Here is a 144,179-nt window from a genome sequence, read left to right on the forward strand (position 1 = left end):
AAAAAAACAGAGAAAGACAACGTCGTAACGAACTCGCATCGCACGCCGAGAAACAGAGTGGTGGAGCAGTGGGCGAGCGGGCGCGGGAAAGAATTATATAAAAAAAAAACGATAACCGGCGCGCGCGCCGTCGCGGAGTTTTCGTCGTCGGCTCGACGCGTGTCCGACGATCGACGACGACGACACCGCTGCTGCCGTCGCCCACATCGTCACCGTCACCGCCACTCGACGTCAACAGCAGCACCGGCCGCCGTCGCAGCAGTTCGATCGTCACGTGGTAGCGTGGTACACACCCTCCACCCGAGGCCGCCGGTCATCTGCTGGTAAACACTAAACAAACGGGCACACCGCCGCCGCCGCCTTCCCCCGCGCCCAAGCACACGCACACTATCACGCCAGCGCGCGCGCGCGCACAGACACACGCAACACGGAGACACGCACACACACATACACGCATACGTTCGTTCGCACTCGTACTTTGGTTTTTCGTCGTTCGCATCGCTGTCCGTCATCGCCGCCGTTTCGGGGGAAAAAAAAATAACAGCAGCAGCAACTTACTCTCGCCGTATCATTCTCTCTCACTCCCTCTTCCTCATCTACCGCCGTCTTCCACTCGCTCACCGTTTATCTTCCGACGTCCGTCCATCATTCTGTCTCCGTCTGTCGCGGTCGGAACGTCTGTACACGGCTGTCGACTGTGCGTGTGCGCGTAACGCGTCTTCGATTCCGCCGCGCCGAGTACGTCTCGTGCACGCACACCGGTGCAGGTTATTCGCCTACACTCGCCTGGACCTGACGACCACAAACCGTCGCAGCATCGATACGAATCACCGCCGCCACCGTACCGCGATATCATCGTCGTCGCGTGTGTTATCGTCTATATCGATCTTCACGATATTGCCGCCGCCCGCCGAAGTGTAATAAACACACGCGTGCCCGCCCGCTGTCCGTTCATCCGTCGCATCAGCATCAGTAGACACGGTGCTACGTGTGCACCATGTCCGACACGGATTGGACGCTGCACGCGCTCAAGTCAATGCCCGGTAGCCCGACCAACGTGCAATGGGCCCCGGACCAGGACGTGACAGGAGTCATCGCCAAACTCGAGGGCCGCGAGCTCGAGTACCTAATCAGACAGAAGCGCATCGTCATAGGCCGGAATAGTTCCAAGGGCCAAGTGGACGTCAACATGGGCCACTCGAGCTTCATATCGCGGCGTCACTTGGACGTGCTGTACGAACACCCAAACTTCTATCTGACGTGCCACGGCAAGAACGGCGTGTTCGTGGACGGCGTGTTCCAGCGGAAGGGCGCCCCGGCGCTACAGCTGCCCAGGAGGTACGGTACCCGAACGGCGGCCTGCAAAGGTCGTCGTCCACTGTTCTGTACGTCAAACGAGCCCCGACCTGTGAAATCGTCGCTGTGATACCGTCCCGTCATTTGCTTTTTTATTCGACAAATTTTCGGTCAAAAAAAAAAATTCGCACGCGGCGCCGCCCCTCCCCCCTTTCCCCCTTCGTTCGGTTCGGTCTGACCCGGCGGCCGCTGTGTTTACACACAACGTTTTGTTTCCCAAACGATATGATAAACGAATAGGGAGACACGACGTTGTTACGAGCGATCGATGATAACGTGTTTTTGTTGTTTGGTTATAAATGGCTACGCGCAAGTGTGTGCGTGTGTAACGGGTTTTCAAGGTCTCCCTGTTGCCAAAGTTCAAAATTTTCGATTATAGCTCACACACACACACACGCACCACCCATGCGACGCGTACAAAGATAATTTCCCTTATCTTCTTCATCCAGATTTGATGGATCTACACTACTAGTCAATGTTGGGCTTACAAAACTTAGTTACGGTCTGTGCCTAACGGCTGCCTCGACTGTCTTCGTATATTACAAACCTTTCTGATTTCTAATGACCTTCTCTACCGACTACTGCCCAAATACATTTTCACAGATTCCTGTGACCCCTATTTTCAGCTTATGGTTTCTTAAAAAACATTTTCTAAAAAATTAATTCCTTTGAATATATGACCGAATATTACTCTATTAATGTTGCGTTTGCAATTCATTAGAAATTTGAAATACCTATTTTTCAGATTTCATTTCATATTAAACTAGGTACATTTTTGAGTTAATTGATTTTCTATCTTTAAATATTTTGCTTAAAATACAATCATTGATAGGTATTCATATAAAAACTTATTGCACAAGTTCTACAATGTAGTTGGAATTTATTCAATAAATAAATACATTTTCCATGTGATTATCAGACTTCTGACATTAAAATCCAAATAAAATGATACTGATTGGACCAAATTCGCCATTGTTTGAGATCCCAATATCTAAGTTTAGTGTTGGTTACCTACAATTTCCTGGTAGATACTTATTTTATATAATTGTAAAAATACAATTCACACAGTAGTTTATTTATTTATTGTTAATAGTTTACTTTTAAATTGTATCTAGATAGGTACCTGCTTTGACTTTAAAATATAGTTCATTAAAACTAATTAAGTTTTATTTTAATATTATATTAGAATCTTTTTATGTAATTAATTTCAATCTGGATGTTTTTAATAATCAAGAAATATTTGCTAAAATATTTGAACTTAAGTAGATACTTAAATATTTTAATTTAAAAAAAATTAGAATTGTAAATTTTTTTTACATTATAAAGTCAAATATGTTTTTAAACTATCCGCTTTTGCAGTACGAATTATTCATTAATGTAAAATACAATTAGTTTCAAACCAAAGATTATTAATTAGGTACTAAAGCATACATTTTACAAGGAAATTGCTGGAAGAATATAATTGTTAGGTATTTATCATTAATGGTATTCTATGCTTTCAAGTAATGTCATAATATCATTCCAACTCATAGATTTTTAATATATTTGCAATATTAGTTTGAATATTAAACAGCAATATCTTATTTTGAATTCAAAACTTAAGTTAAATTTTAAATATTTACTCTTATTGGTTTTCTGTGTTACAATATTTTGTTTTGAAATAAGCTATTATCTATCAAAAATATATAATTATTGTTTGATGTGTGTTATAGGTAAAAATAGTTGCTAATATTTTCTTATAATTACAATTTGCAAAAAACAAACTTAACACATTGACTACCATGCAGCCGCCGGCTGCCTCAAGAATATTTATCATCGGAATGCCAAAGACATTTTTCAGGGTTATTATAAATTTGTATTTGTATATATATATACTATTTAATTTGAAAAAAAATTAAAAATACAAAAAAAAAATGTTAAAATTATGTTTATTACATCAAAAAAATTTGCAATTATTCCCACTACGCCACAGCATATTTTCAAGATCATTATTATAGCGCCATGGAAAAGTTAATAATACAAATCCAAATTAATTTACGGCAGCCTGCGGCCGTATAGCCTCTTATGAATGATATGGTGCGGCAGCTGGCGGTCTAAAAATTATCAATACCTATTATTATATGGACGCCGGCATCCACATGGCAGTTAACGTGTTAATCAATTAAAATTACTTAAGATACCTACCCATATTTTGTCTTTTAATGTTTTACTTATAATAGCTATATATTTTTTTTTAGAATATGTAACTAGGTATTTGTAAGAAATAATTGAGAAAATAATGTATTGTTTATTTTGTTTTCTGCAGGTGTTTAATGCGATTTCCTAGCACAACAATTCGGCTAGTGTTTTATTCTTTGATAGATGAAATGGCACCACCCCCTGTACTACAACAGAATACATTTATTCAAACTCAAATTAGACCAATTGCAACACCTTCAAGAAGTTATGCAAGTCCATTGAGTATAAATATTCCTCCTCAAGTCATCAAACAAGAACCTTCATCTTATTTATCAAAGGAAAATAGATTTATGAGCCCTTTCCCATCTCCTACTGGCACTTTAAGGTTAGCATAAATTAAATTAAAATATTTTTTTTCTTATAAATACATAATCTAATTACTAATTAATAAAAAAGTATATTAAGTGTAGAAACCCATCTTTTATTTAATATATAATATAAATGTGTTCCGAAAACTTTGTTATTTAAGATAACATTTTACCAATTTTTATAGAATTTAAAACAAAACAATAACTTAGCTATTTATTTTCAAACTATTTTGTTGTTTGTTACAAGTCTTTTTTTAAAAAAAGCTAATATTTTAATACAAATAAAAAGATATGTTAATATGTACATAATTAATTTTAAATGATGAAATGCGAAATTAAACTATAGTCTTTATTATTAAGAGTATTTATCAGCGTCAGTATGGGCTTATTACCATGCATAACAGTAACAGTCGGCCACTGGTTTGAGAATTGTACGACTGAACCTGACAAATATCTGCCGCCCCTGAGAAGCACACTTAACATAAATTGATTATAGTCCCATTTATTTAATGAATTTTATTTGTTTAGTGCTGCTAATTCATGTCCAACTAGTCCTAGAGGAGGACACAATCGACATACACTTGGACCAGATTTGCAAATGGCAGCATATGCAGCTGCAGTAGCTCATCCTGGTCAAATAGGTGTAATTTCTACTCCTACATCATCTGCTATTTATGTAGAAGAAAAGTAAGATTTCTGTGTTAATTTTTCATTAATATATTCAAGTTTATAACTATGTAAATTGTTTGTTTAGTAAACACATAAATAATATGTCTAGTCAGAATAGCCGAGACGAAGAAACTAGCCCATTAGATGCAACTGTTTTTGATGTTAGCATTGGTAGCGAACCATATGTTGGTGATTTTTATAGAAATGGTACATCAACATCCACGGGACAAAATTACAGTCCTCCTGAAACTGTGATCCAGGATAGATCAACACCTGTTAATAACAACAATGGCAATTCTAATGCAAAATCTAAAGATGAATCCAAGCCACCTTATTCATATGCTCAACTCATTGTACAAGCTGTTGCTTCAGCTTCTGATCGTCAGCTTACTTTAAGTGGAATTTATTCCTATATTACCAAAAATTACCCATATTATCGATTCGTAGATAAAGGCTGGCAAAACTCTATAAGACATAACTTGTCTTTGAATCGTTATTTTATAAAGGTGAATTTAATTATTTTACTATAAGTTAAAGAATATGTATAATTGGATCAAAACCTAAATTGTGAATCCTTAAAATTCTTTTAAAAATTCATATTTTATTATCAGCCTCTTATAAATTGTTATGCGAGTCTTATTAGTTATTATCAACTAAATTTAAAAAAAAATATTTTCAAATTTTAAGAAATAAATACATGATGTGATTATTGTTTTATAAATTTACTTCCAATAACTAAGGAAAATATTTTTATCAATTCAAGTTTCAGTTTTCAATTTAAAAAAAAAAAAAATATATTTATCTTGAGTAGAGATGTTACGAACCATAATATTGAAGGTCGAACCGAACTTTTCTTTAAATTAACGAACTCGAACAGATCCAAACCTACACACTTTTAATCAAACCCGAACCGAACATTAAAAGTTAAATTGGATATTATTTTATTTAATATTTAATATTTATTTATTTATCATTTAGCCACCATACCTCAGAATTTTACAACTATTTACTTAAATACTTTAATAGTTAATAATTATTATGCATGAGATTTTTAATTTTTAATTATTAATATGATGATAACTGATAAGAATAAGAAAAAGCGAAAAACATCTATATTTAAAACAAGCAAACATTAAATATTAATTTATTAATTATTTAATAATATTTTATAATTTTAGCCGTTACTCCATCGACTTTTATTTTTATTTCTCTGGTTCGATTATCGAACAGAACTATTAGATATTTGGTTCGGTTCGATTATTTGAAATTTCCAGTTCAGTTTTCAAACAGTTCGTAACATCTCTAATCTTGAGTTTTTACAAAACTCAAATTTTCAACTAAGGTCGAATAATAAAAAAAACATACTTTATCCAATTTTTACAAAGATTATAAATAAAAAACTATTTAGATTTTTAAGTACTTTACTAAAATTAATTTGTTATTAAGGTTCCTCGTTCACAAGAAGAACCTGGAAAAGGAGCTTTTTGGAGAATTGATCCTTCATCTGAACAAAAATTAATTGAGCAAGCTTTTCGTCGTAGACGTATAAGAGGAGTGCCTAGTTTTAGGCTCCATAATTCGTTTGGAATGTCCTCAAGGTATCTTCTTTAAATATTGTTAAATATATTTAATGTCTAATGTTTATTAAAAACTTGCACATTTGAGTTGTATTGTTGCCTAATTTTATTTTATTTTAGAAGTGCTCCTCCATCACCAAGTCACATAACTGGCGGTGAATTATCAATTGCAGATTCATTATCTAGAGAAACTTCACCATCACCTCCAGTTTCTTCTTCAGACCAACAACAAGATGAAGTTTGTTTGGCAAATTCTATCTCAAACCAAATTAAATCACCAAATAAAATTTCTCATACTAATGGTGTTGGTGTGCTTCACTATGTCTCATCAACAGGTAATAATTGTTATATAATTAAAAATGACTTTCATAGTACTAAAATGTATTTAAATATGGAAATATGGTATACAGGTGTAACAGGAAGGCCTGACCAAAAAAATTATACTAAATTAAACATATAACAAAAATTGTTAATATTGTATGATAATAAGTAAATAATTTAAGAAATATACCCATGTCAGCAAATTCCCAAAAATCATATTTTTAAAAAAGTTATTACGTTCCAAATAATTTAACCAAAAAATTTTAAATTTTATAAAAATTCTAAAAAATAAACTACATACTTAGAAAAATCTTTTTACCATCAAAATTGTTCTTATAATCAGATTGACAAATAGGCTATTTTAAATTTATCTAAACATTTTTTTATTTTCAGAACTTAAATAAAACATAAAAAATTATTATACATGTAGTGCTAAGGTCACTCCATGAAACAAAATAAAAAAATAATTACTTGAACAAAAGTTATTCCATAAGTAAATTATATCTGTTACTCCTCGTATAATACATCATATTATATTCTATAGTCATATAATACTTTAGTTGGGTAAGGGGTCATGTGTTCGAATGCTGTATGTTCGAACGTTAAGTGTATGAAAAATTGTCTGTTCGAAAGATTATATGTTCGAAAAGTCGTATGTTCGAAATTATCGATAAATGAAACACGAATTTTACCAAAATATTTATAATTCGTTAATTCGATTTTCAGCGTAAAAAATCTTGTGAATTTTGAGCACATTTTTTAATTTTATTTTTTAGAATTTTGCAATGATGTTTAACAGTATCTGGTGCGTGAGAATGATCATTATTAATAAAACAATTGTCTTGTTTATGTTCACCGTGCTCAAATATTGTCCGAAATGTTGCTCCACATCGTTTTGTACATTTCCAATAATATATATTATTTTGATCACGTATTCGCAGTCTTTTTTTATCAAACATGTATTCATAATTATTTACAAGTAACATTTCCTTGTCATGTATACTTTTAAATGTCTGTATACTAGCCATTTAAAAAAAAAAAATCACTTACACAAATTGTATAAAATATTATTTAAAAACAACGTTCAAACGAAATTGTGTTCGATACTTTTGTAATGATGTATAAAACTGTACTGTGATAGATGACAGAAAAAAGAACGTTTAATAATATCTATAATGCTTTCCCCACGTAAAATCAATAAAGATAAGATTGTGTGAAATCCAATATAATGAAAACGCGATATTATAGTGTTATTTTTGTTTAATTTTATTTATCGACAATTTCGCACATACTATCTTTCGAACATATAATCTTTCGAACAGATAATCTTTCGTACAGACAATCTTTCGTACACTAAACGTTCGAACATTTGGCATTCGAACACATGACACGCTACCCTTTAGTTGGGAGAATGAAAAGCGGCGAATACTCCAGCTGGTGAATTTTTATTATGGGTTCATAAAATAATGAACAAAAAGTAGAGAAAAAAAATTGTTGCCATCATATTTACCAGCAGCCACTTTTCATTCTCCCGACTATTGCTAATTAACATTTGTTAAATCTTTCTTTGGTTTTTTTTTATAGTTAAGATAAATATCAGAGATTTTTTAATATCATTCCATTTGGGATGTAAAGAATCTAAATTCAAAATTGTACTTTGTATATTATTAGGGTTTTCCTAATAAAGCATATGATTTATGCACCTTCCAGCTTAGTGGAATCTTTATAACATCTATAAAATAAAAAAATTATCTATTTAATATCAATATTGTATGCTTTCAGTGTAACATAGTTTACACTTCTTGTAGCCTATGACAATGTTTAACTGTATGGACTAATTTTGATTTTTGTATCAAAGAACTGATAAGGAAGTTATAATTTCATAAATTAAGTAAAATTAATTATACCTAAAAATAAATATTTTTGTTTTATGCATAATCAGCCTTTTTTTGAAAACAAATTGACAAAAACCTTCATTTGAATTTAACACTTAAAAGTATTCATTTAATTTTGATAACAATTAATAAAACTATATTTTAATTTTTTTTAGCTAACAATGAAGCTTTAGAAATGCAAAGTCCTCAGCAATTGACTTTCTTAAAGTCACGACTAGTCTTGCCGGTGACAACCTATAGTAAATCTACAACTAGACATATTACAATAGTTAACAATGGACTTCCAACATCTCAGTCAGGTAATAATAATTATAATTTATTAAAAATATAAACACAATATCATTATTCAATACTTACTGGCAAAAAGACACTCTTAATTTCAGATTTTAAGAAGATCTTAATACAATATTTGATTTCTCTCTCAAGCCCATGTGAAATATACACAAATTCCATTTTTTAGTAATCTTTGTTACTGATAGATAATCATTACAAAAATTATAAATAATAATATTTCCAATGGCCTGACATATAACTTAGTTTATTTACTGTAACAAAACAGTTAATATATATTTAAATTTACAATAAAAAAACAATGTTTTTCTAAGGTAAAATAAAAAGCTGGTACATTGTATTAAAAATATTATCGCTAAGTTTTGGTAGGGTGAATGCAAAAATGATGTTATCATGATCGGTGTATAAATTTATTGATACTAATACTATTTTTATTTTGAAAGTAATTGTTGCGAGGGATATTTCAATATAGTCCACAGCATTGTACTAATATTTTCAGGCTGTTATCACATAATATATTTCTTTTCCCAAAAGAATGTCACATTGTTAGAAAGCGACGTCTTTTAATCTTTTTTTTTCTGATAACATTGGTTTTAAATTTGTGAACAGGTAAACCTCTCTATAGTGGACCCTCTATTAAACGGAATCCTCCTTATAACGGAAAATATCAACAATCCCAGTGCAAATAATATAAGTAATTTCTTCTTCTCTATGACGGAAAACTCTGTTTAACGGAAAAATGTTTGGTCCCATGCGATTACATCATAGAGAGGTTTTACTGTAACTATACAAGCTAAACATAACTTATATGATGCATACATAAATATTCAATTGCTTTCATCATATCTGGGACTTGCCTTGTTCTTATCAACCATAGGTTAACCGCGTTAATGATAATATATTGGGGGCAAGAGTTAAATTGTAATATGGGGTATTTCAATGTTTTTATCGAGTGTTCTGAATTCAATAACAATAATTATAATGTTGCTTTGGTTATTAAGTTGTAAATGGTTAAATTTTGTTTTATAAAGAAATAAAAAAATTATTACTAAATAATTAAAATGGTAACTGTTCATCAATTATTCGAGTTGTACTCTGACTTTCAAAGCGAGTTTAGAAATTACTAAACAACATTTTTTATTACTTTTATATGAGCCATTGTTACACATTAAAAATATCTCGTGGAAAACATCCGATGAAAATGGAATATACTCCAAATGGTTTAAAATATTATTTTCTTAAGTTAATCTGCATTCATGGTGGTAGTTTCAATAAAAGTAAAAAATGTGAATATGTAATTGTTACTATAAAATATAAATAATATTATTGTCAATCTGGTCGTTTGCCTACTATCAGTCCAACCATGATTCATCTCCTGCTATAATCCTGACCATAGTAGGATGTATATCTGCAGTTTAAAATGATTTTTGCATCAAACTTTATAATTTTTATAACCGGTGATTTGAGATTTAATTTAAAAATCAAAAATTTTAAATGAAAGCATTTTATCTTCTTGCGCATGGTTCTGTAAATGAAAAGAAATATTGCGCCGATATCTTCTTAACTTACATCAAATAAATTTTTTAACATTAAACTAATATTCTTTGGAATTAGTAATTAATTATTTGATAACACAATTTTTTTTACAGGAAGCACAACTAAAACCAACTTAAATTTTATTGCCTTTCCTCCGCCAATCAAGGAGTCTTTGTTGCCACAAGCTCCTGTTATTGTGCAAGCTTTAGATCAGACATTTGATGCGTAAGTAACCATAGTCTTAATTAATAAATTGATTGAATTAAACTATTTTCCTTGTCATTGTTTCTGATTCTAGTTCTAAACTGAATCATGCATTAAATATTGATAAAGCAGCTAACCATCATAAACAAGTAGAAAATAATGAACTACATGAGGATATATCTCAAAATAACCCTACTCAAGGCATAGAAATAGAATCTGGAGAATTTGGAGTTCAAGATATTCATGAAGAAATTATTGACGACACTCAAAAGACAACAGGAGAAAATATAGAACAGGTTAGTAGTCTATATTTCATTAAGGCACCCAAATCCTTAGTGCTCTAGGTAGTACCTTGGTTTAACCCTCTTGGTAAACTTTTAAATGCCCCTCCACACGTATCTAACCATACTATCCATTCAGATCTAAAAATTCCACTTGTTCAAAATGAGGCTAAATCCTATTACTATCGATTCCATCTATGTTTACCATCTCATCCCAATCCGCTTGCAAAAATCTTTCTACTCCAACAATTCCAGGTAACCTTCATGGAAGACTAAAACGTAAATGGTGTCGTGATTTACCAATTTAAATTTAAAAAATTAAAAAATTAAATTTCATTTAAAAATAAAAAAAATTAATAGGTATGCTATATAAATGAATAAAATTGCATTATTCGAACTATCAAAAAGTTTTTAAATATTACTTAACTATTTATAACCAGAGAGCAATTTTTTTAAGTGAGCTAAATATTTTGTATAACAATGTAATTAAACATTTTTCAAACTAAAAGTTTTGGCCCAACATTTTTGTTGTTTTATTTTCTGACTTATGAGACTTTTACTTAATTATAATTAATATTAAGTGATCGTTTACATTTTAGGTGTAATAAGTCCTAAGTCTAATTTTGAATTTATTATTAACAAAATGCATTCTATATCATATGTCCTTATCGTATATCTAATAAATTTCTTATCTGTTTTTTTATTTTGTCGCCAATCAACACAATTTATATGATTACAAAAATTATCTTATTATGATAGTCATTCTTATAATTAGGTATCAACTCTAGAACTTACTATAGTGCTCTGTGCTATTAATAATCACTTATCAATTGATCTATTTTTGTCATATTTATTGTATATTTTATAATATTAGCAATTAAGATCACATTAATTGTCGAGCTATTAGTTTTATACTAAGAGATAATTAAAAAAAAAAAAAAGGTTACATTACCGCACATATTTATATGATTTTACTTCTGTAAAATTCTTTCACTGATTATAGTGTTGACCATGTTCTGTTTCCTAGTAAATATCTAATTAGCTTTACAATATTGTTATTTTTTGGTCCTAAGAGGAAATTAAATTAGACTATAAGGTTAGGATTAGAGTGCATCCTTAAATATTATCATCAATCATTTCTCCCTACATTTGCATTTGCTTACCTTTCCCAACATACTAAATTGTGTGAAGTTCTCTGGTCGCCGTAGTCCATAAATGGTTTTTTACATCTTTCATAAGTCAAATTGTATCATAATTAGTTCCCTTAATGTAGGGAATTTCTTCAAAGCCTTTTTAATTTTTTAGTTGCATTTTAAATACTCTTTTCCTTTCCTTTTTTACTGTATTCCTCATTAGTATTATATTTGTTATATTATATGCTTATTACCATACACCTCTTTAATTCATTGTATTCTACATTTTGTTTGTTTAGTCATCTAAGAACTTCAAATCTGAAGAATCTTCTGAAAATGGAAATCAACAAGTTGTTGGTGAAGAAATTGAAGAGGAAGAAGAGGTAGTTGAAGATAACAATTTTGAAGAACCCAAAGAACCGGATACTAATTATTCTGACAATTTTCAAGAACCACAACCTAAGCGTGCCAAATTAAATTATTATCAACAAGAAATAAATGGCGTCCCTTAAAAGTAAATTATATATTATTAAAAGTTTAAACATGTTATTGTTATATTTAAATAAGTCTTATCTTAAGACATTTTTTTCTGTACATAAATTATGTATAAATATTAAGTGGGCTACAAAATTATTGTTATTGTAATACATTGTTCTCTTTAATTAATTATGAATTATCTAACTTAAATCAAACTAGATATTTTTTTCTGTCAAAATATTTAGTTATTTTATAAATTAAGTAATATATTTTTATTTTTTGCTTGTGCAGAATTGTAGGCAGTTTATTATTATGTTATAAGATACCATACTACATTAATAACAAAGTGTAATTGTAAGAATATTGTATTTTTGCTAAACATTTTTTTATGACTGTACTAGCTATTATAATAATTATTATTAATAGACAATTTATCATTGCAATTATAAAAAAATCCAAGTAAACAAGGTAGCCCTAAATTTGACTTTATGACCGTCATTATTATTTTATCCTATGTCTCATTATGTTCCTTGTACATAACCGTAATAACATATCTATTGTAAAAAATAATTTAATTCCAATTAATCGACAATTCATTTTTGGTTGATAGAGAATCTATTTCGTTTAAAAGTGCAATTACATTTAATCTTTCTATATATTTTTTTTGTTATTATTTTTTGTTGATTATAAATGTTATCAAATTAAAATAAATTGCCATAATTTTTATCTGTATGTGGACAAAAGCTTTTTTTCGGGTTTTTAATTGTTTGAGAATTTTGATGTTATAAAGTTAAAATAAATATGTGATTGGACATTTTATATTATACAAAAAATATAATATAATTATTTTTATAAATTAAGTTTTTGTCTACTTAATAAAAAGTGTTACCATTTGTGTTTAGAAAGATTTAGTTTACATTGGTATTAAAATTATATAAAATAAAATTTAAATTGTAATCAATTTGTTGGTTTTAAACAAACAAAATTATCATGTTGGATTTTTAAACATCTTGTACATTTTTCTTGTTTATTTATACATTATAAATATTTCAAAAGTATTTTTCAATTGGCGAATAATTATTTTTTCATTAAATTCTTGACTAAAAAATATTAAAAATATTCACAAATGCAAATGTTTGTTTATAAATATTGTATTGTTGTCTTGAGTGTCATTATTCAATGGATATGCATGGGACCCAGCTCTACCATGTTTATGTGTTCCCTGTCTCTAGTTGTATCAACCTAAGCAGATCCGACCAGCACAAATTTTTTTTTTTAAAGATTGTAATAAACGTGATGTTGTTAGTAGTATTTATATATTATATCATATAATAGATTCAAATTGTATTAAGGAATTAAAATAGTCAACGCAATACTTTTTTAGCACACTTGTAAGTGTAATATAAGATTACTATTTACTTATTTTGTTGAGAAATTAAATTTATAAATTATTTTATTTGAGTGTTTTTAATGAAAAAAAAAAATAGATATTTTTCCCTTCATTTGTCAAAGTACGAGTTACATATTTCAAGTATCCTAATCGTGACCCCATTGATGTGCATTATGCCATTGCGTATAGAGTCAGTGCACGGAGTTTTGTCGTGACGTATAATGATAATAATATGTTATCATCACGGTTTAAGATATATAATAATATATATATATCTTAAACCGGGGTTATCATCGTCTCATCTCTCATCGTATTACGCACGAAATGCGCGTATGAGAAAATAACAAAACATAAAACTGGAAATCGATTCATTGTAAAAAACCGGAACAAAACATTGTTGATTATGATGGCATGGTACTTAAATACAGTAGTGACGGTACCAACTACCAGCTGCTGCAGCTGGTGTGTAATGTGTATATTGTGTGATGGTCGGAACTCGGAAGCTCTGTTTCGCGCGCCTTTCCGACCAGTATCCGGACGACGTCGTACTATAGCAATAACGGTAAATGCAGTATGACCAACAGCACGAACGTCTGTTCGCCCGTAGCTGATAAGGGGCCTCCCGAGGATGCAAAAACACTGATCGGCGTGACCCGACGTTCAACAAGTACAATAAAACGAGGTTGCCCAGCCAAGGTCGAGAACCGGTCGCCCCTGTCAGCATACGGCGGCCGCAACACGGTATTACCGCGCCACCGCTCAGAGCCGGAGAATTGACGGTCGGACCTTGTGGCGGCACTGTTGCCTCGGTGAAAACGACCATTCGCAATGGCGTGTACGTGGACGACGAAAGGTATTCCGTAGTTTTTAACTGGCGGCCCGTGTTCACGTCGTTTACCAGACTACAATCGAGTAGCGCGCGCGCGCGTTATGTAGTGTTAGTGTTTTTATTATTTTCATTACTATTATTTTTTTTTTCAATCACAATATAAACAAAATACGTATATTTATGTATTTCATATTTTATCCATTATAGTTTTTAACTTTTGCCCCGCGTAACGAATGACGTAAACCAATACCGAATAATATATTACTATTACTATTATTATTATTATTAACGCCGTATATAACTGAACATAACAATACATAACACAGAAAAACGAGCTACTGCTGTTGTCGCTAACGCCATCGCCGCCGCCGCTGGAAAAGCTGCCTACCCCGTGACGTCTGGTCGCTGCGGGAAAGACGTCGAATCGGAGCCACCGAAAGCTGACGTCTGAGCGTCGTTGTCGTCGCGTGTGAGTATCATCCGTGTGAGCCGCCGCCGCCGCGTCGTCCCCGCTCACGTACAGCACAGGGCCTTCTCTCCAAAATGGCTCTGCCCCTACCTTTACGTAGTGGTGGCCCGCACATGTATGTGTGGACGGCGGTGCGTGTGCGTGTGTGTACGCGTTTTCATCCCGACTTGGGTCAACGGTGGTGTGCCGTGCCGTCGCCCGCCCGCCCGCCCATCCGCCCTCCAAGCGCACTGCTCGAGGTGTCCCTCTCCTAGGAGCATTTTTATCATTTTTTTTCCCGTCATCGTCGTCGTCGTGTTTTGTTCACATAATCGGCGTCGAACGCGCCGTCGCGTTCTTTTCCCGCGAGATAACGGTACGCACCACGCTCGCCGACGGTTTCGTGCCGTCGTCGATTTTTATCGTTTTCGGGTAACAGCCGAAATCGTTCGATCGTTTTTTTTCCACCCCGAACGGGGGATGCGAAACGATCGCGGCGTGTGGGCCGTTCGCGATCCAGAGGACACGCGCGCCTTACGCGATCGCCGCACGTTATTAAAATATATATAACGACGACGTCGACGAGAGGACTGCGGCGCGCGCGTCTCGAGAAAGTACCGGCGGCCGATTTTCATAAAAATATTTCCGTTCCGATATATAAGTAGGTCTTGCGGCGGTATATTACAGTCACATCCTGGTTCTTTAGAATAATACAATTTTTTTTCTTTCCATTCCGTTCCTCCGCTCATTATATACGCGATTGGATAGTAGTAGAAAGTGAAAGCGTGTACGTACAGTTTGTGCGACCGTCTATACTATTATAATAATAATATATATTTTATTATTATATATTGCTGGCAAGCGAGTGTGTGTGAGTGTGTGGAGTGTATGTTTGTTTGCCTTGCTTGTAAGAATTGTGCGTCGTTCGTGCTCTGTTTGTGTCTGCGTGTTATTTACTTTTGTCAAACGCATTCCGACGCGTGTGCGTTTTTGCGGGAATCGACGAATTCGAGAAAAATCTGCGGGACGAATGAGTAGAATTTTTACGACGCCGCCGTCGGACGCTCTTTCGCTGTGACGCGCCTCGCGTCGACGGATTTTGGATTTGTTTCGTCTGTACTGTTCTCGACGTCGCGTACGAAACGTTCAATCATTGGTGTAATGAATATAACGTCATTGTCCAGTGTAAAACGATAAGGTACACTTTACAGTCATCGATCAGAGATTTCTTCGTGTTTCGTTAAACGGTGGGCATCACTTTATCTGACGACCGCGCCACTTCCGCCGTTAAAATATTTCTACTTCTCATTCCGAAAATTTTCATTTTTTTTTCTCGCCGTGTGTAATGCCCTAATAATAATAGGTATGATGTTTTGCGTTTAGGCACGTCATATTTTGTCCGTTATCTCTACCCGCCCGATAACTCGGTAGCTTTTATCTCTTATTTGAATTGGGTTTTTTTTTTATAATTAATCATCGAGTCTATTAGTGTTTTTTTTTCTTCACAAATTAATTATGTAACCAAACCTACGGTAGCAACGACGACGACACAATCGCATTTGTTTTTTTTCCGTATTTTTTTTTTTTTGCCCAATACTCACGTATAAAGTGACATTACACAATAACAATATCAATAACACATTATAAAAAAATATCTTTGTTTTACATTTCTAGCTTATGCATACTTTTGCAGTGCTTCTTGCATATTTTTTTTATCATCATTATTATTATTTATTTATGACACCAATCTATTGTTGTTTCTTTTTTTTTATACATATTCATTTTACCAACACAAGCATTTTAATGTTATCCATAATTTTATGAAAAAATAATTTTAAAAGGAAATTCATTTTCTTTTAAACATTAAATAATAATACACCATAATTGATAAATTTTGTAATAACTTAGGTAGGTATACTTAAAATTACTTTAGGGGTAACCTTAAATGTAGTTAATAATACAAACATCATTGCTCTTTAGACTTTTAATTAATATCAATAATACAAAAGCTGTTTAAAATTTTTATTGATTATATATTATATACCTTCTTAAATATGGTTCCTACTATTTTAATGGTAATTATATTTTTTTTAGGTTGAATATTAATGACTTATATCTTATCTTATTACCATGGTCTGTTAAAATACTGATTTGTCTCCAAGATGATGAAAACATCATAAAAATAGTCTTTATAGAATTTATAGGTACTCTAATGATATGTGATACCACTGATTTATCATTGAAAATATATTTATATATTAATATATTTATCATTAAAAGTACTAGAGATAGAGTATTGAAAGAAAGTATCGATACTTTTACTTGGTTCTAGTGTCTAGTATCGAAACAAATGTATCAATATGAGTAAAAAAATGTATGATATAACAATGTAATGTATAAATAAATTATTGTTGTCATTTATCAGTCAACAATTAAAAAATATTAAAATAATACCTATCAGTTAATAATAATCTAATCTACTATACACTATACTAAACTAATCTACCAAGTTACTATTCACTTAATATTAAACATTTATAGTTTTTTACATAATATACATTAAATTGCAGCAGAAAACCGTAGATAAAATTATGATAAAGTTAGTAAAAATGATAATTTAGGTTTACATCAGCAGTAGATTATTTATATTGACAGAGTATAGGTGGTGAAGCGTTTATTTTAAAATATAAAAAATGGTGTTTAAATATGGTGACTTCTAGTATAGTACTATATAGTATAGTTAAGTAAGGCAGTAGGTGTGTGTGTGTGTGTGTGTGTGACAAATTGTAATTTAAAATTTAAAAAAGTGATTCGATACTAGTCATTTTTCATTGATATAGATAAAACTTGTATTAGTAATATCACAATGTCCCTAATAACTACTATCAATTAGATGAACCAATCCTCAAAAAAAAATCAATATTTGTCTGCTTACAGTTATTTTCTCAGATCTTCATTACTGGTTGAGCTTTTCAGCCGTTAGTTTTGATATTATCTCAGGCCCCACATAGGCTTTTATTAGTATTCAAGTTATTTATGATTATTTAAAATGTACAGTTTTAAAAATCTATAAAATGTCATGAACTTAAAAATTATAATGTAAATAAAAACCTCTTTAGATAATAATTTTACCTTTAAATTTTATAATAAGTCGTTTCACTCAAATATCAAAACATTCAAAACTGTTCGAAATTATTAGCACGCTATTGTAACTGGTGAACTAAAATTTGGTATGTTCATGTTGTATGTATGTAAGTCGATCACAATACTTATTATCCATCTAAACTCAATATACCTACCTAGCAATGTTTAATAAAGTTTTTAGTGACTTATGTTCTTAAAACAAATTAGTAATTTAGATATATGAAGATATTTAAATTGTATGAAAGATTTACCTTTATCTATAATGCCCATAATTTTAATAAATACATTTGAAATGTGTATATTAATAATAATAATAATAAACAAAAGCAATTAATATCATATTAGAATTCTCATAAGCAATTTATGAATACTTTTACAATTAATCTGTTTTAAATAGTTTCTGTCCTATTATCAAGTGTACTATTGGTTCTTTTAATTATAAAGAAACAACATTTCTATGTTATTAAATAGATTTTATAGGTACCTATTAATAGATGAATAATAAATTTCTTAGGAAATCATTGAACAAAGTATATTAAATAGAATTTGAAGCAAAATGATTTTCTTAAGTTTTCTAAATTGTTCATTACGTTATAATGATTTAACAGACCTTAAAATTTCTAATTTAGGTTTCTAAATGTCTCCCATATGTAAGTATCTAGTGAATAAAATCATTATGGTTTATAAATTACTAATATTTATAGCCGTTTATAGCCTAATTAAGTTTAACAAATATAATATGTTAGGTATGTATGTTTTATATATTTACATAACATCTATATGAATACCTAAATTTATCTTTTAAAATAAATTCTATAACCTAATTGTACCAAATACATTGTATAATGTCATATAATAACTAATTAAAAAACATTTATTTAAAAATAGGTAGCCATTTTATTTTATTTTATGAAGTATTTTATAATTTGAAGTAAAGGACTATTTCTTTTGGATATATCAAAGAATTTAATAATAATATTTTAATATTCAAAAACATTAGGTGTAACAGATTTTTTCTTAATATGCATGATGACAACAAGTAACATGAATTTGATTGTTTTAAACAGTACATATTATGTGTACTTTGGTATTTTTATTTGTTAAAAATCTGTCTTATACGTGTTACTACAAAACTATTTTGTTGAATTTGTGTTGTCGAATTGTTGAATTTAAAGTTTAGGAAAAATTGATTTATAATAGCGTTAGTTAGTACTTCTACCAAAATTCTTTTGTTCATCATAGATAATTTATGTTAATTGGAAGTATAATTTTTTCAAAAAAAAAAAAAAATAATTAATTAAAAACATCAGAGTTCTAAACCAACTGTTCCATAGGCTAATGGCCTTTGTTGTCGAAGCCTCAACCCCCCAATAAATTTTTTTTTTCAACATTTGAATTCTTGATATGGTTTAGATTTTTCAACTTTTTAATAATGATATTAATAAAGAAAATATGCACTTATCTTCAAATTAGTTTTATCATAAATCTTATTTATTTTCATTACAATACCATTTGTTTAAATGTTTATTTATCTTACATTTATTAATAGTTACATTTTTTATTTTAGATTGAAGTATGAATACTGGAAGTTATCCTACATTTGTGACCGCTGCGCCGGCAACTTCATTTAACACCTGTTCGAGTGCAAATATGACTCAAGTGAATACAGGAAACAAATATACAAATGTTCAACAACAAACTGATACATCTAACTCTAATACAGTAGTTAATACTTCTAATACTAGTGGACAAGTTGTTGCACTGTTAAACAGTGATGAAGCAGGTGTGACTTACTTAAGACCACTAGATTCAAACGGTTTTGCAGTAAATCTAGCTGGAGTTGGATCATCTAACCAACAAGGACAAGTATGTTATTTTATTTTATATTTTTTCTTAATTAATTCATAGTATTTTACTTTGTCTTTAGATATTTACTATTCCTATAACTGTTCCTGGTTCTAAGCCTGGAGAACAAAGCCAAACTATACAAATTCAAGTAGTTGGGCAAGGTGGTATATCAGGTGATAAACTCTTGCCTGTTTTTGGACCAGTATTACAACTAGCGTATAACCAACAACAAGACAATGGAACCATTCAACTTCAAGTTAGTTATCATAAATAATAATGTGAAAATAAAATCATAATTTTTTTCCCATAAATATTTTAGTTGTTAAAAACCTAAATGTTTGATGATGGATTCACAGATGGTATTTTTCATCTATTTATGCAAATCTTTTTTTTACTTTAACAAATTCATAAAATTTAGTTATTTTACATCACAAATTTTTATTAGAATTGGTCATAGCTTGAAAACCAATAATTTACATTTGAATTCAAAGCATCACTCATCTTTAATTTTAGCAATTTTAAATGTTTTGTTTATATTTTTGTATTGAATTAGTTACAGCAAGAAGGTGATGTTTCAAATGACCAAATACATAACAACAACAATGATTCAATGCAATCGTCAGATTTATTGCAAGATGTCCAAGAGGATCAAGTAATTACTTACAATTCATAAATCCATTTACTGCTATGAATAATATACTAATATATATATATTCCTTTACAAATAAATTAACTGTTTTGCTTACTCCCTAAAAATCTCCAGTATTTATTAGAAGATTTCCAGTAGCATAAAATCTTAGTGTTAAAAGCAGTTTATCTATGGATGTCACAGCATAATTTCTGAAGTTATTTCAACATTTACAAATTACAGAATAAAAGTCTGTATACCAACTATAAATATTACCCATATCATTGATTATAAAATATATTGCTGTTACTCATATTATTTGGTACCTAATTATTAGTCAAATAAAAGTTTTATTCCGTAGAAAAAGTTCCAAATAACAATAACTTATTTATGATTTATTCCTTAAATAAGACTTATTCTGACATTGAAATATTTAAGAATAACATATTTTTACTATCCAGAAAATAACTTTGGTTATTCGACCAATAAATTAGATTAGAAAACCGGGCATATGTATAATTAATAATTATAATATATTCAACGAATAATAAAAATAATTTAATGTTTTTCATAACAATTTTCAAATTCTTCTATATTTTTAAGTAAATATAAACAAAATATTTGTAGTTTTTTAGAGGGTATTAATCCGGACCCTAGTTATCTGTAATAGTAGTTTATAAGTAGTAAATAGTTATTAATTATATGTATTAATATGATATATATTTTTTAATATATTAGGATATGATACAAGATGTTAAACCAGTAATTATCGAACAAAGTGGCACAGATAGTAATGGCTTACCATTTCCATTGGCAGTAGTGGTGAATCAAGACATGGTTGTGCGGCGTAATCAGCAAGACAACAAAGTAATTGGCGATCAAAAAGATAATCAGGCGGACAAACGATTAAGAATTCAAAATGAACAAGATTCATGTAAATGATAATAATATCCAAGTATAATTTTTTCAATTAAAAATTAACAATTAAATTTATTTTCAGCAAATCAATATGTTATGGCTTACTCATCTAATTCAAATAATTCTGTTTCATTGGCTGATTTTATATCTTTGAATCATGATAATATACCTCTTGGACATTTTTTAAAATTTTCACCTGATAATAATAAAAGAGAAAATATGGAATCATCTGGTAACCAAGATGATGGCACTAATGAAATGGTAGTTTACGAAGATACCAATAGTGGGGTATTTATGAATTTAATTAATTATTACATTTTTTGGTGTTCAAAATTGATACATAGATCAGAGATTTTCATACTTTTCATTGTATAACACATTTTGAAAAAGGTTTAAATTTTGATGACACATAACCATAGATAATAAAATAATGGATGGGCCAATCCTATATTAACAACATTGGGGTTTGCGGGCCGGAATGTGGATGAGAGACAGATTGCTTTTTATATAGTGCTCTTACTTTAGTAAGGGGTATTATCATTTATTTTATAGCAATTTTGATATTTTTATACTGATAACACCCCTTGTAACCTCATTGTTCAATACACTTAGTCTCAAATCATTGTAGTGAATGTCACAGGACATTTATAATCATCTTACCATCATAGCAATGGTCAATGATAAATCTTTAGATCATATACTATAGATGAAGATACAGCATATTTTTTTGATGCCAATATTAGTGACGAGTCTCTGAATTAGGTGTTTGATATGCGCATGTGCGATTTCATCACCTAATTATCCATAAACCGTACTTAAGGTTGTAATATAATAGTATAACATGTGGATAAATAAGCGACAAATTGCATTGCTCATGTGCATATCAAACCCCTAATTCGGTAACTCATCATTGATATTGGCATAAATTTTTGTGTTGGTATAATGCGCTGTGACTCCATTCATAATATATGATCTAAAGATAAAACTAAATTTAAATATTACTGTGCATTGTAGTTAGTTACATGGCAATTAATGTATCATATGTATTTGAATTTATACATGTATTATATCTTTTCTCTTTTATTTATAAATGTTTAAAAACTTAATGTGTCTCACTTAAAACAAATCATAGGGAACTTTTAGACAATTGTCGATTCGACAGTCCTTCATTAATGTTTACAATTTTGTGAAAATCTCTATTACTTAGTAATTTTTTTTAATTATTTTACTAAAATTCATGTCCAAAGCATAGTTTTATCTATATATAGTAATCTAATTCTAGATAATATCTTTTGATTTTTAGGAAAAGGGTAAAAGAAAAAAAAAATACAAAAAGAAACCACCAGCTGCTCGAAAACCAAGACCGGGTCAAATACATATTGCAACTGCTTTAGATGGTACCCTTCTGTTTTGTTGTCCAGAATGTAGCATGGCGTACCCCGATAAAGAAATGCTTGAACAACATTTAGTTGCCCATAAAATAGAAAGAAGATTTATATGTGACTTGTGTGGTGCTGGACTTAAACGAAAAGAACATCTTGAGCGACATAAGTTAGGTCATAATCCAGAACGTCCATTTGTTTGTAATGTTTGTTGTAAAGGTAAATCTTTGTTTTTACAATCTGTCATTCTTAAATAAATACACATTTATAATTTACCATATTAAATATTAAAATTTCTTCTAATTTAGGTTTTAAAAGAAAAGAACATTTAAATTTACATGCTGTGATCCACTCAGGCGTAAAGACTGAAGTATGTCAGGATTGTGGTAAAGGTTTCTACCGGAGAGATCACTTAAGAAAACATACTCAAAGCCACATTACTAAACGTTTAAAAGAAGAACATGCAGCTCTTCAACAAATGGCAGAACAAGTAACAGTGTCAGATCGCCAAAAAATGTCCGTCCCGGAACTTATCCAAAATCAAAGCCATTCAGGACCAATCATTAACTTGGCCCACCAAGAAATGATAATTGATGCTGTTGCTAGCGGAAGAAACGAAAGCCCTTCCCCTCCAAGTGATCATCAAATTGTCATCACTAAAGGAAACCAAAAACTTACTGAACAGGAGTTGATTATACTACAGCAGCAGCAAATTCAGCAACAGCAGCAGCAGATTCAACAGCAGCAACAACAACAACAGCAGCAGCAGCAACAACAACAACAACAACAGCAGCAACCAAATAGTCCAAATATAGCCCAACAAGAGATGATCATTGAGGCTGTAGGACAACAACATCAAAGTCCATCTCCACCACATGTGGAACACCATCAAGTAGTAATTACTAAACTAGAACCAATAGATGATTCTAGAGGTGAAAATGAAAGTATTGTTTTGACTCAGTCTGATGCTAGAGAAGCACTTGGCCTACTTCACCATCAATCTCAATGACCTAAACTTTCAATTGCCAAAGTGACTATTAAACAGAAGCCACCATAATAATGCAAGTATACTATTGGTAATCTATACTAATTGTTTCCTAAAAGTCGTTCGATCTAAATCAATATTAACATAATATATAATACTATTTTTAAACTACCAAAAAATAACTTCCATTTTTTTTAAAACTATTATATAGAAACAGACGTGCTCAATATTGTAGATAATAAAATTTACGTGGATGACATTATTTTTCATGAATAGCAAATAATTTTGTGAGGTTAGATATTATTAATACAAACATAATATGTTACGAATATATTATATTTATATTCTAACTTTGGAAAATAGATGTCATTAACCTAGCCTATTATTTGTTATATATTGAAGCATAAATATTCAAGATACTCAATTATATTATTTTAATATAACTATCATCATAAACATAAATCATAATATTATAATTGAGTAGTAATATATTTTGGTTAAATGGAGGATTGTGAGGAGAAAAGACTCATCATTATAGCTGATTTCAAGTAAATAGGATAAAACTAAAAGAAACCAATCTCTTGCTCATCCTTCTTTGTGTGTTGATGATGTTCCACCCCGTTGTAAGAATTTAAACATAAAATATATATTAATTAACTGCAATACTAAAAGCAGGATAATAGACATATTTTTTATTTTTTTAAATTTTAAAATATTAAGATAGTTAAAAATTATTATATAAAAGTTGTATAGTCTATTTTATTTTTAACAAAATTGTATATTTCTAAAATTCATTATTGTTGATGAATATATTGTGTAAACGTGTTATTTTTATTTTTTACTAAACATTTTATTGTTTGTTATATTATTATTAAAATATTTTTGTTTTTAAAGTATAATAATAATATATTTTAGTTAATTAACAAAAATTTTGAATAAACATGTAGCAAGATCTACATTTAAATTAAATTATTTATAAAAATTATGCAATTTTTTTTTTAATTTATTGGACAGTTGATGTGTACATTTCCTATTAATGCTTGATAGTTTCATTTTTTTTTTCATGTTTTATTTTATTATGACTTTTTTAACCACATTATTTAATAGAAACCCCATACATTATCAATATAATTAGTTTTGTATTTAATAATTAATTTAAAATGTATATCTTACTATAACTGACCAAAGTTTGGTTTATCACATATATTTTATTACCAAATATAATTAAAAGTTAAGTATATAATTTTTAATGAATTGTAAATTAACGCTTTTAAAAACATTTAATACATTATCTTTTTTTTAAGTAAGCACTGTGATACAAAAAAAACTTAATTTAATTTATGTCTATGGCTTTTCTGTAATGTCTTTAAGACATCAGATATTAATTATGTGATAAGTTGTAGTTTCCATGCATACATTTAATATATATAATGTATGGATGTAACTCATGCATATTTATAAACAATGTACACTATGATTTTAGAAATTTAGCAATAATAATTTGATTCAAGGGTAAAATAATAGCATGTTAGTTTATTTATGTTCATAATAAGTTAAGTAATTTTAATTTGATATAAGAAATCCGTTATTTTGTATTAAGATTATTTTTTGTTTTTGTTATTTTGTCAATTAAAACGTCTAAACCAAAAAAAAAAAAAAAAACAATGTAATTCACATGCTATATAACATGTTTAATGTTCTATAATTTTAAATATGAACTATATATGTGATAAGTTACAGTGTAAATAGAGGTGCATATCATCATCTAGATCTTAAAGTGTTAAAACAAAAATGACAATATTTTTTTTACTTGATATGAATTTTTATACAGCTATTTTTGTTAGCAATATGAATGAAGATAAATTCACATATTTTTTAGTTAAAGTTTCAGAAAAATTGAATGTTATTAACTAATAATAATTACTATCACTTTTATATTATTTATGTTAACATTTATACTTATGTGTAAGGAATGTTTTGTATTGTATAAACATAATACATTAATTTTGTTGGTTGTATGGGCTAGGTTAATTCATATTTATTTAATTCAGTTTACATTATAATTTGTCTTAATACTTTTGGTTAAACGGTTTTAAATAATACATGCATTTATTATCAATGATTAACAACATATTTTTCTTTGTTTTAGTTTCACTTATAAAAATAAATGCATGTGATATGTGTATTTATTGATGGTTTATTTGAAGCAACATGTTTTTTATATTCATACCAAATTTGTTTTCGAAAATATCTATGGTTTTCTATTATTATTATTTATTACCTTATAAATGGTAGTGATTTTATATTTATGTCCATCTAGTTCTAGGTATGATGCTTAAAAGTTAAAAGAGATATCATTTTAAAGCTATTTTGTTAGTGTATCTTAATTTCTTTTTTTTTTATCAAATCTTCATAATAAATCCAACCTAATATTTATCTTTCATACAATTTCTATTTCAACCATTAACAGCATTATACATATTTATGAAATTCTCACCTGTAGCTTACTTTTCTAAATTGTCCACAATGTCTTAAACACTTTATTTTAAATTTGTATGTCTAGTAATGAGAGAAAAAATTACTAATATTAAAAAAGTTTTTAACATTGAAGTTATGTTCTGGTTCATCATCTGCTAGTAAGCAATAAGCATAACTACGCAAGACAGTTGCAAATAACCTGTATGATTTCTAAAGAAGTCATACAATGTGAACTTTTAGTAATTTAGTACTAGTGGATTTCTGTTGCGAGCTGACCGGTTATAAACGTAATACATTGATAACTATAAACCATCATGGATAATACGAGAATTCTTATATTATCTGAAGCGATAACTAACACTTACAGGACTTTGACGTTCGAACCGAAACGTAGGAGGTTTGTGTACTGTGTCTGTGTATGACTTTGAAAAAGGTGTCAACAGGTGTCACACCTGGTTGTTTTCCCATGGGTGTTAGATGCATCTAACAATCCAGACACCAGACACTTGTTGATTTACGAGCATTCAGAGCAGAGCGATCATGATGTATTCGTGAAAACCAAAAAAATTTATTTGTTTATTTATTAAGAGATCTTGTTAGTGGTTTTTTTGCCGAAGAAATGACGGACACCTGCTATGACGCTGTAGACCTTTTGCAAGTTACATTGACGAAATCGAAATTTCAATCGAGAATATTGGTCTTAAGTTTCAGAAATTTTGACACAATTCAAAAATATTCGTGGAGATTTGTATACGTACAAGTAGTTAAGTTGTTATACTTAATTACATGCTATGAAATTTTCAAAATATATATTTTAAGTTATTTACCTAACAGGCACGGATTGAGCCAGCGGGACGCCTGGAGTTTTCCCGGTGCGCCGGGCTACTAGGTCGTACTTTTTTTTTTAGAATAACAGATTTTAATAATTATAATTATAATTTTAAACCATGTGTAGCTAGCATGGACTTATAGTAATTTAGGATTGACATACAAATATCTTTTAACACTGCCATCGACTCAGGTACATATTATATATTTTGCAAAATTATTTAAATACAATATAAATATTGATTCATACCATTTGCGTTTTGCGTAGGTAGCATGTGAGCGAACATTTTCGACATTAAAATTTATTAAAAACAGATTAAGGAGCAAACTATCAGAATCCAAACTAGAGGCATTTATGTCGGAAAATAAGTACCTACTTTATAATATAGACACAGATGACACAATCAATAAAGTAGCTATAGTATACCTCTAAAACATTAACTAAAGGATTAATGCATTAATTGGTTACAAATATATTTGTGTAACCAAATTTGAGTATATTTTTTTTCATAAAGTGCCGGCTTAGGTATACAGGTTTCCCGGGCCGAAGTTTTATCCCAATCCGTTCCTGGTACCTATTAAAAGCTAATGCCAATTTTTGCCGCATAACTAAATTAAAGATAATTCCAATTAGCAATACATATAAGGGGCTGGTCACATAAATATTTTGTAAATCCGTTATTTAAGTAATTGAGTGTCCATACTTAATAGCAGTGGCGTCCACAGAGGGGGGGCTAACGGGCTGAAGCCCCCCCCCCCATTACCCTCATAAGTATTACTTAAAATGTATCAAACTTCAACTGTCGTCAGCTATAGTAAGCAAGACGAAAATTAATAAACGTCTTACCAGAATAAATTCATTTTAAAAAAAACATTGATTTGCATACCAATTTTCCTAAAAAAATTAGTAATTTTTTGGTAAAAGTGTGAACTACTTGTATGAATGACCTGTATTGAATTTTCAAGCCTTAGCTATACAAATTTAATATTTTATAAATTTTAATCTACAATTAATTAATTTTTCTGGTTTTGTCAAAAATTGAACTATAAATAATGCTTATAAAAACTAATCGTGCCTATATGTGTTGTTAATATTTTTAGATAACTAGGTATAATATTACCTTGTATTACATTTTAAAGCTTTTTGACCGAACGAATAATTCTTTATTGACATTTTTAGAAAAAAAAAACCAAGGTTACTAAACAATTTTTCGTTTATTTTTGGTTTCCCGATTGTTTTAAAAAAATACTAAGAATTTTCAATTTTGACCTCTCAAATTTCAAACTAAATCCAATTTGCTTCCAAAAATAGGGGTATCGAGGTTTATGATTAGAGCATTGAAGTTGTACAAACATTTTCAAATACCTCACCTAAACGTCTACAATTATTAGAATAGGGGTGGAGTGGCAGAGCGGACTAAGGCGTCGGTTGCGACGCACGCAGTCGCCGGTTCGAATCTCGGTCACGGGCGGCATCGCTCTTTGGGCATTTCGCGATGTCTGGAGAGAGAGGCTGCCGGCCCCCAACCGGGCATGGCAGAAACCCACGGGTGCCCATTCAAAATTCTGCCAAAAATCCACGAGTTAAAACCTTACAGTATCTTCCCCTACAGTTCCCCAGGCTAATGACCTCAGTTGTCGAAGTAGTAATTAATTTTCAAGCCCCCCTTCCTCCATTGAAAAATCCTGCGTACACCACTGCTTAATAGGCACTCATTACTACATATAACGTATATCATCTATAAATCGAGTGGGAGGAAAGGGGATATAGTCCTTAAATATATTATACTATAAGGTACTTAAAGTAGCGTATAGTATTTATATCTTTATAAAACTGTTTTGTGCTTTATAGTTAAACTTGATCATGGTAGTTACGCAGTAATTTAAGCTGACGAATCATTGAATTCAAATTTAACACATCCATTAATCATTATTCAACTATAATGTACATTTGACCACAAGTCCACAACTGTACGTACAGTTATGTCTTATGTGGTTACATAGGTACTTGCTTGGTTACTTGCTTTTTATCACTCATTTTACTCGTGTTAATTTATTTTCTATGCATTTGCCTGTGTTTGACCACTGAATAACCATCCATTAACGATATTTTAATAGTTACCTAACATATTTATTTATTGGGTATAAAAATCGAATTCGACTACACAGTGCCCGGTTTCCATTAAAAGTTTTATACTTCTCAATGCAATTAATTTGCTTCTTAAAAGCATTTGCTATTTGGACTTTGGGTACTTTCAACAAAATGTTATAGCCGGAGCCTATATGATTGATACAGATGCTGCGTGTGGGCTACGTTTTGCTGTATGGGGGCTAGTGGGGCTACGTTATGTGAAAAGTGAAAACAGTACGGCACTACACGGCCTGAAGGCCTCCATGTGTGGTGATGCATAACATAAAAAAAGAATTGATTCAGCGACAAAGGATTGTTAAATTTTATTATTTGCGCCAGGATGGTAAAATGTCTATGAAATATAATATTGTATATTGTGTATATACAATATACCTATATGCATTATTAACCAACAATTTCTATATACCTACATCATAATACTTTCAAAATATTTTGGATAGTTTTGAGCTATTTATAAACGTAAGAAAATTTGATTTTTATGAGCTTTTTTAAATTATTGTTGATAAACATTTTTTCACCCGGTCAATAAAACTTGAAAATTTAATCCCAAGTTCCTCATAATTTGTTTGTGGGGATTAAAAAAAAGTTTGGCGTAAATTGATTACTATCTGAAGTTTGATTTTGACAAAATAAGAAAATTTGCAAATTTTTTTGATCCGGAAAATTTATGTCTCAGAATGAAAGTTCAATACAATATTCCTCATAACTTTTCCTACCTTAAAAGCTTTAAAAAAATACTAATTTTACCGAAAGTTCAATAATATTTTTTATGAATGTTTGTAGTTTTTAGTTTAAATTATTTCGACGTATGGACATTCAGCCGTAAATTAACAAGATATATTTTTATTTTCTTGTAATTTAAAAACGAATAACCGTAAACATTTGAAATTTTCATCAAAATAAATGTTTTTATCAATGGTTTTTTTTTTGCAATAATTATACCTATACAAAAATAATTTTTTATTAATATTATTATCATTTATTTTCAGAAATTATTCAGTTTTTATATATATTATATAATTCTCAAGCTCAACCGAATATAATTAATATAAGTGATAACTATAATAGTGTTAACGCTCATTGATTTAATACCTATAGCCACAAAAAAAAACACGACAATTCACGTTTTCAAATAAATACGATACTTGTATTATTTTTTTAAATTTTATGTATGAATAAAATTAATAAATACATATATTAATATTATTATTATAGGTGCCTACCTACTCGTTGCCCATCGGAGTATAAAAGGTGATATTATTAATTTAGATATTTATTTCAATTATTTTAAAATATATTATAGAACTATTCAGATACTTCAGGCATATAGGTACAATTATTATTAATATTAACATCACAACTCTCGTGATATTTTGTTAAAATTTAATTTATTTAAATTACCTATTTAAAATCACTAGTAACGACATCGAATTTTTTTCTCTCTCTGACCCTCACACAACATGCCAAAATTTATAATTACAATAATAATTATAATCATAATTTCAAAAATTAAAGTGAAATTACTGAAATTACATACTATAACATTTGATATGTGCGCATGGATCTAAAAGAGAAAAAATGCTGTAAAATCCTCATAAGGCGCCAATAACAAATTTCTAACCATATTATTTGTTATTTGCCTTAAAAATCTTTTATCAACTCATTCCCATTCATTTCATTTTCGATTTCTAGAGATTCATTGGACGGAAAGTCAGCTTTTTTGAAACAGTTTATGATTGTCGATGAAGACATTTCCTACACGAATAATGACAATAATATCCACCTTTTGTTTTAAATTTAAAGCTTTACGCGGTTCGGGAAGTGGCATTGCTAAGAAAAACATAATCCACTCTGACTGCAAACTGAATAAAAACGTTAGATACTAATGGACTATGGTTATCATTTATACGCATTGCAAAATTTATAACTGGATTTATTTATGTTAAATTGTATTAACTTTGTATTTAAACTTTATAAATTCAATAATTACCTAATCGATCATAATCTGGGGTTTCACTGAATTGTTTAATTGCGTTGTTTATGGATGCTGTTTCGTAGTATTTTTGTCCGTTATGAAATCGCCGGGGTAAATATTAGTGACCGTGTCCGTGATAAAAAGAGTCCGTTATAGACAGGTTGAAATACATTAGAATGCCTATCTTTTTGCTTGGACCTGGTCATTTTGTCGGTAAAGAGAGGTGTCCGTTAAGTCATGTTTCACCGTATTTAATTTTAAAACCCGTCTAGAATTATAATATTTATAATAAAATATTAATGATTTTGGAGCTTTCATTTATTTATTTTTTGTTTTCATGGGAAGCAAATAAAGTATTATTTTAGAAAGCAGTAATTAACAAAAATAAACGAAATATAGCATTGATGATTTTGGACGCCATTGACTGATAGTCATTTGTGATATATATTATTATTAGACCAATCCACGTATCGAATAAACTATTAGACATTTTCAATCAATTGCAGTTTGATAATATAACCAGTGGCGTAATTTGGCCATGTTTGTGGGGGGGATAAAATATTTTAACATTTCACCTATACGGCTATACCCCCCCTCCCATCAAAAAAAATAAAAAGTATTTATTATAAGCACCTTTCAGAATTCAGAGTAATATATTTATGTACACATGAGACATGGAATAAATTCCGATTAAGTGTACAAATCGATAAGTTATTTTTAGTTCAATAGGACTACGGAAAAATATTAGGATAGGATAAGATAGGACAGATATGACAATAGTCTTTCGATCGTCGTCGATCCACGATAAAATAATACTTTACTGCTCGGTGGTTTATTTTTGTACCACTGCACAATGCATAAACAAACTCAAAATTTACACAAAACAAATTCATATTGCAATAGTGATACTTATAAACTTGCGTGGCTGTATTTAAAACGAACAAGGTACGAAGTATTTATGTACAACTAGCATAAAGGATTTGTTTTTTTTGTATTATTTCTATAAAGTATAAAATATAGGCTATTTATAATAATATTAATTCGCCGAGGTATTTGATTTCTCAATATATACATTTATATAAAAAAAAAATAATAATATCATTAGATAATGAAGTACATAGGTATGTAGTTAATCAATCTTAAAAAAAAGGTCATGGGGGGGATACGACACCCAAATCCCCCCTGTAATTACGCTACTGAATATAACTAATGGCATTGGGAACTATAAAGAGGAATACCAGAAGTGTACAAAAAAAAACTTGAATCACGTTCAATAACGTAATTGGAAATCAAACACAACCGCCTATCATCAACTATATTCAATAGTTCATCATCTAGTGCTGACCAATCTGCGACTTTCCTTGCTACAAAACAAACGGATAATTAATATTTAATAATAAATAATAATAAAAACCATAAAGTAATATGATATGTGAATAAAATCTATCATATGTTATATAGTGGTCTACTTAGCCCCATGATTTAAATACTATCTTAAATCGTGCTTGGCCCGACTATTCGACAATTAAAAGTATGCATTATAATAATTACCTTATTTTTGATCGTGAAATAGCTAGACTAATCAGACTATCTGAAGGGCTGTATGTAAATACCAAACAACTCCATATTTTAAGAACAATATCCTGTGTCTAAAATAATAATTATTTTTTAACTTAATCAAATCTCAAATAATTTAAAAATAATAATTATTTTTATTCTGAATATTTTTTTCAAACGGAGTTTTCCGATTTTTTGCAAATAGCTCTTCAGTTTGTTTACTTGTCCAGTAATATAATAGCTATTTGACGATTAAAAGTATGCATTTTTTAATAATTAATGGTGCAATAATAATTGTTTTCAGAAATATGGAACATTTAGTTTATACTTAGTTCATTTATGGATAAAGGAATTTGAAAGGAGAGAGTTCATTTCTTTTTTAAATAAGACAATTGTTATGAAGGCGGTTTATCAAGATACACGCACTAGCTTAAATACCTACAATTTTATTACATTTAAGATATATTATAATATATATTTGTAAAATGATGACAAAAAAATCGATTATAGCAAAAATAAAATATGTACCTAGTTAATTAATTTTCTATATTCATCATGATATAAAAGGGGGATAGAGCTTCTAATCACATAATAACTTCTGATTGTTTTGAATTTTAACAGATTTGAAAGTGAGGTGAGGAAATAATTAAGAACACCTATATCCTACATATTTTGTGATTATTACATTTTCCATTAAAGGCTAATATTATCTTCTAGTAGGGTAATATAATTTTTGAGTAGGAACATACATAATACTATTGCAGATTAACAAAAACATTGGAGCTAAAATTATAAAAATAACTTTATGACATGGGTACTAGGTACACACTACCACGATATTATGGTTCATAGTTCATTGTGTATTGTTACATTAATAATAATAATATTGTTATAGAAATATTTTTTTTTATCGTAAATTAAACTTAAAATTTATATGTTTATGATATTGTCTATTAATTTATTTGAGAATTCATATTTATAATTACTCTGACATCCATTTCTCTAATAATAATTTTCATTTAAAACTTTTTTTCAATCGATTTTTTTGGCCATATTTTAGAGTGTTAAGGTATTTTTTTATCATTTTATGAAATTACATTTTCAGGGCCTTTCTTAAGAAATGCATCCTGAGCCCTTTAGTGCCAGGCCTACACTGAGTATGTGTTTAAATATACTATACGAAAGTATTTCTGTGTTTATTAGCTATATACAATAATATTAAAGCCAGTAGGGCGTGAACTTTTTTTAAAAAATGTAAATGAGGATCTGAAAAAAATTTGGTTGTACATTTTTGATTGAATATTTATTCTTTATAATTAGGTAGTGTCAAAATCTCAAAATAATAAAAACTTTGATATTAGATTTTGTATGTACCACCGAAATACGCCACTACCAATAGTACATGGACGAGGCTAAGCTTTTTTCCCGACTCATGGAAAATAGCAATTAGTATCACAATTCACAAACCTGGAAAACCAAAGAGTTCACCCAAAAGTTACAGACCAATAAGTCTACTTCCAACCCTATCAAAACTCTTAGAAAGAGTTTTGTTACACAGAATTAAACCACATCTAAAAATTATTCCACCACACCAATTTGGATTCTAACCGTTTCACTCAACAACCCACCAACTACGAAGGATCTCTGAAATCATTGTAAATGGTTACGAAAATGAAAAAATTACCACGGCAGCCTTCCTAGACATCGCAAGCATTCGATAAGGTCTGACACACTGGACTTATCACAAAAATAAAAACCCTTAACCTACCAATATATACTCTCATCATTTATAACAAATCGTTACTTCTATGTCAGAATAGGAACGGACTTATCACAAATACAAAGAATAAAGGCGGGTGTGCCACAAGGTTCAGTGCTTGGACCTACGTTATTTAACATATACTGCTACGATACACCAACGCCACAACAATGTCAACTAACAATGTTCACAGATGACACAACAATAATAACACAAAACCAAGCCTTAGAATCTTCAATAAGTGACTTACAAAACTTCCTAGACGAATTATCTTAATGGTTCTCAAAATGGAAACTAACACTAAACCCATCTAAAAGTGAAGCAAAAATATTTACCCTAAAAGGCTAAAAAAATACATGAACCGGACCTTAATACAAATTTACAACCAGGAAATCCAAAGGAGCAACAAAGATGACTCAGTGAAATATCTGGGACTATACACTTGGATGAAAAATTTAGCTGGAAAATACATATAAACCAAGGGTACACTAGGCTGAGAATATTGTACCCCCTACTAAACCACTACAGCTCAACTATATAGATGAAATGCTCTCTACTCCTATACACAGCAATAATAAGACCATACTTATAACCTACTCGTGTTCGGTATGGACATCAGCTTCACAAACAAAAATAAAAAAACTTCAAACTCTCCAAAATAAATTTTTAAGAATAGCCCTAAAGGCCCTACGGTTTATGACTTATGAGGAACAAACAACTCCACAATTATACGGGCCTACTACCATACCTTTCTGCATGGACAACGTAACAATTTAAAAATGTTCACGAAAAACTTCACAAAGCTAACGGAGCACTCCACTATAAAATTGGCAGAAGATTCGCGTCAACCTAAGATTAAAACCACGGCTACCACAGGATATACCTAATTGAACCCAAAGAAGACACCTCAGATTCAGACATGGATCTAGACATATAATTTAACCAAAAATTAGGAAAAACTTGTAAAAACTACTAAAAACTTATAAATACAATGTAAACAAATAATCGGAATTGTAAATTATGACATTGTAAAAACACTTGGTGTATTGACTATTGACACAATTAATAATAATAAAAAAAAAAAAAATCATGGATGAGCAATTGGACGGGTACATTTAAAGGTGGGTTATCCTGCAGTTCTACACATTGGCGCCACTACTGCAGGGACGAGTTCACGAGCATCCGTCGTTGATCGTTTGTGAGACGTAGACTTGTTCAACGCGTAATTCGTGCGGACAAGCAGTAGGACAGGACAGGACAGGTATGTAGTACCTAAAGTTGTAGTAGTAGTTGATAACGGGGTCCGGAAGGGTAGTTTGAAAGGGCGCCAAAACATTGCTCATGGAAAGGCGTACGTACCTGTTTTTCTTTTCGTTTGTCTAATACTTTATTGATTATACGAAATCAACGCAGCCATCTTGTATCGCGGTTTTTAATTTCCTGTGAGCTGTGACAATCACAACGGTGGTCTCGGTTTCTCGGACGTGAATCGTCCCGTCCACGAAAGAGCGGAGTTTGAGGATTAACGGGTATTTCGCATACCATATTTACAAGGAACCAGCGTGACAGCAGACAGACAGACTATGACTTCCACGTTTCGTTCGAGTGATATTCTCCAGCAGATGGACTTCGCCATGATCGGCACCCACTTCGCTTCCGGCCCGCTGCAAATCGACCAGGATTTCGCGGGTATCAGCGGCGTACACTTCAACGGCAGTGGGTCGCAACAGTACGGCAACGATGGTGAGGTGACGCTACAGCCCAACGGCATGCCACCGTCGTGGCAGAGCATCGCTGCGCCCGGATCGACCGTGGCCGATTATCTGTCTCATTTGCCGGCCACGCTCACTCTGCACCACTTCCTCAAGTACTCGGGAGAGGCCGTCTGCAAGGACTCGCGTGACGAGGCGAAACCCCCGAAGAAGAGGAAAAAACAAGGCAGACAAGTGAGCGCCGCGGCAGCCTCTGCAGCCAGTGACCGCTGTCCGCCTACGACGACCACGACCACGATATCGTCGTCGTCTCAGGTCAAGCCAAAGCCGGGTCAGATACGGATTACGAGCTGTGCGGATGGAACCACAATGTTCGGATGTCCAGAGTGCCGGGCCGAGTACTTGGACAAGCATCTGCTGGAGGAACACCTGGGCACACATGCAACGGAACGGCGGTTCGTGTGCGATATCTGCGGTGCAGGGTTGAAGCGAAAGGACCACCTGACGAGACACAGACAGAGCCACAGTTCAGAAAGGCCGTATGCCTGTACGGTGTGTGGCAAAGCGTTCAAGCGTAAGGAGCAACTAACCTTGCACAAGGTGGTGCACACAGGTGAGAAGAGGCATGCTTGTATAGAGTGTGGCCGTGCGTTTTACAGGAAAGATCACTTGAGAAAGCACGCTAGGAGTCATGCGGCTAGAAGGGATAAAAGTGGTGGACAGACGTGTTAGACGAATAAATGACGAAAATGAAAACGATTTAACCACAAAAAGATTTGCCAATTTGTTTATTAATTTTCATCCGTGTACATATTACAATACAATATTATGTATATTATATTCAACTCTTGCAAATACTGTCGCTTATAAACTAATATTAAAGTACTATACGTGAGTGCATTATATAATGTCATTGACATTATAATATTAAATATACCATTACCAAATTATTATTATGAATTTGTAAATATTATGCATCATGTTGTTAGTCATTATCAATGTTTTCCTTATTATTAAACATCTGTATTATAAAAACAATGAAACTATTTTCATTAGCTGTAATTATATTTCACCAGATAATATAATGTAGAAATAATGAATTAATCATAAATGTAAAATTATATTGTATAATATATTATCATTATTTGAACACACTTTTAATATTTAAACTATGTTGAAAGATAAAATGATATTTGAATGTACAGTATTTTATCCATATTTATCTTTGGATGTACAAGTTCAAATATATATATATACATAAATATAAACGTGTTTATTAAACATTCACTTTTTTTTTCCACCCCAACCCCACAGACCTTTCACAAAACCAGAAATTCCTTCTTTATTAGCTGGGTCAGAAACTGGTTGTTGTTTCTTGAACGCTGGGAGATTAACAAAGTTCAATGCCACATCAAAGAACAATGGCTTGCACGGTATTTCTTCCATTTCAGGTGGTACTTTGATGACATTTGGATCTTTACCTAATACACTAGAATCTTCATAGTATTCATCCAAACGTTTTGTTAAAGGCATCTAAAGGAGGTAAAATTTAAAATAAAATTGATGTTGAATAATAAACACTTATACTAAAATACTACCTTTTGCAGTTTAGCATTTTTCAAACTATCCAATTCTTCCTCATTATCTTGTTCGAGCACACTTTGAGCATGAGCACAGTATTTAGAAGACTCTATGGTATTCACCAAGTTACTCAATCGCGTCTTCAAATCATCATCAACTTGATTGATAGCAGAAGAAATGTGAAGTAATGCTCTTTCATACATGGCCATTGTATCCCTCCAACGATGCAGAGTACTTAAACTCTGACCAATATAATAACATCTATAAAAGAAACACCATCATTTAGAATAAGATTAGAAAGAATGTATAGAAAGGTACTGTGATGAAAGATTTTATAAATACCTAAATGCTTTGTAAGCTTTAGCTTTAATGATTAATTTTTCTTGAAAATCTGAGTCATCTTCTAAACCAGGCAATTGTTGTTCTTCCAAAATATTTTGTATCAAAATCTCATATAATCTTGTAACGTCTTGAAGTTTCTTACTTCCCTATATTACAGTAATAATTATTAATAAATAACAAAAAGCATATAATCCAAAAGAATACACATATATTATAGTAGGTATCAATAAAAATTATTTTAAAACACCAAATTTAACTTACAATAGTTCCTTGTTTTCCATCATTTTCTAATGCACTTTCAATTAGCAACAAATTACGTTGAATTGATCTTTCCAAACGAATGAATGACAAATAAGTATGAAGATACTGTAATGACGATGCCGAAGAAGTGGAAGAACCATCCATTTTCTGGAATTAAAATGTATATTAATCAATTCAAATCCAAAAATACAAATGTAAAGTAATATTAAATAACCGACCTGTTCAGTTTTAATATCATCTCTTATTGCTAGCATAGCATCTTTACAGTCCATCAAATGTTGTTCCAATGAATCACTCTTTTCAGCTAATGTAGTGCATTTGTCCAACAAACTATTAAAATCACGGTTGGCTAATAAGAATGTCCTTACACGAGAATTCTTTACAGGCACTGTACGATTCCTCCAAGTAACTTCACTTAATGAGTCTCTTGTTTGCGCCATCAAAGTCTATATAAATATATAACATAAATGTATAGTTATGATATCCTCTATTATACTAATATTAAGTAACTAACATCCAATGTCACTAATAAATCTCCTTGTGCTTGATTACGCAAGTGTAATAGTTGATTAACATCTGTCTCATTTCCAATGTTATAAGCACAGAAACGTAAGCTTGGTTCTAACTCTTCATAACGATTTCTATATAAAATAGCATCTTCTTCGTTTAATGCAGATGCTAATTTTTCATAAATCATTCTGAAAAAAAAAATTGAAAGTGAGGTATATAAAAATGATTAGTTAAAAGGTTTTAAAATTTCACATACAGTTATTGGATTTATAACTGAAATTACATGATGTCTAAATAACATGAAAATATCAATGATTTATAAAAAGTGATATTTTAGCTTACTGAGCCTTTTTTAAGTTTTCTATAGCTGGTTTCCATTCTTGTAATTCAAATTGCAACATTCCTTCACACCAAGCTACATAAGCTTGAGTTTCTAGTTGAGTACGAGCATCAAATTTTTCAGACTAAAATATTTTTATTTTTATTTAAAACAAATCAGTTAGGAATAAAATATGAGGTGTGGTAAGTAAACAACGAGAATTTTTAATTTAAAAACATTTTTTAATACACTAAGTTCTGTTACAACGAACTCCAAGGGACCGATTTTTTTTCTCATTATAACAAAATTTTGAAAATTTAATAAAAAGAAATTTAAAAACATTATGTGATTTAAATACAAATTGTAAGTAAATATGTAATAAAAAAATAATTTAAATGTAAATAATTTGGGGAAAAAATAAATAACTTTATTATAAATAATTGACAGTTTTAACAAATGTAATACGGTCACACATAATGACAATTTAATGGCTTGATAATTTCGTAAAACCGTATGCTTGTTATCTTCAGATTAAATTAAGAAGGGAAATACATATATTTTAAACTGCACAAATAGTTTGTTGTATCAGGATTATTAAAAATCAATCATTTCGTTATATTGAGATTAGTTTAACATTGTTTTAATAGCTTTTTGGCAGGGGACTTCTATGACTTTCTTTGTAACAGGATTTTTCGTTTTATTGGTATTTGTTGTAACGGGAACTTACTGTATTTTTACAATGATTACCCGTGCCTACACAGTAAACTCCTGCTAGTCTAACACACTTGGCCCAACGTTCTAACCATTTCTGGAAACATCTCTAGAAGTCTTTTCAGAAGTTAAACTCTTTAACACCGATGTTACAGCAAGTTAAATGTTTTCCCGATCCTCATAGTGAGGTTCATTCATTAGTTCCTTCAATTTTTGAAATAGCCAGAAGTCCAGTGGAATCAGATAGGGCTAAACGGTTGATGGTGGAGGGTTATTATGTTCTTATTGGTCAAAAACTATTTAACTTTTATTGATGTGTTAGTAGGTGCATTGTCGTGGTGAAGGATCCAATCATTTTTAGCTAATTCCAGGCTTATATGATACATTATATGGCACAATCGCTTAAGAACTTCAATGTAATATACTGAAGTCATCGTTCGACCCTTAGGAAGAAATTTTCGGTGCACAATACCCCTAATATCGAAGAAACAGAAGAGCATTGTCTTAATTTGGTTTTGAGACATCCGGTCTTTCGTGGCACATTCCTCTCCTCTTTAACCCATTGTTTACTCTGTCGACGAGTCTCGGTGTCATATTGATATACCCAGCTTTCATCTGCCATGATAATTGAATTCATCCGGTCATGCCCTTCACTCTGAATTCGTTGCAAAAAGTCCTCACAACTCAAATTTTTGTACGTCATGACACTACACTACTAACTTTTAAAAACCGCCGAGCACAAAATCTAACACAGATCACTATCAAACTTGGCAGACTTTTGAACTTAGTCAACAAATTTTTAAGATGTCAGAGTAACCACTTAGAAACTAGAAACAAATTCTCGTTATTTAATTGCCACATCTCGTATATAACAAACATGTAAGTTTAAATATCTAAAACTATTTTAGTAATTTACTATTTGAAATACTTTTAATACAAATACATATAATAACTTTACCTATATATTACAATTTTCCAATAAATTTTATATTTTTTGAATGTCTAGTTTGTATTATTTTAGATGATGATCAACTAATTGGTTAAAATAAATTCGGTAATGTACTAATGTACTATTAATGTTAATAGCTTTTTTATTTTTATTAATATTTTATTAATTTTGTTTGGCCATACTTTATTGGATTAAAATATTGAATCACGATAATCACGATGTTTTTAGTGGCTAGGAGTGTTAATATAAATCTATGGTATAGATAATATTTATAATTTTATAAAAAAATATTTTTTTAATAAATATAGAATTATAGGAACATTTTAACTCTTTCCGGCACAAGAATTTCAATAAAATAAATACCATACCTGCACACAAATTGAAATTTTCAAAAATAACTTTTATTAATAAAATTAACATTTTTTACACTTTAAAATGTTAAAAAAAAACACAATTTTTTTTTGTAACTTTTTGTTCACTTGCTGTATTAGGTGGGATGACATATGTCCCGCTGTGAATGAAAGGTTATACACCTAAAATAATAAATACTTTTACATTTTTTTCTTACATAATATATAACAGTTGATAATTAATTAATTAATATCTAATAAATTTTAATCATTAAATCATACTTTTTAAATATTGTGAAATTCGGCAAAACAGTTTCTGGTCTTCCCTAAGCATAGAGGAACTTCACAAATTGAACATATCCAGTCGGTTCTTACTTCTTTTTGTTTTGAACTGCAATTGTTGCACCTTCTCCTCGTCGATCTTTGTGGTTGATGAGCTGACTGTTCTAAGCGGACTTCTTTGGGTACTGATGGACTTCCTTTTTTTTAAATGTTTAGGTGTGACTGGTGAATCTGATAAGCTACGACGTTTTTCAACTAAAGTTTTAGCAACCAGATCTCTTGATACGTGACGACGAAATTCTTTCATACTCATATTTTCGTTAGTTATATTTATATCATTGTACAGAATCCGAGCATTAACAACTGTAGCATCAAAAAAAAAGAAAAAATACGGTGCCACCATTTTTGGCTTTTCCTATCAATTTGATAGGTTTTTTTATTTTGGTCAAATTTATCAACACAATTCATGTTAGAATTATAATCTTGTAATACAATTGGGCACGGAACCATAGAGACAGTTCCATCTTTTGCCTTACGTTTTACTTGAGTTACAATTTTAGGGTCATGGAAATTTGACAATAAATTTACAATTCTTTTATCTTTCCACTTTATAATTGATACATTATTTTGATCACTTATTGCCCAATCATAATCGCCAATTTTTAATTTTGAATCCGGTTTCATTTTTGGTAAATATTTTCGTGACGAATTTATAGTTCCACATGCATAGATTCCTTTTGTTTTTAAATAATTTAATAAAGGGACACTTGTAAAATAATTATCCATGTATAAATAATGGTTTTTATTTTGTATCGGTAGAGACAAATTTTTTACAACACTACCTCCGAGATCTTTTTGAACAACGTCACCAACTTTTCCTATATATAAATCAAAATTCCATAGGTATCCTTTCTGATCCACTAAAGACCAAACTTTATAGCCCCGTTTTATAGGTTTTTTGGGCATGTACTGTTTTATAGTAGATCTCCCTTTAAATTTTATCATTGATTCATCAACTGTGACAATACGGTGTGGATTGTAATATGTTTGGAAATTTCGTTTGATTTTTGTTAAAAAAGGTCTGACTTTATAAAGTTTATCATATCCCGGTTCACCTCGTTTTGGCATCATCACATTATTATTTATGTGTAGTGTCGAAAGTAACCATCCGAAGCGATTAACTGTCATCAAACTACTGATATACGAGTCATGGAGATCTGGTTGCGATGACCAATAATCCCTATAGCTGGGCATACGTTTTATACCCATCAACAAATTTATACCAAAAAAAGTCTTTAGCTCTTGAATATTAGTCTGAGTATGAGGTTTTCCAGTTTTCTGACTTCTTTGGAACGAATATAAGTTTGTTTGTTCAACTATCATGTTCATTATTTCGTCAGAAAATAAATAATTAAAAATTGAAAAAGGTGTATGACATCGAAATCTATCAACAGAATCACTGGGCCCTTCTAAGCTTTCAAAATTTGACAATGGAGGCCATATTGTAGTCGTATTTTTTGACCAATTTGGGGGCACAAATTCAAATTCTACTGTTTCAGTTATAATTTCATCCATAACTGGAGTGATGTTTTTTGAATTATTTTTTTCGGTAGTTGTTGGTGGATCGAAAAGGGCACGAGAAATTGTTTTTTTATTTTTATTGTTTTTAGTTACAGTACTTTTTTTAGCAAAATTAATTACTAGTATATTTGAGTTTAATTTTGATGTGCTACGAGTTTTTTTAGGACTAGGTAAAGTTAAAAGATTGCCATCATTTAAACATAATATTTCTACAAACTCATTACCTTCTTCATTTTCGTCAGATGAACTACTTTCGACGACTTCAATGGCTTTTTGCTGAGGTGGTAAATAATCTTGGTCATCAAAATCGTCTATATCAGTGAGACTGTTGTCATCAGAAGGTATATCTTCAAAAAGATAGTCCACAATATTACTTTCATTCAGATTAGAACTCATTATAATTCAATAAAGTATTCGAAATATAAAAAAAATAAAAACGACCCAACCGGCACCACGGGTTAAAATTTAAACCGCTACAATTATTGATATATCATGAAAACTAATAATATTATAATCATTATTATTACATACACGAAGAAAATACAATTTTATTTATGAAATGAAACAAGTCCGGAGTAATTCGACCTTCGGAATCGACTGATATGTACAATTGAATATTATATTCAGAAAAACGAACTGTTGACAAAATCGGAATTCCATTATCGTGTAAAATTAGCTGAAAAACCTATAAATATGTCTTGTATTATTTTTAAATTAGTTTAATATTAGTAACCATGTGTATATTAATAGTACACGGAAAATAATATCCATTTATAGTATTAGAATAAAATACGTTTAGAGGTGGGTTATTTTTTGTACCGCCGTGCTGGATCGGTCGACATTTTGGTGGGATAAACGTTATCCCACCGTGCCGGAAAGAGTTAAAATGTAAACTTGTTAGGTACATTTCTGAATGGAGAAATTAATGCATGTTTTATAGTAGAAAAAAATGCTTAAGAGGACGCTACACCTGCGTGTGTTGTCTATGTATTATATACTATCTACATACTATTGTAATTATTATAATATGATTAAAAGATTACAATAAAAGTAAAATTTTTGGCAAAAATTAAATCAATCAAACCTAAAAGCGTCCTTTAAAATATTAAAATTAATTATAACTCTTATATATATATATATATATATACATTTTCCATACATATTCTTTATAATATTAGTCAGTTAATTTTAAGTCAAAATAAAGAATAACCTCAAAAACACCTGATTCAAATATGGTTTCAAAAATAAATACTGAACTAAAACTAGTTTAACTGTGTACAGCATTACTAGAGTTCAATATTTTAAATGTGCATTAGATTATACCCTAGCTCACAGGTGCCCAAACTTTTTATAATATGACCCATTTTGGGAAATTTTTTACAAAATCTAAAAATTTAATGTTATCAGAATAAACTATCACAATGTATATTTGAACATAATATACAATAATTTTACCTCACAAAGCTTTTGAAGTTGTATCGCATAACTAGTAGCTTTTCTTAATCTAGACACCAAATGAAATTTTTTTCTTGGTTCTGTATTAGCTTCAACTCTTAATTGCATTGCATAACTCCATGCTCTTTCAGCTAACATCAATGGTATGTATACAGCTCTAAATTATACACAAGGTAATTATAAAGTTATTGACTATTTTTATAGATATGAATTTTATACCTTTCATCTGTCAGATTGGATTCGGTAACATTTTTCTTACGAAAATGTCTTCGATCTCCCTGTTGTAAATGCATTACTTTTCGTAAACGTCTAATACGCCGGGTGCAATAACCTCTACAAATTAAAAATGAATAATTGAGTATTTTTTTAAATGCTAAAAAGATATTATTGTTTAACATTTTTAACATCTACCTATATCTTTGATAATCATTGTGTCTTAAGCCATGCTGCTGTTGGGCTTCCTTAATAATCTTTAATACTGTTAGGATATTATTAAGGAATATTTTAATTAAATATAAGTATTGAGTTTTTTTTTAAATTTCATTAAACTTAATATTAACTCAATTTGTTCAATGTATTATAATAGATGGATAACTGCTGTTAGCCGTTAGGTATATAATACAACCAAATAAAAACGTATCTTACACACAATTCTAGTTGTATAACCAAATTAGTTTTTAGCCATACATAGGTCATATTATTATAAGTTATACAATTTAATCAATAGCACATGATGAGGTACAGTGGAAGCAACAGTGGATCTGAATGTTTTCAAAAAAACAAAAATAAAAGTATTTATAAATACAAATCAAGTATAAAAATCGCTTTATCATATTATATTACAAATAGTTCGTAGATTAATTAGTATGACATTTTGCATAAAATCCTTTTCACAAGTTATTATTATTGACCATTGCCATACACAAGGCGTAAAGATAAACTGTTATAATATAGAAAGGATACTTTCAACTGAAAATATGGGAATTTTCTTTTCTTCATTTTCCGGTGCATTCTCTTTGTTGTTCTCGTTGGTGACAATTTGGTTAGACATTGTGCCTGACATTACTGTCTACTTGTTCCGGAAAAAAAAAATTATAATGAACTTGTAATAACAGTTATTATTATTATCATTTATTTATTTGGTTTTAAAATGTAAAAATAAGTTAAAATCGATATGAATTTCAAAGATTACAAACTTCAAACTTACTCGTCTTAGTGTCTTACACAACAATTATAATATACGACACACGTTCACAACTTTCGAATAATATCAATATGTTACATAAACGTGTAATCAAAAATAAATTGAAGATCGAGTTAAGTGATTACCAATTGCAAAACTAGATACAAAATATTTCGTAACGTGACAAATTATTAGTAGTGTAGTCGTGTAGGTACGTGTTAAGAAAATAAGAAAACGTTGTTGGACACGCCATAATACCATACAACTATTACTACTGGTCACTGGACGACGTGCAATCTGTTCCATCTTCCATATGGTTCATTATCAGACTTATTATCGGACAACCGGGCACCAATCATGAATCACACTGGCCATGCAGACATGGTTTTCGTCGTGAAACGCAACTAAGAAACGTTTTGTTTGTTTCACCACGGTCTTGGGTTATCTCATTATTATCGGTAATATTTGATATTACGCCTATCACTGAAATTTTAAATAATTTTTTCGACTTTGAATGAAAAAAGTAAAAAATAAAAATGTACATTTGTACTTTGTAGACATAATTATTAATTGATATTGAGTTCAATTAAAATCCAAAAAATGGAATAAAAATTGTTCGTGAATATTTACTGCTTATCAGAGGTATTATTTATTACGTTTCATAATTAATTTTAAGTTAAAATATGATTGCAGATGCTGAGAAGTACATACTGTGTAATGTGTATAATGTCCTCTACACTTTTTTAGGTCTGAGCAGTTTCAAATATGTTCTTGACTAGATGGCAAAAGAGATTATTCTTAAAAAAGTTGAATCGTTGGTCGATTAGCCTCAGCAGTTGTGATTGTATCCGTTCTCATTCTACTATAAATCATGAGTCTGTTCTTCCGACCCAAGCACAAGTTGTGATATGTGGTACAGGGGTTGTGGCCAATTCTCTGGCCTATCATTTAGTGGAAAATGGTTGGTCAGATATTGTACTCATTGACCAGGGAAAGTATGTATTTTTATTGAGCGCCAAATTAAATATTTTGTAAACCAATGTTTACTTAGGCCATGTGGAGGGACATCACATTTTGGTTCTGGAACTTTGGGCTTATTCAAACCGATTGCTGAACGCAATATAATTATGTACAGTATTAAGTTATACAGGCAGTTAGAAGCTAAGGGGTATGATATTGGTATGTTTTTGTCAAATAAAAGTGTTGCCTGTTTTTCTTATAATATTGAAATTTAATTTGCATTCAGGTTTAAAACAATGTGGTAGTTTAAATTTAGCACAAACTAAAGACAGAATGATAGCACTAAAAAGGAGGATTGCATATAGTTCGCCTACTGGATTGCACTGCGAGGTATAATATAAGTTTTAGTTTTATTTTTTAAAATACCGCCTCTTATACCCAAAAATTTATAATTTTAATAGATGCTGGGAAAAAATGAACTGAAAAGATTACATCCATTTTTAAATACTGATGATTTAGAAGGTGGAGTATGGGTCCCTGAAGATGGAGTGGCAGACCCTCAAGCTATATGCAAATCATTAGCTAAATTAGCTTCTGAAGGTGGGGCTCATTATGTTACTAACTGTCATATTCAGAAAGTTGTAACTGAAGAAGATCGAATTAAGGGTGTTGATACTAGTCGAGGGTTTATCTATTGTGAATATTTTGTGAACTGTGCTGGAATGGTAAGATTACTTTTTTAATTTTATGTTTTGCAATATCTAAGGTTAATGATAAATTATTTATTTTAGTGGGCAAGAGAAGTAGGAAATTTATGTTCTCCTAAGGTTAGAGTGCCTGTATACCCAGCTGAACACTTTTACGTTACAACTAGTCCGTTGCCTGGAATAGGTGTCGATTTACCATGTATTAGAGATTTTGATTCTCATATTTATGCCAGAGAATATAATTCTGGATTCCTAGTTGGCGGATTTGAAAAAACTGCTAAGCCTGCTTTTCTTAATATGAAGTTAATACCACCTGATTGGAAAAAAGATATGCCTTTAGATTGGAACCATTTTAGTAAGTTGACTATAAAATGGAGAATGTAACATAATTTAAATTAAATTTGTTTTAGTGCCATATTGGGAAAAAGCAATATCTCGAATTCCAATTCTTAAAGATGCTGTTTATCCAACGTTGGCAAACTCTCCAGATACATTTACACCAAATGGAAAATGGATTTTGGGAGAAACACCAGAAGTAAATTATTTTATAATGTTTAATTAAATTCTTTATAAATTGTGAGTAAGAACAAAATATTGATGAGTAACAAAACAAATAACTCTATGCTATATGATTCAAACATACTATTATTTTATGACAAATAGTAATAATTATATTTTTTATTTGTGTAAATTATTATGTACCTATTACATAAACTGTAAAATACAATTACCAAAAATATAATGTAACTATAAGATTCAAAAACACAGTTTATAAATTGTTTTTTAAATAAAAATATTTTTATGAAAGAGCCATGAATTTAACAATATTGCTTATAAATAAACAGAAGTTTTTTTTTTGTTTTTGGCCGCCAAAGACATTCACTTATATAAGAATTAAAGAATCTAAAATTGACTGATTGGTTCTTGAATGTCTTTTATTTTGTTCTTTAGCCGATAGTGTAATAATAGAATTGGTATTACCTCGCCGCTGCTGGCCGTTTGAGTACAATAACCGAAAAGTACCCTATTTTAATTAATATTAATTATTAATGAATATATTAATTTACAAATGGAGGAGGAAATTATCCAAATACATTTTTTTCAAGTTCAACTGTACATATTATGTAATAATAATAACATAATATTCTATTATAATATGAAAAATGTAGTCTTAAAATTTGCAAAAATATGCCAAGTAATAAAAATTAAATATTTCGAATATTGAACCAAACTTTTACATATTAATTAGGTGTCAAATTGTATGTCCATTGTGTATATAAACTACTATGAATATTTGTTCTATATTAAGGACTTATGATTAAAATATTAATTTTTATTTGGTATTTAAGTGACTTAACAATTGTTTTTAGATTGACAACTATTTTGTAGCTGTTGGAATGAATGGCAATCCATTACAAGGAGCTGGGGGTATAGGAAAAGCTATGGCTGAATGGATCATAGAAGGAAAACCAACACAAGAACACTTAGCTTTTGATGTACAGCGGTTTTTAGACCTCCATAATAATAGAATGTACTTGCAAGAACGTACAAAGGAAGTAGTTGGCAGGTATTATTTTTAAATGGGTAATTTTATATTATTAATAACTCTAATAATGCTTTTAAAATATATAAAAAATAAATCTATTGCACACTCTTAGATTTTCTGAATATTTAAAAATGGGTTTCTTAAATTTTTAAGAAGTCTAAATGTTTTGCTATAATTAACCTTATAAGTTATAACTTTACACAACTATTGAAATTTTTGAAGTGAATAATAATGATAAATTTATTGTATTTGTAACTAAAAATTATTAAATTTTCATCTGTTTGTTTAATTAAATGTAATGATTTAAAAGTTTTCCTTATATCTTGTTTGTAAATTTATTGTTCAAGACATTATTCAATACCATATCCTCATCAAAATGAATATAAGAATGCTAGAAAGTTACGGTGTTCACCATTATTCAGCGTTTTGGAAAAAAGAGGAGCAGTTTTTGGTACTCGAATGGGATATGAACGACCATTGTACTTTGACACAACATACAATGGTATATAAAACTATATTTAAATAGGAAAAAATTTTCATTACTTGAAAGATTAAACAAAACTGTATTTATGTAAAATATAAATATAATAAAACATTTTAACAGGAAAAGGATCTCCTCCAGAAATGCCACCAGGTACATTTTATAAACCAAAATTCTTTGACTTTATGTTGGAAGAATATCATGCTTGCAGAGAAACCGTTGGAATTATAGATATGTCTTCATTTTCTAAAATGAAAATTCAGGTATTTTATATTTGACATCAATTTTTAAAATTTTTTTCCATGTAAACATTACTTATTGAATTAGTTCTTAGATCAAACAGTATTATATAATGTAATAATTATTTTTATATATATACATTAAGGGAAAACAAGATATGAATGATGATGCCGAGGTAAACATACCATATTTAATATGTATGTACTTAAAAATAGTTTTTACTCAAGTCTAATGTGTCTTCTTTTAATGCATAATTTCTAGTCTCAATGTAATGGAGTTGTTGATTGGTTACAATCTTTGTGTACAAATGATGTAAATATTCCTGTTGGCGGTATTGTCCACACCGGAATGTTGAATGAAAGAGGTGGTTACGAAAACGATTGTTTATTAGTGCGTGAACGGGAAAATTGGTGAGAAATGAAAATAATTGATTAAGAACCTTACTAAGTTTTTGAGGAAATATTTAACTATTTAAACTCATATTTTAACTGAAGATTTATTTATTTGTTTAACTATTTACTTGTAGTTATTTAATGGTATCACCAACAAGCCAACAAACCAGAGTTTTAGATTGGCTTAAAGACCATTTACCTAAAGATGAATCAATTCAGCTAGCAGACATAACTTCGATGTATACTGTTGTTAACATAATTGGTCCTAAAGCAGGCGCTTTGATATCCGAACTGTCACAAACTGATGTTGACATTAATGTACAACCTTTCACCTATAAGGCAAGTTAACAGTTATGTAAAATAAAATAAAGTTACGGTTAGTAATTCATTTGTTGTAATTTAATTTTTAGACTGTAAACATTGGTTACGCTTCTGATGTTATGATGATGGCTTTTACACATACTGGTGAACCTGGATTTTGTCTGTATATACCATCTGAATATGCCCTGCATGTGTATGATCGTTTAATTACTGTTGGATTCGACTATGGAATTAGGGATGTTGGCAGTTTAACACAACGATTCATGAGGATTGAGAAATTTATACCGTTTTGGGCGGAAGATTTAACTCGTGACACTACACCATTTGAAGCAGGATGCAATCATGTTGTAAAACTTGATGTATGTGATCATATAATATGTTTTAAATCATCACCCAAATCTCTATAAGGTCATTTTTAATTATATTGTCTTTTTCTTTAAACAGAAAGAATATTTTATTGGAAAATTTGCACTACAACGTCAAAAAGATCAAGGAATTACCAAAAAACTAGTTATGTTTATCTTAGATGACTTAGATCCTGATAAGGATATATGGTCCTGGGGATTGGAACCTATTTACAGAAATGGTAAATTTGTTGGAACTGTAACATCAGCTGGGTGAGTGTAGCTAAGACAAATAATATTATTAATCAAAAATATCATTTTTATTTTAAATTTCACCTATATATTATTAAAAGGTTACCATCGTACTTCATAACTAAGAGGATATAATAACCGCAAGAATTGTATTTGTCTTACAAGCAAATAACAAGAATTTCTATGCTTATCAGTTACGTTTAGAATTAAGAGTTAATTGACCTATTATCAAATTTAAAGCTAAGATAAATCTAAACTCAGACTTTTTATTGAAAAGCTAGCAATGAGTATCTAAAAATATCTAAAAATTGTCAATTATTTGTACATCTTAGAATATTCATTACTCAAATTAAATTATGATAAAAGGTCTATGAGATTGTCTAGATAATAATCTTACCTTAAAAATTTAATGGAAATCAGTTAACTCCAAATTTTAAACTAATGTAGTGAATAGTGATCTGCTGAGCATAACATTTTACATGTTAACATGTTATACACTAATGAAATGTGACAACACATGTTGGTATCATGTCCTCTTAACAAATAAGGAATTTTAATATTACATTCAACTACCTCTAAGGTTATGCATATATTTACTTTATTTCAGATATGGTTTCACGATGGAAAAATTAGTATGTTTGGCATACATTCGACAGCCTTTTACAGATAATCGTAATAGAAATCACATGGTTATCACAAATGATTATATATTGTCTCCAACAGCAAAATATGAAATTGATATAGCTGGAACTAGGTTTCCAGTTACTCCAAAAATACATACCCCATGTATAAATATAAATATGAAGAAAGTTTCAGATGATTCGCAATATGTACCAAAAGTGATTTCTCAAATACCAAGGAACTAAAATTATTTTTTTTATAAACATTTTAGATTTTAGGCTTAATGATGTAAATTAAAAAATAATTACTGCATAAAATAAAAATATTAAAAACCTCATATTTTAGGTATTGTATTGAAATAATAAAATTAAAATATCATGTTGAACATTTTTATTGAGTTATAATTATAAAAGTCAAACAAAATACACCACCACTAATCACTTCTTCTTCTTTCCTTTACCCTTCTTATCTACGGCTTTTTTTGCCGCATCTGGATTTTCTGCAGCTTCTTTGGCTTTCTTGGCTTTGATACCAATCAATTTGGCTTCAAGTCTTGCCTGAAATTATATAACATTAAATTAGAAACATTTTCAATACTCTGAATCACAATTTAAAAGATATATTTATGTAGATATATCTTTAATGTTTTAAATTATGTAAAATAAATCAATGTTAAAAGAGACGTGGAAAACATTGAACTAGAGATACCACGGAGAGTAGTGGCAGAAAATAGAGATAGATGGAGAGAAATTTGTTTAGCGGTATGGTCTCAATGACCGAAAACCAAAAAAAAAAAAAAAATAAAAATAGATCAATGTAATAGATTCAATTTAAACATTTTGAATGTTACCCAGGACATTAACAAATAAAACCAATAATTAATTGTATAGCAATAATCTAAATTGTTGATATAGAATTTCTATATAGTTTTCCGGGAATTCGTTAGTTATGTATCTGTTTAAATATCAAATACATTGTTTTGTTATTTATAAGAATAATTAGAAGTTTTTCAAGTTAAGATAATTATATTTTGTTTTTAGAAAAGTAAGTACCTCCTACTCTTTTGGTTAGTTGATTATTGAAATTTATATTTTGGAATTTAAACATGATCACAGTTCATCTTCATAAAGGGGAAAATTAAAATAATTAGTATTCAGTATTTACTATTAATAGCTTATTTAGTTCATACCTAATATGAATAATAAAAAAACAACACACAAACAGTTCTAGAAAACTTGTAAGTTGCCTCTTTAAATTTTAGTAACCAATATAAAGGTAATTGATGTTTACCGTTCAACAAAAAAGTAACAAACTTAAAAAAATTAATGATTAACTCAATGAAAATACAACATCCCAAAGTAAGTTAATACTTCATATAAATTTAAAAAAAAAAAAAAAAAAACAAGAATTATAAAAGTGGTCCGTAAAATTATCAATCCAAATTATAACAATTTATGTCTATAAGATAGTCTTAAAGCACTTAAAAAATAAGTGATGAGTAATGACTAACCTATATGTAATTTAAATTTAAAACAAATTATTACAATTTAATTTTGTACAACTTGACTCAAGAACCACTCATGTGAGAAACCAAAATGGTTGAGAGTAGCTCCATTAAGGATTGTACATTTGATATTTTACTCAATTGATATAATGAATGTCAGTTTGCTCTTATTTACATTTTTGTAAGGTACAAAAATTTATTTTAGAAGAAACAAAATAATTGATAATTTTGCACACCTATGACTCGCACGTTTATATAGAAGCAAAATGTGGATTTTAAAAATGTGCGTAAATAATTGAGTTAAATAATATTATTTTTCTTACCTGGCAAATAGCATTGAAAGCATTGAATTTCTTCTCATCTTCAGTGATAGCTCGTGCTTCAGGTTCTTTGCTAACAGACTGTTGGATGGGTAATACGACTCCCTTAAATTGGGTAGCTGTCTTGCATTCTTCTTCCTGTACAATAACGACAAACATCAGTAATAACCCAATGTTAAAAATAAACAAAATGATTTAAATATACGCACAGTAGCTTCACCCTTCTTAATCTTGTTGGTCTTGCTCTTGAGTGGGAACAAAATCAATTTGGAACGGTACTCCTTCAAACGTTCAATGTTTACTTGCAACGATTCTACACTCTTGTTCCGGCGCCTAGGGTCTACAGCAATGCCAATGGTACGGGCATAGTGTTTATTTAAACCAGCACCCTAATAAATTGTCAGGACAAATGAGTTGATATACATAATTTAATACTATCAAATAAAATTACCTTCAGCTCTTGCAGAGTAAAACCACGTCCGGCACGGACTTTAGTGTGGTATCGCAAAGTTGGGCAATGCACAACCGGTCGCAAAGGCCCCGCAGATGGTTTAGGTGCCAACTGTTTGGCCTTCTTGATTCGGTTCTGGTGACGCCTGTATTTGCGAGCTGGTTGATTGAACCAGGTCTTAATGTAGCGTTGCCAATCTTTGTGAAAATGCCCATTTGGGATCATATTATTTCCACTCGGAGCCATTTTGATGACTTTTGTAGTTAACTACCTGTATCCTAAACAAATACAAAAAACCATTCATTCAAAATACAATTGCGGATCGCAACTAAAGGTACCCCCAGGGCAAGGTAGGGTGATAAAAAAAATAAAAATAAATAAGCAACTATGAGGGAGTCTAATATTTGTACGACGTGTTTAATTGAATACGTACAAGAAATATTGAGAAAGATCGATGAAATAATTTCTAGGATTCAAATGGATAAAATAAAATAATATGGCATGTACTCACCGAAACGAAGGGAATATATACGGTCCACAGGGAATGAACGAATAGAAAAGGAACGTTGTTTGTTTGGTAGTCGTAGTTGATAGGAGTTATCGGGTATTGGCTAACCTAAAAATGACGAGCTATGATCGTTTTATGTTGTTGGCACTGGTTTTCGTTATTTGCCGGCAAACGACATTTTTACACCGCTCTTGTGGTACCGTTGATAATTGGCCGCTCAGGAGGAAGTTAAAATCTGTTTTTTGTACAACAATATAAATAGCTTCTACCTATAACGTTTACGCGAACTTAATTGCCGAGAACCAATACTGAAGTTTCGTCCGACGAAGGCAGTTGAGTTGACGTACAAATTGAATTACTCGTTCAGACCAATATTTATAAGACACTATTATAGTAAGTACACACATGTTTGTTAATTTTAATTTGACCATTATATTACAATGTAAATGCCTTGGTAGGTTTACTATATAATTAAAATAAATTTTATCGGTTAAATTTTTTGTCGATTTATAACATACAAGTTGTAAACATTTAAATGTATATTAATTTATGCAATGTAATTTATTTATTCGTTTAGTGATTTAAGTAAAAATATTAATTCAAACAAATTTAAATCAAAGAATTTATTGCGGTAAAGAGTGAAATTATACATTTTCTTTGATTTTTAATTTACTATTGGCCAACTATCGTTCTTTTTTTATTTGCTATTACAGTTCAACAATTAAATAAAATATACACATGGGCATATAATATTATATAATGACTTATAAATAGCCTACTATCGTTTTATAATTTTAATAATTATTTTTAAAAACATAAGTATATAGGAACTATATGCCTAGCAGGTAAAAAATATGTAATGTTTTCAGTTTTGGTATTCATTTTTAAAACTGTGCCTATATAAATTTATCTATTTCAAAAATTAAATATTGAATTTTAATTGTATTTTTCAAATTTTTTTTTCCTAATCTCTTAGTATAATTTTGATTTATACCGTTTAGAATCTTTGTTCAACTGGAAGTGTTGATTGTACTTATTGTTCATTTATTTATCCCGAGAAATTTTAAAATTAAGATTAGATCAATAAATTTAAAAAAATGATATTCCAGTAATTTATACTTATATACAATACGTGTTACATAATTACATGTTATGAATTGTCATCGGTTCATCTTAGACCGGAACAAGATACATTGAATTTCCATTCCCAGATAATAAACTCTAAAATCTATATTATAGCAGGCTATTGTAAACTACAGTGAGGTATGTATAGGAGGGGTGGCCTGGTGGGCTGCAGCTACTCCCGAAATTACAGTCTTAACTGTTAAATATATAGTAGCCTCTAGATGCTAGATCATTATTGTTAATTTCTATATATTATATAGATTAAATAGATTCTAGATCCTAGATTAAAATTTAAAATATAAATGTTGTCAATAGGAACTTGGAAAATATCAAAATCTACATAATGAACACGAAAATTTCTTTTCCACCCATTGAATTTTGAAAATGTTAATAAACATATTATATAGGTACTGCTTATGAAATGTGCATACTACCTATACATAAAAATATATAATTCTTATTAGGTATTAAATATACGAAGACGTTACGCTCACGTGTAACACAAGTCATAACAAAAGTTGAACTTAACAGTTTTAATTTTGTGTGGTAGCCGTAACCTTTTAGAATGTAGTAGATTGGCCTCGAACTAAAACTAAGTTATTGTTATTAAACGTAAAGATAAGTAAGAATATTATTTGTGTTTTCGCGTAAGGTTGTACTATATTTTATTTTTTTAGTTATACTATACTATACTATACTTTACTTATATGAGTAAAAAAATATAAAAATTTAAAAATTCTTATAACTCACCTAAAAATTAAACCATCATAAAAAATGATTGTGTAAACCATAGATAGTGTTCTTATCATTAAGCTTGATAATAGGTCAATTCATTCAATTATTGAAGGTTACTACACAAAATTAAAATTGCCGAACCCAAATTTGCTATTTTGTATAATGATTAATGAGGCGTTTTTTTTTTGTTGCCCCTTGGTGTCAAATTCTTAAATATGGCCCTGGCTGAACCTACGTTTGAAAGAAGTAGACAATTTTATAAAATTAAGTTGCTATGTTGGTGTCCTCTTAACATGGCATAACAATATTGCATATCGCATTTATTGTCTCACTAACACAGTAACACATAATATATCAAAATATACGTTCAGTCGATTAAATTTTTTATTGTTAACTAAATATTAGAGTATTTACTCTATATTATATATTATAACATATTATAAAATTACCCATTTACCCATTATGTGCTTACCCATATTATCAAATGGAAAGAATATTGTCATTGTTTTCTTATTGCTTATTCCGATATTTTAAATGAGTTATGTTCGTATGTGTATTTTTAAATATTAATATTTTAGAAACTTTAATATCGAATCTAACGACACAAAATTAGAACTAAATAATGCAGTTTTAAAAAATAGTATACTTAATTAATGATGGTTGATATTTTTATGAATTTCTATGCGTTGGCAATATGGATGCGTCCTATTCGTACTTTTATTAGTACCTACTTTTTAGTTATTACAGCTTACAAGTATAAATTCGTATATTTGAAGTTCAGAACAAGATTTCCAATGAAATCTCCGTTTAGTTTATATTAACAATGTATAACATGTTTCCATATTACAATCGTATATAATATACTTTAGCTTATAATTTATAATTGATCAGTATATTAATTATCATACTTCTATAAACGCCCTAAAATATGACTTCATAGATTTATACCTATTTTAAGCTCTATAGATAATAATATGTAATTTTAATCGAAGGTTTTCTTCTTTAGAATTAAGATTTTAACAATTTATAAAATCTATAACACAATTTATTATCTATAATATATTTCTATAACGCCGGTAGTAAGTAGGTAGGTACTATTTTTATTTTGTTTCAATGAAATAATCTATAAAGGTAATATTATATTAGAAAAAAACATCTAGTTAAAAAAGGTAATAAATAATTTATTAAAATAATTTCGTTAAGTTTATGAAATACATAATAATAAATAAATGTTTTCAAGTTACTAACTGATTTCGAAAAAAATTCTATTTTATAAATCTAGATAAAAATAAATTCAACTTGAATAGCTCATTTAGGTTTTTCGTGTCTATATATTCTCTTATATTAAAATTGTGTACATCGTTAAAACCAATAATTTAGGTGTACCTATTACGTTATACTATGTTTTATTTTTTTGGATAAGCAGTACCTATACTTTGAAATACTAATACAATTTATAAATATAATCAGATGAACTGTGAACAGTAGATACCTATTAGTATACTAAGTAGTTAGTATATTAGTGGGTATATTACCAAAAGATTTACGTGGACTATGAACTTAAATAATAATAATTTCAGTATTCACAAATAGAAATTATCATTAAAAATAAAAAGTAAGCATATCATTAATACACATAACAATACCATTAAAATTCTCTTGTTTACAAATTATAATATAAAGTAATGGTATAATCTTTCACTCAAGAATAAAATAAATAGAGTATAAACGACGTCTATAGTAAATTTATAATTTAGTCATAAAGGACAATAATTTCAACCTACCTATATACTTTAAAGCTGTAGTATTTGTTTCAAAAATTAAAAACGTATTATTGTAATTATTTAATATTTAGTTATATATTATACTCTCCGCTAGATCTTTTTTTTAAATATAAAAATGTATTATTTCATTACAAGGTTACCAATAAGTTTTAACTTATTAATAATATTTTATTCAGGTGTTACATATGTAGGCTTACTTACACGGTTATACACGTAACATGTACATCGAATATCGAGCTTATCCCCTATTCGGGTTTAGGTGTATTTACAACTTTTATGGGGATGTGATTATGATTCATGTGACCTTAGATTTATTTAAGAGCAAGATATGGATAAAAAATATATTTATTTTATATTTTAAAATTAGCTCAGGTTAAAGTTTAATAATGTATTTACTGTTTTTAGTATGTTTAAATATTATTATTCATTATGCCATAGAAAAAGATATTCGCATTACACACCTTAGGTATCTTAATTTTTTTGAAAACCTTTTTAGGCCAATAAGAACCATTCAGGCTAGTTGACAATACTTAAGAAACTAAATCTATAGTCTATACACAGAACATTTGGCTCTATATAAAAAATAAAAAAAAGGGGTAAATCGCTACATTGTGTTGAACCAACGTCCAATATTATTATAACACTATTATTTTAATTATTATAGAACTTTTCAATTATATAAAATAACTCGGAAGCTTTACAAAAACACTATTTCATTAGTAACGTTTTTATTTGGCGTGATAATTGTATGGCTATTTGAACGATGTGTGCTTTGGTTTGATCTATTTGTTAATTTTTGAAATTTTAGACTTTTTCGTTTTATATTAATAAATAGTTTGTTTCTCAATCAAAAAGATTGAAAATTGAATAAATGGTTCCTTTTAAGTTTTCCTTTCAGTTAATTAAAAAATGTCAAAAATACATCGGGACAATTAGGCATTTGATGGTTAAATTTTAGCAAAATTGAATATTTGAATTAAGTTATTTTTTGGTAATAAAAAAAATAAAATAAATGTTTTTCGTAACATTTTGAAATATTTTAATGTAACTTACATTATTATTTTCTATAATTTAATACATAAGGAATTTTTTTAAATATATGACTAATTTTAAGTCTTTTATTTATCACGAAACTTTTCTCACAAATCTATGTTTTGTCGGTTTTGACTTTTATAAGTTAGATGGTATGTTTTTGGCACTAATTGTTGGTTAAGCCTATGCCAAATTAAGAAAATAATAATCATTACTAATAAAAATTAAATTATAAGATAAGTTAAATATCCTTTGAAATAGGTAGGTTCTGATCTATCGCTAGAGCCGGTACACGAAATATCCAATGACGACTTCTTTATTTTTTTCACTAAGGAATAATGTTTTTTTTTTTTAAGAGATGTAACAACATGATATATGCTTAATTAATATTCATATTAACATGATAATCTATTTACTTATCTATTAATAACTGTCAAAAATAATATTATAAACATTTAAAAAATAATTTGCAGTACAATGACGATTGAAAACAAATTGCTTAATTTGTGCATTGACGAGAGTCCACCAAGGAATGAACCATTAGTAGCCAAGTATATGAGGTAATTAATTTTTTTTTTAAATTTATTCGGTTTGAGTACCTATGTAATTTTAATAATTAATTTTTATAGGAGTTTTGCTTTTCCTGTACTATCGAAACTATCCCCATTTAACATATCCAAAACAGGTAGCTACTTATCAGCAAATAAGAATGTTATTTTACAAAAATATGGAGCAGTAAGTACTTAATTAAAAAATAATAATAATTGAATAGATATTATTTATAATTATAATTATATGAAGAAAAGTAATTAAAAATGTAACTGCAGTAGTTTTCACTTTATGTGCATGAATATTAATTCATATTGATATTTTATTTATTTACTTATTTTATTTCAAACACATTATACAATTTTTTATGGAGTTATAAGTACCTTTACAGTATACATAATTTAATTAGGTATATAATTGACGAATATATATATATATATATATTTTAAATATTATTCTCAAGAATTAAAATACCAAGTGTACACTGTATAGTATACAGATACATAGTTAATGTATTATGTACATTTAAGATAACATAGTGGTTTTAAATCGTGATTCTATTATAATTGTATTAATACTATATTTATGTTAAAATAACTTTAATAATGAATAACATGACATGTGATTATTATAAAACATGATTGACCACGTGATTTTAAATCGCGCTTTATAGAGTTTAAAGTGATATACATTTAAAGTATAACGTGATAAGTATAATGAAAATAAACATAATTATTATAAATATTTATAACTATATATATTAGTAAAAACATTTTAAACCTTGACCTGAATAGTAAATTATTGTTGTGATATAAAAAAAAATTAATTATTTAATATGACATACCCTCTATCAAACAGCTATAGGTATATAGAAGTTCTGCAGCAGGATGATAATTTATATTTTTTTTAATTATTTAAAAAAAATATTGATTGAAATAGTTATTGGGACGAAAATATTTTATTCTATATTAAAACAAACTTATTCCAGTTCACAAAACTAATTTGGAAAAAAGGCTTATGTTAGGTTTGAAAATTGTACACGTGGCATTTGATAAAAAGCACGTGTAATAGGTTTATGTATTATTAGTCAAAAAAAATATTGCTTATCTACATAAAAGTAAATATGTGCATGTTCTGTGTACATATTCGGCTACTGACTATTATGTACCTATATCATTTTTTCATACTTATACCACTTGTACAATAACATTTTTAAAACAGAATATTTTATTGTCCCAGCAGTCCACATTGAAATATCAATATGGGTGAGTAGGTACTTCTTTCAAGTTCAAATTACTATCGCCGTAAAGCATTAGTTTAAATTAAGTCAATTCTGTTAAGACAGAATTAGTATATTGTGTATTTTATGAGTAGATATATTTTTTATTTTTAACTCATGTATGAATATTATGAATGGCTACTAATACAACTTCTTTTTAAGCACCTACTTATTTTCTTTAACAATAATCGTGATCATCATACTTAAAAAATAAAACACAAGTATATACAAATTTAAAATAATTGTTATCCTTGAACAATAAGAATCACTACTAATTTTTTTTGTTCATTAAATCTAACTTATACTTTAGAATTTGTTTTTGTGATAAATTATAATCCGTATGTTGATGTAAATATATGTATTGTAGTGTTTTACTTTTGATTATATAGGTGCATTTCAAGATAAATTAAATTATAAATAGTCATAATAATATAATAATATATTTTATTTTATTTGGTCTTATAGTGTAAATTGGTATTATGCTTCAGGTTTTTTTTGTTTAGTGTTCATTAAGACACATTCAGTGCAGTGAACATTGTTACTTTGTGCAGTGCAAAAACAATTTCAAAAAGATATTTATTCCATATTAAAAAACATTAATTGCGTTAACCTTGAATAAAAACAAAATTATTTTTAGATACATTTTGAAAATGAATTATTGCGTTTTAGTTTTATCTAGCTCGCTGATCGATTATCTGGGTTGTGGACACTATTGTTATGAAAAATCGAAATATCATAACAACATGCTTTTCAAAATGTTTTTAATTGTTGATTAAAGTTTATATTCTTTTAAGTTTACTTCAATACTCTATGATTTACGGTAAATTGTTCATCCTTTATAGAAGTTTCTATTTTGGTAATTTCTTAATATTATATAATATATTGTAAAAACAATGATAACAGATAATTAGTTACTACATCTATCTTTCATTCTTTCACTTTTTAAGTTATTTCTTATTTGGTATATCAAAGGTAGAGTCCGGATTTATGTGTTTTTACATATCGTCACTGATTATATGTAGTCTTATGAAATAAATAAATGTACCTATATAATGTAGTAGATAGTAAATATTAATATAGCCGACACAATCCTACGCGGATAATAGTCCGTAAGTTTGGTCTGCGTAGACAAATAATTCCTTACTAGAATCCAAAAGTGGGAATAAGTTTGTGCAGTCAGAAAAAATCATTAAAAAACCCTATGACATGCTTAGTATATAACATGTAATTTTAGGAAGCTGAAAATGATATTGCATCAGTTTTGGAAAAATTGGATTCATTGATAGCAGATATTTTAAGTAATTCGCCATTTAGAGAATTGAATTCTGATAACATAGATGTTAAAATTTGGAATAAAGTTCTCGATGACTTTACGGATCAAGATGGAAATCGGCCAACTTGGGTGTTTACAAACTGGTTGTATTGTGAATGTTATATACATCGTCGTATATTTGAAGCGTTTGAAACTAGGTTAGTATTCGTCCTATTAGTAGTTTCATTCAATTCTTGTAGATATGTTTTCACTAAAATTATATTTTTACGTAATCATGAACTTATTTTATATATTTTAGTACATTCTTAAAAAACTATGATCCATTTTATGAACAAAAAATGAAGGCTTTATCGCATTGTGAAGAAGCTATGGATATTTTAGGAAAATTTCTAATCAAATATTTCAATAAAAATGATGTTCAGTTGAAAAATCTTCGTGAAGACTTGCCGAAAATCATCAAGTGTGCCTTGTGGGGAAATCGTTGTGATCTTTCACAAACTGGTGGTGATGCTATTGCACAAAATGAGAGCCCGTTAGATTTAGTTGAATCATTACAACCTCTTATGCTTGCTGACGAATCATCTAAAATAGTTGATTTTTTATTTACTTCACTCAACAATTCCAATGACAATAAAATTTTAGGTACATAATTTTATCATATTTTTATAAACTAACGGTTTGTATTAATACGATTCCTATAGATTTTTACGTAAATATATATCATCAAAATATGTTCCGCTTAAACGTATATTTTACGTGTGTGTTGACCAAATATTTTACTTGTTTTATGCAAATGATTTTCAGATATTATATTGGACAATGCAGGCTATGAACTTTTCACGGACTTATGTTTAGCTGATTATTTGATGACATATAAATTCGTAAACACTGTACGGTTCCATGGAAAAGCTATACCATGGTTTGTGTCTGATGTAACTAGTAAGGATTTCATTGCTACCATATATTTTGTAGCTAATACTTCCAGAAGTGAAACATTAAAGGAATTAGGCAAGCGATGGGAAGGCTATTTTAAATCTGGTATGTAAATATAATATAAAATAAATTTAATTATATAATATTAAATTAAATTCCATATTAAAACTATATAATATTTCGATAATTTCAAATAATAAAATCAAAAAATGACCAATTTTTAGTTAAAGAGATTAACACGTTAAGAATTTATTAAAAAATAAAAGTAGAATAACAAATATGCTGTTTTTATATTTCTATAGGTACCTTTAAATGCAGATTACATACTTTTAATTATTAAAATATAAAAATAAATTTTTATGATATGAAAACTAGGAATTTTTCTGATTTGAATATAGTGTAATGAACTATGGCTATTTAAATGTATAATATATTAAATTATAAAATATTAATGTATTAGTAATTTAATAAATTCATAATGGTAAAAAAATGTCTATGTTATTATACTTACAGGTCAATGGATATTTGAAAGTGAACAATTTTGGACATTGCCATTCAATTTTGATCAAATGAAATCATTAGATAATGAATTATATTCCAAACTTTCGAAGTCATTTTTAATCATATCCAAAGGAGATCTAAACTACAGGAAACTAGTCGGAGATATATATTGGGAGCCTACAGTACTTTTTACTCAAGCAGTGGGTAGTTTTAAGCCTTCAAAATTGCTAGCATTAAGAACCTTGAAATCGGATATCACTTGTGGCTTAGCAGAAGGTTTAGCAGAACGTATATCGAAAAATGATCCAGACTGGTTAAAAATTGGAAAATATGCTGTTATTCATGTAGATGGTCTTTAAAATGTAGTATTATATATATCGTAATTAGGAAACATATATTTTAAATTTAGATATATTACAAAATTATTGTTATAAACTATCAAGAATTAAAACATGTAATCAAAAAATATTTAATACTAATTGTTTTACTGATTACATATTGTTTGTTGAATTACACATACATACATATATACATTTATATTAGTTAGCTTAAGTTATTATTAGCTTATATAACAACTAATTAAATGCTAAATCATATTTATATCGATTATAGATAAGTAGGTAAATATAAATCGCAACTATTATTGATATTCTTCTATGTCTTAAATATATATTTCCAATTAAAGATGTACTATTTTACTCGTATCTATGTTTTAAAATGTATTAAATGTAGTCAATTTAAAAATTGTTTTTAATTTCATATTTATTTAATATTACAATTACATATGTTAGGTACATATAAAAATCTTAATTATTTAAAAAAATCATATGTCCAAGAATGAAACACGTAAACAATGATATTTAATAATGATATGTAAAATGTATGATCAGAGGTTATAAAATATATTCTTTTGTACCTAGTTGTATATAACAATTTGAAAACCCCATATAACTAATTATTATGGTTTACAACTTAGTCAGCTTGGATGTGCCAAAATAAAACCATCTCTAAGTATAGTTCGGTTGTGTATAGTGGCCTGGTGGATTTACACGCACCGTCGCCCGTTCGAATCCCGGTCATGGGCGGCATCGCTTTCCGGGCAGTTCATGCTTTCTAGGGAGAGAGGCCGCTGCCCCTCATCCGGGCATGTCAGAAACCTACGGGTGCCCAATTCCAAATTCTGCCAAAAACCACACACATGGACCAACAAACCTACCCAACCCAAAAACCTACAATACCCTTCCTACGCACAATGGTTATGTTTCCGCGGGTTAATTAATAATAATAAAAATAATAATAAAAAAAAGTATAGTTCGCCGATTTAGTTGTTATAATAATGATCAATATAATCAGGGTTTTGGAATAAACAGGATATAAAGATATTATTTTGGTTAAAAGGTTGAAAATTCTTTAGGTAATTCAAGGTTCTTTATAAGTTGTTCTTAAAGCAATTTCAAATTATCAAAAATACATACTATGCATACAATTTTTTGGCATTTGAATATCTAATTTTGATAAAATTGGTTATTTTAAATGGAAAATAAAGATATTTTTAAATACTATCTAAGTGCATAATGAACTTTTCAGAATATTTTGACTAATTTTAAGTTATTAATATTATATACCCATTCACGAGGTTCGACTTCAATTTTTTGTTTATTCGAACAATAAACACAACCATTACTACCTACTCATTGTGATGAGGTAATTTCGTACTTGATTTTGGTTATTGATAATGTTATTAAGTTCTAAGTAAACACAACGAATACCACGAATATAAAACAGCTTGTGTATTTCATTTCATCGGATACAATTTTAAAATTTTGGTCAGAATATGAGTTTTTCGTATTCGTCATGTTAAAGTTTAACATATTATTTAATTTGTTAATTGAGGAAAAAGTTAAAAACTAAATAATACACATATTATTATCAAATTATTCTGCAGTCCGAGTAAATGTTATCTATATGGCTTGACAACTAGCTAAAAGCTGATCAAGAAACCTTTAAACATAAATAATTATTATTAATCACTTTACTGTCAGATAAATATAGGCATGCATATATACTTGGATTTATTATAAAAAACTGATTGTGGTTAGGTTACTTATATCTATATTCCGCACACGAGGAATTTATGAAAAGTAGTTAACGAGACATGATATTAATATATATCTGAATAAAGAAATGCTGTGATTTGCTAATAGATCGTAGTATGTAGTCAGTGGAAAAGATTAACAAATTCTATGATGACCATAGAAATAATTTATGTCTACAGCGATTTTTAGGAAAAGTGACCCTCGACAGTGGCGTGTCTGGTGGACGTTTTGTTGCAGGGGCTCTAAAAATGATAGCGTTAGTTCACATGTTGCAGTTTTGTAGAACTACCAACTTTATACTTAAAAAATGTTAAGAACCATCATCGTATTTCAGAAATAGCGTACCAGCTACGCCACTGAAAACGACTGTACCTAAATACAAAAAATTCCTTGAATAAAATGTTCAAGAAAATATTATATCCATGCATGAAAATAGATTTTGTAGAACATAAAACTATTGATTTAAATTTTTTTTTAATAAAACTTAAATAAAAGCTAATTTTAATGAGCTTTCAAAATACCCATCTAACTACTTAACAATTAGTTTACTAAATTGTTGTCCATTTATTTTACCTTTTTTTTTTCATTGAACATTTTTGTTTTTGGTCACTTGGATATATTTCCTGTGATCAGTTTTCACTGTTTTCAGTTTTCATCTATGGACATTAATATCTTAACTCTTTACTTCATACTCATAAGAATGAGTGGTATAGTAGTGATCATCCGACTATAATTCAAAATGCTATGATATGAAAACTCTTTGATTATTAATTATTTTAAGAATTCCTAACATTGATGTGATTCTGATTAAAACAATTTCAAAAACTTACTTCTGTATCCCTAAGTTTAAATGATTTATGTCAAGAAAACTTTAAATAATAATAATAATAACTATTTTAGTTATATTATCATATTATATTTAATAGTGTTAATACCATGATTTAATCTTAATACTATAATATTTGCATGTAATTATGAATTCAATAAATTATTGGCTATCTATTCGTTTAATTTTAATTCATTTTTTAATAAGTATATGAACTATGAAAGTAATTATTGATTATTAATCATTGCGATTAGTACCTATATGATATTATAAATATAAAGCATAAAACATTGCGTTGTTGCTATCTATGACCTTTGTTTTTTTTTGTTTTTCTTTAAAAAAATACAACATTTATAACTTTGTAAATATTTTAAAAATATTATCATATAGCTATGGATAAATTAAACATTAATTGAGCTAATGTGATATCATAATATGCAGTTCAGGTTTAATGATACACTCATAACATGTGTAGGCGCAAAGATATGTGGACATTGGACATTTTATACAGGTGCAAAGTGCATAAGAGTGATTTTTATATATACAGTTAGTGTTGGATTTATGAGTCAATTAAAAGTATTTTGTTTTCAAATGTATGTCATCATTTTAATTCATTTAGAATTAACTTATCATATTAAATTCATTATAGAGCTATTTTTGTTAATGTTGTGTAGTATGGTGCACATAACACATATAATTTCATAGTTAAATTTTTAAGATAGGTACCAGGTTCCTACTAAGGAAAAATGTGAATTACCTGATTATCAAGTGATATTATTTTTTTTAAGTATGTAAGTGTATTGAATTTTAATATTTAAAATTAATATTTTCATTTTTTTATTTTTATACTATCCTAAAAAATGCAATAAACCGTATTTAATTTCAATAAAATGCGTTAGTTTAGAATCAAAATATTGATCAAATAATAATTACCGTTCTGAATTAAATACTTATGCTTTATCTCATAAACTAATAGGTATATAGGTACGTAATATGTATTTCAAGAGTTTAATTATTTTTTTCTATTATGTTGGCCTCACAAATTGTGAGTCACAATTATTAATATTGGCTCATCTAACTAACAATATATTGTGATTCGTGTTTATTATGGAACATAAGTAGTTGTTGTAATATTTTAGATTTCTGATGTTTGGGTTAGTATATTTAATATTATTTATAATATATCAAGACAAATAAATGCGAAAATCGTTCGAAACACAAATGTTCTAAAACTTTTATTGGGCGTCAGTAAGACAAAACACCGCAATTAAAATAGGTGGAATACGACCCATGTACCCATCGTTATTGATATATATTACCTGTATAATATACACGTTTGCTATTATAAATAATGATTACATTTATGTTATCACTAATGTATAATAATATAATTAATATTTTATCGACAATGGTGTCCATAATATTACATTAGATAATCCTTGGTTTATCTAAATTTCTTCGCGAACCATCTAGAACAATCTAAGGGAACTCCTACACATAATTATGATTTATACCTACATGGTATTATTATATTATTTATACAGAGTGAATAGAATACATTATGTATATACGTTACCGAAAAAAACGTAAATTAAGGAATTAATGTTAATGACTAGTTAATAACGATATTTCCGATCAAATTTGAAATTAGACAGTACACGATATTTACTAGGAAATAACATTAATGTCCATTGTTTTTTAGTAATGGTGCTTACAGAATAATATTTTCTAGGCAATTTTCAGACATAATTCATAGAAATGTTAAATCAGCTATTTGTTTATTGAATTAGAAATGGCCTTGCGATGTAAAATCGATTTATTGATTAATGTAGGTATATAATCAGTAATTATAATAATGTATTTTTCGTCTTTAATAAGTTTATGGTCCTACATTAGGTACCTATTAAGTAAAAGATGTATATCGAATACCTATATAACTGTTGTCTATATTGTTAGTATACAATATAAATCACGATAACTTGTTTGTTATGAATGTTATGATAATTAATTAAATAATAATATTTGTATTTACTTACGCCTATTAGCAAATTGCATAACATGTATCTAGTACTTACTAACTTCGAAATGCACAGCACATCAAATTGTGAAAACAAATTATTTAATTTATGTGCCTGACTAATATTATCTATAATTTATTTAATATTACATTTCTGGACCAATTTAAATATTTCGCTGTACTCAACATATTGTTATCAACATTGACTATCAATATTAGACATTAAGGTGATCTCCTAGTCATATCAGTAAATGTGTTAGCAAAATATTAGATTTTTACAACATTGACTATGCTATCAGTTAATACCTATGTATTGATGATATCATCTACTTATGTTAGGAGTTCATGACAAGGCTGGATTGGACAAATTCGTGGAGTCAAAACAAAATATATACAAGGGATGATTTCCCATGCAACATCACCCCTCCCACCACCATTTATCCTTTAATCGTGAATTTATTCAAATTCTGGTTTTTTAAATTTTTATGATACATTCAAGATAATATTTTCAAATTCTTAATTTTTTTTGTAGATACTAATTTTAAGGGGTGTCCTACTATGGCCATACAAACTTCAATTTTTTCAAATGAGATAAGACTATTTTTTTCTGTAAATTATTCAGTGAATAATTTTACTGAACATTTTGATCTACTTAATTAAAAATTCAAATGATAAGTTAATCAGTTATTAAAATATTTCTGCTACGATTAATAGTCCTTAAAAATTGTTTTACAAAAGTATAAAGAAGCTATAATATTGGATCTAGTATTTACTATACTTGGATTATTTTTACAAAATAAAAATGTTAATAATAAATATTTATCGCAAAAAAATTTCAAAACACCATACATCTCATATCTTCTAAAGAAAAATTTTGAAGAAAAATAGTAGTTCTAGTCATCCTGTATATTTAATTTTTTTGTAAGTATCTAAGTAATTTATGTAGGTAAGCATATATATTTTAAACGTAATATTGGCCGGTAATGCAATATAACATTGCTCAATATTAATTAATCACCACAAAATCATAGTCCTGCGTTACAGTGTTGATAATATTTACGGAATATAACGATATTTTTCTTCCAAAATCAAAATGTGAGTACATTGTATGAAAAAAATCCATGGAAGTTACATTGCAGTAGGGTAGCCGAGGATGAATGTTTATTGAATGCTCATTAATTTGTTCAATGCTTTGTTTTATTTCCAATGTCTTATTTGCTATAGTAGTATAATACTATAACGTGTAAGCAAAAATAGTACAGCCATCTGGGTGGTTCCACTTTCCTCCAAAAACGAGATACCGTTTTTCTCCACTGTCCATTTTCCTCCACATTATTTTCAACTAAAATTATGACTATTTTCCTCCTGCAATGTTTTAGCCAGAGTTGTAGTACTAAGTTCCGTATTATAAATATAGATTAAGACTAGTATTACAGTTTGCGCTTATTGGTTGATGATTAGTGATTAGTGATTACATTCTGATATCGACTATCTATATCAGCTATTGAAAAATGCTAGTCCAAGTAATTACAAAAAGTAAAATCTGCTTTAGGCGTCGGTTGCGACGCGCATCATGGCCGATCGAATTCCGGTCATGGGTGGCATCGCTTTTTGGGCAGTTCATGCAGTCTGGAGAGAGAGATCACTCGGACATGGCAGAATCTTACGGGTGCCCAATATAAAATTCTGCCACATACGTGTACCAACAAACTTGCCAAACCCAAAAACCCAAAAACCTACAGTACCCTCCCAACATCCAATGGCTTATGGTGCCGTGGGATGATTAATAATAAAAAATAAAAAAAATAATCATTCATATTATATATAATTTTTCTTTTATTTAAACAAGTCATTTGTTGCTGAATTGTTCTATAATTATAAAAAAGTATAATATTATAATTTATTTATTTATCATTTTTTTTTTTTTTTTGTTGCTATGTACCTATATATTGTATAAATTATTTATACTGACTATTTTATTATTTTATTTATTATTTATTGGAAGAAAATAGTCAAGAATTATTTTTATTTTTTTAGAGGAAAATGAACAGCGGAGGAAAACGGCATCTCGTTTTTGGAGGAAAATGGCTAAGGCTAGAATCTAGATTCACATAATAATGATAGCTGACAGGCCAATATGTAATAGTGTAATAGTTCAAGTCGTGACAAACTGATAATCTTGGAACTACTTATTTTCTAAACATTTTCCATAGTATTTTCTATGTTCTATCAACAGATTAAAAGGGATACACGCGATAAGTTTTTTATTTATAAAATGTAGACATGGATGCAGAGCACATAATATTATATAGAGGCGGAGAGTAATAATTTTGGTACCATAATACGATATACTTATAAACATTCACTATAAGTATAATATTCATAATTAATGAGTATCCAATGAATTTTATCATAATTGCGCCAAGGTCTGAAGTTTTTTCACCACTGATGTTAGCCTTAGTTTGATTTTCAATTAGCTTAATAATGTATCTATATAAAATATTTTTTTTTCAAGTATTTTTCGGTGTTAAAATCATTATAAAATAAAATTCAAAACATATACAGTTGTAACGAGTAAATATTTTGAGAAATACATTTTATAAACACTAGAGGTACTTATGTAATGTAAACTAATGGTTAATTATATATTATATTACACGTTACAAGCATGATGTGGATCGAATTTTATCAATATCACAAATTTAATTTTAATAAAAAAAACACACATGTATTTTTTACTGGCCTATTAATTATATAAAAATATATATAACGTTAAAATTGTCATGGAATACTAAAATGTATAATAGTTGTATTGATACAAAGTATTATCTATTTCAAAAAATTTATTTCAAATAAATGAATATTAGAATACAATACTAATGGAGAACGCGCCAAATATTGACCATATTGATGGTAAATTATTGATTAATTCTATCTCATAATTTCGTATTTATTTAAAATATGTTTTTCTTCAAATATTTTATAATTTTGCTATAGATTAAGTGCGTTTAATATAATAATAATTAACATTTGATTTGTTTAACTTTAATATATTGTATTTTAAAATATTTTTTCTAGTGAACACTGTGACCGAAGAAGTAACTAAAATATTTGGAAAAAATGGTAAAAACAAATTGAAAACATTAGTGCAGAATGAAAAAGTTTATTTAAAGTAAAGTGTAAAAATCAATTTTATCATATGTCTTGTCTCAACTGTGATAGAGAATTTTTATTATAATTATTAGCATTGATAAGTTGAAAGAAGATATGGAAATATTAGCTGAAAAATCAGCATTTGTCGAACTGTTAACTGCAGAAAAAACGTATTTTGAAAACGTCGAATCTTTTAATTCGAACCAACAGAGCGGACACATGATGTTGACGGGATTCAATACAATGTATTCAAGAAGTTATATGGCGACTGTGAAATCGGTCCACAGCGTTAATAATGACGATAAAGTTTATCAATACGAAGTACAACTTAATTCTAATGGGCCGATGCGTATTGGATGGGCCACTCAGAAGTGTACGTTTACCGATGAACAGGGAGTAGGTATTTAACATAATATTTCGATGACAAAAAATACAGTCTATATTAAACGACAGTGCTAAGCTAAATCTGTTATCGATGATAATTTCTTATAATATAATATCTATAATGTCTATGTCTTACACGTTATTCTAGGAGAAACGGAAAATTCATATGGTTTCGATGGTTATCGTTTAGAGAAGTTGAGTATGTCCAATGCGACGACGTACGGTCGAAAATGGAGGGTTGGTAATATAATCGGTTGCACTATTGACTTGACACACAAATTTATGGAATTTTTCAAGTATTAATATTGAAATTTTATTATGGTATACTTAAGTTTAATAGTAGGTATAGCTGCGGGATAGTTTAATTAAATAGGTGTTCAATTAATAATTATAACAAATAGGTATACAATACAAGTGGTCTATTCTTCTCTCCTTTGTTTTTTTACGATATTTTAATTTTTAAGTGAATTATGAGTAGAGCTCAGAAGTGTTAGGCATTTCATATTAATATTTTGTTATCGATTTATAACATACCAATCTTAGCTATATAATGGTGAGCTATAAATTTAAAATTGAAAACGCATATTTTGTATGTTTCGTTAATTTTAAGGAAAACATTTATGACTCTTGATTTCCATACGCATATAATTATCCATATTTTATATATTCTAAAGAATTGATTTTATTCTTTTTTAAACTATGTAATTTAATTATGATATCGAATATTAAACTCAATATTATTTATTGTAGATTGTAGTATTTATTATTATTGTCGCAGTCGACTATTAATTTAACGGCAACGGCGCGATGTGCATTTAATCTCTATCGTGCTAATATATTTATGTGATAATTAAGTAGGTATCAATTCAAATATATTTTGTAAACAATTTTTTCTGTTGAATAAAATTACAAAATGTAAAAAGTTTCCGTTATATTTGAAATATGATATATATTTCTATATGTTATATTTTTTTTAGGGAGAATTAAGTACAGAATAAAATGGTTTTTTTTTTGATTTTGATGAATATTTAATAAATTTGTTTGTATAATTGATTTTTTTCACGCATAATTTTCCTTTTTATGCTCTTATACTTCCAAGCCTTAGTTTTGAATATATAAAATACTAATATTTTAAAATGCTTATATATAATTCATTTAAAAATTAAAATATCGTATGTTCTTATGTTTAAGTTTATTTAACTATATTTAAGCTAACATTTCAAAATTATAACTGCAGGACGTAGATTTTGGTTAGACTACGGAGATTACATAATATGGGGTACAACGTTTTCTAGGGACAAAAAAAAATTATAGGTGATTTCTGCATTTAAGATTTTTTTTTTAATCAAATAAAAATAAAAATCGTACTTGAGGTAGAAGTTTAAAAATAAAAAATAAATTAAATGTTGACGTAGTTCATGTTAAAAATTGTTGTATAAATAATGGCCGGACTAGATTTGTAACAATGCTAATAATATTTATACTCAGTATACAGCCACACAGGTTTATTCATATTTTAATAATGATGTATTTATTCAAACCATAATTTTCTGAATTTTTAAGTATATGTCTTTGAGTAAATAAAAAAATATTTTTTTTTTTATAATTTATAGTTTACTACCTATTTTAATATATTGAAACTTTACTGAACTTCTATAGCAGAATAATCTAAGAATATGAAATTATATGGTCTTCATATAAGAACGATTAAGTCATCAGTTTTTACGATATTATAGTTGTTATTATAGAATATTTTTTGAATTACAATATTAATTGTAAATTGCTCAAAAATGTAAATGTCATAAAAAAATCAAGGTTCATACGTGAATAATACTTTTACCTTTAAGTCTTATAATAACTCAAAACATTATTATATTAAAGCTAACAACATAAAATTGGTTCCGATGAACTCAAATTTATTATAAGTCGTACATTCGTCACTCGTACGTTTATAAAACGGATACAGATTGATTCATTTGATATATTTTTGGTTAAATTTTTTAACCTCGTAACTAGTTTAACTTAAATTTAATAAACCAATATCTGTACATTGAATTTAAAAAAAAAAAATAATATTCGTAACATTTTGGCCACAAATGAGAGCCTTTGTATTGTGTGTTTTGTCTTTTATTTGTGGTATTTAAAAAACACAGTATTGTAGTCACCATTCATGTATTTTTTAGTAATGGTCAATCACTTGGTGTAATATCCGAGGAGTTATTAAATGGAGATGACTTGACATATTTTCCTGCATTAACTCTTTCCGAAGAAGAAAATGTGGTTGTTAATTTGGGTGAAAGACCATTTAAATTTCCAGTGTTAAGAGCTAAACCTATAATCGATAGTCCGACAGTACTAATTAACTATTTCAGACGACTTGAGAAAAATATGATCGCTTTAATCGAAAGCCAAATCAGTCTAAATAAAATAAATGTGAGTTCTATACTTCCATATGATTAAAAATATTGTTTTAAAAACTCTAATGATTAGATATTTTTAGACGAAAAATAGTCTGAAACACTACGATAAAATAAAAATTAATAATGTAATAAAAAATATACTGTTTCGTCAATTTGAACACTTATTGAAGAACCAATTTATAGTAGAGAGCTGCTTCATATTATTCTTAAGTAGTTTGAACAAAAAAAATCCTCAAAAGCTAAAAGTTTTTCTTGAACTGATGTGGGAAATCGTACCTGTAAGTTGCTTATTTTTAATTTGGTATATTACGATGTATAAGAATTTAATATTTTGTTAATAATTATGCTTACACGTCATAATATTACGCATTTACACAAAATACAAATAATTGTATTATAGTTGATAATTTGTAAATTTGAAATATTTAATTGTCATTACTTCATTAGGTGTATACTGTATTAGTTTGTGAATTTGTGGTGTGTATAATATAACAAATTCTATAAAATATTAATGTGTTTATAAAATATTAATCTTCTAATAAAATGACGTGTTTATTAATTTATTTTAGTATATGGTTAAAGCCTTAAAGCCTAAAAGCTTAACTAATTAAAATGTACAGTAATCATAAAGTTTTCCCATTGCCTAGAAATATAAAATGGTTTCCATCATGAATTATTTAATATTTTGTCTGCTTTGTGAATTTAAATGTACGTGGAGGAATAAATTTGACGTATCACATCAAACAATGGTTCTCAAACTTTTAACTGCAATTTGTCAAGAAACCAACACTAGAAAAGAGGCAATTGTAAATATTTTTTTCGACAAGATTAAGTACGTACTTATTTTAAATTAAATAATATTATATTTTTTCACACTTCAAAAGTTGCGTGACTCTAAACAAAAACTAAATTAACCACCACATACTTAATTATTTTATAAAATATTGTGTTTCTCGTTTCTCTAATATAGGTAATATTATACAATGTTATGCATAAGTGTTTGTTAATTATTGTACAAAATAACCTTGGAAAATAGTTTAATTTTACATGAGTATATAATATATAATATAGTATTATATAACAGATTATATAAGTACATTGTATCGTCTTTGGTATTTGATTTAGGTATTAATTATAGTTAGCATATTGTGACTGATACTAATATCACCAGCTATTTAATTTATTTTTAGCACGATTTTAGATCTATCAACATCAAATACTGTTAATAAAGTGTAGAGAAATTTTTATTATTAAGATCAGTGTCATGGTTTTTTCCGTATTATTAACAATTTAAATACAAACATTTTTATTTTGAAACAAATAGACCATACTACGAAGAAATAAAAATATAATTAAATAAAACAACAAATATTTAAAACTCAAATTTCAATAATTCAATGTTAAGACCAATTCCACTAAATTCCACTACATCATAAGTGTTCTCATTGTAATCACCCAGAGTTGAAGAAAACATAACAAAATATCTGGTTTCTAGTGATTGCTAATGATTGCGAATAAATTGGATGCATATTATTTAAATTTGCAATTATTGTAATAATTCATGGGTTTACTCGAGTTATTAATAATGAACAATTAAAAAGTTAACTGCAGTACTACTTTAAGGATTCGTTTTCTTATTATAATATATTAAATAAACGATTAATACCAAACAATAAAATTACTAGTTATTACTTATTATGTAATACTGGTGTAGTAAATGTATAATTTCCATTATATTTATATTGTTATAAGGTAGCGAGACAATATTAATATTATAATGTAACAAAGATTGATCCAATTTTTTTTTTAAATCACAAATATTATTTGTGACCTTTTTTGTATTTTTATTAGATTATGCTAGTTAAAACTTTATAACCAATGTTAGATTTTATGCATTTATACACTAATAGATATATTTATAATTATAACGATCTCTGTTTATTTAAAATTATTCTCATAAAAGACGTACCTACCTACTAGTTGTACGCTACATTGCATGCATTTGAAAAATCTGGACAAAGGCTATTTATTATTATCGAGCAATGTCCATTTTATTAGAATACAATATAACTATACAATATTATAGGCATTAGATACATGGAAGTATTAATGTATTATAATCTTTCAGCAAATAATATTATTCTCACGATGCATAATATAGTAATAATTGTATACAATAAGCATTAAAATAATAATAGTTCATTTTATAGATTTGCTCACTTCTTGCATATTATATCTCCGTCCGATGAAATGCTCCAACAAATGATACCACGTGTATATTGGAGTATAGAAGATGTAGATTCGACAGAAGATATGAAAAAGAAGTTGGTCAAAAATTTCCCTCAAGATTTTAAGAAATGCAAATCGTCTTACAACGAAGCGAGTGAAAAAATCAAAAAAATAATGAATCGTAATATAAATATTATTATATTCATATGCCATCTTTTAAAGATTTAAATATTATTTTAATTATATAGAATTAAAAAAACTACAAATAATATTTCTTAAGACCTTACTAAACGACAACGATCAAACTGACACAGTGGTGAGCTCCAGAGTTTTATTTAGTAGACGATTTCAAAGTTTTACCCAAGAAAATATGATTTATTGGAGGGTAAATATTATTAATTTTTATATTATCGTAGATATTATGACATTTTTTTCTCTAAATTTTATTAAATTTATTAGATTTAGTACCTATTATATATTATTTATTTATCTTCATAATCCAAACTAATTTCTTATAATTATTATGATTAAAACTAATATTAATATTAAATGAAAAGTAATATACGGAAAGGGCGTGTATTCTTAATGGAATTAAAATTAACTACAATATTTAGTAACTAAGTGTAATAAATTATTTATAACTGAAATTTAGATTACAATTTTTTGCGCCGTGGGGTCACTATAAACTCCAAAGCAGGGACTTAACACTATTAATATTATCTTCCAATTGGTTAATTCAATATTGATTAATATAATAGGTATTACATATCAAATAGTTAACTTCAGTTGTAATTTTTTTCATTTAGCTATTATAAAATTCTTCTGAAAGCGTTCGTGTCATTATGAAATTAATCTATACAGACATTTTAGAAAAATAATTTTGAATATTATTGATATTTTGGTGATAATATTATAAATTATGTTTATCATATGATAATAAATAAAAATATTTGCATCCATACGTTATAAATTATAATGTATGATTTAAAATATTGTGATATTAGTGTTAAATTTCCTTATATTATTGTCTAGAATGATCCTATTTTAAAATTACCGGGTCCGGTATTATTGAGTACATTCTTTCGTATGTCATTTCTACTACGTGAACTATGGACTGAAGAACTAACAGCCGAAGAAAACTTAAGAATACACCCAAATATATTTTATTTGGAAAATTACAATTTTTTTGGAATTGAACGAATTGGAGGCACATTTTTCTATTTGAAAAACACATATAATGAAAATATAAAATCGAAACTAGGACCTCCGTTCGACAGTCGAAATGAGGATGATATCGAAAGTAATATTCTTATGAGTGATGTATTTAATCATGGTAACAGCCCTGTGTGCATTAATGTGATTTTGATATCCCAGCGATTGTATTTATAAGTCTCAAATGTGACATCACATAACTACTACTATATGATTTCCAATAGATGTTATGAACAAAAGTGTTTAAAAGTATGTTCTCTAAGATTTCACAAAGTGATTTCTATGCGATTTAATTTTGTAATAACAAATAGAAATAAGTATTCGATTACTATGTGAGTTTTTGTATGCGATTTCGTATAGATTTATAAATTAGCAATAATGCAATTGCCAAATGCGACCAGAATTATGGTAGCATAAATACTATACGTTCTGTATATTTTTTGATTCTTATTCAATTTTAGTTGAATATAAATAATTTTTTATTCTGTTTATTAATACGCATAGATGTTGAGTTGTAAAATTGAAATCAAACATTGAAACATGTATAAAAATAAATTTTAGTACGTTACATAGAATTGTGATTAAACCAATATTAGATGGTGAGGCTGGGTAATATCCAATGCCCCCCCCCCCCCAAAAAAAAAAAATGATGTGTGTTTTTATTTTTTTTGTGTGTCTGTCATCACGTTTTGGGACAGTAAAAGTGCTTCGATTTTTGACTTATTCAGTACCTCGTTCGATCAGAAAGTGAATTTAGTTGGTACTTTGGGGGGTCAAAAGTAAAAAATTCTTAATACTTTTCTAAATAATCGAGAAAAACAAACTAAAAATTAAGGGAAAAACGGGAAATTTTACGCACACTCATTTTTCGACAAAATCGATTTTGGTTTTTGATGTAACATTAAAACAAATCATCATAGATACATGGAATTTTCACCCAATTTTTATATAAGTATATTCTATCCACCATGCAATTTTTAAATATTTTCGACTTAAGTTGAACTATTCATAGGTATTTGCAATTTTCGATCATTATTAGTTTTTTTTTAAAATTAATATCGATAAAAATTTATTTGTTAGGCAGAAAAGCTTTAAAATTTAATACAAGGCTCTTAACATATTGTTACAATAGCAGTTGAAAAATAAAATAAATTCAAAGTCACAATTTTTTTTTATAAGCATTCAAAGTTTGAATTTTGACAAAATACGTAAAAATCACGAAAATTCGTAAATTATTTTATGCTAGAAATTCATAAAAAAATTTCCTTTTATATTTAAGATTTGAAAATTTAATACAAAGTTCCTAACATATTTTTACAATAGCAGTTGAAAAATGAAAGACATACATAGTCATAATTTTTTTTTACAATCATTCAAAATTAAATTTTGACAACATACGTAAAAATTTCGAAAATTCGCAAATAATTTTAAGCTAGAAATTCATAAAAAAAATTTTATTTTAAATCTAAGATTTGAAAATTTTTAATAATCTATCATATATCCTAGACAGATAAACCGTCTGCGCTCAGAATCGTTTTTCGTATACAATGATATAATAACATTGGATTCAAATTTAATTCCAGCCATTACAGTAACCCACTTGTAACCTACTGTACAGCAGAGCGACATTCACTTTCCAGCTTTTTTATAATTAATTTGAAAAAAAAAATGTTTGGGTCATTGAATTTAATAAATGATTCTGAGTAGCAGCTCTATACACTTAATAGTAATATTGGATTAGTTTTTTTTCTTACATTTTTTGTTTCTTCATAAAATTGTAATCTTTGAATCTAGTAGGTTTTTTTTTATTTGATTAGTTTATCCATGTTTATTTTACGGGGAAAGGTTTATAAAATTACTCTTCCCTGCAGAATTTATTTAATTAATACTTTTTGTTTCATCTATCATAAGCATAATGATAATATTATTGTCACTCTGCACTTATATACTCGTACTTAGGCTACTTTTAGCACATTTCGCTTAAAATGGTATAGATTTATATTTTATAGTAAATTATATACTCTATATAAAAAAAAAAAAAAAAAATTAAGAAAATAAAAAGGCCTTGGTTCCATTAGTGTTTTATACTTAAATACTGTTCAGTTTATCACATTTAACCATTTAAAATGTATAACACTATGAAACTTACGTGTTTCTCTTCCGTTATTTTTTTTTACCTTAATTCTGATATTTTAGATGAAACACGATGGTTTCTGTTAAAATTAATTTTTTTTTTATTGATCGTATTATCACGTCAAAATAATATAGTCTAGTTTGTTAATATTTTCATATTTATTTTTTTGCAATTTAATGCTTGGATACTTCGACGTTAATTTTAATGTTTTTATCTAAATTCGCATTGGATAAAAACATGCTTCTTACCCTTTTCCGTGATTTATATTTTTTACTGTAATTCTGAACTTGACACATTAAGGTTTTAGTTGTTTCTTTGTGTAGTTTGAATTTAAATTTCTAATGAAGTGTGGGTATCGAAACAGATACTGTACCCCCAAACGGAATGAAAACTGAGTTGTTTGATTTTCGCTCTTCGCTTGGTGTTAAAAATAGGTAAGACATAAGCCGAAAATTTAACATCAAAAATTTAAAATGTATGCAGCGTGTATGGTTCTTAGGGAAACAAAATAGAACATCAACGTTGTTCACGGGGAAATAAAGCCGCAGTGCCCGGCCTGCTAAAATAATATTTAATAATTTAATTAAATATTAACAAGTGTTTGAATAATTTTTGCAACACTTATCAATATTGTAATGGTGCCTACTTAAATATTTAGTGTTATTTTTATGTGCAGTTTATACTGCTGAATTTGAAAAATGTAATTTGATGTATCATTTTTCACTCCTGTATTTAATTATATTATAAAAATCAAACAGAAATATTATTCGTATGTTTTAGGTTTATTTGAAAAAATAACTCCCCGATATTAGATTCTGAACGAAGTGATGAATGTATTGATTTTACAATGATGTGTGTTTTTTTTTTTTTATGTTTTTTTTTTTTGTGTCTGTGTACAGCATAACTAGTCGAAATAATGCTTCGATTTCAAACTTTGAGAGTGGTTTCCGATGTAAAATTAAAGATCCTTGGTGCATTATAGAGGTGTCAAAAGTAAACATTTTCCAACAGTTTTCAAAAAAATCGAGAAAAACAAAAAAAAAATGACAGAAAAACGGAAAATTTTACGCAAACCCAGTTTTCGACCAAATCGATATTTTTATATGGTTGTAATTCAAAAACTAATCACTGTAAATACTTGAAATTTTCACCAAATGTTAATGTTATTGATATCTATATACAGTTTAATTTTCAAAAATTTTCGACTATTTTTGAGTTATTTATAGACCACTGAAATTTTCGATTTTTTTTTGAAGTGTCGGTAAAAAAATGTTGGACGACCAAAAAAACTTGAAAAATGAATACACGGTTCCTTATAAGTTGTTCTTATTGTAGCTAAAAAAAATTAAATATCGTAAGTCACAATTTTTTTTAATAAGCGTTTACAGTTCAAAATTTTACGAAATCTGTCGAAAACGCGAAAATTTGCAAGTAATTTTGAAGTTGAAAAATCATAAAATTTTTTTCATTTATAACTAAGGATTAAAAATATAAAACTAAGTTTTCCTTCAAGTAGCTATAGAGAAAACTCGAAGCGTCATTATAGGAAAAATTTTAAGTGCGTTTGAATTTTAAATTTTTACGAAACAGCGTAACGATAACGATTTATCCTCAAACGATTTTAAATGTTTGTTATTATTCAAAAAGTATAAGTCGTAGATACTTGAAAATTTTATCAGTTATTTAGATTGGCATTTTCTTTACATGATTTAATTTTCAAAATATTTTGACTTTTTTTGAGATATTTATAGACGACTGAAATTTTCAATTTGTCTGAAAATTTTTTTTTGAAGTGTCGATAAAATTTTTTTGGCCCTATCAAAATACTTGAAAATTTAATACAAAGTTCCTCATAAGTTATTCTAATAGTGATTAAAAAATTATAAAAATACATAGGCACGATTTTTTTTTATTAGGATTTGAAGTTTAAATATTGACTTAATGCGTAAAAATTACGGCAATTTTCAAATTATCTTAGATCGAAATTCATAAAAGTTTTTCTTTTTAATTCTAAGATTTGAGAATTTAATACAAGGCTCATAATATACTTTTTACAATAGCAGTTGAAAAATAAAAGAAATACAAAGCCACATTTTTTTTTACATGCATTCAAATTTAATTTTGACAACATACGTAAAAATCACGAAAATTCGTAAATTATTTTATTCTAGAAATTCATAAAAAATTTTCCTTTTATACCTAAGATTTGAAAATTTAATACAAGGCTCCCAAAATATTTTTACAATAGCAGTTGAAAAATCAAGAAATTTATAGTCACAATTTTTTTTTATAAGCATTTAAATTTCAAATTTTGTCTAAATACGTAAAAATTATGAAAATTCGCAAATTATTATAAGCTAGAAATTCATAAAAAATTTTCTTTTTAAATCTAAACTTTGAAAATTTAATACAAGATTCCTTACAAATGTGTCAATCTTTATCACAAAAAAAATGTCAACCGGAAATTCAAATTAAATTTTTATTAGCATTTGAATTTCAAATATTGACAAAAATTCGTCAAAACCATGAATATTTGCAAATTATTTTGTAGTTCAAAATTCATAATATTGTTTGTATTTATATCTAAGGTTATAAAATTTAACACCAAGTTTCCATAAGTTTTGCTTCAAATAGCTATAGAGAAAATTTGAAGCGTCATTATAGGAAAAATGTTTTGAGCGTTTGAGTTTTAAATATTTATGAAATCGCGTAATGATTACGATTTATCCTCAAACCAGGTATTCGAATATCTATGATAATATAAGGTATTATGAATTATAATAACTACACTAATTGATTAACCATGCCATATGCAAAATGCGTCTTAATTGAAAATAAAATATTTGTTTCAAAATAGAATATATGACAATATTTAAATATAATATATCCTAGACTGACAAATCATCTCCGTTCAGAATCGTTTTTCGTATACAATGATACCTATCATTGCATTCAAATTTAATCCCATCCATTACAGTAACCTACAGTACAGCAGAGCGACATCCACGACTCACCCGCTTTTTTTTTATGTTTAATATTTTTCAATCATATTATAATATTATTCCATCATTAAATTTCAAGTGTAAAATCAGTCATGTGAAATATTAATTAAGTTTTGATTGAAAATAACGTTAAGACATTTTATTCAAAGGGATATTAATTATTCAATACCTTGTGATTTACCTATAATATGATGATAATAGTCATATAGCGTTATACAATTTTTGTTTTAGTTGACGTTGAGGATGAAATGATAGATATTAATTCGGCAGCTGGTTTAATTACCGTTTTGACAAGAATTATTAGGAATACTGAAGACAGAAATGCAAACACCCATATCGCCGACACTGTCATGAATAGAATATTATCATTTGATCATTTGCCTACCGAAAAAATGCATATATTTTCTGTGCTACTGAACAATATAATGTGCTTATATCACGTTGCTTGTCATAAGCAATTAATTGAAGTAAGATACGAAAACAACACGTTATACTATTATCTTTAAAACGTCGTACGAGTTACGTATTATTTATATTTGTTGTCATTTATTTATATATATATATAATAAAATATATTCTTATAGTATGTAGCTTTCAAAGACAGATTAGTCGATTTATCGATAGATTATGCTATCATAGATTATGAATTAAAAACTACCAACGAAGACACGGACATGTTGCAGCACACCCTTAAGGTATTATATTTTTTTATAAATTTACAAAATCATTTACATAATATACAATTATTGACATACATATTGAAAACAAATTATGCATAATTAATTAAATATTTGTCTAGGAAATTGAAAAAAAAGTATGTTTATCCACGAGGCATGTATCCTGGCTGATGTGTTTGATATTTGTAGGCGAAAATGAACAAATTTTAGAATGGATTCTCTCGATCGTTTCGAATACAATAAAGCATTGTTCTAACAATGAAGATGAATTGTTCAGATTCGTCCCAGAATTTTATATAGATAACCTAATGGGGTTAGCTGTTCTATTACCTGATTACACAAGCGTAATACAGAAGTTTGATACTATTATAGTTGGTAATATTACACGTTTTTAAAATAACTGACACGTTGAAATAATCGTAATCGTATATAATTATTATTACCAATTTGTAATTAATTCTGTTATCACACATGAGTTATGTTGCACGTTCAAAAGGGTCCAGCCCAAATAATTAAAATAAAATGATACGTTGGAAAAGTTTAATATTGAGATATTAAATACCTGTTTTAATTTTAATTTTAGATAAAAAATGGTTAGCCATGTCAATTGCTGAAATACTTCTTGACATTTTCAATGATCATAGAATAATTCATCCAAAAACCAAAGAAATAATTATACAAGGAGTTACTTTATATTTGACTAATCCTAAATCAGTTGTTACTCTCCAAGCAGTTGAAGAAAGATTGTAAGACTTAATTATTATTTAATAATATTTTTCCTAATAAAATCAGTCAAATACAAATACAAAAAATATTAAAAATTTTTATGTTGTAATATATGTATAGTAAGTCTGGGCAAGTTAGTGAAAATTTTAATTTAGTTAAATTAGGTATTAATATTTTAAATAAATATATATAAATAATATTTTTAATACATCTAATTAAGTCAAAGTTAAGTCAACAATTAGCTTAACTTGACTTAGATTAATAAGATAAGGCAATAATAATAACAATAATAAATGCTTTTATAAGGTATTTTTTAATAAAATAAATGATTATTATTTGAATAGTAATCTACATTTTTTTATATACTAGTATTACTATCTGGTCAATATATAATAATCATTATTGACTATTTTACTAATAAAAAATAAGTACCTATTACCTAATAACTAATGAGTAATCAGTAATGAATAATTATAATGATTTTATAATTCTTGACACGTAGGCTATTGATGTCTTTATACTGACAACTCATGAATATTAATTAATAACTAATTATATAATATATTAGTTTTAAATCTTTTAATTTATAAATTTAACTATAAAGTTCTTCGTCAATATGTCGTATTTTTTTTTCTGATGGTATTTTCTATATTCTGCAATCTTATGAATATAAATCAAAAACTCATAATAAACAAAATATTATACTAGATGATACAAAAATTCAAATCGGGAATACATAAAAAAAGTTAATATTAAATTAACGTAGGGGCAAATGAGTTGAGTTAAGTAAAAATTAACTTACCTTTTATCTAACTTATTAACTCGTTGATGTCTGGCCTTGGGCCCGCCTTACTATATTTTATATCTATATTATCATGTGATATGTTTATTATACATGGTTTATATACAAACCAAAATATGATTAATAACGATGAGAATTGTATATATATTTTTTTAGACGATTGCGTGTGGTCAAATCAATTTTCAAACCGACAGAGCGAAAAATGTGGATCAAAACCAATTTAATATTGATGTTAATTTGGTATGGTTCTGGATTTGCATTTCGTTATGTACGACCACCTCATCTAAAAAATAAACACATCTCTACACAAGGAGCACTTGAAGAAATTGTATTTTCTAATATGGGCACTGGTTATAGTTTTTACTTTTATAACTTCCTCGTAATAGGCAGTTATAATTATTGTGTTTTTTTTCTTGACAGTAAGACCACCTGCTACCGTGCTTCAAAATGACATACGAACGGTTATAGCTCATGACAAAGAAACAGCGTCCAATTTTATCAACAACTCTTTGAATTATCTAAACTGGGCTTTTTCCGAGTTCATAAGTCTATTCCAAGAAGTATGTACGATCGTGTTGATCAATAATTATATTCATACATTAAATTTGTAAGTTTTATTTTATACATGAAATATACATGTTGCTCTTACGATGTTAATAGATAAAAGATATAAACGAAAACAATTCTTTTACAATTTCGTCAGAAGAAGTGAACAAGCTGAAAATGTGTGGTAAAAGTTTTATTTACACTGTAACATTATTACGTATTATTGAAATGATGATTCATTTTGACCGTAATATTATAACTGATCAAGAAGGATCACTTGGTAGAGTCTTTCAGGTTGTGAAGAATATTCGAATTCTTTTCCCAAAATATAATGTAAACATTGTTTTGTGCTTTTCAGTTAATATGTCAAATTCTCAATCGCATAAATGCCTCATCTTCTACGTTTAGAAAAATTTCGGAGTCATCATTACCACATATGGAATGTGTACATAAGTTTACAATTCTTGTAGCTACAACTGGTGTTTTGTTATCTATGTTAGACGGCGAAATAAATAAAAAGGGTGAATGAACTAACATCATATACTTTAAATTTTTAAAACTTAACTAGCTACCAACGTCTAAAACATATTATTAATTATTATGTATACTTATATTATTTTTAAACAAAAATATAAATAAGTAATAAGTAATCAAGATAAATAGTTAGGTATTTGTAGTACTCAAAAGATTTATAAAAACCGTAATAATTTAATGTTTTTAATATTGTTCTAACATTTCTATAATATTATGGTCTGTAAAACAATACATAATTTGTTACTCAAAGTGGATATATAATTAATATAATTATTATAAACAAAATAATCAATTGATGGATAATGATTATTTATTTATAATTGTATACAAGTCAATTTAAAAGCTCAAAAACGTATACGACTTAAGTAGTTGTAGTCCCTACAAAGTACAAGTATTTTAACTCTGTATATAATAATATATTTTGTCTAGGTAATGTATTGTGTTAACTGTGTAATATGTTGATAGATAAAATGAGTTTATAATTAGTAAAATTAAAATGTTGACAGCATAAGCTCAAAAACTGAAAATTTTAATAATTATCTTCTAAAATATTTAAATAATTTGTACAACTATATTAATTACAGAAGAAAATGCTGAGAGACTCAGTAAGATTTCCAATATTCCAGAAATTACAGATGTATTAATTTCAGATCCAAATTTTAATTTGGCATCATTGGACTTTATTATATTACCAGAAATCGAAAATGATGAACCATTTTCCTTCAGTTTTTGTAAATGATATTTTTATTTTGAAGTATTTATAATTAAGTTTAAAAAAAAAAACTATTTTTAAGAAATATTTAATACCTAGTACCTACCATAGTTATGATATAATATACATATATATATATATATATATATATATATATATATATATATATATTTAACAAAAGTATACTTACAATCTGTAATTTGTGTATAATAAGTAAATGTTACAACTAAAGTTAGTATTTAACAATATAAATTAAGTGGGAAAGGAGATCCACCAGTGTAAAAACTCTTCGACTTGAAAGAGAGAAATTTTTAATTGTTTAACAAAGGTTGAGGTTTAAGAGATATCAACACCAGTGTCTTATTAATCAATTTGAAGGGTTATCTGGGATGAATTCGCTGATAAGTTAGATACTAGTTGATGTATATAATTGACAAGTGTAGTTAACTAATTTGGCGTAGAATTTTTTTTGAAATTTTTACATGTAATTTTGTTTTAATTTTTGGATCTTTGTGTATTGAGGGGTTTAATACGTACGACGGCGTAGATTTTATTTGGTGAAGATAGATAGATTGATTGAATTATTTATTTTTGATTCTGATAATTACAGATTTTATCATTATTAAGTATTTGTAATAAAATTTCATAATATAGACACCCATATGGTAATTTTCAAGGGAGAGATGGAGCAAAATGAAACTAGATTTTAAAACCTATTATTCTGTATGCACATTAAATTATAAGTCACTAATTAGCATGAAGCAAAAATGTATAGTCTTTAGAATCTAAATTATTGTATTAAATATGAAATGAATAAATGGATTTAAAGTACATATAATTTCTTTCCATACTTCGTTATTTTCTAAGGAGACGTGCCTCACTCGTTCCCCTCTCCATGTGTGCCTTTGCTACATACTATTGTAACTGCTTGATCAATACAATATTGTATTAAGTTTATTAATTAATCCGTTATGTTCATATTTTATAATATAGTATCATGATAAAGTGAAGTTTAAATAAACGATATTAATGTTAAGGCCGGGTCAATTTTGATTTAATTTTGGAGATTCAAACTAAATAATATTATAGAAGTTTTATATTAATAATAATTAAAGGTAGAAAGAGAATCCCTCAAATTTTTAATTTTTAGAACTTTTAGTAGAATTTAATCCCTCAATTAATATCACTAAAACCAGACATGAATTGAAATAAAAGCTTTATAAATCTTATGGTTTTGAAATATTTGAAAAATTGTATCATGTTTACATCAATATTATTCTGTTAACTAAATGAGAAAAACATTTAAATCTTGCCAGAAAATCAGTCATTGTTTATATTATATTACATACCTACTTAATTGGTCTTCTTTATTGTAACTACCTATACAGTATTTCCCTTAACAATTTATTAATAAATACCTGGTGTAAATCAATGGGGATATTAGAAATATAAATGTTTGTATTACTATTTATTATGCCCGCGGCAACATAGGCCATTAGATGGAAATCATGGAAAAATACAAATAGTTAAAACACATGAAGCACACTTAAATACAAGTTGAAAGTTACAATGCGCTAATGATATTAAATGTAATTGAGGAGATTGGAGGTGATGATAAATTGTATTGGGGTGGCAATTGAGTTGGGGTCCTGGTTGACTGCTGTCGAGAGTGTATCTGAAAGTGTCGTATTTTCTCTAATTAATGTGTATATGTGGCTTTCTTTAGACATTATGTTGCTTTAAAACAGTAAATATTTTCAGGACACATTATATAGTCAATTATTAATTCAATATTTTCATCATTATATATTCGTTATTATGTTTTTTCAGACTACATTGCATAATCAATTTATAATGTTAAATATATTCTGTCTTCACTAGATAAAACTTATTTCACTGAGGAAGAACTCAAAAAAGTTGGTGATATGTACAAACATTTGGATTGGTACATGAGGCGCCATAAATCTATGGCTTCCAGCATAAATGAGGAGGATTTGTGTATAATATGTTATTCAAATAAGAACAATGTGACTTTGATACCGTGTAAACACCAATGCTGCAAGTGAGTTCATATTCATATTTTAGTCAACTTAATAGTTACTAAAGTTCATAATAATTTTAAAAGTCCTAACAATTTTACTCAATACTCATTACAACTTATAACAGTTATTTTAATATGTTATAATGTTATGTAAAAGCGAATAATACGTGGGTAGAATACATTTAATGCACGAAAATTCATGTGCTTAACAGCTTAGTCACATAAATTTATACTACAATGCAAATTAATTTATCTGCAAAAATTCACAATTCCCAAATAAAAAATGCTATATTTTTCATAAACTAAGTGGCATATAATAAGTCTCTGTGGGATATATTGCAGCATTGGGGATTAGTCTATTTAATACTATTTATCATCTCTTTTAAAAGAGAAGGCGTTTTGGGAATCAAAGTTTCCCAAATAAAATTATGTACGCTTGCGGCTTGCCTACAGTGTAACTAGTGAAATAATTCCGATTAATTAATCTTATGATGAAACCTTGCTTTGAAATATTTATGATAAACTATTTATATTAGCATTAAATAATCCATTTATTGCTCTTCATTCATAGCTTTAACTTCTTATTTAATTAGTATGTACTTAAAATTCAAATTTAACAAGATTCAATACGAATTTTATTTTTTAAAGACACGTGTTCGATGAATATTCCTATACACATTAAATACACGTTTTTATCTAGTGGATGTTTGGGCTTAAAATATCTATTATTAAGCCAATCAATGTACAAGTGATTCACTGAGCATGCTTATCGCCTTTTTTTCTCTAACAACGCAGTTAATCAAAATATGATTTTAAGATTTTTAAATTTACTTATTTAAACACCATATTTGTAAATTCTCTTCTTTTTTTATACTACTTTAAAAGTGTCTTGTGGAGGTACAAACATCTGTTTCTGAAATTTCTACTCTCTTTTTATAAAAAAAAGTTATTTAATAGATAATTTTTCGAAACTTTTCTTTACCAAATTTAATATTAGGTGAGTAGTTTTTTAACTTTGCGCTCTTTAAGAATATACCCACAATAATGGGTTTGAAAAATAGTAGGGCAGTGGTATTTTGAAAATTCAAGTAATTTTTGTCAATCTTTTACTATTTAAAATGTATATAAACAGACAAAGTATAATAAATACTAGATCCAATATAACATCTATTTTATATTTTGTGAAATCATTTTTAGAGACTATTATCTTTAATATAACATTTTAATGACTAAAAAACAATTCTTATATATATATATTATATATATAAGGTAAACCTAAATTTAAAAAAAAAATTTATTAACTTCATAATTTAGTAAATTAAAATGGGGAGTTTTAGTTTAAAAAACGGAAGTTTTATTTCCCCTCAGGACATTCCTTAAGTGGTACGAAAATTCTCGAAAATTAGGAAATATAGTCTTTAAGTCTTAAGTATATTTAAAAATTCTAATACTTAGAATTTGAATGAATTCATTATTAAATGAAAGAATGGATATGAAAGTGCTTGGTGGGTCACTATAAGTGATTCACTTAGTTTTAAAATATACATTTGTGATATTTTCTCTAATGCATAATCTTAGCAGTAGTTTCTTATTACTAATATTAAATACGTAAATGTAAATAATAATCAGGGTTAGTCGTGATTTTATCTTATATTTTAATTTGAACATGTATTTATAAAAATTAAATTTATTTATTTCAGATTATGTATAAATCATCACGTACTTTATTCACGTGTTTGTTTTTACTGTAAAGGAAGAATTGAATCAGTGGTGGATACTAATAATTCTTCGACTGTAATACATGATTTTGGAACTGGGCCTCCACCATTATTGTGATCCAAAGGACTCAAATAAAATCCAATACTATATATATTTATATACATAAAATATATAATTGTTATTATTGAATTAACAATTGAACATATTTCTATGCTATTAAATTAAAAAAGTTATGCATTTAGATCAAATTATGAATGATAAAACAATCTAGCTACCTACTTTTTAACTGTGTTAAATAATTAAACTATTGCAGATCAATAAAAACTGAAATTAAAAACGTTAATTAATCAATCTTTAAAAACCTAGACAAATACATTGAATTATCCTCAAAGTGTATATTGACAAATATAATACAAATTTCGAATACATGTTTTAAATAAGTGAATTATCATTTATTTTATACGGATAAAATGGCTTAATGTTTTTTTATAACCGATAAATAAAAAAAAATTGTAATAAAAATTTAATAATTAATATTTAATAATAATTTACATTTTTTTTTTTGGAAAATACTTTTTAAGGCAAAAAATAACTGAAATTGTTAGACCCGAGTTTGTAAATTGAACAAAACTACTTTTTGAATCTCTTATTCATTTTTAAGAAATTAAAAAAATAAATAAATGGAGAAATGCTAAGTAAATATAATTTTAAATTTGAATATAATTTTGACTGTTTTTAGCTAAATTGAGTTCTAATCAAAATCGATTGAAAAAAAAATACAATAAAAGTTTCAATTTTTAAGAAAGTTATGAACAATTCTTAGTTGGTCTCTTTTTTAATACGCATCTAGTTATATTGTGTAATGTGTATCATATAAACTTCTATGTATAGCATTGTGCAACTACATTTTATTTACCTAGGTAATTATTTTAATAAAACCCTTTTAAACTTCATAAATAAATTTCTTGGTTAAATAACACAAATTAAAACGAATATACAAAGATCTACTTTGTATTAAATACGTAGATTATCAAAATATTATAGTCAATTTGTATGCATAGTAAATTCCTAATTTAAAACCATTATTATTTTATGAACTGAATTATAAATATCAAATAATATTTTTAACAACACAAACTGTTATAACGATTATTTGTAATTCTTGAATAAACTTCATACATAAACCTATAAATAATATTACTAAAAACGTTAAATTAATTTATTTGCACTTGATGATTGTCAAATGACCTTTATTATGACTGCAAGCTTGCAAACGAAAATGAAAATACAATATTATTGAAAAATAAAGTAGAGAGTGGGAGGCATAAGAATGGGTTGTGTTTACTAGTGCAGTTTAGTGTTTCACTTTCACAGACCCTTAGGTGAGAAGATTAAGTCATTCGTGTTCAAACGTCGCGTCATGAACGTCCTAATCCCACTAGCTTTGTCGGTATTCTGGCTCAATCAAAATTATGCTTGGTTTATAAATCAAAAAAATTCTGAAGGTAAGCAATATCTATTTATATGATTCGTATACAATTGTTTATGTGATATAGTTGAACATTATTTAAATTATCAAACCTTTTTTTTTCGTAAATAAAAATAACCATTATTTTTAAATACCTAGTTTTGAATAACTAATTTTTTATTAGCTCGGGGTTTCATAAAAAAAATAGCGGTATAAAATTATATTAGAAGAATTTGGGACAATAGCATATTTTTAATTTTTTAATTTAATAAATGTATACTGTACAGTATATACCATACTAAAAACTTAGACAACAATAACATATTCTAAATAAAGCTATTTTTTTTTGCACGATATTCAAATACCTTAAAATATATTTTTATTTTCATGATGTAAAATTATAAATTTATTTGATACTTTAAAGGAATATTTATTATTTTTTCTATCACTTTTTTTACTCTTTAACTGAAGTATAAATACACTTTTAGTTTATTATAACGTTTAAAAATTTGCTATTTTATAATTAATAAGTGAATATTTTCTTAAATATAATATACCTATATTAAATATTCATCAATCACAGATTTATAAATTTTGAACGTAAAAAAACTGAGGGTAATAATATTTTAAATTCAAAACTCTAATTTTTGTTAACTTAATTTTAATTTTTTACAAATTGGATTATTCAAAAGTATTCAAAAATGTGATAAATAAAATAAATCAATATATTTTCGTGAAAGAAAACTTAACAGAAAAAAATATAAATTATATATCAGTATTTAATAAATTAATATTTGTATTAATTACGCTTTAAAAGTATGTGTTTACGCACATATATTTAAGGGTCCATTATTTGTAAAAGGAGAGCATTTTGTAATAACATATTCATATTTTATATATTATTTTTGAAAAGTATACACCATATAAATATTTCATTTAAATTCAATCAAATTAATTAAATTAAATGTCCAAATAATTTGTCTTTAATTATTTATACACTTATACTGATTAGTATTAATAGTTCAAATAGAATACACATGATCATTTATGAACGAATACTTATATCGTAAAATTAAAACAAAAATAAATATAACAAAAAATGAAGTTCATAATTTCATCTGAAAATAATAAATATGTATCATATATAACGCATATGAATTTCTATAATTTAATTTTTACACAACGATTTGCATATATGTACTTTTCAATAATATAAAAATGAAAATAAAACGTAATAATTCTTGGAGGATAATAAAAGAATCGGTTCCTTTTGGTGTACTTTGAGTAGCACTCAATGTATCTCAAAAATATTATCAGATAATTATTATTAATTATACATTAGAAGATATGAGCGTATTATTTTTATGCGGTCCGGATTTACATGTCAATCATTTTTACCTGAAAAAACTCGGACCTAGTTGACAACTGCCCTTTTAATATTATTAATTTATATTTTTAATGTAATTGATTCTTTATATAAATATTGGTTATTAGACCATTGTTTTATTTTTACCTACATTGTTAACATGTTACACATAAATATATGTAGAATAAAATAAATAGATAATAAATAAAAAAATATAAGGTAGTAAATAGATATAAATAAATAGAATAATATAAATATACGTAGAATAAATGGACCAACGGCGCAACATTAAAACTAAATTAGTTTTTCTTTCATTTAATAATTATCGAAATTTTAGTTGTACGTTTTGAGATAGTATTTGACAAAAATCCGGATAATAATACAAAGAATATTCATAACGCTGAAATTTAAAAAATATTTGAATTATAAAATTCTAAAAAATATTAAATTGTTGTAGTTTACACGCATAAAACGAAACGAAATAAAATTATGAAGATGACAAAAAATATATATAATATATATGTATATATTCATATCATGTAATCTAGTTGAAAAAAGTTGATTACTTAAAAAAAGATAAATTGGATTTTGAAGACTTCGATAAATGTTTTTATGCAGATTATATAGATTATAGGCATATATAACTATATGAGAATGATAAGTATAAAATATTCTATGTATATTAAACATTATAGGTTATTATATATATTTTACTCATATATAAATAGAATTTAACTACTCATATATATTTCAAAGTCATAATAATTTTATTTCTCTTTTTACCTGGAGAAAATTGAATGTATTTAAGATTTTATTTTATTACTATTTTTATTTAGATTTATTTATTTTACTTAATTTAGTTAGTTTTAAAATATATATAATTTGATGATTATACCATTATACTTTGACTGTATCGAAAATTATAAAATGCATATTCCCATGTTTGTATTTAAAATTATTAAGGTTTTCTTATATTTGCTGAAATATGTACTAAATTAATTTTCTGCCTTATAAATTTTATTATCAACATTTTATTTTATAACAATGTGTTATTAAATAAAAATTAAACTAATACAGAATGTATACATTTTCATTTTGGTATTAATTAAATTTTATTTTTGTAAACAAACGATTTTCTAATTAGTTATTCATAAGAGATTTAACATATTATATTTTATATAAATCAGAATTGTATTAGTTACGGTTAAATTATTTGACTTTATATTTTCCTATGCGAGAGATTAGATATGAAATACATAATATGATTATATTTTAGTTCTGAAAATTCTAAATTCTAAACAATAAGAATTATTTCTAAAATTATTTAAAATTTACTCATTTAAATAGAATTTTTTTCCCGTAACTAAATTACAATATTATATGTCATGGTAATTCAATATTATATTAATTTAATTTAATTTATTGAAACTACTTGAAAATGTTTATTTTTAAGAAAATCGAATAATATTACATAGAAAAACGTAACGTCGTTTAATTGTTTTCTATATCAATTATCACAACTTAAAATTTAAAATGCCTTACCTATTATGAAATTAAATTCATGTTTTCGTCGCATCAGTGAACAAAATAATGCTCTTAAACCCCAAACATTTTTAAATGGTGATAAATGGTCCGTAGATAATGTTTTTGGTTTAAATTATTCTCCTACGATAACATGACCCATTATTGTTTTAAAATGATAAATCTATACTGTTAACTAACAAAATTCAACGAATAGGATTTAAGTTATTTTCACAGAATTTTAATAACTAATAATTTGTTTTTACGCCTTTTGCTCATTTGATAATACCGTGTACATTATATGGTTCACATATTTTGTAAAAATCTTTTTTGGCTAATATTTAACACCGATCCGATGTGTGACCTACGTATAGCTATTGCTCTATAATATATACTACATTCTTAATAATTATAATGGTTATTATAATAAGTTATTTATTCTACTTTTCTGATAATAATACATCATAATTTATGTCATAAAAGCATCTTACGTGTCTGATACAAATTCGTCAATTATAGTTTGCTTATTTGACTGAAGAGATCTGGACTACTTCTCTTTGGGTTGTCTATGTAATAATGGATGCGTCGTTTACTCTTGTTTCATATCGCTTTTTCAGTATTTTCCACAAAATATTCTATGGTTTGGGTATTGGAATTTGTAACAGAATCAACCTGCCGTAGGTTGAACATTGACCTGGAAAAAATAAGGATAGTTCAATATTTGTACGTCACACATTGGACCGGTGCCTTATATTACCCTAATGAAAAATTTCCTTTTACGACTTATTACAACTAATGAAATTAAATCGGGATAAATTTTAGGTTAAAAAAGAACTCCCACAAACATCATCAGCTTTCTAATATATTCAATTAAAACCCACAGTGGTATAAAACAAAATATAAATACATTTGATTCTGTATTTCTATAATAATATAGTAAATTATTTAAAAATTAAAGAATATTACTTTCCCACTAATTGAATGTCTTCAAATCTCAATCCTTTAGTTTTTACATTAAACTGCTTGAAAATACTATCTTGAGTTATTTTATAAAATATAAAATACATTTTTATTTGTATTACATACATACTGCGTATAATTTAAATACTGCAAAATATATAACTTAGACGAAAGTCTTACAGATTTAAGAGAGTAAATTGTTTTAAATGGTTATTTTTCCCTTTGTGATGTACATAATACTAAATATCATTGACTTTACACGAACTTCAGTTGAGTGGAACGTTTTACAAGTTCTGGTCTCCTGAAACATCTAGTTATTTGATTGCGGCTGATGATTCGTACTTAGATCCACTCTAAATTAATATGAAAACTGCCATTCCAAGATAACAAATGAGAAGTAACATTTTTCTTGCCTTTAAAAAAAAACTTCAGAGACAATCTTCCATGATATTTTAAAACCCTTCGTTTTAATACTAAATGGTATATATTATGTATATAAACATGATTCAAAAAACATTTAATCACTTAAAAATACATTTTAGTTTTGATGTACAATGTAGGTAATAACTTTCATCTTATAAATTATGATATTTCTGTATTGATTTACAAGTTAGAGTAAAAACGTAAAGATTGAAGTTATATTAGTTTTCGTAGACCTACTTTTTAGTTTGGATGATACCGAAAACATACATTTTTGAAACATCTACAATATTTGAAGTTTTCTCAATTATTCGTTTTAAAGTTGATATTTAAAAGACTAAATATTAAAACACATATTTTTTATAATGCTGGATATTTCATTGTTTTGTGCAAATTAAAGAGAAAATTTGACGATAGATTATAACATACTAGTATAGTACGCCGCCATATGACACATAAAAATGGTTTTTGTTGTTTTATATAGCTTTTATTAACAGAAATGTAATATAATTAATATATAGTATATACAATTCTAAAAAAATTAAGTTTTATAATAATATTATCAAGCAATAAAACTAATAATCTTAAATTTACCTATGTATACATATATAAATCAAAAACTATACGATATTTTTAAAAAGGGAAATTATTGCTATGATATAATATCTATAATATATAATTATATGACTAATGATTATATTAAGCATTTAATCTCTAATTTAAGTACTCTATAGGATTTTTGATACTAGTTAATACTGTTATTTATAGCTATAATAAAGTAAAACATAGATTAAAAAAGTTTTTTGTTTTGTCTTTACTTTGTTTAAATTGTTAGCTACATTTACTGAAATCCCAAACATTACATTATCCAAGACACAATACCTGTTACTAGTATCAAATTTCTAATCAATTAAATGTGTAAGGTATATGACACTTTTGAGAAATATATACGAAACAAGTACTAACAGAGATAATGAAAAATATACACACCGTTTTCAAACCAATAACTTTCCCACAATAATCGAATAATACCCAATTTTGACGATTAAATAAAATCACACTAATTTTCGGGAAAGCACAATTCGTTAAGATTTATAATGAAATTTAGTGAAATAATATTATTTGTGTACTAGTAAATGAGTAATTTACAAATTGTATGTATTGCCTTGGGGTAACTAACATTTTTTCTAAAAGAAATTAGAAATTTAGACTATAAGATTAAAAGACAGGTAGTGTAATTAAAATATGTAAATGTTTTTAACTATAATTTCTCTCAAGTAAGGCTTTACGAAACTATTGATAGTAGCATACATTTTAAAAACCGAGATTTGATAATGTGAAAGTCGAGAAGTATGTGGTCTTCTGGGACGAAGGATTTACAAAACCGATGTCAGTAATAAATCATTAAATTTTAAAATAGAAATACAATGTTGCATAATATGGTGAACCAAGAAATGATCAAGATTTTTTTTCAAAAACTATTGGACAATTTCAAAAATGAACTGTCAAGTGAACATTAATCAATTTCTAATCTTTTTAAAGGTGTCGCATTGACATTTTTATAGCATCCCAAGAATAATTTTTTGCAAAAGTACATTTATCAAAACCAATTCTAATCTAATCTTGTAATCTACTTTATTTCCTGAATTTTTACTATTTTGAATTGAGAAATCCCGAGGTCATAAAAATGATTAATAGAAAATAAATATTTTTGAATGAAAATAACTTCATAAAATATTACATATGATTTTTTTTTTATAATTTATTATTAAAATACACGATCTGTAAATATTATTTTACAATAAGCGTATGTGAAAGAAGTGACGTTGCTTGGGTCACAGAAGATAAGAAGTCGCCCATTGGAGGCATTTCAGGATAGGAGTTTATTTTAATGAGCAAGCGAGAGAGAGTGAAATTGAATACAAAATAAAGAGGAGGTAGAGGTTCATACATGTATATGAATTTTAATGCGAAATATTCGTAGATCAAAATAATTTTAAGAATTGGATTTAGGTATTAGAGCTAGAGTATCTGCGACTTGTAGCTTGTATGGTTTTTGACTTTGCAAATATAACATTTAATAACAAAACATGCTTTATGTGTTTAAAAAAATTATTGTATAATATGGTAATTACTAATTATAATTTATAGTGTTTTATTATATTATACTCTAAAGATTTTTTTGAAATGTATGAAAACAAAAAATAAAATAAAATGTTTATAAATGTACAAAAAAAATATTGATTTTTGTAAATTTAAATAAAAGGTTTAATAGATTTAAAACAATTTCGATTGTATGTCTGTATAACAATTAAAAATTTGAAAACTGTATTGTTTCACAAAAAAAAAAAATATCATGAGAATAGTTATAGGTCAATTAAGTTAAAAGCAAGTTTTTTATTTATATAAAAAATATTTACAAAAAACTTAAATAAATAATTTTAATTTTAAGAATAAAATAGTACAATTTAATTCAACACATACTAATCATCGTAGCTCACTCAGAATTTAAATCACGTAAATGAAATTTCATCATTCTGTTTCTTATTTTTTAAGTTCAACAATTTACAGTTAGAGACGTTAGAGTATATATAACAACATGAATGGACATAAGTCCATAATATTTCATATTTGAACTATATGAATTTCACTTATTGTGTTGTGTGTACTTTTCTCGTATGGTCGAAATAAAAAACGAGATAGGGAAGGTAAATATAAACTTTTCTAAAAGATGACGGAAATAGATCATTGGTAACAAAAATATATTTTAAATTGAAAAATAACGTTTGAAATATATCTTGAAAATAAAAGCTCATAGTTGTTGTTTTATTGTTGGTATAAACACGCTAACCACATTTATTTTAAATCAACTTTTAATACACTTATATTTAAATTGTTTCCAATAATTTCTTTACTAAATAAAAATGAACTTTTTCAAGATTTAACTTATAACAAATATATTTTAGTTATAGTCTATAAGACAAGTATATTATATATATTATAATATGTAAATGTCTTATATTTATTTAGGAACTTTAATAAATGTGTTAAATTTTATTATTTGAATTTTATTCATCAATACCATTTTATATTTTTATTAGTAATTCATTAAATTACTAGTATTATTATGGTTTTGTAAAAATCTTGATATCCGTATAGTGGCATATTATACTACTATTACTACGTTTATATGATGGCGTTAAAAGTCTCGCACTATGTAGTTTAAGAATTTAAAATCTATTTAATTTCCATCCATTTTTACGCCATCATATAAACGTAGTACCTATATGATATCTATTATTAAATCTTCTCCAGTTCAACACAGATATGATTACGTGTACCTGTTTTGCCTATACAAAACCCCGTTCAAAAAAAATTATTCGATCTGTATATTATAACACCGATTGTAATTACTATCATCGTGGTTTGTAAATACCGACCATTTGCTGTACGGGCTCAACTAATATATTCTTATAAGTATTATTTCTTGTCAATCGGTTGTTCGTGATTTCAGATAATGTACTTAAATCGGGGGTTGATCTCATTATGATTCCATTATGAAATTTAAGGATATAATGAGCGTATCGAAATACGGATACTGTCTAACAATTCGACATAATAATATAGAGTAATATCCATATATATTTTTTAACCACAAAATTTAAGTATTAATTTTTTGGGGTGGTTGAATGTTTGTAGACTTATGTTGTTGACATTCACGAGGTATGTCGAATATATAGCAAATAAAACTAATTTACTATTACACGTTATAATTACTTACTTAAATAATAACTCAGAAATAATGCAGTGAATTAATTTGAATATTAAAAACAATATCTCACATATCTGCGTCACGAAGAAATGACCAACAGTTTCAAAGTCCATAGTACCTACTATTAATTTGTACAACTGAATTATTAATAACTATATTTAATTAAGTACAACAGTAATAATTATACATATTATACTTATTTTTCGTACAATTCACAGTATTTATGCAATTTTCTTAAATATATGTTGAAATAATATTATGTAATATTGTAATGTTAATAAAATATATTATATATTATGATACATATTTATAATTTGTGTTATTATTATTATTTTAGGTATCGAAAAAAGTAATCTTAAATCAATATGGGATCTACTATATTTTGATAGAGAAATATTGGAACGTAATATCCCCAAAGATATAATAAATAAAAAGAAGGTTAAAAGTTCTGACATATTTTCATCTCTAATGAAACGAACGCAAACTCCTCTAACTCCATATGAAAGCGTTGGTAAGTCTATAAGAGAGTTGGTATTCACTGATTTCTATTTATTTATTTACTAATTTTTTTGTTTTAAAAATGTATTTTGATAAAAACAAATTTATACAAATTATTCTGTTTTACTGCGTTCTGTAGAGAATGTGATAATTTCCTGAATTCCAAACTTCATGTAGGTAATTATTAATTCATTTGCACGGATTAATATTCTAGAGAAGTTTCTTGCTATATGTTTGCTTTTCTGATAATAAATGAAAATGAGCACGCATGGATCTGTCTCAGTAAATCTTAGTGGTTAGTTATATTATTCATGAATGTCCTTAGCGAAGTAATTTTTACAAAATTTAGTAAATAGATTCTTCACACACATAGGTATGTAGTTTGATGATATTAAACTATAAGCACAAATTATTTCTACATAGTTATGAAAAAAAATTATCATAAATATTATTATTTATTTATTTATAAGAATTTTAATACATAAAACCACATCCTAATAACTTAATATTATTTTAATCGAACTTTTAAATGGAATTGAAATTCATTAAAAAAATATATATATATTGATTATAATTTCTTTTGTATTAACGATTTCGTCAAAATTAAAAACTCTTATAAAAGAAAATTATTAAAATATACTTAAGTATATTAATAATATAGAAAGGTTTCAATGAAATTCTTCATTACAAATACGTTTTATTTTTTAGCAAACGTAAATATAAAAACATTTATTTTTAAACATCTACACGTATCTCACTCGATACTACGAGTTTAAAGACTATTTTTACATAAATTTCCACCGTAATAGCATATACTTACCTACTTTTTATCTTTTAAATTACAAATTTAACACAGTTAAACTAGATCTTATTGAATTCCAATGTAATATTATACATTTTGGAATTTTCGGTATAGAATTCCTGTTATTCATATTTCAATTTTTGGGAAAAATGTATGTTAATGTATCTAAATATTGTTAAATTTAAACTTTGGAACACAATAAAACTCTAATAATATTGTTTTATGCAATTTGATTTTATTTTCAAACTTAAACACACATTAAAATTTTAACAATAAAAAATAACTAACAATGAAACCCAAACACGAATCAAAAACTTTGTGGCTGTGTGACTCACTGGTCACAAAATTCAGTGCAATAAAATTAAATTTTAATAAACTCAAACGTTAAATAACTAAACATTTTAATAATTAATTATTGTCTACTCACTTTAATATAATAAGATGGAAATATTCTACTACAAAAATTTATCATCATTGTCTTAATTGTTTTCTTTGTATATCTGTTCTTAAATTATTAAATATTGTTTTGTTTAAGCAGATGTTATGAGTGACTTGAGGCAGTTTTTTGATAATATAAGTGCTAATGTTAAGCAAATGAAAGAAAATCAACAATCTAAATACAATATTCAACGAAAATATGGTAAGAAATAATCTTTTACTAATTTTAATTAAATATATCATCATAATTCCATACTAAAGTATAATTAATAATATTTTCCGTTATCATTGTAATAGGTACCTACATTTTAGATACATAATTTCAACACATGCGAATGTCTTACTTAATGTGATACATTTTAGATTCTGAGCGGAGCGAGGATGTATTGATTTTACCACAATGTGTGTTTTTTAATTATTATTATTATTATTATTTTTTAACTGTCATCACGTTTTTTTTTTTTTTTGGGAGGGGGGGGGCAGTAAAAGTGCTTCGATTTTCGACTTCAGTACCTCGTTCGATCAGAAAGTGAATCTAATAGGTATTTTCTATATTTTCAAAATATTTTGATTTATTTTGAGCTGTTTACTGACATTTTAATTTTTCAACTTTTTTAGTTTTTTTTTCTATAAATATCGATAAAAATGTATTTGTTTGATATAAAAGCTTGAAAATTTAATTCAAGATACTTAACATATTGTTACAATGGCAGTTAAAAAATATTAAAAATACATAAGCACGATTTTTTTTTATAAGCATTCAAAGTTCAAATTTTGGCTAAATACGTAAAGATTACGGCAATGTTCAAATTATCTTAGATAGAAATTTATGAAAGTTTTTGTTTTTAAATCTAAGATTTGAGAATTTATTACAAGGCTCCTAACATATTTTTACAATAACAGTTGAAAAATAAAAGAAATTAGTAGTCCCAATTTTTTTTTTACAAGCATTAAAATTTTAATTTTGACAATAACGTAAAAACCATGGATATTCGCAAATTTTTTTAAACTAAAAATTTTTCTTTTTAAATCTAATGTTTGAAAATGTTTAATAATCTATAATATATCCTAGACAAATAAACCGTCTCCGCTCAGAATCGTTTTTCGTATACAATGATATAATATCATTGGATTCAAATTTAATTCCATCCGTTACAGTAACCTACTGTATAGCACAGCGACATCCACGACTTACTTACTTTTTTAAAATTATATGTTATAACAATATCATTAATTGAGGAAATATTATATCTAGAGGTAAACTTTTAAAAATTGACCACCTAAATTAAAATATTCTTATAAATAGATTGATGCCATTGATGGAACGAAAGCGTAGCGATCCTGATTCCAAATATAATAATCATTGTTTTATGAGGCTTGGCGTGAAGCAGCTATTCCTCCAATTAGTTACTCAACATGATTAAAGTACGCACCATCCTATGCTACTATTTCCCGGATGGGTGACCAATCACCAATCGGGTTCTTAGTGACTATGATGCGTCTATGCTACATGTTGCCAACCTACTTTACCAACCCCAATAGTTAAAACCCTGCTAAGAATAACCATCCAATGGCCATCATGTGATTGTGGATAAATAAATAAAAATAAAAATAATTTTTTTTTTTATAATCGTTCTAATGACAAGTCCTGAAACCGTGGTAATCAAAAGAAATGTTGATATCGGTTACCGATTTTAAACCACTGTCGTCATTAACTATTACCGGTAACATATTGTAGATCACAGAATACCAATTAAGCAATAACTGCTTCAAAAAAAAATTTCTATTGCCGGTGACCGATTGAGTATCAGTTTCCAAAAAAAATTATTTTACAATTTAAGAATAGTTTTAAAAATCAGGAAGTTATTATGTATTGAATTATTACAGTAGCAACGGTTTTATCATTATTTTTGTAGCCAAAATAAATGTAACATATTATTTTTCATAACTAATGATAGGTAGTCATTCAGTGGCGGCGTGATAGGGTGTTTCATGAGGCAATTGCCTCACGACCGATTAGGTGGTGGTACCTCCTTGAATGGATATTAAAATACACATATGGTCAAGTGGTCAACTAATACTATTTATACTAATTATATAATAATTAGGATAATTTGTACCTCACGGTTACTGGAAATACACTATGTGTAGTGTGTACAATAACGTGGTATCGTGGTAACTGCACGAAACCGGAAACACTATAAAGTTGTATCGTTATTATTTTATTAATATATTATAAAATATAAGTTATGAAGCGTCTGTGTGATAATATTTAGGTAGTGGTGGTCGAGCATATATACTTGCCTCATGAAATAAAACAGTTCACGCCGCCACAGTAGTCATTACTCAGTATTTTCGATAAAAACCAGTAACTGGTTTCAACCCTTGAATTTAAATATAGTCTAGGTAATTATATAATACTTATTAACATTATGAAATGACTCCAGATATTAATTAAATTACAAAATAATAAATAACTCGAATCTTTTGAGAATTTAGGAGTACACGATAAATTAATTTTGTTAGCTAATAGGTTATGATTTTAAATTCTATAGTTGTTTTAACTTAAAAACCAACGTAATCCAACTTAATAGTTATATTTATTACGAAAAATATACAAGCTCTACGATAAAGAAGTACATTAATATTTGGTGGTACAGATTAAAAATACAGCTTGAATGACTTAAGGAAGAAGCCGCCATTTGATTAGTGATCAAAATAGGTCATATAAATAGGAATGGAAATTATGTCCTTAACAAATGAAAAAGTGAAAATGTATCAAATAACTTTGAATAGAATAAAATATTTACATAATTCGTGCCGTCGCACCGCGTCGCAATCTTGATGCCGAAGTGATATCGTATACACTGAAAATTTAATATTTTTAATCACTATTTAATTAATTAAAATCTTGAACTTTTTTCATGAGATGGTTCATCTGTACACAAAAAACTCACGTTTCGAAAAAAAATTGCGAATCGGTCAAATAGAACTTCAGATAAAACTGTAATACAAATCACCTCTCTTTTTAATTACATAATAGGTATTGAGCGTTACGCTAAAAAGGTAATGCTCGAAAATGTTCACAACCCAACGGAAATATCTGAACATCAAATAAGATTTTTTCAAATCAAAAATGGTTACAGTTCAGACATTCAAGTTTTTATAAATGTATTGTTATATACTATTTTTTATTTATCAATTTTAAACAAAGATTTAGTCATCTCGTTGATTTCTTGTTTGACGAGGGTAAAATATTTTTACATACTTTTCAAATGTATCTTGTTCTTATACATTTTACGCATCAAATAATGCATTTATTATACAAACAGAAACCGTATATACATATATCAAACTCACCAACTTATCTCCATCTTTGATAATCCATCATCTGTTTCTTCCAGCATAATTTATTTTATATATTTAATTTGACGTTTTAAATTAATATATTGATTGAAAATTATTAGAATACCAAAAAATGTTTGATACGAAAGGCTTACATTTTGAAAGCTCAAAAGAAAATAGACATGTGGTTATTAATTTGTTGTAGGTGCGCCGGGGACAAAAATTACAGTCCGTATTCAATTAGCGATTAAAATATATGATAAACATATATTTTAAATGTCATCAATCCTAAAAAATACAATTTATTGTTATCGGTAGGTGGTTGCGAATGTATATTCCAATAATTTTCTCATTTCAGTTCAACTTTATACAGGTGTACTGTTTGGAGTATTATTGCCTGGTGACGACAGCAAATAAATGATAAATGATAAATACCTATTATAAGACCTAGTATGCCTAAAAATATGTTAAACTAATAACTTTAAAATTGTACAATTTATCGTTATCGGCTGGCAGCTGCAGGTTTCGAAGGTCTTTGTTAATATTTTTTTAATTTTAATGCAATTTAATATACAGTTTTGGGGGGGGGGGGAATTATAGCTCTACAATGACAGTGAATGACTGCAGATAAGTGATGGCTGTAGGTACCCAACAATATGTTAAACTAATCATTTTACATATCATGAGTTATTTGCGCACGAATTTGCCAGAATTGTCCGTAATGAAATATATCAACACACAGACCTCTTGCAGCTGGGGTAAACATAATTGGAAGCTTGTTTTCTTGAAAGGTTAATCTGTCATATTTAATCGGATTTCAAATAAGCTGTAGCCAGTTTATTGTACAGGAATAGACGAATGACCACCAGTGGTTTACACGTTTAATACATTAGACTCATCGGGCTAGAAGTAATTGTTTTTCTCGTTCGCCATTCCATGGCAGAGCGATAGTACCCATATATTATTTTGTTATATTACAATCTAATATTATACGCTGCCATAACAACGATCTGATTTAAATAATCGGCTTACACAACAACTCAATTTGACTGCTTGTGAACCCATCATGAAATTATTAGATATATTATTAGGAATTTTTATGTAGTAATCGCTGCAGTGTGGGATGTGCGGCAATTTTTTCTTTACATTGTTCGCTTTATACATATTTTTATTAATTATTGATAGTACGTTGGTCACTGGAACTCAACTGCATCGCCGACCATCGATTGGGAGTTACATTTATGTTCAGAAAAATATGTTATTTTCAATGTTATATTTAACTTATCAATTGTTTCTTTTTGTTATCATATTAAATACTGCTGTTTGGCACGAATAAACTAATAAATAAATAAAAATAGTCAAAATAATTGAATTTTTGCTCCGCACCCAGTATTAGGTAAAACTTATACACTTATCTAATTCACGTAAGCTCATTTTTTATTCATATAATTTATTCAATATAATAAAAATACATGAAAAGTTTCAATTTAATATTAGTAAGTGACATAAAAATATGAATTTAATTATATTATGAATACATATTTCATGATATAAGTTGTTTTTTGATAATTGTCAAGTGTTGAAAATTATTTTATTTATTACGGTAATTAAAAATGAATAGATTGAAATCTATATACTTATTTCTATTAAGTGTATAAGATAGGATAAAATAATTAATTTCTGCTTAAATACGTCTTACTGTTTTTCCAGCAATTTTCAAAAAAAAAAAAAAGAACAAGTGCAAAATTCCTAGTATGACCTTTTTAGAGTAAAGTAACTATTTAACGTGAGTCAAATTTCCAATCTATAATACGTTGTCTATATGATACTTTCGAAAAACTCCTTTTAACCGAATAAGTGATTGAACTCAAAAATAATTTATTAATTATGATAGCCTTTCTCAAAGGATCGGATTTATACAACAAAATTTAAACGTATTGATTAAAAAAAAAATTGTAACATTAACTTAAATAGTAACCATATGTAGTTAGCATCATATAAACATTGTAATACCCTTAACATTGTATCTTAACAAAAACTAATAACCTTTGTTGTTGATGTTTTTTTTAGTTCAATAAAAAAAAAAAAAATTATTAATTACGTTTAACGAATATTTTAGGTTTTCTGCTTTCATTTAAGATTCGTATCAAATTTACTATTCAAACTGAACAGAAATTATTAATTACATTTCAGTAGTTCATAGAATAATATTACTATCTAATCAGTTAATAACAGAGGTATGTTAGAAATTCAGAAATTGATTGTTGTTCTGAGAATCTGCTGAACTATGTGGCGTGATGTCTTTCTATATATACCTCAGTACTACAATTTATTAGGTACTCAATTTCACTCAATTATTTCATTAGTTTAATGTAATCTCTCGGTCCATGTACATCATACATTATACATATATAATTTATGTCGATTTCATTTAAGTACGACAAACTATTTCAATTAGCTATCCATTCAACACGGTTATCATGATAATGTTTAAGCTATAATGTATTATTTATTCAAGTGATTTATACCATATTTTCATCTCTTAGACACACCACATAAATAAACTCACAAAGTTATTAGATTTTAAACAAGATTTCCATGAATTTAATATCATACATTTTGTTTACGAAAAAATCCTTGGCAATTTCCACTCTGATAATAATTGGTACTTGCATGTAATACATGGTCTATGACATATGTATAATGTATATCTGTGTCTAAAATTCTAATTTACTAAAAATTGAATTCAATATATTTTTATTTTTCAAAAACATAATAAAATATTATTAAATTTTATTAAATTTTATTTTCAATTGATTAAACTTACATCCCCTAATAGCATATAAAACATCCTAAATTTCTATTATTCCTACTTACTACTTAATAATTATCAATTATAATTATCAAATAACTAAATCAATTAAATAGGTATTAATTACCTAGATCGAATTATTTCACAAAGCTAGAAACACTGACGCCGATTTGTCTGTGTACTTATGAGGTACACTAAAACTGAAGCACACATATATAGCGTTTAGACCATAATATATGGTTTGCAACAAAACAAAAGCGGGTATGTGGATGTCGCTCTGCTGTACATTAGGTTGTGGGGTGGACCTCTGACTAGGGTAGGTTAGATTTGAACGCAATGATAGGTATCATTGTATACGAAAAACGATTCTGAACGGAGATGATTTGTCAGTCTAGGATAATATATTATATTTAAATATTGTCATATATTCTATTTTGAAACAAATATTTTATTTTACGCATTTTGCATAAGGCATGGTTAATCATTTTTTCCAAAAACATTGCATGTAGTTATCATAATTCATAATACCTTATATTTTCATAGATAATATTATACATATATCTGGTTTGAGGATAAATCGTTATCGTTACGCGATTTCATAAAAATTTAAAACTCAAACGCTCAAAACATTTTTCCTATAATGACACTTCAAATTTCCTTTATAGCTATTTTAAGAAAAACTTATGGGAAACTCGGTGTTGAATTTTTTAACCTTAGATATAAATACAAACAATTTTATGAATTTTTAAACTACAAAATTATTTGCAAATATTTTAATATTATTAAACGAATTTTTGTCAATATTTGAACTTTCAAAAACTAATAAAAAAAAAATTGTGCATATGTATTCTTATAATTTTTTTATTAATATAAGAATAACTTATGAGAAACTTTGTATTACATTTTCAAGTATTTTGATAGGGCCAAAAATATTTTATCGACACTTCAAATAAAAATTTCAGTTGTCTATAAATATCTCAAAAATTGTCAGAATATTTTGAAAATTAAATCATGTAAATAAAATGCCAATCTTAATAACTGGTAAAATTTTCAAGTATCTACGACTTATACTTTTTGAATAGTAACAAATGTTTAAAATCGTTTCAAGATAAATCGTTATCGTTACGCTATTTCGTAAAAATTTAAAATTCAAACGCACATACAATTTTTCCTATAATGATGCTTCGAGTTTTCATTATAGCTACTTGAAAGAAAACTTATGGAAAACTTAGTGTTGTATTTTTAATCCTTAGTTATAAACACAAAAAATTTTATGATTTTTCAATTTAAAATTTACTTACAAATTTTCGCGCTTTCGACCGATTTCGTAAAAATTTGAACTATAAACGCTTATAAAACAAAATTGTGACTAACGATTTTTAATTTTTTTTAGCTGTATTAAATTTTCAAGTTTTTTTGGTCATGTAAAATTTTTTTACCAGCACTTCAAAAAAAAATTCTCATAAAAATTTAAAATTTCAGTGGTCTATAAATATCTCAAAAAAGTCAAACATTTTTTAAAATTAAACTGTATATAGATAACACTAACATAAACATTTGGTGAAAATTTCAAGTATTTACAGTGATTAGTTTTTGAATTACAACCATATAAAAAAATCGGTTTGGTCGAAAACTGGTTTTGTGTAAAAATTCCCGTTTTCTGTCTTTTTTTTGTTGTTTTTTTCGATTTTTTTGAAAACTATTGGAAAATGTTTACTTTTGACCTTTATAATGCTACAAGGATATTCACTTTTACATCGAAAACCACCCCCAAAGTTTGAAATTGAAGCATTATTTCGACTAGTTATGCTGTACACTGACACAAAAAAAAAAACACATCATTGTAAAATCAATACATTCATAACTTCGTTCAGAATCTAAAACTGCAGCACAAGGACGAAGCCGGGATATAGATACTCAATAGAAAATCGTGAAAATTCATGATATAATATTCGAAATTAACACATTTTTGAGTCTTTGTATTTATACTTATATTATATTTATAATATTGTTGTCGGTGTAAAAAAATCTTAATTTGGTCCTGAAGTAACTTTGCCAGGGCAACGCTGGGTGGGATAACTAGTGTGTAATATAATGAATAAAATATATAAAATGTATTATAATAATTTAAAATTTAACAGTTTATTGAAAAATTTATTATGGTATGTAATATTTTAAGCATATTTTTTCAGTAATATTTGGGCCAAGTTAAGGTGATAATTTGTAGTATTAAATTGAAAATTAAACCACACGTTAGAATAGTGTATAATATGAATTATAGTTTTGATTAAATTATAAGTTATGAATATATTTAAACTTTTATAATTCCAATATATTATTATGTACTTACTTTATTGACGATACGTGCCTTGCGGGTCTTGTGCTGGTTTTAGCCTTACGTCTTTGCGTTGAATTCCATCATGATTCATAAAAATACACTTAGTTCCAAATCCGTTATGTTTTGGGAATATGATTGCCTGAAGCTTAGTCATTTGAGTTGCCAATTTGTTTCTAACATGTTACGTCGTTTTGGTGTATATATAGAAGTCTAATACTAAGAGAGCACGCCAATATAGCAAGTATAATTTTTAAGTCGTAGACTCGTGCCCTAGGCTATGCCTGAACTGAATTCTTGAGACTGGCTTTTTCTTACTTACCTGTAGATCGTATATATAGTTTTATTAAACGATTATGAAGTATTGTTGTGGATGGTTTAAAGAATTCATTTAATGCTTGTTCGAAGGTCCTACAGTACATTATTGGAAGTGCGTACCTATCTGAAATGATTTTATATTTTAACAATCACTGCAGGTCAAGAATCGTTTATCTGAATTTTCTTTCAATATTTAACTCATACAGTGACGCACACAGTCACACAGATCTCTTCAATGGGAGGGGTTACATACAAACATGTTATATACATAACTCACTTTTTTTTAAATTTAATTTATTTTTATATAATATCTATGCGTATAAATAAAATGAATACCAAATTACCAAGTGGGGATTTGAACACCCAAACTCCTTCCCCTTTCGTGTGTACAGCATTGTACCTTACACTATTACACACGTGGCCTTTCATTTCCTAATTTTCTTCAATTTAAAAGAAATTACTTTAAAAAACTAGCTAATGTGACGCTTAAATATACGTGTATCAAATATTCTTCAATTTTCTTGTTTAATTATTTTTAATTTTCTTTAAATCACTTTATGACTTTAAATATTTTGATTGTCATTAGTATTATTTTTATTATTATGTTTGTTATCTATTATTGTTATACTCAAATTAAAAATTCATCTATCAATTTTTCATTCAAATAATACTGCCCATTATCACCGATAATAAATAAATAACTAAACAAACAAACAAACAAACAAACAAATAAATAAGCTTCTTGTCACGTGTGTGTCGGATAAATATTTATTGCAGTTATTTCTATCTCTAAGTCAATGATCCAACGTAAATTGCTCGACTGATTTTATTAAAAATGGAATTTTAATATCCTTTTCGCAAACCTGCAGTTAGTATAAACAGGATAATCGTGTTGTATTGGGTATGTAAAAAAACTCTTTGATATTTGCGATGTGCGTATTATATTTTTAATATTTACAGTTGACTTTTTAAGTATTTAATATACGTATGAATAATGTATATGATTAAATAAAATTTAATTTAGGTATTATTTGAGCAGATGGGACACTACTATTAAATTTTAATGGAACGCCCAGTTTCTACCCCGGTCCCTACCATTAACCAATAATCGAATGATAAATAATAAGACACAGAACGGCTCAAATTTACGGAATATTGTTGATGAAAATAATGATTTTAATCCATATTTAACTGACTCCTAAATTAAACTACAAATTTTCATCACTGCATTTAAAGACAAAATTAACTTCTTAATAATAGTATTTTAATTACGGTTTTTAATTTATTTTCCCAATTAGAGCTTTATTATAAAGTTAAATGTTATTATTTTTCCAACAACAATTATTATTATGAAATAATAATCTTCATTTCAAATAATAGCACAGTTTTAATTTGTCTTTTTATTTACATTTTGCCGGGGACCACATTTTTAGAATAATAAACGGTAATTTAAATTGTACGAAGTAATTATATTACTACCTATAAAGTAAAAGTAACTGATAAAATAAAAATAATTATTATTTTAGAATGGTTACATGGTCTTGAAAATAAAATGAAATATTAATATAACAGTTGAAGATGTCGAATCGGTATAAAGTATAAGCGTGCAGTCTTTAAAAGTTTAAACGATTGTGGCTTTAATAAAGTGTTACTTATTTAAATATATTATACATAATTGATCATAGAATATCATTTTACGATATTAATCACATAATAATATAGCTAGATCGCTAGATGTCGACAAGTTTTCTATTTTCTGGAGACGCAGATACTTTACTTAATTCCCAGTGATATGGCTAATATATATTCCACTGCCTATTTATCAAAAAAAAAAAAAAATTGGTCCACTGGCTTCGATATGAATGCAGTGTCACTAAAACTTAAAATTATATGTAACATACTATACAACACTATTACAATAATTATTTATGTGATTTATTTTGAAGAAAAAAAACTACATGTTTATCTTTATATAAAAATGTAATATATGCACACCTATAGTAATAAGAATTATTTGTAAATTAGATAACCCCGGGCCTCCACACGAGTTTTTCTCAATGAAGCCCAGTATTCTTTTGATATTAATTTAAATAAAATTTAAAAAATAATATACAAGGTGTAACAGATAGAACTGACTTTTGGATTAACTTTTGTTCAAATTAATATTTTTATTAATTTTGTTTTTTGTTCATTAGTGACTATAATATGTATAATACTTTTTTTATGTTTTATTTTTTAGTATTGAAAATAAAAAAATTTAAATGTTAAAAAAATGTTTGGATAAATTTTGGATAAATTCAAAATAGCCTATTTGTGAATCGGATTATAAGAAAAATTTTGATGGTAAAAATATTTATCTAAATCAAGGAGTTAATTTTTTAGAATTGTTATTTAGAATATTTTTTGGTTAAATTAATTTGAAATACTATACATTTTTTCAAAATATGATTTTTGAGAATTTTCTGACATGAGTATATATATTAAATTATTTACTTGTTATATAACATTATCCATTTTTGTCATACGATGAATTAGCATTTTTTTTTTTTTTGGTCAGGTCTTTCTGTTACACCCTGTATAGTTACCAATTAACAATAAGTAATATGTAATAACGATTAACTAGGGAAAGAACATTGTAGGTCAATAAAACCTTAAAAACCCGTTTTTTGAATTTCAAATTTTGTTACGTACTAATAACTAATAACTATTTATTAGTAATGTTGAATATTGGTTTTAGTCAGCGTACATTAAACAGATTGAATTAATTTGTTGATTATGTATTATGTAATAGGTATATGAGAATGCGTTAGCAATATTTATATAATTCAATTTGAATGCACTTTTAATTAACTTTAATTGATATGAATACCTACATCTTAAACAGAAATGTTTATAGCAATGAATTACGTATATACATTGCATTTTATATTATGTTTTATTTAACAGATATTCTAAAAATGTAAACAGTGTGTAGTTTTTAATATTATAGATAGTACCTATTTGAAATATTCGCACTGTATTAAAGGAAACTTCGTATTTGTATAAGTAAATAAATTTATGTATAGTATTGATGTTTTATAGAGACATAATTTATTTTTATTATATTTTTACATAGGCATCATTTATTTAAATACTTTAAATAACTGTGTTATGATGTGGTAATTATGTGGTTGAAATAACCGTTATTTGTTTTTTTTTAATCTTATAACTTGATTTACGATCATTTCAGATACCTCTTACCCTGGAAATTATTTTCGAGGACGTAAACCATCGGATAATGTGAGGAATTTTGTAAGAAATGACGATGGGGAATCATACCGTGGTACGAATAATCACGACCCGGGCATTTTATGGACAGGACTTGGGAAGAAAAAACGTCGCTAGTAAACATATTTTCCCAACTCAATCAACAGTATCTATCAGTTATCATCAATCTTTACTTGCGCCTATCATTGATCCAACAATGGACTCAGATCTATATTATAATCACCTTGCTACGCATTAGTCATGTTTGTTTTTATTTCACAATTCACTACCTATTTAAAATAAAAATGTCTTCACAATAAATAAAACAATTCTCATTTAGTTATAATAAACATTGTAAAAATGCATTCATTATTATCATCTTTACAGTTCAAAATATTTAATATGGCTCTGCCTAACATATTGAATATAATTGACACTTAACAAGGTGTAGTACAATAATGTGCACAGCAATCTCCACGAGAAATTTAAAGACACGAGTGCTATAAATTAATTTCAGTTCTATATGAGTGACTAACAAACTGTGCTTGTGACATATAATTGATTATGTCAATGCTAGACTATGTGTTTCTTTGAACTGTTTACCGTTCCTCAATAAATGTATGCATCATAATATTTTAATTATATTTAATTATAAATATTTAATATTTTGTTCACTATATGGTGTGAATTCAAATAAAGAAATAAATAATTATATTACATACAGTAAATTCACCGATAGTCTGAAAACCATATAATATACAGAATGATGTATCTGAGTTTCTGCAAGTAAATGTCAGCCTAATCACTACAACTATTATCTCCAGACTACAACATATTATATTATGCCTATTACAATACATACAATAGGAATTGAACACATTTTCTTCCTCTACCATTTTTTTTTTAACTAACGCATAGGTAGATAATCCAGGGTGACTCAGCTTTTTTGTTGTATGGGTACTCGCCGCTCACACAGGTGTAAAAAATATTCCGCCCCCCCCCCCAAAAAAAAAAAAAAAATTATGTATATTCGCTTATGATCTCACAACTTATGCATTCTGTTCGGTAAATTCCTAGTAAGTACCTCTAAAAAGGCGTAATAATATGCACCTACCTCAAAATTTCAATCACTCCAACACATAGGGTATAAAACATTAATTATTGTACAAAATCTTATAAGCATTTTATATAAACCATAGATATAGTATAATTTTAGTAGCTGTATTGTTTTGGGTAGTTACTACTAATTGGAAATACATAATCAGTATAATATAATATTTCATAATTTAACTCAGCTGTATATTAATATAGCCACGTACATACTGACGTTATTAAATTTATAATAGCATAATACATCGCTAGTTTATTCGAGAGATGCATGGCATTATAATTTACGTTTGTTGTTTTTTGTCGCTACATATAATATATTATCTTCTAACATTTTCAAACAATGTCAATGGGGTACCTATAGGTACATAGCTGTATTTGATGATGTCACAATTTCACATTGCAGCACAATATCATATACTGTACGCTATTTTTATATTTATTTATTTATTATAATAGTAAACGTGACCAGCCCTTGACAGTTATATGACATTAATAATTAATAATAAAAATACACTATTACATACATAATATTTAACAGATAATAATATAATACAAAATAATTAGACACAAGAAGTTGTTTAGATGTAATTGGATCCATTAGCTATAATATCATCATACGCAAAATGGGTTCATTATATAAATAATTTGTCGCACAGAATCGGACCCGGAAAGAAGAAAAGTTGCGCAAATTAGCACCGGGAACATTAAAATATTGCAAAATATCTCGCAAAGATTTACTAAATTCAAAATGAATAAAAACTATAATAAAAAGTAACGTTTCATAAAGTCACGCTTAAACTGTTTAGCACTAAAACTTTGTTCTTATTTAATATTATAGAGCGTTTCATGAAACTTCTCTCAAGTATTTAAAGTGGGCGATGCGTAAACAAGTAGAAATATTTCGCAAATTGTTTTTAAATACTGAAATACCTACTAATTAAGCGCAATGCATGTTAAAATTTACCGCAAATAATAACGATTAATTGAGTGACTTTTGTGGATTTAATAGAAAGACATTTGTTATAAGTAGATATAAGTAATAATGATCCAGTACCCGCACCCTTCTTATTCTATTGATCGGGTTCCATGTGATTTTTTTCTTCTTCGATACTAAATCTGTGCTTATAGGTTAGGTTAGGATAAGCAGATATTAGAATAGGTCAACGGTTTCAAGATGCAGATAAATTTAATGTGAATACGGTAACAGAACTTAAGACTTCAACTTTGGAACAATTCCAAAGGACTTTTGAAAAATGGCTAGATCGCTGGAGCCACTGTATATCGTCCGGAGAAGAAGATTTTGATGGAGATATTTAAAAAAAATAAATGTAAATTTGTAATAAATTACTAAAAATAAAATGCTGGTACTTTTTGAAAAGACCACGTACTCGCATTGCAGTTTTTTGAAAATCATTTTGTAAATTGTTAAATGAATCTGACATGAAATTAATGTTTTTGAATTTCAACCAATAAAAAGTGCAATGTATCAATCGAAATAATATAATATACACTGCAGTTACAATCTAACAGATGACTGATAATAACAAATTGTTTTGTTAATTTGTTGATTACAATAATATACATTACCAGAAATCACCCCCAAAGTTAAAGATTGAAAAATTTTCCCATAACAAAACGTGACACAGACAAAAAAATAATAATAACACGTGTCAATTCAATCCGCTCATAATAATAATAATGTTAATAATATAAAAAATGGTATTTGTCAAAATAAATAAAGATAATATATCAACAGAAATTAATAATTTTAGTAAAATTCATCTTGTACAGTGATTTATTATAATCATAGGTTAGTTATAAAATATATCTTATAGTATTTTACATCACACGTTATAATTTACACAACAGGCACGTCTAATTTACATACGTATATGAACGAAATAAATAAAATATATTCGTTTCTATGGTTTGATAGGGAAAGTGAGGAAGTAAGTATTTTTTAAACCAAAATTATATATTTCTCACATGTTTAGTATTTCAAAGTATCTACAACAATATATCTTTATAGTGTTATAGTGTTTAGTCTTTACCAACAATAATAAACAGAATACTAAATCACAGTATGGTCCCCCAAGTTACCTGCCGAATTATTATATATTATTATATATAGTTGTAGCCAGTTGAGTAGGTTGTAGGTATAAGTATTAGATATATTATGTTCAATAATTAATTATATTCTCCTCTGTATTAGTTCCATCTACTTTTGATGCAAATAAAATTCGAATTGTACAAGTTTCAATACAACGATTTTTATCGGCGAGTTATTCTTGAATGGAGTAATATTGTATAAACTTATCTATATAATATATTATTTTAATATTTAATAATAAACGCAGAAAATAATTTTACATCTTGCATTCACCAACCGTAACTGTTGGTTTTATACTGTTTTACATGCATAAACTTATCCTTTTTTTTAAAGTAAATAAACCCGGTTGTATAAAATGTATAATAACGAACGAAACAAAGTGTCTGAACAATAAAATATTATATTAAATTACACCGATTATTACAATATGACGTGTGTGTTTTTCAATCATACAGCATCGATCGGTACCCCAATTGCCACAGTCACCCACATGCCATTATTCTGTATCAGTGCCGTAGTTGGTGAGGTCCTAGAGATAAGTTCCCTCGCCAAAATTTTATGAACAACCGTGTCATAGTAGGTAACAAGTATTAAGAGGACGCTACATAACCATATGTTGTCTTCGTCTTACAAGTGCACAACATTGCAAATTTACGCTCAGCAAATCACGTTTAGCTCCGTTAGTTTAAAAATTAGAATAAATCGAAATATTATGAAACTTGATGTTAAGATATAAATAAGAACATAATCTGTGTTTGTATGTGGATTTTTTACGATAGTTCAATTTTGTAGCAAGTTAGCGTATATAAAAAGGCGTAAATTAAAAATGCTCATAACTCACTTAAAAACTAAATTATCGTAAAAAAACCACATGCAAACACAGATAATGTTCTTACTATCAAGTTTCATACTGAACAATTTACTCGAATTTTTAAATTAACGCAGTAAAACGTGATCTGTTGAGCGTAAATTTTCTAAGTCACGCATTGATATGACGGAAACAACAAATGGATGTGTTAGCGTCCTCTAAGTGTTCCAGCTTCATAAAAACTAAAAAAAAAATTTAAGTATCCCCCAAAAAAATCCTCTTTTCTGGCTAAGACATTGTTTGTAAAATATATGGTGATTGCGTTTTCTCGATAGTCGACCATAACAGACCAGACACGCATCGATCGCAGTAACTCTGAAATGTATTTTCAGCGGAAAAGGTAGGTATGAACGATTGCATATTAAATTGTTATATACCAATTATACCTATAGTATAGTTCAATGGTTACGTGACGTGGAAACGAAAAATACATTTTGAACTGCTTGCTAAAAACCAAATAAAAATTAGAAACATTAGACATTTTAATAGAAGGTTCCCCACAAGTTTTTATACATTTAATAAAAAAAAAATTACCCGGATTTAACATTAATTTTTTATGAGAGTTTGAGTTTAAAATTTTTACGGTATTTGATATTTTGTGATAAATTAACGAATTCGAAATAACGAAATTAAATAATTAATCGATTTTAATATTTTGTTGTAATTCAAAATTGAATATCAGTAGAATCGTTGAATTTTCATCAAATATTTATAATGGTTTTTTTTATACATGAGAAAATCTTCAAAATATTTGGACTCTTTTTATGCTATTTAAAGCCTAGCTTAAGTAATTTTTCTAATTTAGTAGATTATTTTTTCAGATTGAAATTCATAAACAATTTTATTTTCATAGCTAAGCCAGGGGTTAAAGTGGGGGGGACGCAGGAGGACTCAGTCCCCTTACCTCTGACGGCGGTTAAAAAGCGTCCCCTTTAACAAATTAGGATTTTATACATTAGACATTATACATAAAACTATATATGGAACGCTTAAAACTTTTTGGAAACATTAGTCCCCTCTGGAATTTTTTCCCACTTTAACCTCTGTAGCTAACATTGGTAATTCTAACAAAAGATTTCCAACAAAATGTTCTACCTTTATCAATAAATATAAATCTACCGGAAAGTGACGCTATTTATAGATATGATAATGATATATTTTCGATTTTTAATTAATAATACAAGTATGCTAGGATGACACAACGTATTCATTAAGAATCGTTTTTTGCGTGAAAAGATTTTTCATTGAATTTAAATATAACACACCCATTACAATGACATGCTTGACCTGTACAGTAGAGGGATACCCATTTGTACACCTCTTCTTTCAATTGTTAATATACAAAATAACACATAGATTGTACAATTTTCAATAACATTAGCAATATTAGGATAAGCGAAATAAGGTATAAAGAAATATACCTTGCTGACTATTGAGAGCAGTCGTGTGTTACAATTTTACACAACCTATACCAGTAGGGTTACCTTGCATCAGTAGTGCAGAACTTCTAAAAAGAAAAACTCAGGCCAAATAAAAATACAACGTCCAAAAGTTACCCATGTTGCCACGTTAAATCTACAGTTCAATTTAGCTTATAGAAAATACATTTGAGAAAATCTAATTTATTTAACTTTCAAATTCGGAAAATCTATACTCTATAAGTCTGACTACATTCATATGTGGTATAAAGGTGATATGTAGATGTTTGTAAAATAATTTTATTAATAATATTATTTTATTATGCTGTCGTGCTAAGGTAGATTTGATTAAAAATCTTAAACAATCGTTTTAATAAGTGTGAGAGACGTTACAATTAAAAAAAAAGGATAAGTTTTTTTCTGCTGTATTATATAGGTAGTAGGTGTTAAGTGTATCTGTGTATCTTGTCAGTGAGTAGCTTAATGAATGTAGGTGAATAAACGATACGGGTTCGGGTGGCAGTATTGTGCTAAACAGTTTCCACCCGTTCCTGGTTTCAAAAAGGGGGGAAGGTTTAATGGATGTATTAAATTCGAATTTAATATTATATCATTGTCTATAACAAAAAACGATACTAAATCAGTCAATTGTTGCAGTACTGTTGTACGATGTGAATATGTTCATGGTATAAATAGCTTAAAATTAATCCAAATATTTAGAAAATTTTAATATTTACTTATATTAAATAATGATATACGCAATAGTTAAAGTTAAGTCCGTATGAATAATATTTTTCAAATTAAGGAATTCAATATTACTACGCTTAGAATCTAAAATAGACATTTTTAAATCCTTTGAAATGCTCAATGTGATAAATATTATGAAATTTGTGGTTTAGCTATAATTTGTTTGTTAAATTATTCAAAAAAAAGGAAAGAGTCAAACATATACAGAAATAAATACTATTTTATATTTTAATGTTTGAAAATTATAAGAATTGAGTAGGTACCTAACCAAGAGTATAGTTAATATGGAATAATAATATTTTGCTTACATATATATTAGTTTCATAAGCTGTTGATTAACAGACGATATGGTTTTAAATAGAAATTCGGTAAATTATGAAAATTCCAGACTGCCTGCACAAATTTTATATTAATTAAGAAATAACGTATGGTTGTAGTGTTGCGGCACTATATTAATATAATATTAGTTAAATGTCATTAAATTAGGTAATTAAAATTCATACAATTTATTTTGTACATTATTGGTATGTACATGGCACATGCTGTTTTATTATTGGTTTGTAGATAATTATAGAAACATGTCAAATATAGAATTTTCAGTTCAATTAAAGGTTCAAAATTATTTGAGTGATGAAGTTAAACCAAGTGTAGAATTTTTGACGAAAATTTAGTTACATTTTGATATCGAAACTAAAATATACGGGTTTAGGCAGTATTATCGTATGTGTTTGAAAAACACTAGTTTTACGTATTTACGATTTATGAGTATTTATAGTTGTTATACTTAGATAATATTTTCGATTATTTGATTATGTACAAGGTGATAATTTTAAGTCGATACACACATCATTAGTCTTCATTTTGAAAAGTAGCTATGGATTGTTTTCACATAATTTAATCCCAATGAAAAACAACAGGATCGACATTTCACGGGGTACTATATTTGGCGAATCTAAACTTTAAATTCTTATAAGTTATAACACTTATAACTATCAGGTAATTTATAAGCTTCTAGTTCGAAATTCAATTTCTAGTTGTATCAAAATACTCAGAAATATATTCTACTTTGGAATATTAAACATGTATGTAATCATGTAAAAAATAAAAACTTAAAAAACTATTACGTTAAAAAATGTTTGAAGATAGGTATATATTTTTTTTTCAAAAACATATAATTTTGCAAAATAAAAATGTTGAAAAAGTCGGTATTTTTTCATTTTTTACACGATAAGTATTACCTACTTCAAATATTGTTTACTATTATATTGTACCTATGTCATATACATAATATAACCAAAATTGAATATATATTTCGATTGGGACTTATATAGAACTAAATAAGTAGTTAATCATAATCAATTTATAATTAATACTATGCTACAACCGACTGATTTCAGTGGGTGGACATGCCACGGTGCTACAATCAAATTAAAAGTTTCTCGGAATACCCATGGCTGTAATTTTCAGTGAACTCTTAAAATTAATTATTCATTCATCTTTTAGTGCGCGAGGGCTATTAAAAACAAAAACGAAATTATAAAAAAAACCCAACGACAGCGACGACGATTATCACTTTTGTTGCAATTAAACATTTCAAGACTATACAGTGCGTTTTACGAAAGGATTACGGATTACCTACCCATAATGAAAACGACGGAGAATATTACGGCCCGAAAAATGTCCGTTTACTGGTTGACGTTATTGCTTTTGAATGGAATAAATGTGTATCCAGGCCATGGCAATAGAGGTAATTTTTTATTTTTTTCGTTTTGAAGATCGACGAAAGAAAAACAATAATATATTGCGAAAACCGAAACCAAACGAACAAATGTTTGTTGATTTTGGTCAAATAATTCTTTGGTCATAGGTCTAAACCACCTATGTTAGAAACTTAAAACTCACACGCGTATTGTTCAGAATTACAGACAGGGATAGGATGCACCTGCAAGTTTGATTAATTAATTTCGTCTTTTATTCGATTCGATAACGTGTCTAAGTATTTTATGGGTATAATTTCTCATGAAAAAACGCGATAAATTTCTTTTGCAAATAAAATTTTGTTTATATACTATAAGTAGCATGGGGATAGATATTTTTCCTTTGTAAGGAAATTTAAGGAATCTCAGCTATATTTTTTGGGTATAATTCAGTGGAAATAATATATCTAGTAACATGCTACATTTTGACAGGAATTTAATTCATTTTTTTTTTTGCATTACTAAATGGTAATTAACAAAACGTTACGAAAGTTAGTTAGAAAAATAAGTTTGAGCTCTAAAAAGCGGGTAATTGGGTATCGCTCTGCTGTACATTAGGGGGTGGGGGTGGACCTCTGACTAGAATTGGTTAAATTTGAATCCAATGATAGGTATCATTGTATACGAAAAACGATTCTGAACGGAGACGTTTATCTGTCTAGGATATAATATTAGAGGATATTAAAAATTTTCAAATTCTGAACGAGGTACTGAAGTCAAAAATCGAAGCACTTTTACTGCCCCCCCCCAAAAAAAAAAAAAAACGTGATGACAGACACAAAAAAAAAAAAAAAAAAAACACACATCATGGTAAAATCAATACATTCATCGCTCAGCTCAGAATTTAAAATGTCACCAAAATTTCAAAATGACCAAATAACATTTTTTTTATGTTTAAAATTATAATATTTGAATGTGGTATTTTTAGTTGTTTATAAAATTATTATAAGTTTTTTCGATTTGGTTTACTTCAACAATAATAATGTTATGTTGAAATTATACGGTGCAGGCTGAAATTTAATACTATTTTTGATTCGATAACTTATTTAGTATTGTAAAAGCTTGATAAGTAATTTAGAGTAATTAAAAAAACTGAAGGAAAATAATTCATTTTTAGATTCTTGAATGTATGTAACAAATTATGATGGCTGTTATTGAACTAGTTTCTTTCCCTCTACTGACCTAATTTGTTCTCATATCACATATACATAAATTTGTTACTGTGTATGGTGTATTTATTGTAGTCACTAGTCAGTGAACCAAATTTCAGTTGAAGTTTTAAACTTTTAAAGCATATGCCGGTAAAGTTAAATCTTAATCCAATCTTTATTTTTGAAATTCATAAATTCAACACTCCCTTACCAAAAAAAAAAAAAAAAAAAACACTTGTCAAAAATGAATCTTGGTCGTCGCACTGATTACTTTTATATGAACCATGCGTAAATATTTTGTATTCGTTTTTCAATCTTGAGTTAAATCAAGCAAACATTGGTAGTATTAATTCCATAGTCAGACCAAATTTTCAGGATGGGCAAACCAAATTTAAGCCAGCATTTCTAAATAATTCATAGTTTACAATTATGAAATTATGGGCCTTATTTATACTAGACCACATCATGTTTTATATTTTGAAAAAAGTCGATAATTTCAAATAAACTCGCCGCCAACAAACTTTTGTCGCGATAAGATTTTGGAACGTGATACGTGGACGTATAAAAGTTTGTCAAACGACAATGACGACAGCAATACAATACTATAATAGACGTGTTTTGGCTATGTTTAGCTGATATTGATTTTGAAGTTTGTTGGTTGAAACTAGAAATCAATTTGCAGAAAGTCCATCGCCAACACACGCCTAATATAATAACATACCGGTCGTGATTTATCATCAATATTCGCAGTGGGACGTATCGCGGCCGCGGCGTACCCGTGGATGATATGCGCGTTCTGGGTGTTCATCACGACGTCGGTGATGACGTCACTAGCCTTGCGGGCCACCAGATACGAGGAGGTGATCGAGATGCTGACGTACATCACCGGCTCGTCGTGCACGCTAGCACTGTTCGCCATTGGCGTACACAAGCGGCCCGTGCTGCACCGGATGCTGGACGCGGTAAGGCGAGACTTCTGGGATGACGGGCGCCGGCCGGCCGCTGACGTGCTGTACTCGCGGTTCGCGCGCACTTACGGCGCCATCCTGCCGGTCGCCAACGTGATGATGTGCATGACGCCCGTCATCTGGGCCGCCCGCAACGGGGACATCGACTCGCCAGCCGCGCTCATATTCCGCATGTGGACGCCATGGACTCGTCTGACGGCTGCCCGGTACGCGGCCGTGTACGCGGCCCAGTTTGTCGTCTCGTTGAGCGTGCTGACAAGCATCTCGGGCATGGTGTTCGCCATGATGCTGTTCGTCACCGAGATGCAGGTGCAGGTGGACACGCTCGTCGACGCCATCCAAGACCTGCACGTGGACATGTGGTACGGCGACGGCGACGGTCGTCCCGACGCGCATCCCGACAGGCGCCGCCGTGCCGCGTTTGACGGGCTAGTCAAGTGCATAAAACACCATCAGGTGCTCATCACGTGAGTGAATATTTATGGCCTTGAATCACTGAGGCCGGTGACACACATGAGAAATTTGTTTCATAAAATTTGTTTTTCACAATGAATCACACGAAACATATTTCATGGTCAATACACACAGAACAAATTTGTTTCATAAATATTTTTTCGCCTACCCACCATTAAGTTCACCCAGCTCGTTTAAGTTGGTCTAAAGATGTCGTCCGATGATGACATTATTGTTCTGCAGTGGTGGTTAAATCGAAACCAATAGGTATTAAGCTTTTGCATTATTTTTTTTTTACATTTTTACCTATTGATATTTGTACTTTTTCTGATCCTTTATAATATATAAGATAGTTTAAAAAGGTAGTTAATACTATAATATAATCATAATCAATAACAATATAAATTATTATAAATTATCATATTTGTACATACCTATTTACGTCGTTAACTGCGCGGGAGTTAATATAGTGAAATGACGAAGCAGTTACACATGGTTTCACGAAACTTGTTTACAAAATATTTTTGCGATAACGTTTCGGAAACAACAGTGTGTGTTGCTCCATTTAAATACACGCGTTTTCAAGTAACGAAATAAATTTCTTGTTTCACGAAACAAATTTCTCATGTGTGTCACCGGCCTAAGTGTTATTTTTATGGGTATATAAATAATGGTAATATACCTATTATGTATGCTTTATTCACTTGTCCGAATAAAAATGTTACTGTTTTAAAAGTGGTCACTCCGTACAAAAAGAAATACTATCATAAAAATTACGTCCTAATATATTGATGCGATATGAATATAAAATACGACTACGATAAAATAATAAAATTATATATATATATATATATATATATATATATATATATATATATAACGACATGCCGTGGCTTTATTTACTATATACCAATTTAATTATACATTTAATGCAAGTTGTGATATTAAAGGGTATAATTACCTTAGATTCAACTGTTTCGATCTAATTTAATTTATCTCTAAATAGATTTTTTAGTAATATACAATGTGATATAAATACAAATTTGACAAAACTTCAATAACTAATAAGTAATAAGATAGTATAAATATAAATGTATAATTATTAGGGTTAGGATGTTTATGACCTTAAAAACACTAAAAAATGCATGCAAATATGCACAATAAATATAAAAATATGCCCTAAAAAAAATGAAACATGTAATTTAAAAATTTTATTTCTAATCTAAAATGTATTTTAAATTAATTTACAACTTTTTTTTAACTTTAAACTTAAATACAAATATATAAAAACATGATATTTTGAAATTACAAACATAGGTACTTACAGCAAATTAATATTTAATTAAGTAAGTAATAAAGATAAGTTAATTATATACTACGGTTTTCATATTTTTTCATTTTCGTTAAATGTGAAACCGACTGTGCCTACCTATGGGTTTTTATTGAGGTTTATATTTATTGTTTGGCGAAATATGCATTTATTAACAATTTTTTTCAATATATGCATTTATTCATAAAAATCCCTAAAAATTCAAAAATATGCAAAATAAAATTGAATGTATCTGATTCTATGTCGCACAAAACGAATTTATAACTTGGTCTGCAATGTGCACAACTAAAAGAAAAAATATGCAAAAGTCATAAACATCCTAACCCTAATTATTATTATATAAAAATGTATCTATTACATATCATCTTCTGTTCTTAGCACTTAAGTTATAACATTATAACACATATTTAAAAATAAAATAATTGTACTATTCCAATGGCTTTGATGCCGGGGGTTATTATTAAAATAAGTAAATATAAATGAACGAAAACATAGAACTTATACGACCTACAACAATAAATCGAGTACTGGAGTCAATGTAGCTATATTGCCTATACATTGTGCCGTGTTACACAAATATTATTATTATTTAATATTATATTTAAAAATTAAATTAATAATATTAAATCGAAAATAACAAAAGAATGAAGTAATTGCCAATTTCTTATATCTTAATTATTTTAAAATTCAATACATGTATTACAAATTTTCCAAGCCTGATAAATATCTATAAATGTTTGACTTAAAAAAAAATTGTATTTGTTTCTGAATTAGGTTTTGAGAATAGTAAATAGTATTGAATCGCCCTCAATGGAAATTAAGTCCAGTAATATTTTAATTTAAGTCATTAGCGTTAGTTAATTTACTAAACCCTGAACGATTGCGTGGTTAATAAAAATAAATGAACCGAAAATTATGATTTAGCCACGAAAAGTTTTACAAAGGGTGTATAACTAAAAACAATAGTCTACAATTAAATAATAAAAGTTGATTTGCGTATTCAAAAACTTTGGTGTTCTAAAAAAAAATTGGAATGTGAATAAGCAATAAGCACCTACATATATATATATAAAAAAAAATAAGTCATCCAAAGAAGAATAAGAGACCTCGCGTTTTTCTTCATTGTAGAAATATCTAACTCACGTCGTTCAATTCCTTACGGTCGACCAAAATATAAAATTTCAGCAATAATAATATCAGATGGATACGCTAGCCTATATATGTATTAGACTTGTATATATTTTGTGCGTGTCGTTTCACATTAATCAAAAAATGATTTTCGTGGTACACTGCAATCGTCATTGGATGAGAATATATTTTTAACGGCTTTTGTGTGAACAATAACGCAGAAGAAGATTTTTGTTCTCCTTAAATTATTGTTGTACGAGCGTCGAGCAGCGTAATGTTTTATAGTTAACCAGCTAAAAACAACTGAGGAAAAGTAAAAATAATCCATCAGTGACTTGCATGCCCGTCTGCGTGTAGCTGTCGTGGTTTTTAATATACGTTAGCGGAGAACGTTGCACCTGAGCGGCTGAGCTGCTTTTATATTTGCAGCTGTACCTACCTACGACGCATACCAATGAACGTGGTAGACGTCGGCATTGTTATTATTTTTGCTCAACCGATATATTCTCTTACATAGTTATTATATACAAAACTGTGATAGACAAACCCATGATTTGCACGAGGTATATGCGCAGGGTATTCAGGTGTACACAACTACGGAGTTGGGCAAACGATTTTCAAATGGCATATGATGCCCAAAGTCCATAAATAACATAAAATTTTAGAAGAATAAAAAATATATTGTATGAAGATATGATTAATAATTAAGTCTTAGTTATACCTCACAAAAATCATGAGATTCTTTATTCTATTTAATAAAACTTTAAAACTTTCCAAGTTTGTGATTATGAACTCTTACTGTAAAACTTTCTGATTGTAAATATGTCCTCTCCGGCTAATAGCCTCGGCCCCGTATGGTACGTAACAAATGAAACCCTACACAATGATTTAAGAATTCCAACAGTTGACCAACTAGCAACTAGCAACTATAACAGATTTCACTCCAAACTGCAACACCATCCCAATCCTTTAGTCACTCGTCTAGCATCACGTACTCTTCCTGACAACCCACCACGCCGACTTAAAAGAAATTGATGCCGTGATCTATTAAATAAATGAACAAAAAATAAATAAATTACTAGATTGTACCATCACTGGATGATTTCCCTCATCATGTGCCTCATGTGTATTTTTATTATGTATTGTATATAGTGTTATATCAGTTATCTATTTTATACTTATTGTGTCATGTAATACAAATTGTAAATTTTCTAATAAAAATAAATAAATAAAATGTTATCTGTATCTATAAATAAGTCTTTGTACTCTAGTAAACAAAAACTTAAACCTGTATAATTTTAATAAAATAACTCGAAATTATAAAAATATATTTTTTTTATAAAATTAAATAACGATGAAAACCATGAAAATTATAGAAGCTGTGATTATTATAATGGTAATCGTATTATACATTTTTAAAGTAGAGCATTAATTTAGGAACATTTATATTTTTCGGAAGCACGTTTTATTAAATGCATATCCTGAAATCAATAGTAAAAATTAATTAATTAAGTCTATACACGCCTATTATAACTTTTAACTACACGCTCTTCACCATCATCATGTTTATCGTATATGACACATTATTAAACATTTTATATTATGCATTAATTATTATACGTGAGAATTGAATAATTATCATTTACTATACTATATACCTATACACGTACAATATTTGCATTATCTTTTAGATAATAATAAATTAGTAGTTTTTTACTATATTCCAACTTTTTTACTTGATGAAAAAAATATATATATATGGGTTCATGATTCTAGTTCGTATAAAAATATTGTTTGAAATATTAATTACAATAATACTGCAAAAAAATTACACACTTATAAAACCGTTAGATCAATTTCAGATTACATCATACGATTTATTCGTATTATGTTAGCAAACTTACAGAAACATAAATATTACTTATTTTTGAGATTTAAATTTTAAAAAAGTTAGATTCAATGGGTCGAAAATAAAAATCCGTATATGGATGGCTTAAGGCTTTAAAGAATGCTTGACAACAATAATGGTAATTCATCACATGAACTTATATTGCTTAAAATATTTTTTTTTTTTTTAGGTACTTCAATCACTTCAAATCGTATTTTAATTTGTTATTCATCGTCGACATATTGTACATTATGGTAATGACATGTTTATGCGCTAGCAGCGTATTATTGGCCAATGGTTTTTCAGCATTTCATATAAAAATGATGTCTCTTCTCATAGTAGTGGTGTCTCAATTCTTCTTCTACTGCTTGATTGGTGAACAGTTCTCGACAATGGTGAATATAAATAAATAATATTTATACATAGGAATTATAAATATTCCAATCAGATACAATTGTCAAAAAATTATATTTATCTATCCAACACTTGAATGCATTTATATGCGTTTAAATGGCGATAAACAAAGAATTACACAATATCGGTTAAAAAAAAATGTTGTATTCAGCCAAAAATCATATTTATGTTTAAGACTATAGAAGTATAGAGTATAGGTAGTATAAAATTAAAATAATTACAGAGTTTTCGGTCAGATTTTTATTTAAGTACATCGGTAGCTTTAACCATTTAATACTTATCAAACATTATAACTAATTTATTTTTCATAATGTTATAGAACCAAAAAATCGGAGATTGCGTCTATTTCAAACTAGTCAAATGTAAGGATCCAAAGTTGTCTCGAGCCGGTGTTTTAATAATTTTAAGAACACAAAAACCGTTAAAATTAACTGCGATGGGCATCAACAAGTACACAGCTTCGCTATTTACATTTACAGTTACGATGAGGTCGGCTTATGCAGGACTCAATGTGCTCTACAATTCTTCATGAAATACCATCAAATTTTAACAGCAGTGCACTCATATTTTTTTATTAATAGAAATTCGGTAGCAAAAAAATTTGTAAACAGAACAGGCACAATTGTTTTGTTTTTGCGATTTAGATTTTTTACAATTATAACCATAGTTTATTCATGAATATAATACAAATGTAAGTAATAATAAAATCAAATAAGAATAATAACAATGTAACTGTACCTATACTTACTGTTGAATGCAGTTAATATAATTTTTAGGTTTCTAAATATATGTTTAAAACATCTTATAATCGCCGTTGTGTCCACCCAATAGTTGGTTAGTCACCAATATATTATACTAACGATTATTGATATTAAGATATTTTTTTAGTGTCTGTATAGTTGGGTACCGTACATAAATTTCTGATATGTTATTATAATTTATTGTATTATATTAAAATACATCTAGAAACCTGTAGTTCAGCATGCTTGCAGAGTGACATTTTTTAAACTTATTTATTTATTTTAATTTACATATTATTATTATTTACTGGGTCAAGCATTGAGACGTCATATTTATCTAAGGTGGAGTTAAAACACTCCTCAAGTACTAAAATATTTTGTACAAAAATGGTTTTTACTTTTGTATTATAACTTTCAATATTTTATTTAAATGAATTATGATTAATCCTCCCTCCCGCCAAATTGATTCTCTCTAATGTTTAGGTACCTACATTAGGTATTTATGATATAATTGAATATACTTGCAATACGAGCTATAACGTAATTTTATCGATCAACCAGTGTGGTTTCTGTCAAATGTTTTTCACATTTATTTCAATTATAATATGTTATGGTTGTCGAATTACCTAAAAATATAATCAAATTTTAAGTTTTAATATTATTTACTTCCTTGATTCCTCGTGAAAATTCTGTAACAAATCATTAATTACTGTCGAAGTAATTATATAATTATATATGTTATCAAATAATATGATGTATGATAATACATACTGACGTAAAAGTGCTGGCTGTTTATCGAAAAAAGGTGACGGAAAGTCGATTAGAATCGCATTATAATAATCAATTTTGTTGCGTTAAGGTAGATAAAATCATTATGTATTCAATAACACAACCAGCTTATGTAATAAAAGATAATGATGTTAATTTTCAATTTTTATTCAAATGAACATCAAAAGACAATATCTTTATGTTTTTAGCTCATAAAAGGCTTAAATATTAAATCCCTTTTTTCCCACGTAAAACATTTATTTATTTAAGGGGGGGGGGGAAGCAAAAATCCCGACACCGATAAGAAATACAAATATTTTAGAGGTTGTTGAGTTTATACAATTAAAACATTTTCTACGAATGTATGGAAGAATGAATGTATAAAAACTATGAACACTATGCCGTATATAGTAATTATTAATTTTACTAATAAAAAATTATTTATGTTATAATTGTTATAGAATATATAAATAATATTATGTATCTAGATTAACATAAAATTGGTCTGAAATATTAGTAGTGTAGATGTGTAGTTGAGTACAATGATTTCTATTTACATAGAAATACTATTACGTAGTATTTATAAAATAGTAATAATACACTGTAAAGTTTACAGTTCAGACGGTAATTTATGTTAACAAAATAACATGAACATTCAGATGAAACTCATTCAGTAAATACTAAATACTAATTCAACAAACACTCCAGTTATATTCCTACTCGTAATATTTCCTGGGCTGACGGCGCCGAAGTAAAAGAATACAACAATACCTAATTATAGTATATATATATTGTACTCGTAATTCGTAGGTATGTTCAAAATAAAATAGCATTTTATATATTAAAAACAAAACATACTGGCCGATGAGCTCAATTGCTCAAGTATAGGTTGGGAGTATAGGTATAGATATACCTATACAAATAATCTTTTATGCACACAGGAAATTGATGTTGTACGCATAAGGTTCATAATATTATTTTACATGTGTATAGATTATAGATGTATAATATAGAGCCTCTCTTATGTGTATTATTGTGTTGACTTGCAGATGACACTATCTGTATATATATGTGCACTGTGTTGATGTTGCGATCGTCCGCACTTGGGGTAATTTGGAGTGCGGAGATAAACTATATATAGAAGGTTAAGTACATAAAATACTGTATAGGTATATAATAATATATTATATACCTATATATATATATATATATATATATATATATATATATATATATGGATACGCGCAGGGCCGGCGGAAGGCACGTGCGACCTGTGCGACCGTAGAGGGCGTCAATTTTTTTGGAATTTTAGGGGTGGCATTGTTCATAAATAAAAATATGTATTTTTTGCTATTACTCACTGTAAATCTAAAATAAAAATAATACTTATTATATTATTTTGAATGACCATGTGTCATTTAACCTAGTATACCTAAGTAAGTAGGTACTATTAGTAGATAATATTATGTGCGAGCTAGTCATTAGCATTGTTACTCGGCGAATTTCGCGATTACCTTTGTGGTTTCCAATTAGCAAACATGAACCAAATCAAATCACGATAAAGTTCCCCAAAAACCTATGTACAATAATCAATAATTATTAGCGATAAAAACTAATTTACTTGTGAATTGTGACAAGTGGCAAACTATCGAACTTTACATAGTCTACTGTCAACCGTCAACGATTATAGAGTACATATTATTTAGTCGATCAACATTCAACACGTTACATATTTATAATTTGGTAAGTGTTTATTTTATTTAGTTATTAAGATAAAATTGGTAATTTATTTGAATACAATAGAAAACTAAGAAATTATACAACCCAATATCTGATTTTAAATTTTGAATATACGTAACCTACGTGTATACTAAATCGTCTAAATTATATTTTATCAAAGATATTAAGGAAGTAAATTTTTAATTTTTAAAATAAAAAAACCTAATAGCTATCTACATTATTATTTTATTATTTAGGTTTACTTTAGTATAGTCAATAATAATAATTGTATTATTTGGGGTTTTGAAAAACTGTAGTATTTCCATACATTGTGTTCTTATTTTATGTAGTTCAACCGTATTACATAAGTCATACATAGGCGATCGCCCCCCCCCCCCGTTCTCTAAAAAACTTCATATCCATGTAAAATTTATTGTGTATATTAATTATTAATTTTTGGAAACAGCCTCTATATTTACGTCTATGAAATACTACTGCCCCCCCCCCCCCGTTATTTTTGGCTGAATCCGCCGAACAGATTTGAACAGCTAAAAGAACATAATAACAATTTTTCGTTTCTTTACAATTTAAAAAAATTTAAAAATCTTACACATGAAGAACTATTAAAATATTGTAAAGGTTTACAAATTCTTCTTACTGATGGTAATTCAACAGATATCAATGGCCCATGAATTAAAGTCAGTATCGGTTATAGTTGATGATAACTTAACACCTTATGAATTTTTGATATTTGTAATAAATGCAGGTGACTTTGCATCAAACCTATCCATTGCCTTACGAATTTTATTAACATTACCAGTATCAATGGCAACTGGTGAAAGAAGTTTTTCGAAATATGAACTACCATTTATTTTTATTAATGTACATAACAAACTTTTGTGAAAAAAATATTATTAATTGTAATAATGTAAAATGTAATATAGCCCAGTTTATAATTAATTTTGTTAATTTTGTATAAATAATACTATGTCCTAATTATATGGCAAAAATTATTGATAGGGTGGTATTTTTTTAACTGCACAAGGCGGCAAAATACTTAGCGCCGGCTCTGGATACGCGCGTCTTATAAATTGGAACCATAATCAATACATTATATTATCTATATATTTTATAATATACTCGTCACGTGTCCCATATGATGGCCACTATGTTTTTTTTACCCGTGGTCATCGTTGTACAAAAAATAATAAGAAACTTATTGAAACCAGGAACACGCGCGCTTGTGTCTGTGTTTGTACAAAAAGTAAACTTTGTCCTCTATAAACAGCAATGTGTGTAATGCGTATGTATGTATATATATATTATCGGAGTATATTACGTGGTATGTATATCTATCTATGGAACGAGCAGTTTTAACTTTTCAGCACGTAAGTTATGATCCAGGCAGACAAAATCGTATTTATAATAGGTACATGTTATAAAATGTCTTAACTCTGTTGTAAGTGTTGAAACCATAGACTTATTTATTTTTCTATGGTTGCAACTATATATATATATATGTATATATATCTTACTTTTATATTTCACCACTTTGACTATTTTTTTACAGTGTAGGAATTCAAATTTATAGTTTAAAAGGACAATACATCTTAAATACTATTGTTAACATAGGTTATTTATTAAAGATTTTATTTCAAGAATTTGCTGATGACTGGTAAGGTGTTGGTGAACTCTTAGGTATACGGTATACCTACATAATTGGATCGCATTACGAGTATGAAACAATCAAGTATAGGTATGATAAATGTAAATTAGAATTTGTGCGCTCTATAAGCTCGAAGCAAAGGTTCAAGTGTTTTTTTTTATATTTGAAATTAAGCATGGGTATCTCAAGTAAATAGTAAACCATTTAAATGTTTGATATGGATAATAAAGACCAGTCCTTAGTCTACATGTCTGAACTACACCACTGTACAAGAGTCGATTGTTACATTATTAACTATATATAAGCGGCTACCAAATAGCGGCGCGTGAACAAAAAGAAAAAAGTCAAAATCGTTAATATAATATGTTCTGATGTTGTAAGTCATTTATCATTTTTGTTCATTAGTTTTTATCGGCGTCTGCAATTTTGATGATCAGCGAACAATTTCAAGATACCTATAATGGGCACTTAAAAAATATTTGACCCCTGTTAGTATGTAACATATACTATGGTATATAGCATGTACATGTATATCAGTGCTGCAACCAGAGCTCAAAAGGATTTAGGGTTATAACCTCCCACCCTAATTTTTTACTTGTTTTTGACTGCCATTATTTTATCTCTTACACACACATATATATATATATATATTGAAACATTGTTTCAAATTTTCCCAATTTTCTTTTTTTTAGTTGCCCACCCGATGTATTTAATAGCCAATAGATATACAGGTGTCAAACGATATAATGAACGACTTTGTACTTCGCAGTTTATTAAGGAGCTATAACGAAGTGAAATTCGTTTTTCGACACGCATAATTATGCCACGCAGGTACTCTGGGCGTAACCTTTATAAGTAATACCGTATAACGTATTATATATTATACGACGTACCTACGTTGTTGTTTATAGTTCCAAATTAGAATACAGATGTAACACAATATCTTAATCAAAGGGTTTGCTTGAAAAGAATGTATCTCAACTCAATAGGCTATAATATGAAATTATAAAGAACGACAGACATCAAAACTAACTGCACGTGATATTTTGTTTATATCTATTTAAATCGATCTTCATTCTTGGACAGTACACACTACACTCTATAGGTATAGAATTAAATGTTATTATGACACATTTTCAGGGCCGATTTAACAGTATCGTAGATCCTAGGCTTCTAACCACCTTTTTTTCCTTTTATTGTATCCTTGGTATTAATCCAATCTGATTTATGTCGGTAATTAGTAAAATATACGAATAACTATAGCCGATAAGTAGGGGGAATTATTGATTCCGCCGAAACTACCTGTTTAGAAAAAAGGTTTGTATCGATTCCGCCGGCTACTGTATAAAATATCTACATATCGATTCCCCCGGCTACTGTTAATATTATTTACATATTGATTCTGCCGGACACGGGACACTGTTTATCCCCCCCCCCCTTGTATATGTATTTTATATAGTACATAATACAAATAAAAAAAAAATAATAATTGTATAATTCAAAAATAAAATGTATATTCTAATTAATTCGTGTATGTGAATAAATTAGAAAATATTAAAATGTATAATATAGTCTAAATTGTATAAAATGATAATAGTAATAATTGTATAGTCTTGTAAATTATGTATAGGACTGTAATTTTAAAAATACATTTACAAATTACAAGGGCGGGATAAACAGTAGCCGGCGGAATTAATAGCCGACGGAATCGATATGTAGATATTTTAAACAGTAGCCGGCAGAGTCAATAGCCGGCGGAATCGATATAAAATCGGCGGAATCGATATACGCCCATAAGTAGTATCGAACATTGATGTAAATATAAAAATTATTTATTTTTTTCGTAAATTATTATATATATATGTTCACATATACCATGACCACGACCATACCGTAAATGTGAATCGGCCTTAAATGTCCGTATAGATATGTAAGCCACACGATGTACTAATATGATAGGTATATATTATAGGTGCCGTGTGTATATGAATTGATATATATTATTTCAAGTGTATTATTCAGAGCAATATTTAAACGTTGAATTTTTCAGCATAAAAAAGATGTGAATAATTCAAAATATTATTTGAATTAGAAATTATGAAATACGTGAGGAATGTAATATGATTATAATTCAGAAATTTTCTCTATTACCTACGTAACATATCTTATCCAAAGATCTGATGTAGGTATACTAATAAAAATATTTTCGTATTATTATTATTGTTTAGTTAAGTATAGTAACAAAATGTATTACTCGGCATTAACATTTTTTTCCTCATGGATGTTATTACCGTTGCACGTATGTTATAAGACCTTTCAAAAATGTTCCTTTAAGTAGCACCTATGCACGTGAAACTTATATCAATAGGTATATTACTACATAATAAGTCTGGTTGGATATACTTATAACGTCTTTTGAAGAAAATATTCTCCAAACGTAATACCAAGAAAAATTACGTAGGACGTATCCCTAAATATATTTTATATTTATATTTCATACCAATGCGGATATAGGTACATTATATATATGTACGCATACGTAGAGCATGTATTATATAGGTAACATGTTTATACGTTCAAAATTTAGTTCATTGATGTGATGACGACACAGTTCTATACCTGTTTCACCGGCAGTTTATTTTTAAGTCTTTAAATTGAATATAATATTATATGCGAGTATGTGAAATAAAATCACAGCGCATGTGATATGTACATAATATATAGGTACGTATATACCTATATTATTACATCACAGTCGACTAAAGCCCTACATCCGAAACGCATAAATATTATATCTGAAAATCATATTTAAAAAAGTTATATATATGCACAAAATTATCGTCCCTCAATATAGCTTTATCATATAAGTTAGCGGTAATGTATATAATACGATATTTTATAAAATAAAGTTATTTTATCAAATTCCTAATTATGCTAATTAATATATTAACTTCGCAGTTTTACTAGTTACCTAATATATAGAATTATAGAATACCAGTTGGGTTTTCGCTAATGTATGAAAGTTAAATCGTTAGATACACCCTTCGTTGTGTAGAATTATAATAAGTTTATGTTTCTAATTCATGTTAATCAAATTGTAAATACAAATTTATAGTATTGTTAAAAAAAATAAAATAGAAATTTAGAATTTAAGAATTTTGTTTCCTGAAAATACTTGTTTGCATAATGTTATTCCATAATGTGAAACAATAAAATGAAATAATAATTTATAAATAGTAAATAATGTATTACTTAATATGTACCTAATAGTTGGTTTCCTACTATAATTTATAACGTGTACAATTTCAAAGGTATTTTTTTTTCCTAAGTCCACAAGGCAAATGAAAATAATAATCAAATGGCACTACTCGTACAGGTATAAAAATATAATAATTATATATTAGAAAAAATATTTTTGTCTATTATCGTAATGTTTGTTTGAATTTAATTTATTAAAAATACTATTTTTTTTATGCATATTTAAAAATAAAACTTAAGGAGAAAATATAAAATTATAAACAAATGCATACCTATGTTATATGTTTCTTTCTCAAACAGTAAAGGTACATTTAAAATATTACAATCAAAGATTTTGATAAATTGTCCAATGATAACGAGCGCCGGTTATCGGTCTACATATTTCTGAACACCATCAGAAACCTTTGCTTTAACGTCTACGTTAATTTTATAAATTGGTGGGTATTTAAAATAATATATTAAAAATCAAACAAATTAGGTATATGGTCAACAATATATTCAGCCATTATCAAGCCACTGCAAGACCCAACCATGTTAATGAATATTTATAAATTATATACCAAAAGTGTATTGGAATCGAAATTACTTTTAAAAATAATTTATTTAGACGATCCATCATAATTTACCTATATACTGTAGTCCAGAGCAGAGGGATGGAAAATCCATACCACGCGAAAAGATTTGAAGAGCACGCAAAAAATAAAAATATTTTTATTACATACATACATACTTTCATATATATGTATATTATACCTATTTATAATTATTTTCTTATGATATACTATATAATGTATATTTTTCATAGCACGCTCGAAAAAAAAATGTTGGCACGTAGCATTCAAATCATTTACCATCCCTGCTATAGCCTATTGCCTATACCTACTTCAATAACATGTAGTAAAAAAATAAAACATTTGAAACATTAGCATATAAATAAAAATCGAAATATGCATAATACAATTTTGGATTTGGATATAGGTACAAATACAATTTATTTATAATTTATAGCTAATATAGCACTGTTTGGTCCGATCAGTAGAAACGTGCAAATTCCGTACTAAACATCCGACCCCTTGTTACAATATATCAACGAGGACTAACCAACTAGGGGCTCTATATCAAAACGTAGATATTGTATTTTGGATATAATTTATAAATTTCACTATATATAATAACACTAATTAAGATATATAGCCATATAGGTATATGTACCTAAAAAAACATATAAAATCATATTTTAAGTTTATTCTTTCAGTTTTATTGTATAACAATAGGTACAAGTATAACTTTTAATTCTTACATATGAAAATTTAATGAAAAATTAATTATTTGTCAAGCTATAAAAATTCATGACTATAACCATAAAAATCGACTAATTTTAAACGTCTTGAGTCAACAAATAACAATCGATATTCCTTACAGGAATTTTATATGTTTGAAAAACAGCAATTATTTTAATTATTTATGTAACTATGTACTTTCAGCGAGATTTATTTTAATTAACTTTTTAGATTTAAGTACATCTATTGAGAGTAGACAGTTTAATATAATGTGAAAAGAAATGTTTACCTACAGACGTCTGACATATTTACAATATTTACATTTTATTCAGTAAACGTTCAAAAGCGTTTATCTTAAATATTTTTGTGAGGAACTCAATAAATTGTTCAAGTATACAACACTTAAAGTTTCTAGCACATAATAATATAATATTATCATCAAGTAGGTTCACTAAAATCAGAAACAGTGAAACATTTAAAGTAACACTAGCCTAGCTGCGCTGCAGCTATTAGAGTGAGCGAATGATGAAGTATAATACGCTGTCTTCATTTATTTAGTCTAACCTTTTTTTTAAATCTAAATTACGCTGCCTTGGAACAGGTAGATTAATTATGTCTTCGTGTATATCTATAAAGGTACACGTTGAGGTTCTTTACTTCATTAAACGCCTCGTTAAATTCATTCCTTAAACCATAAGTTGCCATCAAGATGTCTTATAATTTGATGGTGAGGGTTATTGTATAAAAGAAGAGGGTGCTTTGTTTATTAAAGGAGCTTATTAACTTATGGAACTAGTGTTTTCTTTTTCAGTTCATGCGTAATATGTCCATCCACACAATTGCAAATAGCATTTATTTAATTTCATTAAATATAACAACACGTCGAAACCCACAGTTTTTGTCGACAAATGATTATATTTATTTTTAATAGTAGATTACTATGGTAGTTTATTCAATAAAGCTTTAAATAGCGTAACTATACTTAGATATTCGCCAAACCAAAATAGATTGTATTTTTTGTATTCAGGCGTGTAAACAAGGGAGGGGGGATTTGGACTTCATAGTATAGTCTAAATGGTCAAAACCAAAACAAAAAAACATACCTCACTGTGTTTAAAAAAAACACAGAAATTGAAGACATACTGGCACCTAACCTTCTTACCATACAAATACAAAAATAAATTAACGTAATATTAGTGGTTTTTTTTTTTTATACAAAATAACTTTACTATTGATAGAAAAAAATATGGTATTTTACTCTTGCAAGTTTATACAAATCATTTGTAAATAATTATTAGCTAAATATTTAGAAAAATCGCCTGTACATATCTGTAGATTTTTAACACATAATCTTCTTGTTAAAATAATCACAAACTTATTATTCTGTACAGATATGTATGTCTATTATAAATATGCTAGGAATGTCTTATATTAAATAATAAAAAAGTTACAAAAAATGTGCAATGTACACTGTTACACACATCCTGCGAGCTAAATATATTGTTTTCATAATGAAGTATTTAAATTACTACGATAATAAGACGGTCTTATATCTTGCATCGACATAGATATTATCTTTAAAAATATAATAATATTTTATAATCCCAACTTCTAACAAGGTTTATAATGCATAAGAACATACCTTTTGGACACAGAAGTCATAATTAAATAGCTATGTAGTCCTAATATAGTCCTAATAAGTCAAAAAGTATTACTACATTTAATGTCTGTATTCTTCAGTCATTACCATTTAAAACATAGTAAGTAATTTGAGTGTCGAGTTTTATTTATTACACTAATCAATAATATATATTATAAATAATATTTTTTCAAAGAAATATTTAGGGAATCTATTACATTTTATATTAAATGAACTATTACATGAGCCAAATTACTTTTAAGGTACACTAAGAAGTATATATTAAGAAATAATTTACTTTTTTTTCAATAATTATGTATTCCAATGATTGTTAATTAAATAAAATATTTTCACTATGTCAAATAAACCAATACATTTACATTTATTAAGCTATTAAAATAAAAAATGAGTTCAAATTTTCAAAAATGTATGCCTGATTAAAAAAAAATAATCCTACAAATAAAATCGGATATATTTTAAATTTAAATTAGAATTGGATAAACATAAAAACATGATTTTAATATATATACTATATTATAAATAATATAATATAATACCATATATTATATTATACATAATATACATACATATATAAAATTGAAACATAAATTTTTTTTAAATTAATTTTGTTACTCTTTTCAAATAAAATTTTCCTCTGGTTCTTTAGGGGCATCTAGATCACGGTAATGAATTATTGGTCTGTAATCAAAGCCACCCAAAAATTAATACAATCTAATGTAATATATTATGTATGTAATGAGGTAAATCATTTTTTTTTTTTTTAAACTATAAATATTATCTGCAAATATTTTAACAAACCTGCCACCTCCTCTAAAACCTCCACGAGCTGGTGGTCTAGAATAGCCATACATTCCTCGGCCAAACCCAGCACCTCCATATGGTGGATAGCCAGGCATTTGGTAGCTATAACATTAATACACTAATTATAATTTTTGTATCAAAATTGAAAGATGAATAGCTAAACAATTATTTTTACTGGTTCGCAGCTGGTGGATATGACTGAGGAGCATCATTCACATCTTTTCTACCTTGTTTACTGCCAGGATGTTCAGGCAACTGTGGTCTCTTAGGATCACGAAGATAATTATTAAAATATTTCACCTAAATAGAAATAAAAAGCATACAATTATTTTATTATTCATGAAAATATATATGTAAATTTGTATTTACTTCTTTTTTAACATCATCCAATTTATCAATATGCTTATTGAAAATATGTTTGCGTACAAATTCAGGACCTTTAAATTTTTTGCCCGACAAAGGGCATAGCCATTTGTCTTTTGATATTTCTTGCGTATTAGAAGTTACAAACTTCTCGATTTCTTCCTCTTCAAGTTTTGCCCCAAGCTGTATTAATTCTTTTTCACTTACTTCATGAGAAGCCGAGACAGTCAAAGAGTTAGCTTTGGTTTGAAAGTTGTTGCAATAATCGGTAATTTCTTGTTGTGTAGGCTGAAATGAAGTATTATTTATTATTATCACTATTAACTAGAGCTGATAATATTTAATAAATTAAATACATACTGGATTACTGGGCAATGCACAACGAGCATGCATAATACCACATCTGTTTGGCATCTCATCTTCATTTACATATTCACTATGGTTGTAAAAGTCGACGGAATGTACAATACGTAAATACAGTAACATTTTATCTAAGGCCTAGAAATTCAAATACATTTTATACAACTTATTGTGCATATCATAACAGATGCTCGAAATGGAAAATTGTAAGAACCAGAATACTTATAAAATAAATGCGCCTAATGCAAATACATATGCCTATGTTTTAAATGTTAGCTATATTATGTTTATAATGAAATATATTTACATGTTTCAAGTTTAAATAATGGAACTATACAATTAAAAATACATAATACTTTCCACAATGCTATATTTGTGTTTGTGACTTGTAATTTGTAGCATAGGTATTTGCTTTTTAATCATATTATTGATGCAATAAGACAAAGAAAAAATAATAAATGGATGTGATACCTATTGGACTTATATAATAGTATTTCTCAAAAGGAAATTTTATCATCTTAATTCCATTGATTGAGACACCGTTGGAAACATCTTATCTAGTGACAATTTTAGATTCTGAACGAAGTGATGAATGTATTGATTTTAGAATTATGTGTTTTATTTTTTTTTGTGTCTGTGTACAGAATAACTAGTCGAAATAATGCTTCAATTTCAAACTTTGGGGGTGGTGGTTTTCGATGTAAAAGTGAATATCCTTAGTGCATTATAGAGGTCAAAAGTAAACATTTTCCAACAGTTTTCTAAATTCGATTTTTTTTATATGGTTGTAATTCAAAAACTAATCACTGTAAATACTTGAAATTTTCACCAAATGTTTATGTTAGTGATATCTATAAACAGTTTAATTTTCAAAAAATTTTGACTTTTTTTGAGTTATTTATAGACCAATGAAATTTTCAATTTTTTTGAGAATTTTTTTTGAAGTGCCGGTAAAAAAATGTTGGACGACCAAAAAAACTTGAAAATTTAATACAAAGTTACTCATAAGTTATTCTTATAGTGATTAAAATAGGTATTATATGAATGATATACATACGCGTAATGAGAACGATTTATCCTCAAACCAGGTATATATACATATATCTATGATAATATAAGGTATTAAGAATTAAGATAACTACATGCAATGTTTTTGGAAAATTTGATTAACCATGCCAACGTGACCATACGTCCCGCTTTGGGCGGGACAGTCCTGCTTTCGAGATAAGTGTCTCGCCGTCTCCAAAGAACCTAAAAATGTCCCGTTTTAAGAGGACGCTACACCCGCATGTATTGTCTCCGTCTTACAAGTGCGTAACATTGCAAAAACTGTTTCGCGCGGGAAAGAACCGAGAAGGCTACAGCTATAACTAAGAAACGAAATTTTCACCACATAATAAGGAGAACATTTACTGTGCAACGTTGTTTTCAATTTTTCGATATCACAAATAGAAAAAAAGTTCTTATTGTTTCAAAATGCATTATTTTTGCATTTTTCAAAATCGAATAACTTTTTTTTCAGTTCTAATATCAAAAAAATAAAAACAACGTTGCACAGTCGAAATTCCCTTTTATCTGTGGTGAGAATTTCGTTTTTTAGTTATGACTGTAGCCTTCTCGGTTCTTTCCAGCGCGAAACAGTTTTTGCAATGTTACGTACTTGTAAGACGGAGACAACACATGCGGGTGTAGCGTCCTCTTAAGAAAAGTCGATATGACGTGGCAGGTATTAATTATTGATCACATATCACAATCATACATTTATACTATATCTAGGGGCGTCATTTCAGATTTTTTTTGGGGTGTGCGAAGTTTCAAGCAGGCTATTTTGAAATTTCACCAGGCCATATAAAAATAGATATACATAAGTATATGTATATTATTCTGCATTCAATTATGTCCATACATTATAGACCGGTTATTACAATTTGATTTTAATCATATAAATAATTCTGCATTCGTGGCACGTGCATTATTTTAGGCTTCAGCA

General features: G+C 27.8%; 11 protein-coding genes across 20 annotated transcripts in view; 8 read left to right on the forward strand and 3 right to left on the reverse strand.

Annotated features, from left to right (window-relative positions):
* Positions 1-200: 200 nt before the first annotated feature.
* On the forward strand, positions 201-13,742 carry LOC107164459 (forkhead box K). The gene is made up of 10 exons (XM_015512295.2): positions 201-1,338; positions 3,662-3,919; positions 4,431-4,589; positions 4,657-5,077; positions 6,018-6,169; positions 6,269-6,483; positions 8,520-8,663; positions 10,305-10,416; positions 10,490-10,691; positions 12,109-13,742. Exons 1-10 carry the CDS (start codon positions 998-1,000, stop codon positions 12,319-12,321), a joined length of 2,217 nt encoding a protein of 738 aa, XP_015367781.2. The 5' UTR covers positions 201-997; the 3' UTR covers positions 12,322-13,742.
* A 771-nt stretch (positions 13,743-14,513) lies between these two features.
* Positions 14,514-26,058, forward strand: LOC107164460 (uncharacterized). 3 transcript variants are annotated; one of them, XM_089221531.1, is made up of 8 exons: positions 14,514-14,974; positions 19,665-19,963; positions 20,025-20,201; positions 20,499-20,597; positions 21,312-21,507; positions 21,574-21,779; positions 22,795-23,092; positions 23,182-26,058. In XM_089221531.1, exons 2-8 carry the CDS (start codon positions 19,673-19,675, stop codon positions 23,880-23,882), a joined length of 1,968 nt encoding a protein of 655 aa, XP_089077657.1. In that variant the 5' UTR covers positions 14,514-14,974; positions 19,665-19,672; the 3' UTR covers positions 23,883-26,058. The 3 variants fall into 3 exon arrangements, with proteins under 3 accessions (XP_089077657.1, XP_015367783.2, XP_015367782.2); XM_015512297.2 differs by lacking the exon at positions 14,514-14,974 and adding an exon at positions 15,300-15,614; XM_015512296.2 differs by lacking the exon at positions 14,514-14,974 and adding an exon at positions 15,793-16,151.
* A 9,940-nt stretch (positions 26,059-35,998) lies between these two features.
* LOC107164445 (uncharacterized) lies at positions 35,999-37,102 on the forward strand. The gene has a single exon (XM_015512279.2). It carries the CDS (start codon positions 36,191-36,193, stop codon positions 37,049-37,051), a length of 861 nt encoding a protein of 286 aa, XP_015367765.2. The 5' UTR covers positions 35,999-36,190; the 3' UTR covers positions 37,052-37,102.
* A 330-nt stretch (positions 37,103-37,432) lies between these two features.
* Positions 37,433-46,111, reverse strand: Srp68 (signal recognition particle 68). 2 transcript variants are annotated; one of them, XM_089221081.1, is made up of 12 exons: positions 45,868-46,111; positions 45,624-45,729; positions 45,072-45,138; positions 44,880-44,993; positions 44,661-44,817; positions 39,356-39,477; positions 39,018-39,201; positions 38,722-38,949; positions 38,504-38,650; positions 38,243-38,388; positions 37,918-38,161; positions 37,433-37,852 (listed from the first exon to the last, which is right to left on the reverse strand). In XM_089221081.1, the coding sequence occupies exons 2-12, from the start codon at positions 45,721-45,723 to the stop codon at positions 37,604-37,606; spliced, it is 1,758 nt and encodes a 585-aa protein (XP_089077207.1). In that variant the 5' UTR covers positions 45,724-45,729; positions 45,868-46,111; the 3' UTR covers positions 37,433-37,603. The 2 variants fall into 2 exon arrangements, with proteins under 2 accessions (XP_089077207.1, XP_089077208.1); XM_089221082.1 differs by having other exon boundaries at positions 45,624-45,732.
* Positions 46,112-46,290: 179 nt separating this feature from the next.
* LOC107164446 (pyruvate dehydrogenase phosphatase regulatory subunit, mitochondrial-like) lies at positions 46,291-52,094 on the forward strand. Of its 3 annotated transcripts, XM_089221078.1 has the most exons (16): positions 46,291-46,485; positions 46,591-46,838; positions 46,895-47,022; positions 47,090-47,193; positions 47,265-47,528; positions 47,595-47,865; positions 47,921-48,045; positions 48,881-49,077; positions 49,404-49,558; positions 49,661-49,800; positions 49,923-49,952; positions 50,039-50,187; positions 50,304-50,508; positions 50,580-50,849; positions 50,935-51,107; positions 51,694-52,094. In XM_089221078.1, the coding sequence occupies exons 2-16, from the start codon at positions 46,609-46,611 to the stop codon at positions 51,950-51,952; spliced, it is 2,700 nt and encodes an 899-aa protein (XP_089077204.1). In that variant the 5' UTR covers positions 46,291-46,485; positions 46,591-46,608; the 3' UTR covers positions 51,953-52,094. The 3 variants fall into 3 exon arrangements, with proteins under 3 accessions (XP_089077204.1, XP_089077205.1, XP_089077206.1); XM_089221079.1 differs by lacking the exon at positions 49,923-49,952; XM_089221080.1 differs by lacking the exons at positions 46,291-46,485; positions 46,591-46,838 and having other exon boundaries at positions 46,895-47,011.
* RpL13 (ribosomal protein L13) lies at positions 52,083-54,638 on the reverse strand. 2 transcript variants are annotated; one of them, XM_089221084.1, is made up of 5 exons: positions 54,494-54,638; positions 53,983-54,260; positions 53,741-53,920; positions 53,535-53,669; positions 52,083-52,264 (listed from the first exon to the last, which is right to left on the reverse strand). In XM_089221084.1, the coding sequence occupies exons 2-5, from the start codon at positions 54,226-54,228 to the stop codon at positions 52,145-52,147; spliced, it is 681 nt and encodes a 226-aa protein (XP_089077210.1). In that variant the 5' UTR covers positions 54,229-54,260; positions 54,494-54,638; the 3' UTR covers positions 52,083-52,144. The 2 variants fall into 2 exon arrangements, with proteins under 2 accessions (XP_089077210.1, XP_089077211.1); XM_089221085.1 differs by lacking the exon at positions 54,494-54,638 and adding an exon at positions 54,416-54,436.
* Positions 54,639-54,727: 89 nt separating this feature from the next.
* On the forward strand, positions 54,728-64,445 carry LOC149058580 (damage-control phosphatase 1-like). The gene is made up of 7 exons (XM_089221083.1): positions 54,728-54,883; positions 59,640-59,726; positions 59,796-59,901; positions 62,229-62,464; positions 62,566-62,909; positions 63,072-63,305; positions 63,714-64,445. The coding sequence occupies exons 2-7, from the start codon at positions 59,644-59,646 to the stop codon at positions 64,058-64,060; spliced, it is 1,350 nt and encodes a 449-aa protein (XP_089077209.1). The 5' UTR covers positions 54,728-54,883; positions 59,640-59,643; the 3' UTR covers positions 64,061-64,445.
* A 6,962-nt stretch (positions 64,446-71,407) lies between these two features.
* Positions 71,408-91,274, forward strand: LOC107164449 (E3 ubiquitin-protein ligase RNF123-like). Its single transcript, XM_089221050.1, has 21 exons — positions 71,408-71,553; positions 71,719-71,812; positions 71,886-72,193; positions 72,326-72,473; positions 74,361-74,610; positions 74,678-74,875; positions 75,245-75,429; positions 76,808-77,007; positions 77,075-77,211; positions 77,859-78,126; positions 83,406-83,641; positions 83,759-83,869; positions 83,974-84,226; positions 84,435-84,597; positions 85,536-85,729; positions 85,800-85,939; positions 86,040-86,219; positions 86,284-86,446; positions 87,044-87,190; positions 89,053-89,233; positions 90,913-91,274. Exons 1-21 carry the CDS (start codon positions 71,520-71,522, stop codon positions 91,046-91,048), a joined length of 3,726 nt encoding a protein of 1,241 aa, XP_089077176.1. The 5' UTR covers positions 71,408-71,519; the 3' UTR covers positions 91,049-91,274.
* A 1,009-nt stretch (positions 91,275-92,283) lies between these two features.
* Positions 92,284-114,582, forward strand: LOC149058581 (uncharacterized). Its single transcript, XM_089219838.1, has 4 exons — positions 92,284-92,436; positions 100,776-100,949; positions 102,274-102,378; positions 114,216-114,582. The coding sequence occupies exons 1-4, from the start codon at positions 92,352-92,354 to the stop codon at positions 114,368-114,370; spliced, it is 519 nt and encodes a 172-aa protein (XP_089075964.1). The 5' UTR covers positions 92,284-92,351; the 3' UTR covers positions 114,371-114,582.
* Positions 114,583-122,129: 7,547 nt separating this feature from the next.
* Positions 122,130-130,382, forward strand: LOC149058582 (uncharacterized). Of its 2 annotated transcripts, none has more exons than XM_089220223.1 (4): positions 122,130-122,232; positions 124,138-124,828; positions 129,351-129,555; positions 129,894-130,382. In XM_089220223.1, the coding sequence occupies exons 1-4, from the start codon at positions 122,130-122,132 to the stop codon at positions 130,104-130,106; spliced, it is 1,212 nt and encodes a 403-aa protein (XP_089076349.1). In that variant the 3' UTR covers positions 130,107-130,382. The 2 variants fall into 2 exon arrangements, with proteins under 2 accessions (XP_089076349.1, XP_089076348.1); XM_089220222.1 differs by having other exon boundaries at positions 122,142-122,232; positions 124,076-124,828.
* A 10,620-nt stretch (positions 130,383-141,002) lies between these two features.
* Ars2 (arsenic resistance protein 2) overlaps positions 141,003-144,179 on the reverse strand; it is an 8,000-nt gene continuing 4,823 nt past the window's right edge. For all 3 annotated transcript variants that reach the window (XM_015512284.2, XM_015512283.2, XM_015512285.2), the window contains 5 exons: positions 142,190-142,327; positions 141,836-142,117; positions 141,642-141,766; positions 141,464-141,568; positions 141,003-141,343 (listed from right to left, as the gene is read on the reverse strand). In XM_015512284.2, the coding sequence (XP_015367770.1) occupies positions 141,283-141,343; positions 141,464-141,568; positions 141,642-141,766; positions 141,836-142,117; positions 142,190-142,327 (711 nt within the window). In that variant the 3' untranslated portion in view covers positions 141,003-141,282. The remainder of the gene's footprint in view (positions 141,344-141,463; positions 141,569-141,641; positions 141,767-141,835; positions 142,118-142,189; positions 142,328-144,179) is intronic.

The sequence above is a fragment of the Diuraphis noxia genome, unplaced genomic scaffold, assembly GCF_037042655.1.
Source record: "Diuraphis noxia isolate RWA-SAM2 unplaced genomic scaffold, SU_Dnox_SAM2 contig0002, whole genome shotgun sequence".
NCBI lineage: Eukaryota > Metazoa > Arthropoda > Insecta > Hemiptera > Aphididae > Diuraphis > Diuraphis noxia.

Coding starts and splice junctions, on each gene's coding strand:
- LOC149058582 (XM_089220223.1), top strand. CDS start 122,130: ATGAAAACGACGGAGAATATTACGGCCCGAAAAATGTCCGTTTACTGG. Junction 122,233..124,137: donor TCCAGGCCATGGCAATAGAG/GTAATTTTTTAT, acceptor TATCATCAATAT/TCGCAGTGGGACGTATCGCG. Junction 124,829..129,350: donor CACCATCAGGTGCTCATCAC/GTGAGTGAATAT, acceptor TTTTTTTTTTAG/GTACTTCAATCACTTCAAAT.
- LOC107164446 (XM_089221078.1), top strand. CDS start 46,609: ATGTTCTTGACTAGATGGCAAAAGAGATTATTCTTAAAAAAGTTGAAT. Junction 46,839..46,894: donor GTACTCATTGACCAGGGAAA/GTATGTATTTTT, acceptor ATGTTTACTTAG/GCCATGTGGAGGGACATCAC. Junction 49,801..49,922: donor TTTCTAAAATGAAAATTCAG/GTATTTTATATT, acceptor ATATACATTAAG/GGAAAACAAGATATGAATGA.
- Srp68 (XM_089221081.1), bottom strand. CDS start 45,723: ATGTCAGGCACAATGTCTAACCAAATTGTCACCAACGAGAACAACAAA. Junction 44,994..45,071: donor AATGATTATCAAAGATATAG/GTAGATGTTAAA, acceptor TTTAATTTGTAG/AGGTTATTGCACCCGGCGTA. Junction 38,651..38,721: donor ATGATATTAAAACTGAACAG/GTCGGTTATTTA, acceptor TTTTAATTCCAG/AAAATGGATGGTTCTTCCAC.
- LOC107164459 (XM_015512295.2), top strand. CDS start 998: ATGTCCGACACGGATTGGACGCTGCACGCGCTCAAGTCAATGCCCGGT. Junction 3,920..4,430: donor TCTCCTACTGGCACTTTAAG/GTTAGCATAAAT, acceptor TTATTTGTTTAG/TGCTGCTAATTCATGTCCAA. Junction 4,590..4,656: donor GCTATTTATGTAGAAGAAAA/GTAAGATTTCTG, acceptor TTGTTTGTTTAG/TAAACACATAAATAATATGT.
- LOC107164445 (XM_015512279.2), top strand. CDS start 36,191: ATGACTTCCACGTTTCGTTCGAGTGATATTCTCCAGCAGATGGACTTC.
- LOC149058581 (XM_089219838.1), top strand. CDS start 92,352: ATGAACGTCCTAATCCCACTAGCTTTGTCGGTATTCTGGCTCAATCAA. Junction 92,437..100,775: donor AAATCAAAAAAATTCTGAAG/GTAAGCAATATC, acceptor TTATTATTTTAG/GTATCGAAAAAAGTAATCTT. Junction 100,950..102,273: donor AACTCCATATGAAAGCGTTG/GTAAGTCTATAA, acceptor GTTTTGTTTAAG/CAGATGTTATGAGTGACTTG.
- LOC107164449 (XM_089221050.1), top strand. CDS start 71,520: ATGGAGAACGCGCCAAATATTGACCATATTGATG. Junction 83,642..83,758: donor GTCATAAGCAATTAATTGAA/GTAAGATACGAA, acceptor ATATTCTTATAG/TATGTAGCTTTCAAAGACAG. Junction 86,447..87,043: donor CGGCGAAATAAATAAAAAGG/GTGAATGAACTA, acceptor TATTAATTACAG/AAGAAAATGCTGAGAGACTC.
- RpL13 (XM_089221084.1), bottom strand. CDS start 54,228: ATGGCTCCGAGTGGAAATAATATGATCCCAAATGGGCATTTTCACAAA. Junction 53,921..53,982: donor TTACTCTGCAAGAGCTGAAG/GTAATTTTATTT, acceptor ACAATTTATTAG/GGTGCTGGTTTAAATAAACA. Junction 53,670..53,740: donor TTAAGAAGGGTGAAGCTACT/GTGCGTATATTT, acceptor GTTATTGTACAG/GAAGAAGAATGCAAGACAGC.
- LOC107164460 (XM_089221531.1), top strand. CDS start 19,673: ATGAATACTGGAAGTTATCCTACATTTGTGACCGCTGCGCCGGCAACT. Junction 20,598..21,311: donor AAGATGTCCAAGAGGATCAA/GTAATTACTTAC, acceptor TTAATATATTAG/GATATGATACAAGATGTTAA. Junction 21,508..21,573: donor TCAAAATGAACAAGATTCAT/GTAAATGATAAT, acceptor ATTTATTTTCAG/CAAATCAATATGTTATGGCT.
- LOC149058580 (XM_089221083.1), top strand. CDS start 59,644: ATGACGATTGAAAACAAATTGCTTAATTTGTGCATTGACGAGAGTCCA. Junction 59,902..62,228: donor TTTTACAAAAATATGGAGCA/GTAAGTACTTAA, acceptor ATGTAATTTTAG/GAAGCTGAAAATGATATTGC. Junction 62,465..62,565: donor TTTGAAGCGTTTGAAACTAG/GTTAGTATTCGT, acceptor TATATATTTTAG/TACATTCTTAAAAAACTATG.